Genomic DNA, 144,179 nt, shown 5'->3' on the forward strand with positions numbered 1-144,179 from the left:
GGGCTGCAGAAAACAATATGAAGTTCAGCGATGAGAAATTTCAATTACTCAGATATGGTAAACACGAGGAAATTAAAACTTTATCAGAGAACAAAACTAATTCTGGCCACAAAATAGAGCGAAACACCAACGTCAAAGACCTGGGAGTGATCATGTCGGAGGATCTCACCTTCGAGGACCATAACATTGTATCAATCGCAGCTGCTAGAAAAATGACAGGATGGATAATGAGAACCTTCAAAACTAGGGATGCCAAGCCCATGATGACACTCTTCAGGTCACTTGTTCTATCTAGGCTGGAATATTGCTGCACACTAACAGCACCTTTCAAGGCAGGTGAAATTGCTGACCTAGAAAATGTACAGAGAACCTTCACAGTGCGCATAAAGGAGATAAAACACCTCAATTACTGGGAGCGCTTGAAGTTCCTGAACCTGTATTCCCTGGAACGCAGGCAGGAGAGATACATGATTATATACACCTGGAAAATCCTAGAGGGACTAGTGGTGGCCCGGTGGCCTGGTGGCTAAAGCTCCCGCCTCACACACAGAGGGCCCGGGTTCGATTCCCGGCGGGTGGAAACATTTCGACACGTTTCCTTACACCTATTGTCCTGTTGACCTAGCAGCAAATAGGTACCTGAGTGTTAGTCGACTGGTGTGGGTCGCATCCTGGGGGACAAGATTGAGGACCCCAATGGAAATAAGTTAGACAGTCCTCGATGACGCACTGACTTTCTTGGGTTATCCTGGGTGGCTAACCCTCCGGGGTTAAAAATCCGAACGAAATCTTATCTTATCTTATCTTACCAAACCTGCACATGAAAATCACTCACAACGAAAGCAAAATACTTGGCAGATGATGCAACATCCCCCCAATGAAAAGCAGGGGTGTCACTAGCCCGTTAAGATACCATACAATAAGTGTCAGGGGCCCGAGACTGTTCAACTGCCTGCCAGCATACATAAGTGGGATTACCAATAGACCCCTGGCAGTCTTCAAGCTGACACTGGACAAACACCTAAAGTCGGTACCTGACTAGCCGGGCTGTGGCTTGTACGTTGGTTTGCGTGCAGCCAGCAGTAACAGCCTGGTTGATCAGGCCCTGATCCACCAGGAGGCCTGGTCACAGACCGGGCCGCGGGGGCGTTGACCCCCGGAACTCTCTCCAAGTAAACTCCAGGATACTCCCTGTTCAGAACATCCACACTTACTACTGTGCAATCTACATCTACAGGACCTTAAATTCCAATATTAACCTTGACCTAAAATGCTTTCTTGATAGTTGTGACAGGACCCACAGGCATAACACCAGACACAAACATCTCTATGACATTCCCGGTGTCCGACTAAACCTTTGCAAAAATTCAATGTGTGTCAAAGGGCCTAAAATCTGGAACACCATTCCTGAAAACTCTAGAACTGCAGACACAGTCATCACTTTCAAAACTACAGTTAGAAAACATCTTATCTCCCTGATACACCCTGTCAACTAACTACATGTAAACCACCTGGTGGTTCACACTTATACTCACTCACCCATTGACTATAAACACAGAAATACGAATCTTAATCTTAAAATAATGAATCCTAACTAGTCATAAGCTTGCCTATGATACTCCAATATAGACACTATATATTGTGCCAAAACAAAAGCACTCACATTGCTAAACTTACAAACTATAATGTAGTCACTTAGCCTTAATACCATAATATGTAATAATTTAAAGTTTAGAATTAATCTAAGTCTGCCCAAAATACCTAGCCATGCTAGGTGTCCTAGTGGCCCCCTCTGTAATTAGTATTTTAAAACATGTAAACCACACAATATCCAAAATCTGTAAACCCTGCACTGTAATCCTTATAGAGAATAAACTTGATTGATTGATTGATACTAATGATATATAAAGTTGTAATATAACCGCTGAACTTCTGTTACTTACACTTCTTGATATACGTAATTCCCAGTAATCTGTTTGCCTTATTACATACGCTTAGGCATTGCTGTCTTGGTTTAAGGTTACTGCTTACCATAACCCCCAAATCCTTCTTGCAATCTGTTTTGCTAAGTTCTACATTATTTAACTTATAGGTGTTAGGGTTATGAACACTCCGGAGCTTCAGGACCTTACGTTTATCTACACTGAACTGCATCTGCCACTTTTCTGACCAGGTATTGAGAGTCTAAATCCTCCTGAAGTTCCCTGATGTCTACGTTTGAATCAATTGTCCTACCTAACTTTGTGTCATCGGTGAATTTGCTCATTTCACTAGTAATTCCCTCATCAAGATCATTGATGTATATTATAAACAACAATGGGCCTAAGACTAATCCCTGTGGAACGCCACTTGTTACAGATCCCCACTCGGATTTAACCCCATTTGTGCGCACTCTCTGCTTCCTGTCTGTGAGCCATGACTCAAGCCATAAGAGCACTTTTTCCCCAATACCATGAGCTGCCACTTTCTTTAACAATCTTTGGTGTGGTACTCTGTCAAAAAGCCTTATTAAAATCTAAATAAACTATCAAATTCTTTATCGTGATCAACAGCCTCAAAAGCATTTCTGAAGTTAATAAATTAGTTAGACAAGAACGGCCTCTCGTGAATCCATGCTCATCCAGATGGCTTCTTATAATCTCAGCTATAATTGACTTTAGTAATTTGCCTACAGTTGAGGTCAGGCTTATTGGGCAGTAATCTGATGGCAACAATTTGTCTCTTGCTTTAAAAATAGGAATTACATTAGCCATCTTCCACATACCAGACACTACACCTGTTTTGAAAGATAAATTAAAAATTTAAGTTAATGGTTCACAGAGTTCCATTTTGCATTGATTAAATACCCTTGAAAAAAGCTCATCAGGACCTGGCGATTTATTTTGTTTCAGTCGGTCTATTTGTTTTATAACTATTTGACTAGTGACTGCATTGACCGGTTCGTGGTACTTGGATTTTGTCCTGGTTATTAGATCCTTTATTGAAGTGCTGGAAGCGATGGCAATTCTGGTGTTAACTTGTGAAAGTACTTTAGAAACATTCAGTGGAACCTGGAAGGGAGCAGGGCACCTTCAGATAATTCAGATTCTATGGCAAACCACACTGAGGGACCTCACGGAGTGGGACGAACCCTGGCATGCCACCGCCTACCTAGAAACTGTAATACCAGAGGGGAGGACCCCAGAGGCTACTAACAGGACAGGAAACAGGGGAGGGTGGGAAGAGGGGAGGAAAAGGAAAAAAGGAGGAGTTATGGGGAGGGTGGGGTCGGGATGGATGGATTTGGGATAATTAGGTTCGGTTGGAGGAAGAAGACCAAGAGGTCCATTTCCTCAGACCAATAGCCTCTTTACCACTTCAAGGAGCCTGCCTTAAAGAGGTTCCAAGATATTGAGGTGTGAAGTTGATCCTCAATGATCGGGTGGCGGCAACAGCGCCAACTTCCATAAAGTCACATTTTTTTCATTTTACTGTACTGTATTGTACTGTATTTTATTGTACATTTTTGTAACTTTCTTTTTTTCTAATTTTGTTTTTCCAGTAATGTTTGTGGCCTGTGAAACCAATATACAGTGGAACCTCAAATATCGAACTTAATCCGTTCCAGGAGCTAGTTCTAAATTCAAAAAGTCTGAAAAGCAAAGCAATATTTCCCATAAGAAATAATGGAAATACAATTAATCCATTCCAGAAACCCAAAAATATTCACAAAAAAATACATTTTATAGAAATTAATTACAGATTTACATATACACAACAAATATTGTGTTCAATTATGTATTAATAAATGTAAATAAACATAAAATAACATTTTTACTTACCTTTACTGAAGATTGGTGAGGGCATCTGGAAGATTGGGAGGAGAGAGGGAGTTGGGGTTAGTGTTTGGAAGGAGAATCCCCCTCCATGAGGACTTCAGGTATCAGAGCCCTCTCTGGGGTTACTTCCCTTCTCTGTCTTTTAATGCCACTAGGACCAGCTTGAGTGTCACTGGACACCTGTCTCACAAAATAACTGTCCACAGTCCTCTGTTTCTGGTGCCTCTTTAATATTTCCCTAAATTGGGACATGGTTTTCACTGAACTTGTTGCAAAGATGGCTTGTTTCAGCTTGTTCAGGGTGGTACTTCTGCACAAACATTTGGACATCATTCCACTTGGAACAAATCTCCCTAATCTTTGAAGAAGGCACCTCATCCACTCCCTCTTCCTCCTCCTCTGAAGCAAGGTCCTCAGCTGTGGTCTGATACTGTTCCAGATGAAGCTCTTCCAGCTCTTCAATGGTTAGCTCTTCTCTGTGGTCCTCCACCAACTCTTCAACATCCTTGCCACTCACCTCCAGCCCCAGGGTGTTACCCAATGCCACAGTAGAGTCCACAACAGACAGAGGGTCAGCTGGGTCAGGGACAGGGTTAGGGTCAGGGTCAGCCTCAAACCCTGCAAAATCTCTCTTTTGGACACAATCTGGCCACAAATGTCTCCAAGCAGAGTTCAAAGCCCTGGAAGTCACTCCCTCCCAAGCCTTACCTATAAGGCTTATGGAGCTGTAGATATTGAAGTGGTTCCTCCAGAACTCTCTTAGGGTCAACTTAGTGTCTGTGACCACTTCAAAGCTCTTTTCAAACACTGCTTTTGTGTAGAGTTTTTTGAAGTTAGAAATGACCTGCTGGTCCATGGGCTGGAGGAGGAGTGGTGTTAGGGGGAAAGAACTTCACTGTTATAAAGCTTAAGTTCCTAGACAAGAGGTCTACCAAGTTTGGAGGATGAGCAGAGCATTGTCCATTACCAGGAGGCACTTGAGTGGCAAAATATTTTCCACGAGGTATTTTTTCACACTGGGGCCAAACACTTCATGGACCCAGTCTTTGAAAATTTGCCTTGTGACCCATGCCTTATTATTTGCTTTTCACAAGACACATACCTTGTTCTTTATGACATTGTTTTTCTTAAACACTCTGGAATTTTCTGAATGATACACAAGTAAAGGCTTCACTTTAAAATCACCACTAGCATTAGCACAGAATAAAAGAGTTAGCCTGTCTTTCATAGGCTTGTGTCTTGGGAGGGCATTTTCCTCCTGAGTAATGTAGGTCCTCTTTAGCATTTTCTTCCAAAACAGGCCTGTTTCATCAAAATTGAAGACTTGTTGGGGTTTAATTTTTCAGTGTCTACATAATCTTTAAACTCCTGTACAAACTTCTCAGCCACCCGTTTGTCTGAACTGGCTGTCTCACCATGCCTTACAACATTGTGTATGCCGCTACACTTCTTAAATCTGTCAAACCAGTCTCTGCTGGCCTTAAATTCACTATCAGCACTGGTTCCAGTTTTCTGTACCAGATCGGCATGCAACTTCCTTGCCTTTTCACAAATAATGGTCTCTGAAACACTATCACCTGCCATCTCTTTATCCTTGATCTACACCAACAACAACTTCTCAACCTGATCGATTGACTGTGGTCTTTTTTTGGTTAGCATATTAGCACCTTTCACAACATCATCTTCCTTGATTTGTTCTTTCTTTGCCAGGATAGAACTGATGGTTGACTCGTTTTTCCCATACATCCTGGCAAGCTCAACAAGTCTCACATCATTCTCATACTTCTGTATTATTTCCTTCTTCACATCTATGGTGTTTCTCACTTTATTTACCACAGGGGTACCACTAGCAAGTTTCTTTGGGCCCATGGTAGCTTATTTCACAGTCCCACAAGCATTAAACACAATGAAATAATCATAAAATGTTTGAATGAGAATGCAGGTTAGTTATTATTATTATAATCAAAAAGAAGCGCTAAGCCACAAGGGCTATACAGTGCTGCTATGCAGGTTAGTGTTCACTCAAGCATCAACAAAACCAGACTGGCTCACGGCGCCTGCACAGGGATGCGGGCAGAGCGGGCTACCGGACAGGTCTGGTACCCGGCAGTTCGAAAATAGGGGCGAGTTCAATAATAGGGACAAAGTTGGTTCGAAAAAAGCGTTCGATTTTCGAAGAGTTCGATAAGTGATACATTTGAAATTTGAGGTTCCACTGTAGTGCATAATGTATATATGTACACTCGTTGTATTCAACACAATAACCGCACCAATATTTCCATCATTATTTTGTTTACAATAATTGTTTACAACAAAAGAAAAATGTATAAATGTTGTATATTAGTAATGTTCTATTATATATTTACATATGTACAGAACTGCTACAGTCTGTGAAAGTCTTTGAAACAAAGTGTCATGCACAGTGGTTTCTTACTCATCTGTGGACCAGTATGATTTTATACTATACTTATAAACATGAGGCATAAGCATCATTGTTGCAAAAAACAAATACATTTCAACCACAGATGTCTTCTTCCACCAGTGGATAATGATGCACTTTGTCCTGGAACTGATGAATCCACAGCTTGGTTCCCAGTCTGGGCAGGTGCCGCATGCTGCACACTTGCATGCTGGTGGCACCACCACCTACTGGTGCATGTGGTCTATCCATCCCAAGTGTAGCCATATCATCATCACTTTCACTGCCTATTCCAGGTGTAGAGCCACAGGATGTACTCAGTCCCCTTGGAATTGCATATGGTATAGGGTACCATATAGTACAGATACAGGGACCCCAATGGAAGTACGTCACTCTGACTTTTTTGGGTTATCCTAGGATCTTTACACACATGCTGCTATGTATGATAATCTATGTAACTGTATTTGTGTGTACCTGAATAAACTTACTCGAGCACACGTGGCGTCATAAGTTTATTCAGGTATACACAAATACAGTTACATATATTATCATACATAGCAGCATATGTATTAAGAACCTAGGATAACCCAATGGTACAGTCCCTGTACCATATGGTACAATGTACCATATAGTACATTGTACCATATGGTACCACTGTACAAAATGGTACCATTGTACCATATGGTACAATGTACCAAATGCTTCAAAACCATAGAATTCCTCTTCAGATCCACTTCCATTTGTGTTAGAGCTATAACTTGGGAAGAGGAGAGTCCCAATTCACTGGGGAGTGAGAGCTTCCTTGCCGCTGTAATAAAGTAACCCCCCCCCTCCCCCCCCCAAATTAAATTGGTCACATGTGGTGTATAAATTTTTAGTGATTAGTTTCAGAAATTTTCATTATTATTATTGATAATATTGTGATTATTACTATTTATGTAAACTATACTGTAAAACATTTCCACCCTTTTCCTCTCTGCAACGGTAAACATGGTCAGAGTATTCTTGATACATAAACAGGTCATCTGCAGTTGATTTGCAAATATCATTATTACTGTGAAAGCTGTAAATCAACTAAAGAAAGGTATTTGAATTGTGACCATCCTCACATGTTGATTTTCTATTATTGGTGGTTCCAATATGTTTTCACGAGAATTCTTGTTATCTGTAATATAATGTTTAAAGTTCATTTCTTTTTGTCTGATTATTTTTCTAGTACAGTGGACCCCCGCATAACGATGGCATCGCATAGCGATTTTTCCGCATAACGATTACTTTTATCGCAAAATTTTTGCCCCGCATACCGATTAAAAACCCGCATACCGATTTTCGTCCGAGACGCGTCCAATGTGCCCTCACATGTGCCGGCCGTCCCATTGTTTACCAGCCAGCCTCCGCGGTAACATCCAAGCATACACTCGGAATATTTCGTATTATTACAGTGTTTTCGGTGGTGTTTCTGGAAAATAAGTGACCATGGGCCCCAAGAAAGCTTCTAGTGCCAACCCTGTGGTAAAAAGGGTGAGAATTAGTATGGAAATTAAGAAAGATTTTGAAGGGTTTGGGGCTAACCCTGAGAAGCCTATGCCAGTTGTGGAATCCATTGTGCCTACTTCAAAGATTAAGGAAATGTGTGCAGAGTGGTTTGAACTGCAAACCTTTATAGATGAAAATCACCCTGACACAGCTGTTGCAAGCCGTGCTTGTGACTATTTCAATGACAATGTTATGGCCCATTTTAGGAAAGTCTTGAAGAAACGGGAGGTACAGAGCTCTATGGACAGATTTGTTGTGCGACAGAGGTCCAGTGACTCTGAAGCTGGTCCTAGTGGCATTAAAAGAAGAAGGGAAGTAACCCCAGAAAAGGACTTGCTACCTCAAGTCCTAATGGAAGGGGATTCCCCTTCTAAACAGTAAGAAGATAATGCTCTCCCCTCCTCCCATCCCATCAATCATCACCAGATCTTCAATAAAAGTAAGTGTCATGTAATTGTGCATGCCTTTTTCAGTTTGTGTGTATTAAAATTAACATTTCATGTGGTAAAAAAAATTTTTTTTCATACTTTTGGGCGTCTTGCACGGATTAATTTTATTTCCATTATTTCTTATGGGGAAAATTAATTCGCATAACGATTATTTCGCATAACGATGAGCCCTCTTGCACGGATTAAAATCGTTAACCGGGGGTCCACTGTATTAGTATTCATTGTAATAATTATTGTGAGTATAAATAAGGTTCACAGAGGCAAGTTGACTTTCTTGTGTAGAAATTTGTAAAGAGTCTGTGTACACAGGTTGGAGTTGGATTCAAAAGAAGAGAGGGAACACGAGGAAGGGTTCCTATAACCACTCTCACACCTTTGTTAGCTTAAGTAGCCGTTTTCGACTTCTCATACTGACTATTCTGCTGCTAACAAGGTTTAGCAGCAACCAGCCCCCATCCCAAGAGATGCCTACAAAACTGTAGAAGGGTATCGGTTGCCGAAGAGATACTGAGGAAATGAGATAGTTTTCTAGAGACCTTGAAAACCCTAGCCCTGAAGAATCAGTCCAGGCTTGTAATCTAGGATTTGGGGAAGACCTCAGTAGTGGCCAGAAGAAGGAATATATTAAGGCAGTAGATCAAGGGAGGTAACCCCAGACAGTACGTCAAAGCAAGGGAGTTCCTCGGGAACTGTGTGGGGTGATTGTTATATCAGTATGCAGGTTCTATTGCAGTATTAGGTATTTGCTGCTAGTCATTTTTTTCTTAGGTTCGAACAATTTCAGATTTCTCTGTAATGTATTTATTAACCCTTTGACTGTTGCAGGCTCCTTTCTGAAACTGTCATTCTATGTTGCAAAATATTTGAAAAAAGAAAAAATAAATTTTTCTTATGAAAATGTTAGGATTATTTTACCGAGTGTTTTAAGCCTAAAAAAATTTTTTTGCCATCTGTATTTACCGAGATATAGAGGTGCAAAGTTGGCAGAAAGTGAGCTGCGTACAGCAACAGCGGCGACTGCCGCCCACCCGGTATTCTTTTATTTACTCTAATTCGAAAGTTTCTTGTATTTTCCAATATTTTTCTTTTCCAAGTAACTTATGTGGCCTGTGAGACCAAAGTAAGGTGCATTGTTCAAATATACACTTATTATTTACAACACAATAACTGAACAAACTTTATCACTATTAGTTTGTGTATATAATTTGTTTACACAAACAATACAAAACATTGTTTATTACTATTGTTCTATAATATATATATATACATATATACAGTCACTGAACATATTCCTAGAACTGCTGCAGCTTGTGGAACTCTTAGAAATATGGGTATATGCAGAGTGGCACTTGACACTCCTCACACATAAAACGAGTGTCTTTGCATGTTTGTGGGCGTTTTGTGGTATGTACACATACAAAACACCTCTGAGCATTTTTCTTGGAAGCAGTAGGAGGCAGTTGTATGAGGTAGTGATCACCAGGCCGCAAACGAGATGGCGTGTGTTGGTAATTTCATGGGCGCTGGTCTATTGCAGGTGTTGCTCCCTGGTACTTGGAGATTATTTGTCTGATGACTCACAAATAAAATTCACCATATTTTGGTGTTTTGTTGGTCCTCAACTTGTATATGTTATAAGCATTTAGCATGGATATCAACAAGATGGAAAAAAGTTTTATATACCACTTATAACTCTTGCATACACAATCAGCAAACCCAATCTGCAAGTCACATTTGCCCAATAAGCGCATATTGAGGTTGTAGTCCATGACAGCTGCAGGCTTTAGAATGGGTTCATTGGTCTCTCTGTTGTGCCTGCCAGTGTGTGCCATTTCGTTTTGGTGAACTGATGTCAACAATGTGACATCACATTTGTCATGCCACCGAAATGCCATGATGTCATTGGCAGCAAAGGCTTGCGCCTCACCTCTGCGAGTGCCAGCGTCGAACCTTGGCATATGTTTACGATTACCATGCACTGTGCCACACACGTCTGTCAAGTTCACTCACAAGAAATCACTGAGTAAGGGGCTTGTGTACCAGTTATCAGTAAATAACATATGCCCCTTACCAAGATATGGTTCCATCATTGTTCTAACCACATCACAAGAAATCACTGAGTAAGGGGCTTGTGTACCAGTTATCAGTAAATAACATATGCCCCTTACCAAGATATGGTTCCATCATTGTTCTAACCACATCACCAGAGATACCCAATAACTTCATGGTATCTCTCAAAGTATTACTGCCAGTATACACAATGATATCCAAAACTAGACCACTTCTGCAATCACACAGTACAAATAACTTTATACCAAAGCATTTCCTCTTGCTTGGTATGTATTGCTTGAATGAGAGTCTTCCTTTGAATAAAATCAAAGACTCATCAATAACAAGTTTCCTGAAGGGATAAAAATACATGCAGCACTTTTGTTTCATGTACATAAACACATTTCTGATCTTATATAACCTGTCGCTTGTGTCAGGCCTGGTTTTGTCTGAAAAGTGTAACATACGTAACAGTATCAAGAAACGATTGACACCTATAATGTCACTAAAACCTGGAGTTGAAATCAGGTGTTCTGTTGCCCAGTATGTGGTGACAGTGTGCTTATACACATGTAACATAAGCATTATTGTGGCAAAAAACAGGTACATCTCTGCCACAGTTGTGTCCTTCCACTGGTGTAGCCGTGATCTTGGTGAGAGAATTGTATTTGCCATGGTGTACTCATAGTATGTGTTGGTTTCCCTGACAATGATGTCCATCAGGGGTTCATCGAAGAATAACTCAAAGCATTCCAGTTCACTAGCATTGTTCCCAAGTGGACATGATGGCTTTATTCCACTTTGTGTTTCATCAAAGTCATGGGGACTGGGAACAAACTCGTCACCTTCCTGCCAATCCCAGATGCGGTCTGCTGGTGGGTTCTGGATATTGTAACGTGGTTGTGGTTGTGCAGGTTGTGGTTGTGCAGGTTGTGGTTGTGTAGGTTGTGGGAGTGTGGGGTTGGGTGAGGCTGGTTGTTGTTATGCAGAGTCAGTAGCGTGGGTAGTAGCGTGGCCCGCTGCTGGTGCCACATGGGTCGTGCCACCATCACTATCACCACCACTGCCTGCTGCCTCACTCACATCATTCATACCCATCGTAACAATATCGTCATCCTCACTATCAGGTCGTGGTGTAGGGCCACGGGATGTGCTCCCAGAGTTACTCTTTCCCCTTGGAACAGCATATGAAACACTACCAGACTGCATGCTACGTCGTACATACTGCCGCTTCACTGGGGAATATTCACCCTCACTGTCACAACTAGAACTGCTTTCAATAACCTTGAAATCACTATCACTATCATATTCACTGCTAACATCTGGGTCTTGTACATGGCCAAATAGTTTCCTCTTTCATCCTGGTACAGGTGAACGTGAACATGAACAAGCCGGCCCAGCACCAGAGGTGGAAGGTCATGGGTCATCTGGGTTTTCATCACTAATTACGTCATCCTGGGCACTTTTTTTCGGTCACACTCACTTGAAAACCATGGAATTCTGTCACTGACACTTCCATCACTGTTAGAGCTATCACTTGGGAACAAAAGACCTCCAATCCACCAAGGAGTGAGGTACTTCCTACTGCGAGGCATGGTGAAAATGGACTACCAAGATGGCGTTCCCACAATGCACCACTGAGTCCCAGAATTTTTTCACAGGGTGCACACCCACCACTCAGACCCATTCTCTCTCATGTAGGCCTACCAGGCTTTTCCCACTTGATTTGAAGCCGCTAGAATTTATGCGTATAAATACGTCAGAAACAGTGGCGCGTAAGACGTATATATACAGCGTAAACAGTCAAAGGGCTAAATTGCAAGTGGTTTTATCTGAGTATGTTTTACTTACCCCTTCGAGCCATGTAAATAAGGTCCAGTTTTTTTTCTCAGAGGTTAAATTGAATAATGTATTGATGATATCATTTTATTTGGAGAGCCAAGCCTCAAGTTTCAGGCCCAGCTACCCTAAGAGCCAGTACTTATCAGGACCCCTATCTTGTTGTAACTATTCTGTATTATGTCTCACTGGGTTTTCTCCTGCTCTAACCCAAACTCCATGTTTTCTCCTCTTCTCCTATGCCTATACATGTAGTTACTTTTATCTCTTCCACTATTAAAAGAGCAGGTGATGGCAGCATACTTCCAAGAGAATAGAGCACTACCTTCTATTCTCTCATACCCTAGTGATTCTCCTTGTTATTTGTTTTCTATATTCTCACATTTTTTTTGTCCACTCCATGTCTCTACCTGAGGGAACCGGCAATGTAGCATCATCTGGTGCTTTGTTGACCCCAGGGTGGGACTGGGGCGGAAGCTGCATTTCACCGCAAGGCATGATGAACAAAGCATACTGAGATGGCGTTCCCACAATGCAGTGCAAATGCCCCATTTTTTTTTGTTTACTGTCCACACTGACCATGCAGACCCTTTCTCTTAGATGTAGGCCTACCAGCCTTCTCACGTTAAATTTGAAGCCGCTAGAATTTTGGCGTAGATCTACAGCTTGGACAATGGCTTTAAAGCTGTAGATCTACAGGATGAATCTTGATAGTGTTAAGAATCAGGGGTCTTGACCTTGAAAGGGCTAAAGAAACAGTGTATCATGCCACAATAAAGCAGCTCCCATTACTATATTTATTAACTGTAATATTATTATATGTCTGATACTACCTCACTATTATCAATCTAATTAATGATAATCACTCTGATTACCTAACTTTTACATCAATATGCAATAATGTATATTAAAATGTACTGCTCCATAACCTGTGCCAATATAGAGTAAACCACACATTGTAAGCTTTTCAAGGAAATAATCATTTTCATTTTCAAAATTATTTAATGAGATAGTAAGCATTATATCCATAGGTGTCATAAAATGCCTGGAAAATGGAAGGCATTCAAGTCTGAGCCAAGTGAAGAATGTCTACAATTTAATAGATCAAGAGCCCTTCACTGGTGTCAATGCATCGCCTTTGAAGGAAGTGATCCCCAAAAGCATAGAATAACTTCTTCATTAGGATTATGAAAACAATCACAAATTTTAAATTTCAGATAATTATTATTTTATTATATTCATGGGGAAATGTTAAAGCCATAATAATCCTACAGCACATGGGGAATGATAGGAAAAACAGAAAAGTAAACACATTTGATCTAAGAAAGGGAAAGGTAGATTTAAACACCAGGATCAAAAGCCCATTATCAGCATCAAGGGAATCCTCCATGAAAAGGATTCTTTACTGAAAAACTCTGTTAGGTTAGGCAAGATTTGTCAGGAAACAAGACAAGTGTTACCTGACATGGGTCTTGGTCATATGAGCAGCTGCTTAAGCTTTTGGTCATCTGACTGGGGCCACCCACTGGCTTACCATCAATTCCTTTAAAATTATTGTAATGATTATAACCATTTTTGTCGTCTCATGTGTTACTAGATTTGATTAATGTGATTCTTGTGAATGAACTCTCATGTGTCGCTTTAGAGTTGATTTTTGTGAAAAGTCTTTCAGACACTCTGAACAATGGAATGACTTTTCTTGTGAATGAACCTTCATGTGTCGAATAAGAGTTGATTTTAGTGAAAAGTTTTTTAGACAATCTGAACACTGATATGGTTTTTCCTGTGAATGAATTCTCATGTGTCGCGTTAGAGTCGCTTTAAGTGAAAAGTTTTTTAAACACTCTGAACACTGATATGGTCTTTCTTGTGAATGAACTCTCATGTGTTGTATTAAGTATGATTTTCGTGAAAACTCTAGTAAACACTCGGAACACTTGTATGGTTTTTCTTGTGAATGAACTTTCATGTGTCGTGTTAGAGTTGACTTTTGTGAAAAATCTTTTAGACACACTGAACACTGATATGGTTTTTCTTGTGAATGAATACTCACGTGTTGTATTAGATATGATTTACGTGAAAACTCTTGTAAACACTCGGAACATTTGTATGGCTTTTCTTGCGAATGAACTTTCATGTGTGTTGTAAGAGTTGATTTTTGTGAAAAGCCTTTCAGACACACTGAACACTTATATGGCTTTTCTTGTGAATGAACACTCAAGTGTAGTATCAAAGTTGATTTACGTGAAAAGGCTCTTAGGCACTCTGAACACTGAAATGGTTTTTCATTTGAATGATCTCTCAAGTGTAGTATTAAAGCTGATTTACGTGAAAAGTCTTTAAGACACTCTGAACACCGAAACGGTTTTTCTTGTGAATGAACTCTCAAGTGTTGTATGAGAGTTGTTTTGTGTGAAAACTTTTTAAGACATTCTGAACACTGATATGGTTTTTCTTGTGAATGAACTCGCATGTGTTGTATTAGATGCGATTTTTGTGAAAACTCTTTTGAACACTCTGAACACTGATATGGTTTTTCTTGTGAATGAACTCGCATGTGTTGTATTAGATGCGATTTTTGTGAAAACCCTTTTAAACACTGTGAACACTGATATGGTTTTTCTTGTGAATGAACTCGCATGTGTATTATTAGGTGTGATCTATGTTTAAAGTCTTTTAAACACTCTGAACACTGATGGGTGTTTTTTCTTGAAGGAATTTTCATTACGTTATTTATCTGGGAAGTCATTTAGACACTGATTGTTTTTTCTACTTATGGAAGCCTAATATATTGCATGTCTTCTGAAAAATTTAGCTAAATTAAATTTATCAGAGATCATTTACACACAGTCATCATATATACGATCTTAATATTTTCTCTTTATTACTATCGGAAACTCTTTCATTTAGTTTTTTTTTTAAAAAAAGAACATTTAATTACACATTAAATTAACCATTATTCACCAACTTGGCACATGTCAGCAGTTTTTTTAATGTGCAAAGAAAATGTGAGCATCAATATTTTCTTTTATCAACTAACACTCTTATTTGTTACTGTTTGTATGATTAACAGCACATAACATTAATATAAGTGAATATAATAACAGCACATCTACATCAGTGTATACAATAATGACAGCACATCAATATGAGTGCACACGCTCTTAACCTCTGTATCACATACTAGTGCATCATAGTGATCAATGTTCACAACATACTAGTGTATATAATTCATAGTGCCCTCAAATTTAATAAGCAGAAAATTCTGTCGTAGGCATGAGAACAGGTTAGTATAGTGGGTGTGCGCTGTATAAGAAAAGAATCATGCCACACACACATGATGTGAACAGTTAACCTCTGCACACAGTTACTATTTGAAGTAATACAGATTATATATTGCAATATTCTTCCAACAGTCAATAAATGCAATTCCTATACCATATAGTTCTGTGAACTTAATTCAGGAATACTGTTTACATTTTAAATATCTGCATAATGGTTCAAAAAGATAATTGTTATTTTATGAATATAGATAAATATTATTACATAAATCTCCACACTTCATTTAACTATATTTGAGTCTTATGAAAACACTAACCAAATATTTATATATTTTGATAATACTGTACATGTAGTTTTATATAAATATAAATACAGTATTATAGTAAGTGAAGTTCGAGTCACTGGATGTTGAAGGTGTAGATGTAATTATCAGAATAATGAGGCAAGCTTTATGATAAAAGTGTATACAGGATGTACTGACAATAAAGTAGTCAACATTATCACATTGCTCATATTATTTCAGCCACTTGCACCACTTTCAATGTACTGGATAATGACACTAAGTATAATTCTTCTGTTGAGATGAACTGCAAAAGGAAAGAATAAGACATGAATCAACAACTGTAAACTTTATAATTATGATTTTGTTAAAGATGAATTATAACTTGTTCGTAACTTTGCAACACCAGGGTATCCATAATGGAGTTATATTTTTCCTGCATAGTAGATTTGTTCAACCTAATATAGAGGCATGAGGACCAAGACTTTTTTAATCTAATATAATGGCATGAAGATGGAAACTTTTATACTGAAATGTTTGGAAGCAATTAGGTGCATCAGTTGAAGACACTGTCACTCATAGGCAGGACCTGTCACCAAGAATTGATTGTGAATCTAAATTTAGATTAGACTGACCATGGAATCATAGATAGCAATTCAACTGTATCCAGTGTATGATCAATGGTTGGTGTGTAGCAATTAACCAAAACATACGAGGTGCTATCAAAAGGTTCCATACTCAAGTGTTTGCACATTTCCAGGGGGAAATATGGTGGTGATGTAAATCATACGCCATGGTACACTCCTTTGTAAAATAGTGTGGGGAGTTTCAGTGAGGTCAGTCATTTCATTGAGGTTAGACGAGCAACTTTTGTCTTCAGTGCATTGTAGACATTGTTTTGTGTAGCTGCATTAATGGAATCTTTCAAAAAAAGAACATTCAATGTGTGAAATTCTGTTTCAGGGAGTGTAGCAGACAGGCAGTGAGTGTAGCAGGCAGGCAGGGAGTGTAGCAGGCAGGCAGTGAGTGTAGCAGGCAGGCAGTGAGTGTAGCAGGCAGGCAGTGAGTGTAGCAGGCAGGCAGGGAGTGTAGCAGGCAGGCAGTGAGTGTAGCAGGCAGGCAGTGAGTGTAGCAGGCAGGCAGTGAGTGTAGCAGGCAGGCAGTGAGTGTAGCAGGCAGGCAGGGAGTGTAGCAGGCAGGCAGTGAGTGTAGCAGGCAGGCAGTGAGTGTAGCAGGCAGGCAGTGAGTGTAGCAGGCAGGCAGTGAGTGTAGCAGGCAGGCAGTGAGTGTAGCAGGCAGGCAGTGAGTGTAGCAGGCAGGCAGTGAGTGTAGCAGGCAGGCAGTGAGTGTAGCAGACAGGCAGGGAGTGTAGCAGGCAGGCAGTGAGTGTAGCAGGCAGGCAGTGAGTGTAGCAGGCAGGCAGTTAATGTAGCAGGGAGTGTAGCAGGCAGGCAGGGAGTGTAGCAGGCAGGCAGGGAGTGTAGCAGGCAGGCAGGGAGTGTAGCAGGCAGGCAGGGAGTGTAGCAGGCAGGCAGTGAGTGTAGCAGGCAGGCAGTGAGTGTAGCAGGCAGGCAGGGAGTGTAGCAGGCAGGCAGGGAGTGTAGCAGGCAGGCAGTGAGTGTAGCAGGCAGGCAGTGAGTGTAGCAGGCAGGCAGTGAGTGTAGCAGGCAGGCAGGGAGTGTAGCAGGCAGGCAGTGAGTGTAGCAGGCAGGCAGTGAGTGTGGCAGGCCGACAGGGAATGTAGCAGGCAGGCAGTGAGTGTAGCAGGCAGGTATAGAGGCAGGGAGTGTAGCAAACATGCAGGGAGTTTAGCAGGCAGGGAGGGAATATAGCACAGAGTGTAGCAGGCAGGCAGAGTGCAGCAGGCAGGCAGAGTGTAGCAGACAGGCAGGGAATGTAGCAGACAGGCAGAGAATGTAGCAGGCAGGCAGTGAGTGTAGCAGGCAGGCAGTGAGTGTAGCAGGCAGGCAGTGAGTGTAGCAGGCAGGCAGTGAGTGTAGCAGGCAGGCAGTGAGTGTAGCAGGCAGGCAGGTAGGCATAGAGGCAAGGAGTGTAGCAGGTATGCAGGGAGTGTATTAGGCAGGGAGGGAGTGTACCAGGGAGTGTAGCAGGGAAGCAGGGAGTGTAGCAGGCAGGCAGTGAGTGTAGCAGGCAGGCAGTGAGTGTAGCAGGCAGGCAGTGAGTGTAGCAGGCAGGCAGTGAGTGTAGCAGGCAGGCAGGGAGTGTAGCAGGCAGGCAGGGAGTGTAGCAGGTAGGCAGGGAGTGTAGCAGGCAGGCAAGGGAGTGTAGAAGGCAGGCAGGGAGTGTAGCAGGCAGGCAGGGAGTGTAGCAGGCAGGCAGGGAGTGTACCAGGCAGTGAGGTAGCAGGCAGGCAGGAAGTGTAGCAGGCAGGCAGTGAGTGTAACAGGCAGGCAGTAGGTAGGGAGTGTAGCAGGCAGGCAAGGAGTGCAGCAGGAAGGCAGGGAGTGTAGCAGGGAAGCAGGGAGTGTAGCAGGCAGGCAGTGAGTATAGCAGGCAGGCAGTGAGTGTAGCAGGCAGGCAGTGAGTGTAGCAGGCAGGCAGTGAGTGTAGCAGGCAGGCAGTGAGTGTAGCAGGCAGGCAGTGAGTGTAGCAGGCAGGCAGTGAGTGTAGCAGGCAGGCAGTGAGTGTAGCAGGTAGGCAGGGAGTGTAGCAGGCAGGCAGTGAGTGTAGCAGGCAGGCAGGGAGTGTAGCAGGCAGGCAGGAGTGTAGCAGGCAGGCAGGGAGTGTAGCAGGCAGGTAGCAGTGCAGGGAATGTAGCAGGCAGGCAGGGAGTGTAGCAGGCAGGCAGTGAGTGTAGCAGGCAGGCAGGGAGTGTAGCAGGCAGGCAGTGAGTGTAGCAGGCAGGCAGGGAGTGTAGCAGGCAGGCAGAGAGTGTAGCAGGCAGGCAGGGAGTGTAGCAGGCAGGCAGGGAGTGTAGCAGGAAGGCAGGGAGTGTAGCAGGCAGGCAGTGAGTGTAGCAGGCAGGCAGGGAGTGTAGCAGGCAGGCAGGGAGTGTAGCAGGCAGGCAGGGAGTGTAGCAGGCAGGCAGGGAGTGTAGCAGGCAGGCAGGCAGGGAGTGTAGCAGGGAGGCAGGGAGTGTAGCAGGCAGGCAGGGAGTGTAGCAGGCAGGCAGGGAGTGTAGCAGGCAGGCAGTGAGTGTAGCAGGCAGGCAGGGAGTGTAGCAGGCAGGCAGGGAGTGTAGCAGGCAGGCAGGGAGTGTAGCAGGCAGGCAGGGAGTGTAGCAGGCAGGCAGTGAGTGTAGCAGGCAGGCAGGGAGTGTAGCAGGCAGGTAGTGTAGCATGCAGGAAGGTAGTGTAGCATGCAGGCAGGTAGTGTAGCAGGCAGGTAGGTAGTGTAGCAGGCAGGTAGTGTAGCATGCAGGTAGGTAGTGTAGCATGCAGGCAGGTAGTGTAGCATGCAGGTAGGTAGTGTAGCAGGCAGGTAGGTAGTGTAGCAGGCAGGTAGTGTAGCAGGCAGGCAGGTAGTGTAGCAGGCAGGTAGTGTAGCAGGCAGGCAGGTAGTGTAGCAGGCAGGCAGGTAGTGTAGCAGGCAGGCAGGTAGTGTAGCAGGCAGGCAGGGAGTGTAGCAGGCAGGCAGGGAGTGTAGCAGGCAGGCAGGGAGTGTAGCAGGCAGGCAGGGAGTGTAGCAGGCAGGCAGGGAGTGTAGCAGGCAGGCAGGGAGTGTAGCAGGCAGGCAGGGAGTGTAGCAGGCAGGCAGGGAGTGTAGCAGGCAGGCAGGGAGTGTAGCAGGCAGGCAGGGAGTGTAGCAGGCAGGCAGTGAGTGTAGCAGGCAGGCAGGGAGTGTAGCAGGCAGGCAGGGAGTGTAGCAGGCAGGCAGGGAGTGTAGCAGGCAGGCAGGGAGTGTAGCAGGCAGGCAGGGAGTGTAGCAGGCAGGCAGTGAGTATAGCAGGAAGGCAGTCAGTGTAGCAGGAAGGCAGTCAGTGTAACAGGGAGGCAGTCAGTGTAGCAGGCAGGCAGGGAGTGTAGCAGGCAGGCAGGGAGTGTAGCAGGCAGGCAGGAAGTGTAGCAGGCAGGCAGGGAGTGTAGCAGGAAGGCAGTCAGTGTAGCAGGAAGGCAGGGAGTGTAGCAGGACAGGCAGGAGTGTAGCAGGCAGGCAGGGAGTTTAGCAGGCAAGGAGGGAGTGTAGCAGGAGGCAGGGAGTGTAGCAGGCAGGCAGGGAGTGTAGCAGGCAGGCACAGAGGCAAAGAGTGTAGTAGGCATGCAGGGAGTGTAGCAGGCAGGGAGTGTAGCAGGCAGGCAGGGAGTGCAGCAGGCAGGCAGGGAGTGTAGCAGGCAGGGAGTGTAGCAGGCAGGCAGTGAGTGTAGCAGGCAGGCAGTGAGTGTAGCAGGCAGGCAGGGAGTGTAGCAGGCAGGCAGTGAGTGTAGCAGACAGGCAGGGAGTGTAGCAGGCAGGCAGGGTGTAGCAAGCAGGCAGGCAGGGAGTGTAGCAGGCAGGCAGCAGGGAGTGTAGCAGGCAGGCAGTGAGTGTAGCAGGCAGGCAGGGAGTGTAGCAGGCAGGCAGGGAGTGTAGCAGGCAGGCAGGGAGTGTAGCAGGCAGGCAGGGAGTGTAGCAGGCAGGCAGGGAGTGTAGCAGGCAGGCAGGGAGTGTAGCAGGCAGGCAGGGAGTGTAGCAGGCAGGCAGGGAGTGTAGCAGGCAGGCAGGGAGTGTAGCATGGAGGGAGTGTAGCAGGCAGGCAGGTAGTGTAGCAGGCAGGCAGGTAGTGTAGCAGGCAGGCAGGTAGTGTAGCAGGCAGGCAGGTAGTGTAGCAGGCAGGCAGGTAGTGTAGCAGGCAGGCAGGTAGTGTAGCAGGCAGGCAGGTAGTGTAGCAGGCAGGTAGTGTAGCAGGCAGGTAGTGTAGCATGCAGGCAGGTAGTGTAGCAGGCAGGCAGGTAGTGTAGCAGGCAGGTAGTGTAGCATGCAGGCAGGTAGTGTAGCAGGCAGGCAGGGAGTGTAGCAGGCAGGCAGGTAGTGTAGCAGGCAGGCAGGGAGTGTAGCAGGCAGGCAGGGAGTGTAGCAGGCAGGCAGGGAGTGTAGCAGGCAGGCAGGGAGTGTAGCAGGCAGGCAGGGAGTGTAGCAGGCAGGCAGGGAGTGTAGCAGGCAGGCAGGGAGTGTAGCAGGGAGGCAGGGAGTGTAGCAGGCAGGCAGGGAGTGTAGCAGGCAGGCAGGGAGTGTAGCAGGGAGTGTAGCAGGCAGGCAGGGAGTGTAGCAGGCAGGCAGGGAGTGTAGCAGGCAGGCAGGGAGTGTAGCAGGCAGGCAGGGAGTGTAGCAGGGAGGCAGGGAGTGTAGCAGGGAGGCAGGGAGTGTAGCAGGGAGGCAGGGAGTGTAGCAGGCAGGCAGGGAGTGTAGCAGGCAGGCAGGGAGTGTAGCAGGCAGGCAGGGAGTGTAGCAGGCAGGCAGGAGTGAAGCAGGTAGGCAGGGAGTGTAGCAGTCAGGCAGGGAGTGTAGCAGGCAGGCAGGGAGTGTAGCAGGCAGGCAGGGAGTGTAGCAGGCAGGCAGGGAGTGTAGCAGGCAGGCAGGGAGTGTAGCAGGCAGGCAGGGAGTGTAGCAGGCAGGCAGTGAGTGTAGCAGGAAGACAGGGAGTGTAGCAGGCAGGCAGGCAGGCAGGCAAGGAGTGCAGCAGGTATGCAGGGAGTGTATTAGGCAGGGAGGGAGTGTACCAGGAAGTGTACCAGGGAGTGTAGCAGGGAAGCAGGGAGTGTAGCAGGCAGGCAGGAGGAGGATTCCCCATCCAGCAGGCAGGCCTCCCTCTCTCCTCCACCCTGCCTTCCATAATCAGTCCTCCCTCTCTCCTCCTCCCTGCCTTCCATAATCAGTCCTCCCTCTCTCCTCCTCCCTGCCTTCCATAATCAGTCCTCCCTCTCTCCTCCTCCCTGCCTTCCATAATCAGTCCTCCCTCTCTCCTCCTCCCTGCCTTCCATAATCAGTCCTCCCTCCCTCCTCCTCCCTGCCTTCCATAAACCAACAAGAGTCTGCAATAAAGGTATGTAATAGTCATTTAAATGTTCATTTATTTATTTTATTTAGTTCTCATTGTTTTGTGTAGGTAAAACTATAATTAATCTTTAAAATATGTATTTTTTTGTTAATATTTTTGGGTGTCTGGAACGGAGTAATTGTATTTACATTAATTGTTATGGGAAATATTGCTTCAAATTTAAGCGTTTTCGAATTTAGGCCGACCTTCTAGAACGGATTACAGCCGATATTTGGGGTTCCACTGTATTAAGTTATGGAGTGCAGCGGGGCAGTGGATAGTGCAGGGTTAGAGGGTAGCAAGAGACTGGGGTAGAAAGGAGTGAGGGGAGTGCTAGAGGTATCATCATCAGAGTTTGTGTAGTAAATCAGTTGCTGACAAAAAGTCAATGAGAGAGTCTTGGTTAGAGGAGGGTTCATCCGCAAGAACGGAAGGTATAGAAAGGACAGTAGAGCGGAGATGATGTTGGAGGTAAATTCTGTGGGCTCACTGACAGAGTGGGCAGTCCAACAGAATATGGCTAACAGAAACTGGAACCTGACAATTCTCAAAGAGAGGAACAGGGCGCCTCTCCATGAGATACCCATGAGTAAGACGAGTGTGGCTGATGCGAAGACGGGAGAGAGTAGTAGCTCAACCTCAACACTGATGACAAGACAGCCAGAAACCTGGTTGAATATAATGTAGTTTATTATGGAGCAGATCAGACCAAAGTTGTTGCCAATGGGTGCGAAGGTGGATAGCAATTGCAGCAAAATAGTCCATGAATGGAACACCTCGATATGAAACTGGGAGGCCATGTACTGCAGACCGTGCAGCAGTGTCTGCCTGTTCATTGCCCTGTACATCAATATGACCAGGGCCCCAACAAAAAACAATATCTTTGTGCTTGCTAGAGATATGGCATAACCAAAGTTGGATACAAAGAACTGAGAGATGAGGTATATCAAATTTTTGGATAGCCTGTAAAGCACTAAGGGAGTCTGAAATGACCACAAATGGTGACACAGGCATAGATGCAATATGGATAAGTGCTACGAGAATGGCATACAATTCAGCTGAAGATAATATATGCCCTTGCATGATGCTGCCCGGAAACACTGCCGCAAATCCAATGCCATCAGAAGACTTGGAACCATCGGTGTACACTGCAATGGCATGAGAACGAGATTGGAAGTGGTAAAGAAAAAGAAAGCATGAAGCCACCATAGGCAATTGGGATTTCACGCATGGCAGTGGGAAAGAACAGACACAAATCATTGGAGCTTCCCAAGGGGGTAGGGAAAAGTGAAATGCTACATGAAGGTAGAATGGTGGTAATTGAAGAGAAGACAAGAGCGAATGCAGGCGAAGAGAAAAGGGACAGTAAACAGGGGCGATGAACAAATAAAGAACATCTACTAACATCAGTGACTATCCTATATATGGAAGGAATGTGGAGGTCATGGGAGCAAACATAACAGCAAAGGCAATGAGCATCACGGTGATCAGACAAGGATGAAATATTCACCTCTGCATAAAGGCTCTCAACTGGTGAAGAGCGAAAAGCACTGAGGCATAAATGTAATCCCTGGTGATGGATGGGATTAAGGCTAGAAAGAGAGTTACGGAGAGGCCGCTGAAATATCTGTTCGCCATAATCGAGTTTCGATAAAATTAGGGCTGAATGTAATCAAAGGAGAGTTCTACGATCAGCCCCCCATGAAAGATGAGCGAGGGTTTTAACCCTTTGACTGTTTCGGCAGTATATATACATCTTACAAGCCAGTGTTCCAGATGTATATATACTCAACAATTCTAGTGGCTTCAAATCAAGCAGGAGAAAACTGGTAGGCTCACATGTGAGAGAATGGATCTGTGGTCAGTGTGCACTGTATAAAAAAAGTTCTGCAGCACATAGTGCATAATGAGAAAAAAACTCCAACTGTGTTTTTGGATTAAAATGCCGACTTTGAGGTGTATTTTCGTAAAGTATTTATAGTTGTATTCTTGTTTTCATGGTCTCATTTGATAGAATGGAAAACATATTACAGAAACAGTGGTGATTTGGATAAGTGTCACAAAGAAATGACCTTGAAACCAGGGTCCTATACATAGTTCTACATCACTGAAGACAGGATCCCTCACATAGTTCTACATCACTGTAGCCAGGGTCCCTCACATAGTTCTACATCACTGTAGCCAGGGTCCCTCACATAGTTCTACATCACTGAAGCCAGGATCCTTCACACAGTTCTACATCACTGAAGCCAGGGTCCCTCACATAGTTCTACATCACTGAAGCCAGGGTCCCTCACATAGTTCTACATCACTGAGGCCAGGGTCCCTCACATAGTTCTACATCACTGAAGCCAGGGTCCCTCACATAGTTCTACATCACTGAAGCCAGGGTCCCTCACATAGTTCTACATCACTGAAGCCAGCGTCCTTCACATAGTTCTACATCACTGATTCAATTATTGGGATGCTGTCAACCATAATCAGTCATTCATGGCTATATTTCATTATCTGGGAAATGGAGTATGTCTTCTATTTTTTTGTGATTATGTATTCAAAATGGAAGGCAAGTGTAATAAAGGAAAGGCCTGCAGATGTGATTAATGAACAAAGAAATGTTACACAAATAACCCGCACATAGAAGAGAAGAGCTTACGACGACGTTTTGGTCCGACTTGGACCATTTACAAAGTCACACTAACAAGAAGTGGAGCAGGACGGCTATATATAGGCAGGAAGAGGTGGTGGTAGTAGTAGTAGTAGTAGTAGTAGTAGTAGTAGTAGTAGTAGTAGTAGTAGTAGTAGTAGTAGTAGTAGTGGTAGTAGTAGTGGTAGTAGTAGTGGTAGTAGTAGTGGTAGTAGTAGTGGTAGTAGTAGTGGTAGTAGTAGTGGTAGTAGTAGTGGTAGTAGTAGTGGAAGTAGTAGTGGTAGTAGTAGTGGTAGTAGTAGTGGTAGTAGTAGTGGTAGTAGTGGTAGTAGTGGTGGTAGTAGTAGTGGTAGTAGTAGTGGTAGTCGTAGTGGTAGTCGTAGTGGTAGTCGTAGTGGTAGTCGTAGTGGTAGTCGTAGTGGTAGTCGTAGTGGTAGTGGTAGACGTAGTGGTAGTGGTGGTAGTGGGGAATTAAGGAGGAGGAGCCAGTCAAATACAAAGAAAGGGGAGCACTGCAAGGAAGCTAGGTGCCCACAGAGGGAAAGCAAGTGCACAGAGGTGGGGGAAGGGGAAGTGATGAAATAAATAATGAAGGAACAGAAACATGCATCGCATGTTTCTGTTCCTCCAGCCTGTTGAAACAGCAAATAAATTACATGATTTCTACCGTAGGATAAGATCTAGCTCATAAAATTCCTAACACCAATACTCAAGCGATTGATTACCTTGTTGAAAGCTTTCCAACATCCCTCTACCTTGCTCCAACTGAGTTCACACAAATTATTAATTCTCTGAAAAACAAGTCAGGAAATTTAGATCAAGTCCCACCACTACTGTTCAAAAGAGCAACTCGTCTTTTCACCTGCCATTACAACATTGTTTAACAAAGCACTAGAAACCAACACTTTCCCAGCAGTACTCAAGATAGCAAGGGTTACCCTAATACACAAAAGTAGAGACTCAACTGATGTAAATAACTATAGACCAATATTTAACTTACCATTGTTATCCAAAATTTTTGAAAAATTAATATACAAGAGATTATACTTTTTTCTGGCATCATGCAATATAACCCCTGCCAATTTGGTTTCAGACCAAATAAAAGCAAAAATGATGCAATCATAACAATGCTAAATGTTGATCTATGTTTTACTGCTAGCACTCAAGACGTTGATCAACGCACTATTTTTCCTGTCTTGAAATTTGGCACTAGAGACCCAACAGGCCTAGGCCTAAGCAATATAGAATGGGTCTTAGCAATTACTGTGCACAGCATTAAAAAAATTTAGGACCACTTAGTATCTTGTGGGAGCACCAGTTCAACTGAGTCCCAGCTAGAGCAAACAGCATGACAAACACCAGGGATTCACTGATGTCATGTTGCATTAACACTCCCTTTTTCTGAGGAAAGTGGTTCTGAGATAGATGTGGCTACAAGTAGTCAAGGAAATGTTAAAAACCTTGATAATAACCCAAGTGCAACATTTGTGCCACATCCTTTCAATTTTGATGCAGCTGGTAGTGTCATCTTGCCAAAATATCCTATCACCTATGCTCTACAGAGAGAGAGAGAGATAGGCAGACAGAGACAGGCAGAGAGAGAAAGAGATCAACAGAGATAGTGGTGACAACCTCACCACTAATCAGAGATAAACACTAGCTAGGTGTGGAGTTATGGACTGGGAAGATACTAGAATGGGAGATTAAACGGCGGATGCTTTCTGCCGCTGCCAGTGTCGCCATAACTTGCCATATTATGGCCTATTTTATTTATTCTAGAGTATATATCATGTTTCAGTGTTATTAATATTGTTTATTATGTCATATTAGATGAAGAGAGTTGATATTAACATTATTTTGTCATGCCTCCTGAGAGGCTGGAATGGATTAATTGCATTTCAATTAATCTAAATGAGGAAAATTGACTCAGCATACGAACAAATCAGGATACAAACAAGGTCATGTAATGGATTAAATTCGTAAGCCGAGGTTCCACTGTATTTTGGAAAAGAATTTTTTTTTTTAATTAAAGAGGGCAATTTTCTGTGTGAAATAAGACATAAAAAAATTTTGGGTCAGTACTTACTGGGATATAAGACCGCGAAGTTGGTGCTGGATGTTCATCTGACGGCAACATGAGCCCTGCCGCTTGCAGAAGTGCTTTTTTTCTCATTTTTTCTTATATAATTTTTATGTTCTGGTACAATAGGCCACTGTTTAACACGGTTTTGTTTGGCACGTTTTGGCACTACTGAAAAATTGCGGCATATTTTTGTATGACACTTCATAATATTAACTTAACATGGTTCAGTGTTTGGGAGGGGAAAAAATTTGGAGTGCATGTTGCTGCAGGATACACTCTGCTTGGCTGCAGGTTAGACCACTGAGTCAATGGGGGAGACCTACCGCCACCCCCCCACCCTCCACCACTCCCACCACCCTTGTCCCAACCGGTTCATAAAACGTGTAGGACCATCCTCTGCTAGGAGTGTTTATTTTTGTTTGTGGATTGAGTTTAGATCTTTTAGTGGCCATATCTTAAATCTGCCAAGCAATCATGGTACCCAGTAGGCATACAAGTGTTGGTGAAAATGACAAGAAAAGATTTAAGCATTTAAGTCTAGGAGTTATGAAGAAAATCGAGATATTAGACAAGCTTAACCCTTAAACAGTCCAAACGTATATATATGTTCACTCGCACAGCACACCGAATATTTTGAATTTTTTTTTTTTATAGAAAAAAAGAGCACATTTTTTTAAGTGTTTTAGCATAAAAAAAAAATTTAGGGTCAGTACCCAAAGGAGGTATGAGGCCGCGAAGTTGGCACTTGGCGATCACCTGACGGCAACATGGAGCACTGCTGCTTGCAGAAATTCAACATATTTACCGTTTTCCTCCATTTTTTATTCATTTTCTTGGTTTTCATGATATGATAATTATGTTTCATAGTAAGTCATTTGATATCAATGCCAATTTTTTTTTATACACCAATATTACATACGAAATTTTTATCATATTGTCATAAACACACATGTACACACTGACAGGTGATTTTGCACACCTGGCTGAATCACACATTATTATCTACAACTATATACAAGTATTTACATGTCCCACTTATGTTTCTAGAGCTCCACAATTGTATGATACTCCATGAAGCATGGATTCATACAGAGTGTCATCCCACACTGGTGACACATGAATCGTGTGTCCTTCCGCTGTTGGGGTCATTTTTTGGTGGTAGCACACACAATACACTTTTTCTGGGCATTCTTCTTCTTACCAGATAGTGACAGTTAGGAGTGATTCGGTCTGGCACTTACCCCACTGGCTGTGGTTGGGGGACAGGTTGTGGTGTGACAGGTCGTTGTTGAGGGGAAGGTACAGGTGTGGTACCATACTTTCTTGCTATCTGTTTGACGAGATTCAGAGAGAAATCTGCAAAACATTGTCGTTTTCCAGTCTTTTCTTCGTACATTTTGAATGCATTGAGCACTGCAATGTCTACAAGGTGAAAAAACAGTTTTATATACCACTTGCGACTCCTACGCACACAACAAACTCTATCATCATGTCACACTTGTCAACTAGTCGCATGTTGTTCATATAGTCCACCACAGCAAGTGGCTTCACAATAGGTTCGTTGTTGAACTTGCTCAGTCTGTGTGTTTGTACCATCTCGTTTCTGTGGATGGTTGATAGCAATGTCACGTCTCATTTGTCATGCCACGTCAGTGCCATGATGTCATTAGCATGAAACGCTTGCACTTCACCTTCAACACTGCCTCCATTGAACCTTGGCATATGTTTCCTATTCCTTCTCACTGTTCCACATATATCAGTATTGTTCACACGTAGGAAATCAGCAAGCATAGGGCTTGTATACCAGTTGTCTGTGTACAATGTATGGCCCTTGCCAAGGTATGGTTCCATCATCCTGCGAACAACATCACTGGAAATGCCCAACATCCTTCTGTCATCATCGAGTGTGTTTTTCCCTGTGTATACAATTACATCCAACACAAGACCACTCTCACAGTCACACATAACAAAAAGTTTTATACCAAAGTGATTACGTTTGCTCTGTATATATTGCTTGAATGACAGGCGTCCCTTGAACAGAATCAAGGACTCATCAACAACAATGTTCTTGAAGGGATAAAAGTATACACTGAATTTCTGCTTCAAATACATAAACACTTCCCGGATTTTGTGTAGAAGGTCATTTCTGTCTGGCGTATTTCTGTCTGCGAAGTGCAACATTCGTAGCAACAGAGTGAATCTGTTGCAGAGAAGGAGGTCACGGAAAACTGGAGTACTGATGAAGTGGTTTGTAGACCAGTAATTATGTATATTGTTCTTATAGATATGTGGCATAAGCATGACAGTGGCAAGGAATAAATACATTTCAGCCACTGTTGTGTCTTTCCACCTGTGCAGCCGTGATGATTCTCCAACCTCTGTTGTGTTGTTCATGACATATTGGTAATAAATGTTTGTCTGAGTCACTATCAAGTTCATTATAGGCTCGTCAAAGTACAACTGGAAATAGTCTAACTCTGTAGACTCATTCGTTATGGGACATTCTGGCTGGATACCACTTCCACTAGCATCAAAATCACAAGGCTGTGGCACGAATATACTTTGTGTCCAGTTCCACTCACGATCACATGGTGCAGGGTGGACCTGTGGCATGGGGCGAGGGGGGGGGGCAGGAGGAGGAGGGAGAGGAGTGGAGGCAGCACATGGTTGAGGGGGTGCCGGGTGGTCCTTTGTCTGTCCACCCACTGCGCCATGTGATCCAGGCACCATGCCACCCACCACTACTTCCCCCATCTCCGCATACTCCCCTTCGTGATCACTTTCACTATCAGTGGCCGGGGTTTTGGATTGTGACCTGCCACGACCCTTGGGGATTGCATATGGCACACTGCCTGAACGTAGATAACGACGCCTAAAAGTATGTTTCACTGGTGAATAATGAACGTCACTATTACTAGACGAATCCTCAACTGGCATAAAATCAATTTCATCATCGCTTACATCACTTTCACTATCACTACTAAAACACCAGGAAAATGATAGTTTCCTCTTGAGAAGTTTCCTATGGGTAACACTTGCCACTCCAGAGGTGCTTGGCCCAGGGTCTTCTGTGGCCACACTGGCCACCCCAGAAGTGCTTGGCCTAGGGCTGATGTGGCCACACTGGCTACCCCAGAGGTGCTTGGCCCTAGGACAGGTGTCGCTACCCCAGAGGTGATGGGCTGGGGGTCATCTGGGTTATCGTCGATATTTTCACTAATTCCTTGAATATTACTGGCCCCATTGGTGTCAGATCCACTAAACTCACGATCTCTATCACTTTCCTCGAATAGTAGAGTGTTAATACGACGAGGCATGAGTGAATCACAAGGATGTGCCATGATGTTGACCCAGGATGGAGCTGAATGTAACTGGTCCTACCATGTGGTACCCAGGCGTCCCAGATTTTTTGTATATTGCGCACACCCATTCTCTCATGTCTAGGTGACTCAGGCCTATAGCGCTAATTTTGAACGAATGAAAAATAAAATGTATATATACATTTGGGGCGCTACGAGTGTGAACGTATATATACGTTTGGACCGTTTAAGGGTTAAGAGTGGCTTTTGTGTGGTGGATATAGTGCGGGCCTATGGCCTTAATGAAGTGTCAGTTCGTACAATTAAAAAGAACGAGGCGAATATATGAACCTGTGTAATGAATAACCCAAGATGTCATCTCATAAAAAGAATGAATGACACACAGATCACAACAAGTAAATAAAACTGAAAACTTGTTGCTTGAGTGGATCAAACAAAGACAGAAAGGTGCACCATTTAATTTCATCTTAATTAGGGAAAAGGCCTTACAGTTGTTTAAACCAGTGTGTGATAAGAAAGGAAGGCCTGAAAAAGTGTATGTTTAGCACAGGCTGATTCCACAACTTTAAGTTGTGTAATAAGTTTCATAATATTAAGTTTTCTGGTTAAAGTGCTTCAGCTGATCATACAGCACCAAGCAATTTTCCTGCTGAACTGCAGGAAATTATTTCTGAGGGTGGCTATGAGCCACATCAAGCTTTTAATGCTGATGAGGCAAGTGTTTTTTGGAAGAAAATGCCAACACGAATTTATATCAGTCAGCAAGAGAAAAGTGAACCGAGCTTCAAGGATCTCTTCACCTTGCTCCTTTGCGGTAATGCATCAGGTGATTTCAAGTGTAAGTCCATGGTTATTTACCACTCTAAGAATCCTCATGCTTTGAAAGGTGTAGATAAACACACCTTACCAGTACAGTGGACCCCCGCATAACGATATTAATCCGTTCATGAGAGCTCATTGTTATGCAAAATTATCGTTATGCGAATGAATTTTCCCCATAAGAAATAATGGAAATCAAATTAATCCGTGCAAGACACCCAAAAGTATGAAAAAAATTTTTTTACCACATGAAATATACATTTTCCTACACACAAAGAGAAGGATACATGCACAATAGTGGAGTAGTACATGCACAGTATATATTGTGCATGTACTACTCTACTAAATGAAGAATAAATGACACTTACCTTTATTGAAGATGCAGCAATGACTGATGAGACACTGTGTCCTGGGAGTGCCTTTTCCTCCTGAGTACTGTAGGTCCTGTTTGGCATTTTCTTCCAGAACAGGCCTTATCACACTGTGTATGTCACTACGATTCTTAAATCTCTCAAACCAACCTTTGCTGGCTTTAAATTCACCAATATGAGCACTAGTTCCAGGCATTTTTCCCTGTTCATCTGGGTATTAGTCGACTGGTGTGGGTTGCATCCTGGGAGACAAGATTAAGGACCCCAATGGAAATAAGTTAGAGTCCTCGATGATGCACTGACTTTCTTGGGTTATCCTGGGTGGCTAACCCTCCGGGGTTAATTGTTTCTCGGTAATTGTTTCACGTTAAGCCACACCAACAACACTCTCTCCACATCTTCGAGTAATACAGCTGATGGTGGTGCAGCAACAACAGCTGTGGTGCAGCTGACTGTGGTGCAGCAACAGCTGACCATGGTGCAGCTGCAGCTGTGGTGCAGCAGCAGCTGTGGTGCAGCAGCAGCTGACTGTGGTACGATAGTATTTATCACCCTTTTTACCACAGGGTTGGCACTAGAAGCTTTCTTTGGGCCCATTGTGGCTTATTTAGCTGTTACAAGCACTATAAATAATGGAATAATACAAAATGTATCGAATGTATGCATGCAACCGGCCACCCTGGCTTGTAAACAATGACGGCAAGGCAGGCGCTCTGGCTGGACGGACAGGTTCGGGACGAGTCATGTTCAGAGACAGCTGATGGTGCAACAGCAGCTGACCGTGGTGCAGCAGCAGCTGACTGGTCCAGCAACAGCTGACTGGTCCAGCAACAGCTGACTGGTCCAGCAACAGCTGACTGATCCAGCAACAGCTGACTGATCCAGCAACAGCTGACTGGTCCAGCAACAGCTGACTGATCCAGCAACAGCTGACTGATCCAGCAACAGCTGACTGGTCCAGCAACAGCTGACTGATCCAGCAACAGCTGACTGATCCAGCAACAGCTGACTGATCCAGCAACAGCTGACTGATCTAGCAACAGCTGACTGATCCAGCAACAGCAATTCTTAAATCTCTCAAACCAACCTTTGCTGGCTTTAAATTCACCAATATGAGCACTAGTTCCAGGCGTTTTTCCCTGTTCACCTGGGTGTTAGTCGACTGGTGTGGGGTGCATCCTGGGAGACAAGATTAAAGACCCCAATGGAAATAAGTTAGACAGTCTTCGATGACACACTTTTTTGGGTTATCCTGGGTGGCTAACCCACTGGGGTTAATTGTTTCTTGGTATTCTCAATAAGCCACACCAACAACAGTGCTACAGCAGCAGCAGCAGCAGCAGCAGCAGCTGACAGTGCTACAGCAGCAGCAGCTGACAGTGCTACAGCAGCAGCAGACGATGCTACAGCAGCAGCAGACGGTACTACAGCAGCAGCAGCAGCAGACGGTACTACAGCAGCAGCAGCAGCAGCTGACGGTGGTACAGCAGCAGCAGCAGCTGACAGTGCTACAGCAGCACCAGCAGCTGACAGTGCTACAGCAGCACCAGCAGCTGACAGTGCTACAGCAGCAGCAGACAATGCTACAGCAGCAGCAGATGGTACTACAACAGCAACAGCAGCAGCAGCAGCTGATGGTGGTACAGCAGCAGCAGCAGCTGATGGTGCTACAGCAGCAGCAGCAGCTGACAGTGCTACAGCAGCAGCAGCAGCTGACAGTGCTGCAGCAGCAGCAGCATCAGCAGTTGACCATGGTACCACAGTATTTCGATAATATTTCTCACCCTTTTTACCACAGGGTTGGCACTAGAAGCTTTGAACAATAAAATGGTATAAAATACCGACAGGTTGTTAGGTAAGACACATATGCAACAGTTAGGTATCTTTATTATGAAACGTTTCGCCTACACAGTAGGCTTCTTCAGTCAAGTACAGAAAAGTTGATAGAAGCAGAAGATACTTGAAGACGATGTAATCAGTCCATCACCCTTAAAGTTTTGAGGTGGTCAGTCCCTCAGTCTGGAGAAGAGCATTGTTCCATAGTATGAAACAATATGGAGAAGAAGTGACAGGATGGGGCTTTTTATAGCGCCAAGAGGTGAGACGTAGGCCACTAGGTGAGGTAAGAACTCAGATGTTGAGAGGTCAGGTCCCTCTCAAATCCAGCCCCTCTCACTAGTGGAAGTTGTCGAAGTTGATTGCAGGTCTGTACCAAGATACCCTTGTGTTGCAGTGTCTGACAGATTGAACAATAAAATGGTATAAAATACCGACAGGTTGTTAGGTAAGACCTCTCCTAGTGGCCTACGTCTCACCTCTTGGCGCTATAAAAAGCCCCATCCTGTCACTTCTTCTCCATATTGTTTCATACTATGGAACAATGCTCTTCTCCAGACTGAGGGACTGACCACCTCAAAACTTTAAGGGTGATGGACTGATTACATCGTCTTCAAGTATCTTCTGCTTCTATCAACTTTTCTGTACTTGACTGAAGAAGCCTACTGTGTAGGCGAAACGTTTCATAATAAAGATACCTAACTGTTGCATATGTGTCTTACCTAACACTAGAAGCTTTCTTGGGGCCCATGGTCACTTATTTTGCAGATAAAATCACCAAAAACACTAATAATACGAAATGTTACGATTGTATGCTTGGATGTTACCGCGGAGGCTGGCTTGTAAACAATGCCACCGGCGGAACATGTGAGGCTGGCTCAGGCCTCACATAGACGTGTCTCCGACGAACAGCGTTGAGCGGATTTTTTAGCGGTATGCGAGGCAAAATCTTAGCGATAAAATGTATCGGTATGCGGATTTAACGTTATGTAAGGCCAACGGTATGCGGGGGTCCACTGTAATTTGGAGGGCAAACCAGTCAGCATGGATGACAGAGGAAATATTTTTTGACTGGTTTAACCCTTTCAGGGTTGGTGCCGTACTAGTACGGCTTGCACTAGTTGGTGCCGTAATAGAATGCATAAATTCTAGCACCTTCAAATATAGCGAGAGAAAGCTGGTAGGCTTACATATGAAAGAATGGGTCTATGTGGTCAGTGTGCGCAGTATAAAAAAAAGTCCTGCAGCACACAGTGCATAATGAGGGAAAAAAAACTCCGACCGTGTTTTTGGTTTAAAACAGCGAATTTGCAGTGTATTTACGTATGTTTTTTATGGTTGTATTCTAGTTTTCCTGGTCTCATTTCATAGAATGGAAGACATATTATGGAAATTGAGATGATATTGATTGTTTTCACAATGAAAGGTACATACCTTGAAATTGAGCTCAAAGTAGCAGAAATATTCGATTTTTGCTAAAGTTCAAAGGTAAACAAATCATGCCACGCGTCCAATACACAACAACTGGTGAGTCTAATATTCTTTCACAAGTGTGCTGATATTATTTATACCATTTCTACACCATTTCTACATGAATGCAGTAGTCTGAATAACATAAATCTTCTATTCTTTGTGAGAATAAAATTCAAAGTGGAAAGCAAAAGAAATATAGCAGAGGCCTGGGGACGTGAGTAATCAACAGAGGAAATGTTATTTTAGTGGCAGGAATGTCTGTCTTTTGTATTCTGGACCCTATTTGGAAATTGGCATCTTTTGAAATTTGTGAAATTGGCAAAATTGCCAATTTCTGACCATGTTATTGGTTAGTTGAAATCAGTAAATGGGTGGTTTCTTCTACTCATTTGATAGACAAAATGGAGTTCTAGTGAAATAGGTATGATTTTCGTTGACTGGTACATTGGAATTGACCGATAATAGGGCTCAAAGTGGGCGAAATCGCCGATGCGTAAACATCGTTGAGACCGCTAACTTTCCGAGAGCATAATTCCGTAAGTTTTCCATCAAATTTCATACTTTTGATGTCATTATGATCGGGAAAAGATTCTCTATCATTTCAAAAGAAAAAAATAGTTTTTTTTTTTTTGTTTTAAATTTCCGACCCTGAGAACAAGTTTAGGAGAGGGCCTGCCGACCCTGAAAGGGTTAAGCATCACTTTATTCCTGAAGTAAAGTTTTACCTGCACAGCAAGAACCTTGCATTCAAGGCTCTCTTCATTCTTGATAATTCCCGTACTCATTCACAAGCTTTGCTGGATGTGACCCCACATGTAAATGTTATATTTTTACCTCCAAGTACAGTGGAACCCCGAGTTTCGTGATTAATCCGTTCCAGAGAGCCTGTCGAAATTGCCGAATGGCGAAACCATTTTCCCCATAAGAAATAATGGAAATAAAATTAATCCGTTTCAGACACCCAAAAATATTAAAATAATTTTTTTTTTTCAAATTAAATAAAGATTTACATACTGAAAACAATGAGAAATCAAGTACATGCATATAAAAAATAATAACAACATTACACTTACCTTTACTGAAGACTTCTGGGTGGATGGAATACGGGAGGAGGGGATAGGAGGAAGGTGTACACCATTAGGACTTCAGGTATGAAGTCCTTATCTGGGGTTACTTCCCTTCTTTGCTTTTTATAGACACTGGCACTGGGAACAACTTGAGAGTCACTAGAACCCTGTCGCACAAAATATCTGTCCAGAGAGCTCTGTTTCTGGCGTTTTTTTAAGATTTGTCTGAAGTGGGACACAACACTGTTATTGTACATGTTGCCAATACGGCTTGCAACAGCTATGTTAGGGTGAAGTTCATCCTTAAATGTTTGCACTTCAGTCCCCTTTGCACAAATATCCTTAATCTTTGAAGAAGGCACTTTCCTCCATCTCTCTTCCTCCTCCTCTGCAGCAGTTTCCTGAGCTGTGATCTCTTGCTGTTGCAGATGAAGCTCTTGCAGCTCTTCAGTGGTTAGCTCTTCCCTATGGTCCTCCACCAACTCTTCCACATCCTCACCACTCACCTCCAACCCCAGGGACATCCCCAATGCCACAACAGATTCCACAACTGGCATAGGCTCCTTAGGGTCAGCCCCAAACCCTTCAAAATCCCTCTCTTCTACACATTCTGGCCACAATTTTCTCCAAGCAGAGTTTAAAGTTCTTGCAAGCTCTGTAACACACACTCCACTCTCATATTTTTCAACGATTTCTTTCTTGAATTCGATCATGTTCCTCACTTTCTTTACCAAAGGACTTGCACTAGCTTTCCTTGGGCCCATGGTGACTTATTTAGCAGTTGCAATCACAAAAAACAATGGATTATTACGTATGAACCCACGGGGTGATGGTCATATGTTGGTAAACAATGGCACACTGAGCGTGAATGGCATGGGAGACTGGCTTTGTGTGCGCAGTGACGGGCGGACAGGTACCTGACGGTCGCTGAATCACGAGTCTAATCACGAACCATGAGGCCAAATTTTGCCGAAAAAACTTGCCGAAAATCGGATTTCACGAAAGTCGATGCCGCCGAAACTCGAGGGTCCACTGTACATCTCTAATACAACCATTGGACTGGGGAGTTATTAAGTCATTCAAGTGTAACTACACCAAAAAAGTTATGAAAAAACTAGCTGCATCAACGGACTTTGACTCTAACCTGGCAGTACCAAGCTTCTGGAATAAATTTAACATCGCAGATGCCATCAGCTATGCTAGAAATGCATGGAATGAAGTACCGAAATCAACATCAAAAGCAGGCTGGGGAAAGTTATGGCCTTCTGTAGTTAATTCTTTCACTGGTTCAGGAAATTGTTCAGCTGGCAAGGAGAGCACCAGGTGATGGTTTTGAAGATATGAATGAAGATGATGTGAATGAGTTCTTAGAAGATGATGATGATGAAGACAGGAGTCCAGAGGAAATGTTGGCAGAGCTCGATGCACAGATACAAGGGAGCCACATAACAGAAGATATGAAGAAGAATCTGAAGAAAAACAGTTAACATTGCAGCAGTTACCTGAGCAGTTCCATATTACTGGTAAAGTTGCAGACTTTTTCACTGAAGAGGACCCTGACAAATCTAGAAGCAGTGCTTTGATATGGGGTCTAGACCAATTGATGATGCCTTACCGTTAGCTGTATAATGTATTGCGTGATGAAAGAGCCCAGAAATCCATTAAAGAATTTATACACACTGCAATACAACCATCGACTTCAGTACCATAACCTCTACTATCCACTTCTTCCGACAACCAACAACCTCAGCCCAGTAGGGCCACACCATGCATATTCACCCTCTTCATTATCATCCACAAACACCATTACCCACAATTTAAGAAATATTATTATTTCTATTGCATTTGCACTCTTAACCCTTTGACTGTCGCGGTCGTATATGTACGTCATAGGAGATACCGTGTTTGACGTATCTATACGCATAAATTCTAGCGGCTTCAAATCAAGCAGGAGAAAGCTGGTAGGCCCACATGTGAGAGAATGGGTCTCCATGGTCAGTGTGCACCATATAAAAAAAATCGGGGAGCCAGTGGTGCATTGTGGGAATACCATTTCAGTCGTCCTTTTTCAGCATGTCTAGTGGTAAGAAATATGTGACTTCCCTGCAAATCTGGGACTCTTCTCTTCCCAAGTGATGCTCTAACACAGATGGAAGTGTCAATGAAGATCAATTTCATGATTTCGAGGAGTTTGAGACCAAAAGCAATGGAGGAGGTGGAGGAGGAGGAGGAGGAAGAAGAGGAGGAGGAGGAAGAAGAGGAGGAGGAGGAAGAGGAGGAGGAAGAAGAGGAGGAGGAAGAAGAGGAGGAGGAAGAAGAGGAGGAGGAAGGAAGGAGGAAGAGGAAGGAAGGAGGGAGGAGGAGGAAGGAGGGAGGAGGAGGGAGGAGGAAGAAGGAGGGAGGAGGAAGGAGGGAGGAGGTGGGAGGGAGGAGGGAGGGAGGAAGAAGGAGGGAGGAGGAGGAAGGAGGGCAGGAGGAGGAGGGAGGAGGAGGAAGGTGGAAGGAGGAGGAAGAAGAAGAAGAAGAAGAAGAATAAGAAGAATAAGAATAATAATAATAATAATAATAATAATAATAATAATAATAATAATAATAATAATAATAATAATAATACCTAATAATAATAATATGTAATAATATGTTCCCTTGAGGCATGAAAACAGTTCACCCCATGACAGTGACAAGATAAGGGGAGATAACATCTGATAAGAGCTGACCTTTGATGAGCATAAACGAGGAGGAGAAGATGACACGGAACAAACATTTGTCTGTCTGTCTATTTGTCTGTCTGCCAAACTCCCTGTCTATCCATCTAGCTCTGTCTCAGAGAGAGCCACAAGACTGTGTCATCATCACGTTTACTCACATCTTCAAGCAGAGTATAGCACTTTGTCTGGATTTTTTGGGTTATCCTAGGTAATTTACACTATGTATAGTTGTATTTATGTGTACCTGTGAGACAGAGATAGACAGAGAGAGAGAAAGAGAGACAGATTGAAAGAGATAGAATGAGGGAGAAAGATAATTAGATAGAATGGAGGGGGAAGCAGCATCCAACCCCATTGTTTTGACAGGCGGTAGGGGGAGTGAGTAATGAAACAATATGTCATTTTGACAGCTGCTGACTCCTGACTCAAAACAATTATAAGCCACACACTCGCACACAAGACAAGCTTGCTGAAGGGTAATAATAGGAGTTTTATGAAAGTATCTAGTGACTATATATGTGTATATATATTATAGAAACCAGAAGCAAGAAGGGAAGGCAGGAATGAAGGAAGGACTAGATGAAAGGAAGGAAAAAAGTAATGAAGGACAGATGAAGGAATGTAGGAAGAGAGGTGGAATGCCCTCCAGGTAGCCTCCAGGTAGGAAAGGAATGAAGGAAATTAGGAAGGAATGATGACACACGACCATTTACCTAGGATAACTACATAACACAACTGCCTGCTAATACTTTGAAGAAAACTGCTCAGACGAGGTGTTTTGTCTTTGCACATAAAAAAAAAAATTCAACAAAAATGCACACACACTGATTTTATGTGTGAGAGTGTAAAACACCATTGTGTATGACACCATGTTTTATGTGTGAGAGTGTAAAACACCACTGTGTATGACACCATGTTTTATGTGTGAGAGTGTAAAACACCACTGTGTATGACACCATGTTTTATGTGTGAGGAGTGTAAAACACCACTGTGTATGACACCATGTTTTATGTGTGAGAGTGTAAAACACCACTGTGTATGACACCATGTTTTATGTGTGAGGAGTGTAAAACACCACTGTGTATGACACCATGTTTCACAGAGTTCCACAAGCTGCAGAAGTTCTAGGAGTATGTTCAGTGACTGTATATTGGTATATATATTATAGAACAATAGTAATAAAAAATTTTTTGTATTGTTTGTTTTTGTAAACAAGTTTTGTAAACAATATATTGATAATTATGTTTGTGTGCTTATTGTGTTGTATACAACGAGTGTATATATGTACACTGCACCTTACTTTGGTGTCACAGGCCAAATAAGTTATGTGAAAAAATAAAATAGTGAAAAAAACAACAAACCTTCAAATACAAGTAAACTAAAGTTTACCGGGTGAGCGGCAGTCGCCGCTGTTGCCATACGCGGCTCATTTTCTGCAAACTTCATGCCTCTATATCTCGGTAAGTACTGATGGGAAAAATTTTTTTTTGGGACTAAAACAATCAGAAAAATAATCTTAACATTTTCATAAGAAATTTTTTTTTTTTTCGAATATTTTGCGACACCAGGAGACACTTCAGGATTGGGGCTTTCGACAGTCAAAGGGTTAAGCAGTAATATATCACGACAATGAACTACAATTACATATTCACTTTTATTTTTGTAAGATCTGTTGGTCTAAAAAAAGTTGTTTGGGTTTTTGGGGGGCTCCCAGGAACGTAACCCTATTTTTCCCATAAGTCCTTCAGTTTGCCTAACACAGTTTTAACTAAATGGCTTTTTCAGGAACGTAACTACCGTGTTAAACGATGGTATACTGTAATTAAAATTTGCAGTAGTTCTTGTGATTTCATAGACAACCTTTGTTCTGACACTAATATTAGGTACTGAAATAGTACTAAAATAGTCACAAACACACTGACAGGTGAACATTTTCACGTACCTTGGTCACCTACTATTGTCTAGAAATATATAGAAAGTATTAATAGAATCCAGCAATGTTTTGGACATGCTGGAGTATATATGAAACTCCTTGAAGCATGGTTTAAGACTGAATGTCACTCCACTGCTGACAGTGCAGCAGTGATATCTGATGATTGTGCACTGACTTGGCTTTGTTTGTTTTCAATGTTACATATAAACATGTCTATCTGTCTATCTCTGTCTGTCTATTTATCTGTCTATATGTTTAGCTCTCTCTGCTTATGTCTGCCTTAGTGTCTGTCTTCCTGTCTCTGCATGTCTCTCTGTCTCAGAGAGCTGCTCATGAACTAACAGGTATTACACACGATGCAGCATCGTCATGTCTGATTAATGAACAAGTGAAAATCTGTATTACTTGCCAGTCATGCTTATTATGCCTTATATCTACAAGCACTGTATAGCACTTTGTCTGGATTTTTTGAGTTATTCTAGGTAATTTACACTATGTATGATAACTATTTATGTGCACAGTGGACCCGCGGATTAAGTCGTCATTGGAATAAGTAATATTAAGAATAAGTAACATTTTTTCCTCAAAATATTGGCTCGGTGAACGTCACTGAAATCGGTTTAAGTCATTCGTCTGGAACGTGCCCGCGTGGCCTGAGTGGCCCCAACACTCCACGTACAGCCAGTGTGCCATTGTTTACCAGCCAGAGAGAATGATCCCACATGTTCATCTGATACATTTTGTATTATTCCATTCTTTACAGTGCTTGTAACTGCTACATAAGCCACCATGGGCCCAAAGAAAAGCTTCTAGTGCCAGCCAGTCCTTTGGTAAAGGGCTGAGAGAGAGAGAGAGGGGAGAATGTACCTTTTTCAGTGATTCTGCAATATGTACGATACTAAAGCAGCAGGAGTCGATAAAGGCTATAGTGCCAGCCAGCAAGTAAGTTAAGTAGCAAGTAAGTTAAGCAATTAATCGATAGAAAAAGGACACCACAAAACTGACTCCTCCGGTGTTGTTGGAGGTATACAGGGCGACTGACAAAACCGCCGTCTCTGCTGCCTCGTGCTGCCGCCTTCACCACCATGTAAGGTTTATCTTTCAGTGCCCCTTATACACCCAACAACACACCACCACTCGTGACATTCTTAATACCATATTTTATTCATTCCAGAGTATATATCATGTTTCCATGTTATTAATATTGTTTATGTCATATTAGATGAATTATGCTAGATAAATAAGATGTAGAGCTGATATCAGTGTCATATTGAAGGACTATCTTGTCCTGTGTCCCAACACATTTCCTAACATACGCCAGAAACAGACCTCTCTGGAACACTCTTTGGAGTGACAGGGGTTCTAGTGGCATTAAAAAACAAAAAAGAGAAGTAACCCAGGATAAGAACTTGGTACTTGAAGTCTTTATGGAAGGGGATTCCCCTTCCAAACAATTGTAAACTCCTCCATCCTCTCCCTTCCTCCTGTCTTCCATACATCACCTTGTCTTCAATAAAGGTAAGTGTGATGTTATTATTATTTTATTCTTCATGTATCATTGTTTTCTGTGTAGGTAAGTGTATATTTCACATAGAAAACATTTTTTTTTTAATACTTTTAGGTACCTGAAACGGATTAATTGGATTTCCATTATTTCTTATGGGGAAAATTAATTCGGAATAAGTCAGATTCAGGATAAGTGACTCTCTCTGGAACAGATTAATTACGTAATCTGGGGGTCCACTGTACCTGTGAGATAGAGACAGAGATAGACAGACAGAGACAGGCAGAGATAGATACAGACAGACAGATGGAGACAGAGACAGCCAAAGTCAATCAGCCTCCCACCCACCCAGCCTCCGGCCAGCCAGCTACCTGGCCAGCCAGCCAGCCACCCACACAACCACCTGGCCAGCCAGCCACTAGGCCTGCCAAACACATATTACACACGTTCCAGAATTGTTTCTCTTTACTTAGGGCATAGATTATAGGACATACTGGCAGGATGACACCACCAGTGGTATCAAAACTGAAAGGATGTTGCACATTGGTTATTATCAAGGTTTTTGATATTTCCTCAACCATTTGTGGCCACTTCCATCTCAAAGTCACTAAACTCGTGGTTAACATCACTTTCCTCTTAAAAGGGGAATGTTAATAAGACAGTGAATCCCTGGTGTTTGCCATGCTCTTTGCTCTAGCTGGCACTCAGTTGAACTGGTGCTCTCACAAGTAGTCCCGATTTTTTTTAATACTAGGCATCTCAGGCCAATCATCCCATATTTGGAGGTAGGAAAAATAAAATGCTGATCTACATTTGGAATGCTAGTGGTAAGAACGTACAGTAGACCCCTGGTTATCGGCCGGTTTGGTTATCGGCCAACTCGGTTATCGGCGGGTTTCTCGGCACCCGGTTATCGGCCGTTTGCTCGGTTATCGGCGGTTTTGGACGCGTCCATCTGCCGGCTGGGGCAGCTTGCGCTTCAGTTTGGCTTTGTTACTCGGTGGCTGAGGCGGCTTCTGCTCATACATCCAAACATTTTACTTGTTTATCATTGTTTTTAGTGGTTTTTCTTGCAGTGCAACTGCAAAATAAGTAACCATGGCTCCAAAGAAAGTTCCTAGTAAAGTTCCTGTGGTAAAGAAAGTGAGAAACACCATGGAATTTAAGCGTGAAGTGATCGAAAAGTTTGAGAGTGGTATGAAGGTGATGGAACTTGCCAGGATGTACAGCAAGAATAAATCAACAATTACATCCATCCTGGCAAAGAAAGAACAAATCAAAGATGCTAATGTTGCAAAAGGAGTAACTTTTCTAACTAAACAAAGGACACCGATAATGGAAGAGATGGAAAAGTTATTATTATTGTAGATTAAGGAAAAAGAATTAGTGGGAGACAGTGTAGTGGAGTCTATTATTTGTGAGAAGGCAAAGCAGTTGCATGAGGATCTTGCAAAGAAAATGCCTGGAACAAGTGCTGTAGTTTGTGAATTTAGGGCCAGCAAAGGATGGTTTGATAGATTTAAGAAGCGTAGTGGCATACACAGTGTTGTAAGGCATGGTGAGGCTGCAAGTTCTGACAAATGTGCAGCTGAACAGTATGTTCACGAATTCCAGGACTATGTAAAGGCTGAAGGATTCGAACCCCAATAAGTTTTCAACTGTGACGAAACAGGCCTGTTTTGGAAGAAAATGCCAAACAGGACCTACATTACCCAGGAGGAAAAGGCACTGCCAGGGCACAAGCATATGAAAGACAGGCTTACTCTTTTGTTGTGTGGTAATGCTAGTGAGGATCTCAATGTGAAGCCTTTACTTGTGTATCACTCATAAAATCTCAGAGTGTTTAAGAAAAACAATGTCATGAAGAATAGAATGTGTGTGATGTAGAAAGCTAATCATAAGGCATGGGTCACAAGGCAAATTTTCAAAGAGTGGGTTAATGATGTGTTTGGCCCAAGTGTGAAAAAATACCTCCTGGAAAAGAAATTGCCACTCAAGTGCCTCCTGTTACTGGACAATGATCCTGCATATCCTCCAGACTTGGAAGATCAAGTGTTTAGGGACTTCAGTTTTACAAAAAGTGAAGTTCTTGCCTTCTAACACCACTCCTCTTCTCCAGCCCATGGACCAGAAGGTCATTTCTAACTTCAACAAACTACACAAAAGCAGTGTTTCAAAAGTGCTTTGAAGTGACCTCACACACTCAGTTGACCCTAAGAGGGTTCTGGAGGAATCACTTCACTATCCTCCATTGCATAAGCTTTACAGGTAAGGCTTGGGAGGGAGTGACTTCCAGGACTTTGAAATCTGCTTGGGGAAAACTGTGGCCAGATTGTGTCCAAGAGAGGGATTTTGAAGGGTGTGAGACTCACCGTGACCCTGACCCTGCCGACCCTGTGGACTCTATTGTGTCTTCGGGGAAGTCCCTGGGGTTGGAGGTGAGTGGTGAGGATGTGAAAGAGTTGGTGGAGGACCACAGGGAAGAGCTTAACAGATTGCAGCTGAGGAACTTGCTTCAGAGGAGGAGGAGGAGGAGGAGGAAGAGGGAGTGAAGGAGGTGCCTTCTTCAGAGATTAAAGAGGTGTGTGCAATGTGGACCAGGGTGCAAGCTTTTGTAGAGAAACACCACCCTGACAAAGTTGGAACAAGCCATATCTGCAACTTGTTTCGTTACAAAAACCCTGTCCTACTTCAGGAAAATCTTAGAGATGCCAGAAACAGAGCACTATGGACAGTTATTTTGTGAGACTGGGGTCCAGTGACTCTCAAGCTGGTTCTAGTGGCATTAAAAGACAGAGAAGGGAAGTAACCCCAGAGAAGGCACTACTACTTAAAGCCTTCATGGAGGGGGATTCCCATTCCAAAAACTAACTCCTCCCTCTTTCCTCCTCCCTATCTTCCAGAAGCCAGCATTAGCCTTCAATGAAGGTATGTAATACCTACATAATTGTTAAAAAAATTATTTTTTTTGTGAATATTTTTGATGGGAACGAATTAATTTTATTTCCATTAATTCTTATGGGAAATACAGTGGACCCCCGGTTAACGATTTTAATCCGTGCAAGAGGGCTCATCGTTATGCGAAATAATCGTTATGCGAATGAATTTTCCCCATAAGAAATAATGGAAATAAAATTAATCCGTGCAAGACGCCCAAAAGTATGAAAAAAATTTTTTTTTACCACATGAAATGTTAATTTTAATACACACAAACTGAAAAAGGCATGCACAATTAAATGACACTTACTTTTATTGAAGATCTGGTGATGATTGATGGGATGGGAGGAGGGGAGAGCATTATCTTCTTACTGTTTAGAAGGGGAATCCCCTTCCATTACGACTTGAGGTAGCAAGTCCTTTTCCGGGGTTACTTCCCTTCTTCTTTTAATGCCACTAGGACCAGCTTGAGAGTCACTGGACCTCTGTCGCACAACAAATCTGTCCATAGAGTTCTGTACCTCCCGTTCCTTTACGATTTGTCTAAAATGGGCCACAACATTGTCATTGAAATAGTCACCAGCACGGCTTGCAACAGCTGTGTCAGGGTGATTTTCATCTATAAAGGTTTGCAGTTCAACCCACTGTGCACACATTTCCTTAATCTTTGAAGTAGGCACAATGGATTCCACAACTGGCATAGGCTTCTCAGGGTTAGCCCCAAACCCTTCAAAATCTTTCTTAATTTCCATACTAATTCTCACCCTTTTTACCACAGGGTTGGCACTAGAAGCTTTCTTGGGGCCCATGGTCACTTATTTTCCAGAAACAGCACCGAAAACACTGTAATAATACGAAATATTCCGAGTGTATGCTTGGATGTTACCGCGGAGGCTGGCTGGTAAACAATGGGACGGCCGGCACATGTGAGGGCACATTGGACGCGTCTCGGACGAAAATCGGTAAGCGGGTTTTTAATCGGTATGCGCGGCAAAAATTTTGCGATAAAAGTAATCGTTATGCGGAAAAATCGCTATGTGATGCCATCGTTATGCGGGGGTCCACTGTATTAATTTGGTTATCGGCCATTTCGGTTATCAGCCGGTCTTCAGGAACGGATTACAGCCGATAACCGGGGGTCCACTGTATATCTACGTTTGGACAGTTAACGAGCTAAGACTATAAATATTTTAAGGTAAGTAATGAGTGTACTGTATATGGATTTTATCCCTCTACCTAAAGTATACCTGAAGAAGGTTTCAGGGATCAACGCCCTGTGGCTCGGTCTAAGACCAGACCTCATGGTGGATCAGGGTCTGATCAACCAGGCTGTTACTGCTGGCTGCACACAAACTGATGTATGAACCACATCCCGGCTGGTCAGGTACTACTGTAGGTGCCTGTCCAGTGCCTTTTTGAAGATAGCCAGGGGTTTACTGGTAATCCCCTTTATGTATGCAGGGAGGGAGTTGAAGTCTTGAGCCCCAGACACTTATTATGTTGTCTCTGGAGTTTACCTGGAGAGTTCCGGGGGTCAACATCCCCACAGCCTGGTCTGTAACCAGGCCTCCTGGTGAATCAGAGCCTGATCAACCAGGCTGTTACTGCTGGCTGCACGCAATCCAACGTACAAGCCACAGCCCGGCTGGTCAGGTACCGACTTTAGGTGCTTGTCCAGTGCCTGCTTGAAGACAGCCAGGGGTCTATTGGTAATTCCCCTTATATATGCTGGGAGCCAGTTGAACAGTCTCGGGCCCCTTTCACTTATTGTATTGTCTCTTAACGTGCTAGTGACACCCCTGCTTTTCATTGGGGGGATGTTGCATCATCTGCCGAGTCTTTTGCTTTCGTTGTGAGTGATTTTTGTACGCAAGTTCGGTACTAGTCACTCTAGGATTTTCCAGGTGTATATAATCATGTCTCTCTCCCACCTGCATTCCAGGGAGTACAGGTTCAGGAACTTCAGGCGCTCCCAGTAATTGAGGTGTTTTATCTCCGTTATGCGTGCCATGAAGGTTCTTTGTACATTTTCTAGGTCAGCAATTTCACCTGCCTTGAAAGGTGCTGTTAGTGTGCAGCAACATTCCAGCCTAGATAGAACAAGTGACCTGAAGAGTGTCATCATGGGCTTGGCATCCCTAGTTTTGAAGGTTCTCATTATCCATCCTGTCATTTTTCTAGCAGATGTGATTGATACAATGTTATGGTCCTTGAAGGCGAGATCCTCCGACATGATCACTCCCAGGTATTTGACGTTGGTTTATCGCTCTATTTTGTGGAAGGAATTTGTTTTGTACTCTGATGAAGTTTTAATTTCCTCATGTTTACTATATCGGAGTAATTGAAATTTCTCATCGCTGAACTTTATATTGTTTTCTGCAGCCCACTAAAAGATTTGGTTGATCAGTGTACTTGTGGCACCCCTGCTTTTCATTGGGGAAATGTTGCATCTCCTCTTGATTCTTTTGCTCTCATAGGGGGTGATTTTCATGTGCAAGTTTGGTACAAATCCCTCTAGGATTTTCCTAGTGTGTATTATCATGTATCTCTCTCACCTGCATTCCAGGGAATACAAATCAAGGGCCTTCAACCATTCTTGGCAGCGGCAGCAGCGACCTCCAAGCTCCGTACTTTTCTCCAACTATCAGAGCTACCAATGCTCCTATGATGACCTAGTTACAAGCAAAACTGCACTACCCAATGTAGCACCCAGAATGACCAAAGATTACCAACAGTGAAACCTACAAATCGAAAATAATAGAGATCAAAGGAAGACTGCCCACAAACCGAAAGCAACACCCCGCTGCCAGCCGAACAACGTAACCCTAAACTTTGTATAACTACAACTTCTTAACTACAACAATTCCTGTAGTATTATGAGGCGCAATCTAAGAGGAAACAGCACCAAGGCCAGCAAGAAAACACCGAAAAATCAACTATTCAACAAGTGTAGTCAGGAGGACGCTGGCCCAGCAACCACCCCACTCACCACCACTCAAGGCGACACCACAACAATAACAACAAACATGGCTGCCACCAGCCCATCCTCCCCTCTCTTCCCTGGATTGAACCTACCAAGTAGTCTCTCAGGTATGACCAACGATCCAGATACCCTAAAGACATGCATCTCCAACTTAGTTACTGAAAATATGAACCTTCAAGAGACGCTAACAAAACAAGACACCAGGATGACACAACTCGAGAACAAAATCCTCAGTCTTGAACAAAAGTTATCAACACCAGGAATGACTAACTGTGGCAAGACCATCCAAACAGTCATAGATAGCCATACCCAACAAATAATATCTCTTAATACAAAGGTTGAAGAAGCAGTAAAAGAATGGAAGAACAACTTAGATAACCAGTTCAGTGACTACTTTGCTCTCCAAGAAGATAAAACTGAACAAGATAAACTATCGGACGCAGTAATAGTTAACAGTCCACTTTTTCCCAGTGATATGAACCAAACAAACAGTAAAGAAATTACTCTGCAGATCATAAAGGACCAAACAAAAGTTACAGTACCAGAGTCAGAAATAAAAGAAGCCAGGTTACTAGGATCCCATAGTAGAAAAAGTGTTATGCTTAGATTCCACTCACATGACAGGAAAAAAGACTTAATTATTGCATCTATTAAAGTAAAGAAAGAGGTATACATAAACGAGTGTCTTACCAAAAAACGTCAGAACCTCCAGTATAGAGTCAGAAAACTTAAGCGGGAGAATAATGACACAATACACCAATGCTTCACACGGGATGGGAAAATTCTAGTTAGGAAAACAAATGTAGGTCAACTGTACACAATCACGAACGAGAATGATCTATCACGATTTCTCAGGGATACTAATCTTACAGAGAATAACTAAACAATGTCCAACCTAAAAGCCTACGTAGTGTAGTGTATGTTTTGCTCCATTATTGTTCAAATTTCATTGTACAATCTCTAAGTAATTAAATAATCAACTACCTCATTTTGTGATTTTACTAGTATGCATAAGTCACCTTATGTAATTTTCTTATTTACTATTGTTTGCTTAAACATTAGCTGAATTGATACTTTCTCTGTCCATATTACTACCTCATATTTTTTTAAATACTATCAATTGATATTACTTACTAAAATTAATAATTACCATTTTTACTATAATTTCAATTTACTCTCAACATTTTTGACATTTAATAACCATTACTTGTCTAATTACCTTTATCTGTTTTAATACCAAATTTTCAAGTTTGTATATTCAACTCCAACCTTTATATTATCCTTTGTACCTGTGTACCTGTCTACCATCTTACTATCATATTATAACCAAGACATTACCATTGTTATTTTTTACTATTATTCTTTTGGTACTTTAATTGTGAATTTTATTTTGTCAATTTAAATCTAGTTATACTCTTGATCTTGTCAACAACATATACCAGACTCTAGTGCAATTGCAAGTACCATTTCAATTTGTATTTTTATATTATAAGTTTATATTGTAAGTCCTACTCTAAGATTGTTTTCATATCTTAGTGACTATATTGTGTGTGCAATTAGTGTATATTTCAATTATATTATTGTTCAAGGCCCTTAACTATCTTTTGCTAACTAGTACCAACTACCTCATATTTTTTTTTTTCTACTTTTTTTATTCTTTTGCTACCTTAACTTGTATATTTTATCTTGTCAATTTAAATCTAGTTATACTCTAATTCTTGTAAACAACTTATATAACACCTTAGTGCAATTACAACTGAGAGTCTTGTGCCTTTTTTATATCATTAGATTAAACTCAGTTGTACTATAGCTCATTCTAGCTCAATACATAGTCAGTACCAAAGTCATTATATTAGACCATAGTGTAATTACTAGTGAGAACCTGGTGCTATTTTTAATTTGTATTTCTACATTATTAGATTAAACCTAGTTGTACTATTGCTCACTCTAGGTCAATACATAGACTATACCAAAGTCATTACATTAGACCTTAGTGCAATTACAAGTGAGAGTCTTGTGCTATTTTTAATTTGTATTTTTATATTACTAGTTTATACCTAGTTGTACTTTAGCTCATTCCAGCACAACACATAGACAACACCAACTTCATTATGTGTATTAGTGACTATACTCTACATGACCAAAATGCTATAGCTATATACTTGTCCAAACTTCCCACCACTACAGATATCAGTACTAAAACTCAACACACAACTCAGGATATAAACAACCATAATTTAAACTTAGAAGATGATTGATCACGTTGACCCTGATCTAAACCTCCATAATCTGACACACAATCAAAACCTATTGGAAAGTAACTGCCTTTACTACACAGCATCACAAGCCAGCACTATCCTAAACAATGATAAAAGTCAATCAGTACTTAACTACAACATCAGGTCCTTAAGCAAACACTATGATGACCTCCTGGCACTCCTTGAATCACTAAAGACACCCTTCTCCTGCATTATTCTTACCGAGACCTGGCTAAAACAGGACACAATAGATATCTACCCTCTACCAGGATACACAGCAATCCACAACTGCAGACCATACCAAGTTGGGGGTGGTATTGCAATCTATTACTCTAACCAATTATCTTGTATCAGCACCAATTGCTTTAGTGATGAATATGGAGAATACATTTTTGCTAATTTTACTGTAAAAAACCTTAAGACGCCTATAACAATCGGTGCCATTTACCGGATACCCCACACTAACATCCCAAACTTCAGTGAGAAATTAAAGGCACTAATAACAAACAGACAAATGAATAAGCACCACCTTCTCTTAGCTGGAGACTTCAACATCAACCTTGGCCTACTAGATGATCTGCCTGTAACTGATTTCATCAACAATATGAACAACACACTTCTCATACCAACAATAACTAAACCAACCAGACTCACTGAAACAAGTGCAACCATAATAGACCACATATGGACCAATATACTAGCCCCCCTTAAATCAGGGATAATCACAGATAGCACTACAGACCACTACCCTACCTTCCTCTTGACAAACATTAGTAAACCACCACTTGAATACAACAAAGTCTCATTTAGACTCCATGATGAGGCCTCAATAAGAAAGTTCACAGCTGACCTAGAGACTGCTGACTGGCCTACAGAATTCTCCAAGGCCAATGGTATTGACGACTGGACAGACATTTTTCTTAACAAACTACTTAGACTATACAACAAACATTGTCCTATAAAAACGAAACAGATCACAAACAAACGGCTTGGTTGCCCATGGCTAACCAGCACCATTCTGAAATCCATTGATAAGAAACACCAATATGAAAAGCAATATAGACAGGGCTTAATACACAAAGATATTCTTAAACACTATTCATCAGTCCTCACCAAAGTAATAAAGAAAGCCAAACAACTATACTACTCCAGTAGATTCACTGACACAAGAGGAGATATAAAAAAGACCTGGAAAACACTCTCTCAGATTCTAGGGACCCACAAACTGAAAAAAAACAAGAATATTGTCCTAACTAAACCTAATGAAACACCACTGCAACCCACCGACACAGCTAACAAGATAAACGACTTCTTCTCAACCATAGGTTCTAATCTCGCCAATAAAATCCCACGTACCAATGCCCATGCCGGGGACTACCTAGATGGGAATTTCCCAAATTCCTTCTATCTTGCTCCAACTGAGCCCACGGAAGTCACCGAGATTATAAAGTCACTTAAAAATAACTCAGGGAATCTGTCTCATGTCCCACCATTATTGTACAAGAGAGTGGCCCATGTCCTCTCGCATACTATCTCATTGCTTTTTAACAAGTCACTAGAAGCTAGCACCTTCCCGAAACTACTCAAGACGGCAAGGGTTACACCAATACATAAAGGTGGTGACCCTACAGATTTAAACAACTATAGGCCAATATCAAACTTACCATTGCTATCCAAAATCTTTGAGAAACTCGTGCACAGGAGACTATATTCATTTATAACGTCACAAAACATACTCAACCCCTGCCAATTTGGATTCAGGAAAAATAAAAGCACTAACGATGCAATTATAAAAATGCTAGATCTGCTTTACACAGCATTGGAAAATAAGGAATATCCACTAGGAATTTTTATTGACCTAAGGAAAGCTTTTGACACAGTAGACCACAGCATCCTACTCCACAAACTTGACCATTATGGTATAAGAGGCCATGTGCTTGCTATATTTCAAATCTTACCTTACTAATAGGTATCAGTATGTCACCATTAAAGACACAGCATCAACAACACAGCCACTTGATACTGGAGTTCCGCAGGGAAGTGTCCTTGGTCCCCTGCTCTTCCTCATATACATCAATGATCTTCCAAACGTATCTCGACACCTGAACCCCATTCTCTTTGCTGACGACACGACTTATGTCATCTCTCACCCTAATCTTGCAACCCTCAACACCATTGTTAATGAGGAGCTGATCAAAATATCGACTTGGATGACAGCCAATAAACTTACGCTTAACATTGACAAAACCTACTACATTATGTTTGGTAGCAGAGCAGGAGATGCGCAAATTAACATTAAGATCGACAACACTCTAATTACCAGGCATAATGAGGGCAAATTCCTAGGCCTATACCTCGACAACAACCTGAACTTCAGCACCCATATCCAACACATAACCAAAAAAGTATCCAAAACGGTTGGGATCCTCTCCAAGATACGATACTACGTGCCGCAAACTGCCCTTCTCACACTATACCATTCACTTATATATCCATACCTCACCTATGCTATCTGTGCTTGGGGTTCAACTGCAGCAACACACCTAAAGCCAATAATAACCCAACAAAAAGCCGCAGTAAGAATAATCACCAAATCCCATCCCTGGCAACACACCCCCCCACTCTTCATAGATCTAAACTTACTCCCTGTTCAGTACATCCACACTTACTACTGTGCAATCTACATCTACAGGACCTTAAATTCCAATATTAACCTTGACCTAAAACGCTTTCTTGATAGTTGTGACAGAACCCACAGGCACAACACCAGACACAAACATCTCTATGACATTCCCCGTGTCCGACTAAACCTTTACAAAAATTCAATGTATGTCAAAGGCCCTAAAATCTGGAACACCCTACCTGAAAATTCCAAAACTGCAGACACATTCATCACCTTCAAAACTACCATCAGAAAACATCTTATCTCCCTGATACACCCTGTCAACTAATAATACGAATACCACCTGGTGGTTCACACTTACACTCACTCACCCATTTGACCATAAACAGAAATATCAATCTCAATCTCAAAATAATGAATCTTAACTAGTCATAAGTTGGCCTGTGATACTCCAATACTGAAACTATGTATAGTGCCAAAACAAAAGCATTCACATTGCTAAACTCACAACTAGTATTTAGTCACTTAGCCATAATACCAACTTATCTCATAATTTTGTAACATTTTAAACCTAAGATTTAATATAAGTCTGCCCGAAATGCCTAGCCATGCTAGGCGTTCTAGTGGTACACTCTGTAATTATTATTTTACTACATGTAAACCACACAATAACCAAATTCTGTAAACTCAGCATTGTAATACTTATAGAGAATAAAGTTTGAATTGAATTGAATTGAATTCTTAGTAATTTAGGGGACTTTCAATGTTGGAGTATATTACGGGTGGGTGGATTGGCCAGGTGGGCTACCATACCTCTCACACCCGACTTTCTACAAATAAATACTATTCATCTCTCACCCTACATTGAGACCATTAAGACTACAAATATTATAAGGTAAATAATGAGTGTAATGTACAGTAGGGCTCAGCTTTATGGCATTTTGCCTTATGGTGTTCAGCTAATACAGCAATTTCAAATTATGACCAAAACTTTCTATATGGCTCTCTGTCTTTCTAATAAAGCAAGTGCCACCCAGTTTGTTTACACTCTCCGTGAGCACTGTGTCTCTCCATAATGTTTGGAAACTTTCCAAAATTTCAAGTGTTTTGAAGTTATTTCATATATACTCTGATAATTATACAGTGGTACCCCAAGTTTTGGCCATAATTCATTCAGAAGGCTGTTTGTGTGCCGTTACCGAATGAATTTGTTCCCATAAGGAATAATGTAAATTAGATTAGTTTGTTTCAGACCCCCAAAAATACACTTACAAAAGCACTTACAATAATACACTTACATAATTATTCGAGTTGGGAGTTGTACGAAACTCGGGGTACTACTGTACTTATGTGTACCTGTACCTAAGTAAACTTACACCCTGTGCTGGTGTGCAGGTACATATTAAAATCACTAAGAGTGTCTTATTAGTCTTGAGGATGCCATATTAATAATAATAATAATAACACACAATAATAATCACTGAGGCACATTAAATGTTGTATACAGCTCCCAACTCGAACAATTATGCAAGTGTTCAGTGTATTATTGTAAGTGCTTTTGTAAGTGTATTTTTTATAGACATCTTGCTTAACCCTTTGACTGTCGAGGTCGAATCTATATGTCTTACTAGGTACCGTGTTTGACGTATATATACAGCGGTCCCTCGTTTTTTGTAATTAATCCGTTCCTGGAGGTGCTACTATTATCGAAATCTACGATTTTCGAATCAATTTTCCCCATAAGAAATAATGTAAATACAATTAATCCGTTCCTGACACCCAGAAGTATCAACGACAATTTTTTTTTACCTTAAAGATAGATTTACATGCACAAAAGAATGAACATTCAACATGACAGTTACCTTTATTGAAGGCTATTGTTGATGAATGGAAGACAGGGAGGAGGAGAGAGGGAAGAGAGGTTATTGTTTGGAAGGGGAATCCCCCTCCATAAGGAGGATAGGTTGGATAAATGCATGAGTGAGAGGGGTTGGATTTGAGTGGGACTTGCATATCAGGGCTTATTTCTTGGTTGTGCAAGAATGGTATATAATACCGAAAATTTCTTGGGTAGCATTGAAAATTAGGTTGGGCAAATGTTTTGTTAGTGGGATGAATTGTAAAGGACCTGCCTAGTATGGGCCAACAGGCCTGCTGCAGTGTTCCTCCTTTCTTATGTTCTTATGGCTCTAGGTCACTTCAGGGGCCACTTACCTAGCTTAAATATAGATTTACATAAGAACATAAGAAAGGAGGAACACTGCAGCAGGCCTGTTGGCCCATTCTAGGCAGGTCCTTTACAATTCATCCCACTAACAAAACATTTGCCCAACCCAATTTTCAATGCTACCCAAGAAATAAGCTCTGATGTGCAAGTCCCACTCAAATCCAACCCTAGTAGGGTGATCAAAGCTAAAACATTTAGGTTGGATAAATACATTAGTGAGAGGGGTTGGCTTTGAATCGGTCTTGCACATGAGTAAACAGGTTTACCAAAGCTTATTGCTTGGGTATAGCAGTTATGCTGTTAGTGGGTTGGATTTGTGAAGGACCCACCTAGTATGGGCCAACAGGCCTATTGCAGTGTTCCTCCTTTCTTATGTTATAAAAGCTATTGCTTGGGTAGTTTCAAATTTAGGCTGGATAAATACGTACATGAGTGAGAGGGGTTGGATTTGAGTCGGACTTGCACCTGAGCTTATTGCTTGGGTAGCATTTGTTCTGTTAGTGGGTTGGATTTGTGAAGGACCTGCCTAATATGGGCCAGCAGGCCTGTTGCAGTGTTCCTACTTTTTTAAGTTCTTATGTTCTTATTTAACATCACACTTACCAGTAGGGTGATTGAGGCTAGAACCTTGGGTAGCTTTAACCTGACCTCCAATCCGCCGAGGAGTGAGGTACTTCTTACCGTGAGGCAGGGTGAAAATGGACTACCAAGATGGTGACCTGTACTTAACTCAGTGGTGACCTGTACTTAACAGTGGTGACCTGTACTTAACTCTGTGAAGAAGTGTCTTGTTTGCTCCCATGGACTGAACCAAGATGCCCTCCATCGAGCAACTTTACCAGCAACTTAAGGAAGAATTGAGGGCAGCGAAGATGGAGATACGGCGATTGACCGAGGAAAACAAGAGGATTCGTAGTAGTCCTCCTGTTTCGAGTCCTCAGGTCAAGAAGGGATCGTGGTCAGTGGCTGGACAGCAGGGGACGACGAAGTTGACGATCAAGAAGACGAATGGAAAGCCAGAAACGATGAAGAAGAAAGAGACTGCTGTGGAAACTCCCGTGGAAACCTCCAACGCATTCTCGGTGCTACCCGACGAATGTGAGTCGACTACTGGGATCGTCACGACGAACGACAACAAGGAAGGTAAGAATGTTGTTGTTGGGGATAGCCAGGTTAGATACATGGATAGGGCATTCTGCTTGAAGGACAGGAGTAGGAGACAAAGGGTATGCTTTCCTGGGGCTGGGATGGAGGACATTGTTAGCCGGCTTGACAACATCATGAACGGTAATGGGATCAATCCTATTATTTGCCTCAGTGCTGGAGGCAATGATGTAGGCAAGCGTATAAGTGAGGATTTAGTTAGAAAGTTCAGGACAGCTATAGACATGATTAGGAGGAAGGGGGGGTGCCTTGTTATATGTGGAATTTTGCCAAGAGGTGTTGGTAATGAATGGTTGTCCAGAGCAATTGGTAAGATAAGAGAGAGATAAGATAAGATTTCGTTCGGATTTTTAACCCCGGAGGGTTAGCCACCCAGGATAACCCAAGAAAGTCAGTGCGTTATCGAGGACTGTCTAACTTATTTCCATTGGGGTCCTTAATCTTGTCCCCCAGGATGCGACCCACACCAGTCGACTAACACCCAGGTACCTATTTGCTGCTAGGTGAACAGGACAATAGGTGTAAGGAAACGTGTCGGAATTTCCACCCGCCGGGAATCGAACCCGGGCCCTCCGTGTGTGAAGCGGGAGCTTTAGCCACCAGACCACCGGGCCACCTTAATTGTTGGCTGGATAAACACTGTAAGGATAATGCAGTACCATTCATTGACAACTGGGACAACTTCTATGGCCGAAATGACATGTATGCCAGGGATGGGGTTCACTTATCCAGGGCAGGTGTGGGTTTTCTTGCTAACTCAGTTGAGGGGGTTGTTAGGACTTTAAACTAGGATTAGTTAGAGGCATGGGTTTAGAAATGATTAATAATGAGTATGGATATATTGACTTATGCTCTGATATTAAGAATCTTAATAGTACCTGTCATGGAGTAACTCTGGGTAATGATAATTTCAGAAATTGTGTAAAAACAAAGATGAATAGGAAAAATGTGCAGAAGAAAAAACATATGATGGTATTTTATGCTAACAGTCGAAGTGCAAGAAATAAAATTAATGAACTACGTTTGGTAGCAAGTGCTGGGAACTTTGATATCATTGCATTAACTGAAACGTGGTATGATTTAAAGAGTCGGGATATGACTGCTGAGTGTAATATTCAGGGATTTAAGTTGTTCAATGTGGATAGATGTAATGGGAAGGGGGGAGGAGTTGCATTGTATGTTCAAGAAAATATTAATTGTTGCATAAAAACAGGTATAAAAATAGATGGAGCAGTAACAGAGTCTGTTTGGGTAGAGTTCGTGGAGGGTCAAGAAAAACTAATTATAGGTGTAATATACCGCCCTCCAGGCTTGGATCACGATAGAGGGAGACTTCTTTGGGACGAAATTGTTAGGGCTTCTGGACACAGTAACATAGTCATAGTAGGGGACTTTAACTTTAGCCAAATTGACTGGAATTCTTTGACAGGTAATCTAGAGTCCAGTGACTTCATGGAAACAGTTCAGGACTGTTTTCTGAAACAGAGTGTAACTGAGCCTACCAGGGGTAATAATTTGCTAGACCTAGTCTTGTCAAATAAGGAAACACTCGTGAATAATCTGGAGATCACTGAAGAGCTTGGCGCAAGTGATCACAAATCCATCACTTTTAGCATTAATTGGGAATGCAAGAATAATGATAATACAGTAAAAATCCCTGATTTTCGTTCTGCCGATTATAATGGACTTAGGGAACATCTGTCTAATCTTGATTGGGGTTATCTAGCTAATGATTTTATTGACGATAATCATACTTATGAATATGAAGGGATCTGCTTTTATGATTGTTTTCTTAATAATGTACACAGTGCCCAGAGTATATACGTACATTCCCCAGAGAGAAATTAGGTCTAATAATAACGATCCCAAATGGGTTAACAGGAGGCTAAAGCATCTATTAGGGGAGAAAAAGGGAATTTATAGGCGCATCAGAAGAGGAGAGGTTAACCTTACTGACCGATATGTCCAGCTTAAAAGAGAAGTAAAAAAGGCGATTAGAAAGGCTAAACGTGACTATGAAATTAGAGTTGCTAATGAATCAAAGACTAATCCAAAGGGGTTCTTTCAAGTGTATAGGACGAAGGTGACGGAAAAAGTAGGACCTCTGAAATCTGGGAATGGACAGCTGACGGATAATGAACTGGAAATGTTTTCCTTATTTAATGACTATTTTTTATCAGTTTTTAAACAGGAAGACGTAAATGAGATTCCAGTAATTAACAATTATTTAGTTCCTGATGAATTTAAGTTAACTAATATTACTGTCACGAGGGACATGGTTATTAAATAGATAGACAAACTGAAACAAAATAAGTCCCGGGGACCCGATGAGTTGTTTTCAAGGGTACTTAAGGAATTCAAGATGGAGCTTAGTCAGCCATTAACGAGTGTATTCAATGCGTCCATCCTTACCAGTGTTGTGCCAGAGTTGTGGAAGATGGCTAATGTGGTTCCTATATTCAAATCAGGGGATAAGTCCACTCCTTCAAATTACCGTCCAATAAGCCTGACATCTATAGTGGGCAAGTTATTAGAATCAATTATAGCTGACATTATCAGAAGTCACCTTGAAGAGCATAACTTGATAAATGAATCTCAGCATGGATTCACGAGAGGTCGTTCCTGCCTGACAAACTTACTGACGTTCTTCAATAGAACATTTGAGGCAGTTGACAGTGATAAGGAATATGATATTGTTTATTTGGATTTTAGTAAAGCCTTCGACAGAGTACCTCACAAGAGACTCTTAAGAAAAGTGGCAGCTCATGGTATAGGAGGTAAAGTTCTAGCATGGATTGAGGCATGGCTTACCAATAGAAAGCAGAGAGTTACCATTAATGGAGTGAAATCTGAATGGGGATTAGTCACTAGTGGCATTCCACAAGGATCAGTTTTAGGCCCTCTCCTGTTCATAATTTACATTAATGACCTTGATGAAGGGATTACTAGTGACATGAGTAAGTTTGCTGATGATACAAAGATAGGCCGTATAATTCACTCTGAGGAGGATATCAATGAACTCCAGGACGATTTGAACAAATTAATGTCTTGGTCTGAAAAATGGCAGATGAAGTTTAATGTGGATAAGTGTAAGGTACTTGCCCTTGGTAATGAAAATAACCCTCGAAGCTATAATCTAGGTGAAGTAGAGCTTGGTCATACAGAATGTGAAAAAGACTTGGGAGTCATGGTAAGCAGAAATCTAAAGCCAAGACAGCAGTGCCTTAGTGTGCGCAACAAGGCCAACAGATTACTACTTGGATTTATCTCAAGAAGTATAAGTAACAGAAGTCCAAAAGTTATTTTACAGCTCTATACATCACTAGTGAGGCCTCATTTAGATTATGCTGCTCAGTTTTGGTCCCCTTACTACAGGATGGACATAGACTCATTAGAGAACATATAGAGAAGAATGACTAAAATGATTTACTGTGTAAGGAACCTCCCGTATGAAGACAGACTTAAAGCCTTAAATCTCCACTCTCTGGAGAGGCGTAGAATGAGGGGAGATATCATTGAAGTGTATAAGTGGATGACGGGCATAAACAAGGGAGACATTAATAAAGTACTGAGGGTATCGAACCAGGTAAGAACCAGGAATAATGGATTTAAGTTGGATAAATTTAGATTTAGAAAGGACATAGGTAAGTACTAGTTTTCTAACAGAGTTGTGGATGCGTGGAACAGTCTTCCCAGTGGGGTGATAGAGGCTAGGACCTTGGGTAGCTTTAAGAAGAGACTGGACAAATATATGAGTGGGAGGGGCTGGGTTTGATTGGCGTCAAGGGGTACGGGAGTTATTTCTTGAGTAGCTTTAGGTAGATGTCGTTTTGATAAGGACCTGCCTCGTATGGGCCAGTAGGCCTTCTGCAGTGTTCCTACATTCTTATGTTCTTATGATGACGTTCCCACAATGCACCACTGATTCCCCGATTTTTTTCACAGGGTGCGCACCCACCACTCAGACCCATTCTCTCAAACATGGTGGCTCGTAAGACGTATCAAACACGGTGGCTCGTAAGACGTATATATACGAGTGAAACAGTCAAAGGGTTAAGGGCTAATGAACCATTCTTATAGTCCCTATCTCAATCGTTAAGAGAGGATGATTGTACTGAAAATATCTAATAAGACATGAATCATAGCAATGCATTCAAGTTGGAGAAATTTTGATTTAGAAAGAATACAGGTTAGGACTGCTCAGGCAACAGTGTTCCTAAGGTAGGAACTTTGAGTAACTGGCATCAAACATAGGTTGGACGAGTACAGCCTCTCCTCACTTATCAATGGAGTTAGGGGCCTAAGACCCCATCGGTAAATGAATTCATCGCTAATCGAGGAATCACCCCTTACTGACACTTCAAAAGTGTCACCACTGAAAATTAAAACATTCAGTTTTATGTTTGCTGGGAAATTCCTTTCAATCTATTTATTATTAACTATAATACAACATGAAATAGGTCAATGACTTACTCCTGAGATATTCAAGGAAATGCGTGCATAGCTGATTATTTTGTATTTTTTTTTTTTTTTGAGAAAATTGCACTTTTTTCAGTCTGCATAGGGTAAGAGTGATCTCCTATAGTTACCCTTCAGGCATGTAACGTTGTCTGTAATGGTCGTGGTCACATTTTCTTTTTTTTTTTTTTAATCCCTCCCTGCCCTCCACCCTTCAATACCTCTCTATATGTCATTTTTTATTAGTTTGGGCATCTTTATCATGCTTCTACATTATTTATGTTATACCTAATAATATTCTGGAATAAATATGATAGGTAGATAACCTTTATTGATAATAATAGTATAATTATACCATATTTTATAGTGCCATAAGCTTACACGTCCATACGTCATGGTGAAGCACGAGTTACTGAGAGACACTGCTTGTGTCTTCTCCCTCTCTCTTGTGCAGCCCAGCACACCCTCCAGCAGTTTTTATTAATTTGGGCATCTTTATCATTCTTCTGCTGCCTAGTTATTATGGCTTGAAATCCTGTCAATGCTTTCACTGCCTCTTTCACTCTATCTTTATCCTTCAAGATAGAGGAAATGGTAAAATGCGCCAGCTTCATGTCATCGGCTATCACTTGCACTTTCTTACCAGCTTCATACCCATTTATAATCATTTTCACCTCAAGATACAAATACAAATACAAATATTTATTTCCTTGTAAAGCTTATATTGTGTGGTTTACATGTTATAAGATTTAAATTACAAAGATGGCCACATTGTGCCTAGGCACTTCGGGCAGACTAATACTAATTCTTATGCTATTTTGATATAGGTCATATTTGAGCAGTACATTTGAGCATATTATTAGGTACTTAATTAGGAACATTCTCAGTTAGGTACATACATAATTAGGTTTAAAATAGTTAGGTAGTCAAATCATTTAATATTAGTACAAATGGCAGATTTAGTAATGGAAATTGGTCTGTCTTGGCATGATACATTGTTTCTATTAAAGCCATACTGGAGGAGTATCTTAGACAAACTTAGGATTAACTTAAGATTTAATAAGACTAACATAAGATTTAATAGGCAATAGGTATACAGCGGTACCGCGGGATACGAACTTAATTCATTCCAGAAGACTGTTCAAGTGGCGATATTGAACAAATTTGTTCCCATAAGGAATAATGTAAATTAGATTAATCCATTACAGACCCTCAAAATATTTTTTTTTTTATTATCACACTGGCCAATTCCCACCAAGGCAGGGTGGCCCAAAAAAGAAAAACTTTCACCATCATTCACTCCATCACTGTCTTGCCAGAAGGGTGCTTTACACTACAGTTTTTAAACTGCAACATTTACACCCCTCCTTCAGAGTGCAGGCACTGTACTTCCCATCTCCAGGACTCAAGTCCGGCCTGCCGGTTTCCCTGAACCCCTTCATAAATGTTACTTTGCTCACACTCCAACAGCACGTCAAGTATTAAAAACCATATGTCTCCATTCACTCCTATCAAACACGCTCACGCATCCCTGCTGGAAGTCCAAGCCCCTCGCACACAAAACCTCCTTTACCCCCTCCCTCCAACCTTTCCTAGGCCGACCCCTACCCCGCCTTCCTTCCACTACAGACTGATACGCTCTTGAAGTCACTCTGTTTCGCTCCATTCTCTCTACATGTCCAAACGACCTCAACAACCCTTCCTCAGCCCTCTGGACAACAGTTTTGGTAATCCCGCACCTCCTCCTAACTTCCAAACTACAAATTCTCTGCATTATATTCACACCACACATTGCTCTCAGACACGACATCTCCACTGCCTCCAGCCTTCTCCTCGCTGAAACATTCATCACCCATGCTTCACACCCATATAAGAGCGTTGGTAAAACTATACTCTCATACATTCCCCTCTTTGCCTCCAAGGACAAAGTTCTTTGTCTCCACAGACTCCTAAGTGCACCACTCACCCTTTTCCCCTCGTCAATTCTATAATTCACCTCATCTTTCATAGACCCATCCGCTGACACGTCCACTCCCAAATATCTGAATACATTCACCTCCTCCATACTCTCTCCCTCCAATCTGATATCCAATCTTTCATCACCTAATCTTTTTGTTATCCTCATAACCTTACTCTTTCCTGTATTCACCTTTAATTTTCTTCTTTTGCACACCCTACCAAATTCATCCACCAATCTCTGCAACTTCTCTTCAGAATCTCCCAAGAGCACAGTGTCATCAGCAAAGAGCAGCTGTGACAACTCCCTCACAATACAAATACAAATACTCTTACATTGTGTACAAGTTGTACAAGTTAGTACAGAATAAACAAACAACAACACACCATTTTTAGAGTGAATGAAGATACAGGTCTCCCTCAACATTCGCATTTTCAACTTTTGTGGGCTTCACACACTCGTGAATTCCCAACCGCCAAATTCCCAGCCTCCAAATTCCCAGCCGCCAAATCATATTTAAATTTCCCGCCCCCTGCGAGTCCCCACTACCCTCCCTCCGACCCCTGCAAATGGCAACCAGCCCTCCCACCAGTGTGGCGAGTGTTTTGTTTGTTCATTATTTGCTATTAAACTACAGTATAAATAATGTAAACCCATTCATGACTGCATATTGGAATGGCTATTCGGACAGGTATTGGACGGTGACATCATGTGTTTACTCTTGAGTACAGCAAAGAATCAAACATTTCTGCTACTGCTAATAATAACAATAGTAATAATAATAATAATAATAATAATAATAATAATAATAATAAATACGATAGAATTGAGGGAGGAAATTGTACAAAAATACGAGGGAGTGGTTGACACATCGTCAGTGTGGCTTTGTTTATGCTGGAGTGAGCATTAGTCTCGGTGCTCTTCCAAACATTTCACAATAATTCATTGTGTTTGGTGCTTGTAGATTGAGTGCGACTGGAGTGGTAGAGGCAGTGGTTGGGGAAGCAGTTGAGGCAGTGGGTGAGGCAGTGGGTTAGGCAGTGGGTGAGGCAGTGGGTGAGGCAGTGGGTGAGGCAGTGGGTGAGGCAGTGGGTGAGACAGTGGGTGAGGCAGTGGGTGAGGCAGCAGTTGAGGCAGTGGGTGAGGCAGCAGTTGAGGCAGTGGTTGAGGCAGTGGTATAAAATAACATACATGTTAATAATAATAATAATAATAATAATAATAATAATAATACATCTTATTAATATGTATTATTATTTATAACATGTTATTAATTACCACTGCCTCAACTGCTGCCTAAACTACTGCCTCTACCAGTACCTCAACCACTGCCTCACCCACTGCCTCAACTGCTGCTTTACCCACTGCCTCACCCACTGCCTCAACTGCTGCCTCACCCACTGCCTCACCCATTGCCTCAACCACTGCCTCACCCACTGCCTCAAGGAGCAGGTTTGCCTTATTTCCCTTGCTCAGCACGAACGAAACAAAATATTTGAAAAAATTCACAAACTGAGTTATTCATATAGAAAAATAGCTTAACTCTCTGGCAACACACTGATACAAGAATCATTGTTCTATGACATTCCTACAAGGAATTATAGTCATTTAAAACACCTAGGGTGACGTCACCACCCGCGGCATGTCTGCTCACCTGTCGTGAATTTTCATGTTTTTTCCAATTTTTTTTCGTGTATTTATTGTATTATTCTTTCTAATACAATAATTGACGATTTGGCATCATAAGAAAGTGGGCGGGACTTATACATAGACTTACAGCCAATCAGGAACCTTCTAGGAACAGCTTGCTTACGTCAGCAGAAATTCCTGTCTCGGGTTAGCTGGGGAATATGCTTCAATATAACGCTATTTATCTACGGCTTATTTATCTATCACAATTGATCTAATATCACATAATAAACAATATAAATAACAAAGAAATATGGTAAATACTCCAGAATGAATAATATATGGCATATTCTTCGAGCGCTCCCTCTGGAATATAATACAGTGGACCCTCGAGGTTCGGCAGCATCGACTTTTGTGAAATTCGACCTTCGGCGAGTTTTTTTTGGCAAAATTTGGCCTCGAGTTTCTTGATTAGACTCGTGTTTCGGCGACCGTCCGGAACCCATCCGCCCGTCCGGTACCCGTCCGCCCGTCACTGCGCACACCAAGCCAGTCTCCCATGCCATTCACGCTCAGTGTGCCATTGTTTACCAACACGTGACCATCACCCCATGGGTTCATACAATATATTTCATAATAATCCATTTTTTTTTGTGCTTGCAATTGATAAATATGTCATCATGGACCCAAGGAAAGCTAGTACAAGCCCTTTGGTAAATAAAGTGAGGAACACGATCCAGAGGGATTTTGAAGGGTTTGAGGCAGACCCTGTCCCTGCCGACCCTCTGCCTGTTGTGGAAGGTGTTGTGGCATTGAGCAAGTCCATGGGGTTGGAGGTGAGTGAGGGGGATGTGGAAGAGTTGGTGGAGGACCACAGGGAAGAGCTAACCACAGACAAACTGCAAGAGCTTCAACTGGAACAGCATCAGACCACAGCCGAGGAACTTGCTTCAGAGGAGGAGGAAAATAGAGTGAAGGAGGTTCTTTCTTCAGTGATTAAGGACATGTGTGCAATGTGGAATGAGTTGCAAAGTTTTGTTGAAAAGTATCACCCTGACCAAGCTGAAACAAGCCATATCGGCAACATGTACAATGACAGTGCTGTGTCCCACTTCAGGGAAATCTTAAAGAAACGCCAGAAAAAGACCTCTCTGGACAGATATTTTGTGCGACAGGGATCCAGTGACTCTCAAGTTGTTCCCAGTGGCATTAAAAGAAGAATGAAGGAGATTCTCCTTCCAAACAAGTGTACACCTTCCTCCTATCCCCTCCTTCCGTCTTCCATCCACCCAGAAGTCTTCAGTAAAGGTAAGTGTAATGTTATTATTATTTTTTATATGCATGTACTTGATTTCTCATTGATTTCAGTATATAAATCTTTATTTAATTTGAAAAAAAATATTTTATTTTAATATTTTTGGGTGTCTGGAATGGATTAATTTTATTTCCATTACTTCTTATGGGGAAAAATGATTTCGAGTTTCGTGAATTTTGACTTTCAGCAGGCTCTCTGGAACAGATTAATCACGATACTTGGGGGTCCACTGTATTCCTTTAGCTATGGATGGGCTTCCATTCTCCTTCTATCACCTCCAAGGTCCTTATATTAACCCTTTGACTGTCGCGGCCGTATATATACATCTTACGAAGTACCGTGTTTGATGTACAGTGGACCCCCGCATACCGTTGGCATCACATAACGTTTAATCCGCATACCGCTCGCTTTTATCGCAAAAATTTTGCCTCGCATACCGCTCAAAAACCCGCTCACCGCTGTTCGTCGAGCGCTCCAATGTGCACCCTTAGCCAGCCTCACATGTGCCGCCCGGTGGCATTGTTTACCAGCCAGCCTCCGCGATAACATCCAAGCATACAATCGGAACATTTCGTATTATTACAGTGTTTTTGGTGATTTTATCTGCAAAATAAGTGACCATAAGGGCCCCAAGAACTTCTAGTGCCAACCCCCCTACAGCAATAAGGGTGAGAAGTTACTATAGAGATGAAGAAAGAGATCATTGATAAGTGGTATGAAAGTGGAGTGATGTCGTATCTGCCAGGTTGTACAAGAAACCCAAATCAACTTATCGCATTACTTGTTGGGCAACAGAAAAGCAATGGCAAGGAAGCTGTTCTTGCCAAAGGTTTAACTGTGTTTTGAAACAAAGATCGCAAGTGATGGAAGATGTTGAGAGACTCTTATTGGTATGGATAAATGAAAAACAGCTAGCAGGAGATAGCGTCTCTCAAGCGATCATAAGCGAAAAGGCTAGGAAGTTGCATGAGGATTTAATTAAAAAAATGCTTGCAACTAGTGATGATGTGAGTGAATTTAAGGCCAGCAAAGGTTGGTTTGAGAGATTTAAGAAGCGTAGTGGCATACAAAGTGTGATAAGGCATGGTGAGGCTGCCAGTTCGGACCACAAAGCAGCTGAAAAATATGTGCAGGAATTCAAGGAGTACATAGACAGTGAAGGACTGAAACCTGAACAAGTGTTTAATTGTGATGAAACAGGCCTGTTTTGGAAGAAAATGCCAAGCAGGACCTACATTACTCAGGAGGAAAAGGCACTCCCAGGACATAAGCCTATGAAAGACAGGCTTACTTTGTTGATGTGTTCCAATGCTACTGGTGATTGCAAAGTGAAGCCTTTATTAGTGTATCACTCTGAAACTCCCAGACCGTTCAGGCAAGAGAATGTCGTCAAGGAGAATTTGTGTGTGCTGTGGAGGGCAAACAGTAAGGCATGGGTCACTAGGGACTTTTTCTATGACTGGTTACACCATGCATTTGCCCCCAATGTGAAAGATTACCTAACTGAAAAGAAATTAGAACTTAAGTGCCTCCTGGTGTTAGACAATGCCCCTGGTCATCCTACAGACGTGGCAGAGCGACTTTATGGGGACATGAAATTCATTAAGGTGAAGTTTTTGCCTCCTAATACCACTCCTCTCCTGCAGCCCATGGACCAGCAGGTTATTGCAAACTTCAAAAAACTGTACACAAAAGCTCTGTTTGAAAGGTGCTTTGTAGTGACCTCAGAAACTCAACTGACTCTAAGAGAGTTTTGGAGAGAGCACTTTAATATCCTCAATTGTGTAAACCTTATAGGTAAGGCTTGGGAGGGAGTGACTAAGAAGACCTTGAAACTGTGGCCAGAATGTGTAGACAAAAGGGATTTTGAAGGGTTTGAGGCTAACCCTGAGAGGATTATGCCAGTTGAGGAATCCATTGTGGCATTGGGAAAGTCCTTGGGGTTGGAGGTTAGTGGGGAGGATGTGGAAGAGTTGGTGGAGGAGGACAATGAAGAACTAACCACTGATAAGCTGATAGATCAACTTCAACAGCAAGAGGCCATACCTGAGGAAACTGGTTCAGAGGAGGGGAGAGAGAAATTGAAGAAGTTGCCTACTACAAAGATTAAGGAAATCTGTGCAATGTGGCTGAAAGTGCAAACCTTTATGGATGAGAATCACCCTCACACAGCTATTGCAAGCCGTGCTGATGATTATTACACTGACAATGTTGTGAAACACTTTAGGGAAGTCATAAAGGAACGAGAGGTACAGGCCACTATGGACAGATATGTTGTGCGAAAGAAGTCCAGTGACTCTGAAGCTGGTCCTAGTGGCATTAAAAGAAGGGAAGTAACCCCAGAAAAGGACTCGACACCTCAAGTCTTAATGGAAGGGGATTCCCCTTCTAAACACTAACACTCTCTCTCCCCTCCTCCCATCCCATCAATCATCACCAGATCTCCAATAAAAGTAAGTGTCATGTAATTGTGCATGCCTTTTTCAGTTTGTGTGTATTAAAATTAACATTTCATGTGGTAAAATTTTTTTTTTTTTCATACTTTTGGGTGTCTTGCACGGATTAATTTGATTTCCATTATTTCTTATGGGGAAAATTCATTCGCATACCGATCATTTCGCATAACAATGAGCCCTCTTGCACGGATTAAAATCGCTATGCAGGGGTCCACTGTATATATACTCATAAATTCTAGCGGCTTCAAATCAAGCAGGAGAAAGCTGGTAAGCCCACATGTGAGAGAATGGGTCTGTGTGGTCAGTGTGCACCGTATGAAAAAATCCTGGAGCACGCAGTGCATAATGAGAAAAAAAAAAACTCCGACCATTTTTTTTAATTAAAATGCCGACTTTGTGGTCTATTTTTGTATAGTATTTATGGTTGTACTCTCATTTTCTTGGTCTCATTTGATAGAATGGAAAACACATTATAGAAATAGAGGTGATTCTGATTGATTTTACTATAAAAAGAACCTGGAAATGGAGCTCAAAGTAGGGGAAATGTTTGATTTTTGCCAATTTTTGCCAATGTTCAAAAGTAAACAAATGATGTCATTGTCCAATAAATGTCCAACTAGCCATTCTAATATGCAGTCATGAATGGGTTGATGTTATTTATACAATTATTACAGTATTGCAGTAGTCTGCATAATAGTAAGTCTTCTATTTTTTGTTTGAATAAAAATTCAAAATAGAAAGCAAGAGTAATATCAGAGGGTCCTGGAGACATGACTGATGAACAAAGAAAATGTTATTTTAGAGCCAGGAATGTCTGCATTGTTCATTCTGGACCTTATTTTGAAATTGTCATATTTTTTAACTTTCGTGAAATTGGCCAAATTGCAAATTTCTGACCACATTATTGGGTAGTTGAAATCGGTAAATGGGCAGATTCTTGTACTCAATCGATAGAAAAAATGGAGTTCTAAAGAAATAGCTATTAGTTTGGTCGACTGGAACAATGGAATTAGCCAAAAATAGGGCTCAAAGTGGGGAAAATCGCCGATTTGTAAATATCGCTGAGGTCGCTAACTTCGCGAGAGCATAATTCCGTCAGTTTTCCATCAAATTTCGTTTTTTTTTTTTTGGTGTCATTACAATCGGGAAAAGATTCTCTATCATTTCATAAGAAAAAATAATTTTTTTTTTTTTAAATTTTGCGACACCAGGAGACACCTCAGGATTGGGGGGTTGCGACAGTCAAAGGGTTAAAGAAAACAGATAGGGGTAACTATGATATACACTTATAATGCAGTACAAAACCGAGAAAAATGCTATTTTCTTGAAAAAAAAAAAATCGGAAGTCCGGCTTTTTTGCGGATTATCTCGGAAGTAAGTTATTCACATATATAGATCTGCCATCACAAATCCGGCAATCAATTATTTGGTTCCTTCAGTTATTCGGCACTAATTTTGGCTAGCATAATTTCAAATTTCCAGGGTCGCCACACCAACCTGCTGGTAGTTTGGTGGCGCTACTTGCTGCATAAGTCATTCCAATTTGTTTTCCTCCATTTATTTTTTTAACCTGCTTACTTTTAGCCCTAGCCATGGTTCCAATGAATAAAAGAAATGCTTCTCATTATGTAAAGCACCTACACAGTACATTATCCATTAAAGATAAGGTGGCTTTGAAGCCACTGTTGGTTGTCATGTCTCATGAAGCAGGAGAATATGCTTTATTATTACACTAATATCAACACTACAGCTTATTTGCCTATCACAATTGATCTAATATGACATAATAAACAATATAAATAACATAAAACATGTTAAATACTCCAGAATGAATAATATTTGGCATAACACCAAGCAGTTCGACAGAGTTATGAAGAGGATATGGTAAACAAATACCATTCTCCTATCCTTGTCTTGGTGGCTTATATTAGAGAAAACAGAGTAGGAGTATACACTCCTACTCCACCATAAACATGAAACAAAAAAGTTATTTTCTCTCTATAGATTATCACACATAGCAGCATATGTGTAGAGAACCTAGGATAACCCCAAAAAAGTCAACGTGGCTTATTTTTAGTACCTGGCTTGGATTAGCCATATATGATTTTTGGTAAATATTCGATTCCCAGCCAGGGTAGAAACATAAGGCATGTTTCTTTACACCTGTTGTCTATGTTTACCCATCAGTAAATGGGTACCTGGGTGTTAGTTGACTAGAGTGGGTGTTATCCTGGGACACTGACCTAATTTTCTTGAAATACTCAGCATAACAAGTGCCTTTCTATACAGTAGTATGTCACTCGTATTGTAGATAGTGACCCTCGTATTGTAGATAGTCTTTTTAGTATGATAATAAGATGTTATCTTCATTATAGAATAATAAGAAAATATTATAACATTTATATTATAATAATAAGGTAAAAGGACCCCAATGGAAATAAGTCACTGTGTCTGACTTTTTTGGGTTATCCCAGGTTCTCTACACATATGCTGCTATGTATGATAATTCTATGTAACTGTATTTGTGTATACCTGAATAAACTTACTTACTTACTTTCTGATGTCAGCCAGGCCTGTATACCTTGTACATGTACGTGTAGTAAATAAAGATATTATTATTATTATTATTATTATTATTATTATTATTATTTTCTCAGTTGTTTGTTGGGTTATCTTATTCAAACTTGGGCAATGTATGATGGAAAGATACTTCTTCACATACACCGAAAATGAAAGAAATCAGACCATAAATAGCGGAGTTCACTTCTCAGCCATTAGCGGCCACTTAGCGGTACATTTTTGTATGGTTGTTATGGTTATATTCTCATTTTTTTCGGTCTCATTTGATAGAATGAAAGAAATATTACAGAAATAGATATGATTTTGATTGCTTTCATGATGAAAAGTACCTTGAAATTGCGCTCACAGTAGCGAAAATGTTCTATTCTTTAGCAAAGCTCAAGAGTAAACAAATGACGTCACCGTCCAATACCTGTCCGCCTGCCAGTCTAAATTCCAGTACAGAGTCAAGAATGGGTTGACATTATTTATACAATTATTACAATAATGCAGAAGTCTGCATTACAGTAAATCTTTTATTTTTTTTTGTGAATAAAAATTCCAAATGGTAAGCAAGAGTAATATAAGAGGGGCCTGTAGCCGTGACTAATGAACAGAGAAAATGTTATTTTAGTGCCAGGAATGTCTACATTGTTTATTCTGGACACTATTTTGAAATTGGCATCTGTTTGTGTGAAATCAGCCAGATTGCCAATTTCTGACCACTTTATTGGGTAGTTGAAATAAGTGAATGGGCGGTTTCTTGTACTCAGTTGACAGATTAGAAGTAAATAAGTTTATTCAGGTATACACAAATACAGTTACATAGATTATCATACATAGCAATGTATGTATAGAGAACCTAGGATAACCCAAAAAGTCAAAGTGACTTATTTCCAGTACCTGGCTTGGGCTTGCCATATATGATTTTTGGTAAATATTTTTTTTTCTCGGTTGTTTTTTGGGCTATCTCATTGAAACTTGGGCAATGTATGATGGAAAGATGCTTCTTAACGTACAACAAAAATAAAAGTGACGGACGATAAATAAGGGAGTTCACTTCTCAGCCATTAGCCGCCTCTTTGCAGTATATTTCTGTATGGTTTTTATGGTTGTATTCTCATTTTTTGGACTCATTTGATATAATGGAAGATATATTACAGAAATAGACATGATTTTTATTTCTTTCATGACGAAAAGTACCTTGAAATTGAGCTCAAAGTAGCGTAAATGTTCGATTTTTGCCGATGTTCAATGAACTGTGTAAGTCAAGTTGGTTAATTTTATTAAGTATTCTAACTTAACCACTCTGTAATTCGGCAAACTCAGTAATCTGGCACACTACAGGTCCCAATGATGCCGGATTTGTGATGGAGGACCTGTATATTGACTTTCTGTTATTATTAATAATAGGAATGCAATGAAATTCACAAACAATATAGAGGAAAGTTTGTTTTACAAGCTGGTGATAGTCATTTTGAGATATCATAATTTGTTTTTGATTTTTGTGAGGGCAAAAGTCAGATATTTGGCTGAATGTCAAAACCATACAAACTTTATTTTTTTTAAGAATGAAGATAGGATAAATTACAGTAAAGTTCACCATGATAAATACAGTTTAGCATTGTTTTAGGCATAGATAATGCCAAAACAGCTTCTCCAAGTCCCACTTCTACAGTAACTTGCAATATGTGTGATTATTAGTAAATAATTTTTTTCTCAGTTGTTTTTTGAGCTATCTTATTGAAACTTGGTCACATTAAAATGGAAAGGGGCTTCTTTACATAAGAACATAAGAAAGAAGGACCACTGCAACAGGCCTACTGACCCATGCAGAGCAGGCCCATGTCCCCCCCCAGATTAGCCCAATGACCCACCCAGTATGGTCATCTCCACTCAAGGATGGAGCACTGCACCAGACCCAGCAGCACAAGCTAGTCAGGTCCAACTCACACCCACCCACACCCACTCATGTATTTATCTAACCTATTTTTAAAACTACACAACGTTTTAGCCTGAATAACTGGACTCGGGAGTTTGTTCCACTCATCCACAACTCTGTTACCAAACCAGTGCTTTCCTATATCCTTTCTGAATCTGAATTTTTCCAACTTGAAACCATTGCTGCGAGTCCTGTCTTGGCTGGAAATTTTCAGCACGCTATTTACATCCCCTTTATTTACTCCTGTTTTCCATTTATACACCTCAATCATATTCCCCCTAATTCTACGCCTTTCGAGAAAGTGCAGATTCAGGGCCCTCAGTCTATCCTCATAGGGAAGATTTCTGACACATGAGATCATCTTTGTCATCCTCCTCTGTACGTTTTCCAGAGCATTTATATCCATTCTGTAATACGGTGACCAGAACTGAGCAGCATAGTCTAAATGAGGTCTAACCAAGGATATATAGAGTTGAAGAACAACCTGAGGACTTCTATTATTTATACTTCTAGATATGAAGCCAAGAATTCTGTTAGCTTTATTGCGAACACTAATGCACTGTTGTCTTGGTTTTAGATTACTGTTAACCAGAACTCCTAAATCCTTTTCGCAATCAGTAGTATTAAGATCTACATTATTTAGTTTATATGTGGCATGGTTATTTACCTGTCCAACATTTAGAACTTTGCATTTGTCAATATTAAACTGCATCTGCCACTTCTCCGACCATTGCATCAGTCTATTCAAATCATCCGGGAGTGCTCTAGTGTCCTCATTAGAATGAACTGGACGGCCTATTTTGGTGTCATCAGCAAATTTGCTTATGTCGCTATTTATTTCCTCATGTATGTCGTTTATGTAAATTGTGAACAACTACGGGCCCAACACTGACCCCCGAGGAACACCGCTTGTGACGTGCCCCAATTCTGATTTCTCCCCATCTATGCAAACTCTCTGTGTCTATTTGTCAGCCTTAAGTTTCCTCAATAGCCTCTGGTGTGGAACTCTATCGAAAGCCTTACTGAAGTCCATATACACAATATCATATTCATTACCATGATCTACCTCCTCAAACACCTCAGTGAAAAAAGTTAGTAAATTCGTAAGACAGGAATGCCCCTTTGTAAAACCGTGTTGAGATTCATTAATCAATCTGTGCCTGTCAAGATGGCTACGAATTGCTTCAGCAATTATTGATTCCATAAATTTTCCCACTATGGAGGTAAGGCTTATTGGTCTATAGTTCGAAGCCAAGGACCTGTCACCTGCCTTGTAAATAGGTATTACATTTGCCATTTTCCACTTATCAGGCACTATGCCAGTTTGTTGTGATATGTTAAAAAGATTAGCCAAAGGTATGCTAAGTTCCTCTTTACATTCCTTTAACACCCTTACAAACAGTTCATCAGGGCCTGGGGATTTGTTAGGTTTTAGTTTCTCTATTTGTCTGAGGACCATGTCACTAGTTACAGCAATCGTGCATAGTTTATTATCCTCCTGTTCTACATAATCTATTATTTCAGGAATATCACTAGTATTTTCCTGGGTGAAAACTGAGAGGAAATAGGTATTTAGAATTTCACACATATCCTTATCGCTGTCAGTGATCTGACCAGAGTTACTCTTAAGTGGGCCAATCTTGTCCCTAATCTTACTTTTGTATACCTGAAAGAACCCATTTGGGTTAGTCTTTGAATCCCTTGCAACCTTAGCCTCATAATTCATTTTTGCTTTTCTTATTCCTTTCTTTATTTCTCTCTTTAATTGAATATATTGATTTCTTAACTGCCCATCCCCTCTTTTAATACGCCTATATATGCCTCTCTTTTGACCAATGAGATGTTTTAATCTATTGTTCATCCATTTGGGATCATTTTTGTTAGACCTAATTTCCCTACTCGGAACAAAAGTTGTCTGGGCAGCTAGAACTATGCTCTGAAAAAAGTCACATTGGCAACCAAGATCACCTACCTGACCCATAGTCAGGACATCCCAATTTAGCTCACCCAGGTAATTTTTCAGTCCCATGAAGTCGGCCAAGCGAAAATCTGGGACAGAGATTTGATTGCAGTTATCTGGTTAATTCCATGATATATTAAAACTAAGTGATTTGTGATCACTTTCCCGAAGCTCATCATTAACCTCAAGATTATTAATTAGTGAATCTTTGTTGGCAAGAACCAAGTCAAGCAGATTGTTTCCTCTAGTTGGTTCTGTCACAACCTGTTCTAAAAAGCAATCCTGAACCGTATCAAGAAAGTCACTAGACTCAAGATTTCCTGTCACATTGTTCCAATCAATTTGTCTAAAGTTAAAATCTCCCATTATCATAACATTTTCATATCTAGATGCCTTATGAATTTCGTCCCATAACAGCTTACTGCCCTCCCTATCAAGGTTTGAGGGCCTATAAATCACACCCAAAATTAATTTGTCATGTCCCTCGAGAAACTGTAGCCAAACAGATTCTGTGTTCGATATTTCTAATCTTATATCATGTCTAAGACAACAATTTAAATTTTCTCTGACATACATCGCCACACCACCACCCTTCCTGCTGACCCTATCAGTGTGGAATAGTTTATAACCCTGTATGTTGCATTCAGAAGGCATTTCTCTATCTTTCAGGTTGAACCAGGTCTCTGTTATACCAATAATATCTATATTACCTACACTTGCAAGTAATCTTAGCTCATCTATCTTATTTCTTAGACTCCTACTATTTGTATAGTAAACCTTAAGGGAGCTAGTCACTCGTTGCCCTCTACTATCCCTCTTTGTTTGTTGATCAAATGATTTGCTAGCAACTTTATTTTGAGTATTGTCTTTTAAACATATCCCTGAGGAATCCCGGTAATAACTGCTGTTTTTAACCCTAATGCTGCAGCCTGATTGTTTCCCACGAACACCCATACCTCTATAATCTATCAGTTTAAATTCCTAGATAAGTCTTCAATTACCCTCTCAATTGAATTGGCTAATTCAACCACTCCATCCCCAGAGAGATGAACCCCATCCCTTGCATACATATCACGTTTGCCAAAGAATAGGTCCCTGTTATCAATGAATGGGATTGCAAGTTCATTGCAGTACCTGTCTAGCCAGCAATTTATACCAATTGCCCTAGACATCCATTCATTGCCCACTCCCTTTCTAGGCAAGATGCTACATATGACTGGGATCCCTCCCTTAGACTTAACTACTTCTATGGCTGACCTGTACTTATCCAGCAGCTCCTCTCTCCTGCCCTTCCCAATGTCATTACCACCAGCACTAAGACAGAAAATGGGCTTGTTCCCATTACCTGCCATAATATTAACCAACCTGCTGACTATGTCACCAACACCAGCTCCAGGAAGACACACTCTCTGTCTGACCTTTCTGTCTCTGTTATAAAATGCACAGTCAATATATCTTACCTGAGAATCGCCTACTATTAAAATATTCTTACCTTGATTAGCAGGGGAATCAGTGGTACCTTCAACCTCACTAACCACTGAAGTACACTCGTCTTGGAGAACAGAGAATTGATTTCCTACCTTCACATCTTCTCTATTAACTCTCCTTATCTTCCTTCTTCCTGAACTGTGAACCACTTGCCACTTACAGCGGCTGCCACTATCACTGCTGGCGACCATTCCTTCCTTACCAGCTAAATCCTTCTCACACTCACTCCCAAACTCATCTATGCGAAGCTTCAGCCTCCTATTTTCCTCCTGAAGAAGTAGAATCTCATAAGAACATAAGAACATAAGAACGAAGGAACACTGCAGAAGGCCTACTGGCCCATGCGAGGCAGGTCCAAGTCTCCTACCGGCTTAAGCCAATGCACCCAACCTAGTCAGGTCAGGTCACATTGACTTCAGGTTCAACACTTGAACCTGAGATTCTAAAACACTACAACAAGCCATGGTGCTTGGTAACAGCCCATGCTAACTCCCAAGAGCTTAGGCAGGTATGACCACAGGTGACCACTGACCTCAGCGTACTGACTGACCTAAGCGTACAAGAAAAAAATGAAAGAAATCAAACGAAAAATAAAGAAGTTCAGGTGATAACTCAAACCTGCCCCTCAAGCACTGCCTCACCCACTGCCTCAACTGCTGCCTCACCAACTGCCTCAACCGCTGCCTCACCCACTTCTTCACCCACTGCCTCAACCGCTTCCTCAACCACTGCCTCTACCACTCCAGTCACACTCAATCTACAAGCACCAAACACAATGAATTATTGTGAAATGTTTGGAAGAGCACAGAGACTAATGCTCACTCCAGCATAAATAAAGCCACACTGACGATGTGTCAACCACTCCCTCGTATTTTTGTATGATTTCCTTCTTCAATTCTATCATATTTATTATTGTTATTATTATTATTATTACTATTGGTATTATTAGCAGTAGCAGAAATGTTTGATTCTTTGCTGTGTTCAAGAGTAAACACATGATGTCACCGTCCAATACCTATCCGAATAGCCATTCCAATATGCAGTCATGAATGGGTTTACATTATTTATACTGTAGTTTAATAGCAAATAATGAACAAACAAAACACTCACCACACTGGTGGGAGGGCTGGCTGCCAGTTGCGGGGGTCGGAGGGAGGGTAGTAGGGACTCGCAGTGGCAGTGGTGGAGGCAGTGGTATTTAATAACATACATGTTATTAAACCATAACATGTATATATTTAGTACAATTTATGATGTTTTCATGTATTTTATGATTGTTCATAGTTCAACAAGTTCAGGAAGCAGTATTGTATTATATTTCCCTACAATATATTGGGGCACCAAACATTCGCGATTTTTCAACATTCGCGAGACTCTTGATCCCCTAACCCTCACGAATGTTGAGGGAGACCTGTATTATTATTATTCTTCTTCTTATTATTATTATTATTATCATAATAAAAAGCACTAAACCCACAAGGGTCGTGAATTGTTATATATAAAGACATACGAAAAGAATATTTTTCTACAGTTATCCCCCAGTTTGACTAGTGAAAACGTAATTCTTCCGACACTAACTACACAGCCGCTTTGTAAACAAATCTCATATTTACGTCAATTTTTATTCTGTGAGTGTATGTATCATGTTTATATGCTATGTAATGGGTTTCATATATAATTCTGAGGAAAATATCATAGATGGATTAATGAAAATGCCTATCTTAATGTAAAATAAGTCATTTAGTGTGCCCAAGAGTGCTTATTATTACGTAGTACAGTGGACCCCCGGTTAACGATTTTAATCCGTGCAAGAGGGCTCATCGTTATGCGAAATAATCGTTATGCGAATGAATTTTCCCCATAAGAAATAATGGAAATCAAATTAATCCGTGCAAGACGCCCAAAAGTATGAAAAAAATTTTTTTTTACCACATGAAATGTTAATTTTAATACACACAAACTGAAAAAGGCATGCACAATTAAATGACACTTACTTTTATTGAAGATCTGGTGATGATTGATGGGATGGGAGGAGGGGAGAGCATTATCTTCTTACTGTTTAGAAGGGGAATCCCCTTCCATTACGACTTGAGGTAGCAAGTCCTTTTCCGGGGTTACTTCCCTTCTTCTTTTAATGCCACTAGGACCAGCTTGAGAGTCACTGGACCTCTGTCGCACAACAAATCTGTCCATAGAGCTCTGTACCTCCCGTTCCTTTACGATTTGTCTAAAATGGGCCACAACATTGTCATTGAAATAGTCACCAGCACGGCTTGCAACAGCTGTGTCAGGGTGATTTTCATCTATAAAGGTTTGCAGTTCAACCCACTGTGCACACATTTCCTTATTCTTTGAAGTAGGCACAATGGATTCCACAACTGGCATAGGCTTCTCAGGGTTAGCCCCAAACCCTTCAAAATCTTTCTTAATTTCCATACTAATTCTCACCCTTTTTACCACAGGGTTGGCACTAGAAGCTTTCTTGGGGCCCATGGTCACTTATTTTCCAGAAACAGCACCGAAAACACTGTAATAATACGAAATATTCCGAGTGTATGCTTGGATGTTACCGCGGAGGCTGGCTGGTAAACAATGGGACGGCCGGCACATGTGAGGCTAGCTGAGGGCACATTGGACGCGTCTCGGACGAAAATCGGTAAGCGGGTTTTTAATCGGTATGCGAGGCAAAAATTTTGCGATAAAAGTAATCGGTATGCGGAAAAATCGCTATGTGATGCCATCGTTATGCGGGGGTCCACTGTATTGGCATCATGAGTAGAGAGACTCTTAGCGATTTTAATGTGTACCTGCAAACCAGCACAGTGTGCAAGTATATTTAGGTACAGGTACACGTAAGTATAATTATCAGAGTACAGTGGACCCCCGCCTTACGATATTAATCCATTCCTGAGAGCTCATCGTAAGCCGAAATTATCGTAAGGCAAATTAATTTTCCCCACAAGAAATAATGGAAATCAAAATAATCCATGCAAGACACCCTAAAGTATGAAAAAAAAAAATTTTTACCACATGAAATATTAATTTTAATACACACAAACTGAAGAAGACATGCACAATTACTACTCTACTAAGAATAGAATACATGACACTTACCTTTATTGAAGATCTGGTGATGATTGATGGGATGGGAGGAGGGGAGAGTGTCAAACTTATTGTTTAGGACTTGAGGTAGCAAGTTCTTTTCCGGGGTTACTTCCCTTCTTCTATTAATGCCACTAGGACCAGCTTGAGAGTCACTGGACCTCTGTCGCACAGCAAATCTGTCCATAGAGGTCTGTACCTCCCGTTCTTTTAAGATTTGCCTAAAATGGGCCACAACATTGTCATTGTAATAGTCACCAGCACGGCTTGCAATAGCTGTGTTAGGGTGCTTTTTATCCATAAAGGTTTGCACTTCAACCCACTTTGCACACATTTCCTTAATCTTTGAAGTAGGAACAATGGATTCCACAACCGGCATAGGTTTCTCAGGGTTAGCCCCAAACCCTTCAAAATCTTTCTTAATTTCCATACTAATTCTCACCCTTTTTACCACAGGGTTGGCACCAGAAGCATTCTTGGGACCCATGGTGACTTATTTTGCAGTTACAAGCACAAAAAACACTGGGATAAGGTGAAATGTACTGAATGTATGCGTGGATGCAACTGCACTGGCTGGCTTGTAAACACTGGCACCCACGGGGCAGCTGAAGCTACACGTGGGACGTGTCCCGGAAGAATCATATAAGGCGAGTTTTTTATCATGAGGCGAGGCAAAATTTTTGCGTTCAAATGCTTCGTATGGCGGATTTATTTATTTATTTATTTATTTACAATTTGAGCACACATACAGAGGTACAAAAAAATACAGATAAGAGCAGCATGCCAAAGCCACTTATACTATGCATAGCATTACGGGCTGGCTTAAAATTAACTTAAGATTAACTAAGCAATGATGAAATCAGTGATAAAACATTAATGTAAACAGATTACTATAAAGCACAAGTGAGTACATTACAAAGACAGGTCATATGGTTGCATGCATTGTTGTACATTCAGTCATATGGAGTATTCTGTTAGGTAGTGTATTTAAAAAAATAATAAAGTTAGATTGGGTTTTAGGTTTAACATTTATGTGATATAATTGTGAGAAACATTTAAGATATACAATTTATAAGGTTCAGTTATTCAGTATTTATTTGGTTTTGGGTGAGTAAGTGATCTTTGAGAAGAGACTTGAATTTATAAACAGGTAGTGTTTCTTTTATATTTACAGGTAATGAATTCCAGATTTTAGGGCCTTTTATGTGCATTGAGTTTTTGCATAGTGTGAGATGGACACGAGGAACATCAAAGAGTGATCTGTGCCTTGTGTTATGGTCATGTGTTCTGTTGAGGTTGGCAAGGAGATGTTTGAGGGGAGGGTTAATATCAGAGTTAAGTGTTCTATGTATGTAATAGGTGCAGTAATAAGTATGGATGTTTTGTATGGTGAGTAGGTTTAGTGTATTGAATATTGGTGGAGTGTGCTGCCTGTAGTGAGAATTTGTTATCATTCTAACTGCAGCCTTTTGTTGGGTAATTAGTGGTCTGAGATGGTTAATTGTTGTTGAGCCCCATGCACAAATTCCATAGGTGAGATAGGGGTAAATAAGAGAGTGATATAGGGCCAGGAGGGCTGACTGTGGAACATAGTACCGTATCTTCAATAGTATGCCTACAGTCTTGGAAATTTTCTTAGAAATTTGTTGTATATGTGTATGAAATTTGAGTCTATTATCAAGGTGGATTCCTAAGAATTTTCCCTCTGTTAGCTTTGTGATAGGTGATCCATTTATCATTATGTTAAGAGGGACATCTGTAGCTCTGTTACCAAACTGAATGAAGTAGGTTTTGTCAATGTTTAGTGTAAGTTTGTTAGTCCTCATCCAGGTAGATATTTTCTGTAATTCGGTATTTACAGTACTGGCTAGCGTGACTGGGCTCGGGTGGGAGAAGACATATGTAGTGTCATCTGCAAATAGTGTGGGTTTGAGTAATTGCGAAGCATTTGGTAGGTCATTTATGTATAGGAGAAAGAGAAGAGGGCCAAGGACACTTCCCTGTGGGACACCAACTGTAATTGGTTGTGCAGAAGAGTTTGCCCCATTTGTGTACACATATTGGCTTCTGTTGCTGAGGTATGACTTGAGGTAGTTGAGGGAGTGCCCTCTTATACCATAGTGTGACAATTTTACGTGGAGCAAGTCATGGTCAACTGTATCAAAAGCTTTACGTAAGTCAATGAAGATCCCCAGTGGGACTTCTTTTTTCTCTATTGCAGTGTATATATGTTCTAGCATGTGTATAATAGCATCATTAGTATTTTTATTAGGCCTGAATCCAAATTGGCAGGGGTTGAGTATGTTTTGGGAGATAAGGTAGGAGTAGATTCGTTTATGAATTAATTTTTCGAAGATTTTTGAGAGAGGGTGTAAGTAGGATACTGGCCTATAGTTATTCAACTCTGTTTGGTCTCCTCCTTTGTGAATCGGGGTGACCCTTGCTATTTTGAGTACTGTAGGGAAGGTGGAGGATTCAATGGATTTGTTAAAGAGTGTTGCAATGATTGGTGATAGCACTTGTGACACTTTTTTGTATATAAAGGGTGGTAAGGTATTTAAATCTGCTGCCTTGTTTTTTAGTGCGTTGATAATAAGGGAGACTTCGTATGGGTTAGTCGGAGCTAGGAACAGTGTGTTCGGGTAGTTGCCGGTGAGGTAGTCATTTGGTGGGGTATCTGAGCTTGGGATTTTATTGGCAAGGTTTTGTCCTATAGTGGAGAAGAAATCATTGAGTCTGTTTGCTGTTTCTGTTGGTGGGAGTTGGGGTTCATCTGATTTTGCTAATTTTATTTCGCTATTTCGTGATATCTTTTTTGTTCCCAGAATTTCTGATAGGGTTTTCCAGGTCTCTTTTATATCACCTCGTAAGTTGGATAATCTGTTCTCATAATACAATTTTTTTGCCCTTCTTATCAGGCTGGTTAGGATTGACGAGTAACGTTTTGTTTGGTCTCTGGTTATGTGACCCATTCTGTACTGTTTTTCATATTGGTGTTTTGTATTTATGGATTTGAGAATGCTGGGTGTTAGCCAGGGACTGTTCAGTCTCTTAGCTGTCATCTGTTTAGTTCTTTTAGCGCAGTGCTTGTTATAGAGGTATTGGGTCTTTTTTATAAAATTATTAATACATTCGTCAATATCTGTATAGATTTCTAGCTCAGTGTGCCAGTCAATGTTTGCTACTGCTGTTGTGAAGTTATTAATGGCTGCCTCATTGTGAAGTCTGAAGGTGACTTTAGTAGTGTCTTGGGGTAGTTTACCAAGAGTTGTTATGAGGAAAGTAGGGTAGTGGTCTGTGGTATTATCTGTAATTATGCCTGATTTTAAAGGGGATATGGTGTTGGTCCAGATGTGGTCAAGTAGGGAAACACTAGTCTCTGTAACTCTTGTAGGTTTTGTTACTGTTGGTAGCAACATACAGTTACTCATTGTGTTTGTGAATTCAGTAACGTGTGGGTCCTGGTCTTGCAGGAGATTTATATTGAAGTCACCTGAGAGTAGTAAGTGATCTTTGTTCATGCGTGCATCAGTTATCATACTTCCTAGGTTTTGACTAAATTGGCTAATGTTTGACTGTGGAACTCTGTAGATGTTTATCAATGTGAGAGGTTTTTGTAGGTATTTGGATTTGAATTTGGCTATTATATATTCCCCATGTTCATCCCTTGTGCAAGTATTAGTGATACATTCTAGTTGGTCTGAGTAGTATGTGGCTGTGCCACCCCCTTGTTGGTCTGGCCTACAGTTGTGTATGGCTGTGTAACCAGGAATGGCATAGACATCTGTACTATCAGGGTTTAGCCAGGTTTCAGTTAGTGTAATGATGGACATATTGGCATGTAAGGAATTTAGTAATGCTATGAGATCATCGTAATGCTTGCTTAAAGATCTGATATTGTAGTTAAAGATAGTTATGTTGTTGTTGGCACTGACAAGTGCCTTTGATTGTTCTGCAGTGTAGTAATTACAGTAACTGTTTGATTCATTTAAGTCATTAAATAAGAGGTTGGTATCAGGATCAATGCTTGTAATCATAAGATTTGTAGTGAATCTATAGTTAGAATTAAGTATAAAACAAAGTAAATAGTCTTAAGCTAAAAAATAGCACCTGAATTATTTAACAAATGTAAAATAATGAGCTAAGGTAGTTTTTTTTTTTTTTTTTTTAAGCTAAAATAAAGGAGACAATATAAAAGGGACTAATACAAATAAAGTGATGATCAAATAATGGAGCTTGGGAATATGATAGTAGGTAGTACTATAAAGGTAATTCTTTAAAGTTAGAATTATAGTATAAAATTATAATATAAAAGGGACTAATATAAGTTGTGGTGAACAATAAAGTGGTAATCAAATAAATGAGCTTTGGAATATAATGGCAAAATTGTGAACTTATTCTACTTTAGCACCTGAGAATAGCACCTTGATTATTTTAACAATTGTGAATATATAAACTAGGGTAGTTATATAAAGCTAAAATAAAGGAGAAAATATATAAGGGACTAAAATTAAGTAATGGTAAACAAAGTTAAATGGACAGATGGTCACTATGAAATAATATTGGTTTAGGAGTAAGATTTGATTTGTAATATTAAATAAATTGAGCAGTTTATTGCACAATAAAAAAAAAAAAAAAAAAAAAAAAAAATGAGGTAGTTGGTACTAGCTAGCAAAAGATAGTTTTGGTACTTGCAAAAAAGTAATTGGAATATACACTAATTGCATACACAATGAAAAGTGACTAAAAAACAAGTAGTGATAAACAAAATTAAATGGACAGGTAAGAATAATGAATATTATTAATTTGGAGTAAGATTTGACTTGTAATTTAAAATTATGAGCAATTAATAGCAGTAAGAAAGAAGTATAGAGTATTGGAGGTAGTTGGCATTAGCTAGTGATGAAAAATAATAAAAATAATAATGCACAATATAATAGTAACGTACACTATATGCACCACACGTATATATGTATTAAGGGCACTTATCTAATCTGTTACAGAAATGTCAGCTTTTCTAAGGAAGGTAGAGAAATCATGTTCGTTTGAGATGGTATATTGTTGTCCTGTTGATGTTTTCCTTACTAGTATTTTCCCATCTCGCGTGAAACACTGATGTATTTTGTTTTCCTGTTTAAGTTTTCTCAGCCTGAACAGAAGGTTTTGACGTTTTTTTGTTAGACACTCATTTATGTACACTCCATTTTTCATTATAATTGCTGATTTAATTAGGTCCTTTCTTTTATCGTATGAATGAAGTCGGATCATTATACTGTGCTTACTTCCTGGTTTTCCTAGTAAACGTGTTTCTTTGATTTCATTGTTTTGCACGATGACTTGTACATGGTTCTGTATTATCCTGATAGCAGTTTCTTTGCACTGTGCTTGTGTTATGTCACTAGGAATGTGTGGACTGTTTATTATAACTGCATCAGACAACTTATCTTGTTCAGTTTTGTCGTCTTGGAAATCAAGGTATTCATTTAGTCGAGTGTGCATGTTCTGATTCCAGTCCTTGATTGCTTCTTCAACCTTCATATTTATTGTTGTTATTTGCTCAGTGTGACTGGCTATAGCTGCTTTTAGAGTATTTTCTGTGTCAACACTTCCCAATGTAATCTTCTCTTCAAGGTTTTGGATCTTGTTCTCGAGGTTAGTTATCTTGGATTCTCGTCGCTCAAGTGTTGCTTTGATATCTTTGATTTCATTTTCTAGAGCAACGATGTAGTCCTTGATATTGTCAGGAATAATCATACCTGAGTTATCATGGGTGAATCCTTTGAAGGGAGTGGAGTTGGAGGGGGAGTCAGCCATGTTTGTTGTTGTTGTTGTTGTTGTTCCCTGGGTGGCGGTGGTGAGGGGGGTTGATGATACACCGGCGTCCTGCTGGGTAGACAAGTTGAGTTCTAGGGTCCTTGCTGTTATTCTATTATTACTGGTGTTGTTTCTTCTGTGATATCCTTTCATAGTATCACTGAAGTAGATACTGTGTAGCAATGGAGAAGGCTTGTTTTCTCGGAGCTTGGGTTAAGTGGTTGTTTGGCAGCGGAGGCAGTGTTTGGGTTAGCAGGGCTGTCTTCCTTAGATCTTCTAATTTTGTCAAGATTTGGGTTACATTCTTAGTATTCTTGGGTCATGTTGTGGTCTACGTGGGTTCATGTAGTTGAACTTTCACTTAGGCCATCACAAGTTTTGATGAGCGATATTTTTTTGAGAAAGAAGAGCTGGTAGGATACCGTTGCTGCCGCTGCCGCCGCCTAACATAATGTAACACGATGCGTTCATAAGGCAGGGGTCCACTGTACATATAAAATACGCAGTGACTTTAAAACACTTGAAATACTGGAAAGTTTTCTGACATGGTCATGGAGAATGTAAACAAACCGAGTGGGGCGTGCCGTATTTGAAAGACCACTTGCCATATAGCAAATTTTGGCCATAATTTGACATCGCCATATTAGCGGAACGCCGTAAGGCGAAACGCCATAAAGCGGGGCCCTACTGTATATCTTTGTCACTCGCCATATTACTTATAGATAGTTCAATATCTGTTTGTTTATTTCCACTTGTGTCAACATCTGGCAATAATTCGCTAGTGCTGGTCAGGCCTATTTCCACAGTAACCATTGCTCTACCGTGCCGGCACTCTCCATATGACACTGTAATCCATATTTTCCTATTTGGTGTTCACTGATATTCCTTTTATGTTGGTTCAAAGGAGCATATGCACTTTAAGGTTGCACACGCTTATTTCCCATCCTGGGACTATCAAGAAACGTAATTTTTTGACGGAGCTTGACTGCGCGTGACTTCCCCTCACACACACATATGAAAGTGTCAAGTGAATAGTGTAGTGTGAGCAGGGCCGATTGTGGTATGTAGTAACATATCTTGGAGAGGATCCCAACTGTTTTGGATGCTTTATTTGTTACTTGGTGGATATGGGTGTTGAATTTGCCCTCGTTATGTCTAGCAATAGGAGTGTTGTCAATCACTACATTCAGCTGGGCAGCACCCATTCTGTTCCCAAACAGAATGTATAAGGTTTTGTCAGTATTAAGTGTAAGTTTATTAGCAGTCATCCAGGTTGATATTTTTACTAGTTCTTCGTTAATAATCGTGTTAAGTGAGGCAAGATTAGGGTGAGAGATGACATGTGTTGTATCGTCAGCAAAGAGAGTCAGGCTTAAGGTGTTGTGAAACAGTAGGTAGATCATTGATGTATAAGAGGAAGAGCAAGGGACCAAGAAGACTTCCCTGTGTTACTCCAGTATCCAGTGGTCTTATTGATGAGGTTGTGTCCTTAATAGAGACGTATTGCTGCCTGTTTGTTAGGTAGGACTTGAAATATGTAAGTGCGTGACCTCTTATGCCATAATGCTCAAGTTTGTGGAGTAGGATGCTGTGGTCTACTGTATCAAATGCTTTCTGTAGGTCGATAAAGAGTCTTAATGGAAATATATTCTTTTCAAGTGCGGTGTAAAGCAGGTCTAGCATTTTTACAATTGCATCTTTTTTTTTTTTTTTAAGCCAAATTGGCAGGGGTTAAGGATGCTTTGCACTGTGATAAAGGAATTTAATCTCTTGTGTATAAGTGTCTTGAAAATTTTGGATAGCAATGGTAAGTTTGAAATTGGCCTGTAGTTGTTTACATCTGTGGGGTCAGCACCATTGTGTATTGGTGCGACCCTGGCTACCTTAAATAGTGCTGGGAAAGTGATGGTTTCTAGTGATTTGCTAAAGAGTAATAAAATAGCAGGTGAGAGAACATGAGCCACTTGTTTGTACAATAATGGAGAAACTTGAGCCAGATTTCCTGATTTATTTTTAAGTCTTTTAATAATCGCAGTGACTTCTGTGGGCTCGGTTGGTGCAAGATAGGAGGAGGTTGGGAAATTCCCATCTAAGTAATCACCTGCTCAGTTGTTGGTACCTGGGATTTTACTGGTGAGATTTGATCCTATGGTTGAAAAAAAGTCATTTAGCTTGTTAGCTGTATCAATAAGCTGTTGTTGGGCTTCATTCAGTTTAGTTAAGACAATATCCCTATTTTTTTTAGTTTGTGGTGCCTAGAATATGAGTGTGTGTATTCCAGGTCTTTTTTATATCTCCTCTTGTTTTGGTGAATCTACTGGAGTAGCACAATTGCTAAGCCTTTCTTATTAGGTTGGTGAGAACTGATGCGTATTATTGGACAATAACTCTGTTTATTAAGCCCTGTCCATACTGTTTTTCATACTGATGTTTCTTATCAATGGATATTAATACGCTGTTGGTTAGCCATGGGCAACCTAGCCATTTATTTGTAATCTCTTTCATTTTTATGGGACAATATTTGTTATATAGTCTAAGTAGTCTGTTTAGAAATATGCCATCCAATCATTGATACCATTAGCCTCGGAGAATTCTGTAGGCCAATCAATAATACCTAGCTCTGTAGTGAAGTTACTTATTGAAGCCTCATCATGGAGTCTAAAAGAGACCTTTTTGTTTTCCAGTGGTTGTTTACCAATGTTTGTTAAGAGGAAGGTGGGGTAGTGGTCAGTAGTGCTGTCTGTGATTATCCCTGATTTAAGGGGTCTAGTATATTAGTCCATATATGGTCAATTATGGTTGCACTTTGTTATAGTTGGTATGAGTAGTGTGTTGTTCATATTGTTGATGAAATCTGTTACTGGCTGGTTGTCTGCTAGACCAAGGTTAATGTTAAAGTCTCCGGCTAGGAGAAGGTGATGCTTGTTCATTTGGTTGTCTGTGATTGGTTTCTTTAATTTATCGCTAAAGCGTGGGATGTTTGTACGAGGCATCCAGTAAATGGCACCGATTATCATAGGAGTCTTAAGGTTTTTTGTAGTAAAATTTGCAAAAATGTATTCTCCATATTCATCACGATAGCAAGTGGTGTTACAACATGATAGTTCATTGGTCTGCAGTTGTAGAATGCTGTCTATCCTGGTAGTTGGTATATATCTACTGTGTCCTGTTTAAGCCAGGTTTCAGTGAGAATAATACAAGAGAAGGTTGTCTTTAGGGACTCGAGGAGTGCAAGGAGGTCATCATAGTGTTTACTTAGGGACCTAATACAGGTCTTCCATCACAAATCCGGCATCATTGGGACCCGAGTGTGCCGGATTACTGAGTTTGCCAGATTACAGAGTGGTTAGGGTAGAATACACTTAATAAAATTAACCAACTTGACTGACACAAAGCTCATTGAACATCGGCAAAAATCAAACATTTCCACTACTTTGAGCTCAATTTCAAGGTACTTTTCGTCATGAAAGCAATCAAAATCATGTCTATTTCTGTAATATATCTTCCATTCTATCAAATGAGTCAAAAAAAATGAGAATACAACCATAGAAACCATACGAAAATATGCCGCAAAGAGGTGGCTAATGGCTGAGAAGTGAACTCCCTTATTTATCGTCTGTCTTTTTTATTTTTGCTGTATGTTAAGAAGCATCTTTCCATCATACATTACCCAAGTTTCAATGAGATAGCCCAACAAACAACCGAGAAAAAAAAATATTTACCAAAAATCAAATATGGCAAGCCCAAGCCAGGTACTGGAACTAAGTCATTCTGTCTGCCTTTTCTGGGTTATCCTAGGTTCTCTATACATACACTGCTATGTATGATAATCTATGTAACTGTATTTGTGTATACCTGAATAAACTTACTTATTTATTTACTTCTAGTCTGTCGACTGAGTACAAGAAAGCGCCCATTCACTTATTTCAACTACCCAATAAAGTGGCCAGAAATTGGCAATTTGGCCAATTTCACACAAATTTCAGCAGATGCCAATTTCAAAATATGGTCCAGAATAAACAATGTAGACATTCCTGGCACTAAAATAACATTTTCTCTGTTCATTAGTCACGGCTCCAGGACCCTCTTATATTACTCTTGCTTACCATTTGGAATTTTTATTCACAAAAAAAATAGATTTACTGTTATGCAGCTTCTGCATTATTGTAATAATTGTATAAATAATGTCAACCCATTCTTGACTCCGTACTGGAATTTGGACTGGCAGGCAGGCAGACAGGTATTGTTTACTCTTGAGCTTCACTAAAGAACAGAACATTTTCGCTACTGTGAGCACAATTTCAAGGTACAGTGGTCCCTCGTTTTTCGTAATTAATCCATTCCTGGAAGTGTGACTATTATCGAAATTGAAGAATTTTGAATCCATTTTCTCCATAAGAAATAATGTAAATCCAATCAACAACAATTTTTTTTTTTACCTTAACCCATAAACGGTCCAAACGTATATATACGTTTTTACCGCTAGTGCCCCAAACGTATATATACGTTTTATGTGTCCTACATTTAACATTGCCACAATAAGCCTGAGTTGCCTAGACATGTGAGAATGTGTGTGAGCACTCACTGTGCACCATATTAAAATAATTGGGGATGCCTGGGTACCATATGCTCTTTTTTCTTATTAAAAAACAACAATGTTTTTTTCTCAAAAAAGTTGGGGCAGTACGGTAGTGAACGTATATATACGTTTGGACCGTTTACGGGTCAAAGATAGATTTACATGCACAAAAGAATGAACATTCAACATGACAGTTACCTTTATTGAAGGCTGTTGTTGATGAATGGAAGACAGGGAGGAGGAGAGTGGGAAGAGAGGTTATTGTTTGGAAGAGAAATCCCCCTCCATAAGGACTCTAGGTCACTTCAGCGGTCACTTCCCTAGCTTAAATATAGATTTACATGCAGAAAAGAATACCAAATAAATGTAAAGCACTAATAAAATGTAAATGAACATTGGTAATAGGGGTAGTTGATGAGTGGAATGGTCTGCCTAGTAGGGTGATCGAAGCTAAAACATTGGGTAGTTTCAAATTTAGGTTGGATAAATACATGAGTGAGAGGGGTTGGATTTGAGTCGGACTTGCACCTGAGCTTATTGCTTGGGTAGCATTTGTTCAGTTAGTGGGTTGGATTTGTGAAGGACTTCCCTAGTATGGGCCAACAGGCCTATTCTTATGTTCTAAAAGCTATGACTTGGGTAGTTTCAAATTTAGGTTAGATAAATACATGAGTGAGAGGAATTGGATTTGAGTCGGACTTGCACCTGAGCTTTTTACTTGGGTAGCATTTGTTCTGTTAGTGGGTTGGATTTGTGAAGGACCTGCCTAGTATGGGCCACCAGGCCTGTTGCAGTGTTCCTCCTTTCTTAAGTTCTTATGTTCTTATTTAACATCACACTTGGTATAAACCTTTGTAATAAATACCGACAAGTTGGTTAAGAAAGACACGTAAGCAAACACTATGACATATTTATTAGAAAACATTTCGGTCCTGGGACCTTGATCACTTCTAACATACAGAGGTAGAAAGACATTTTATTTATATATATATATATATATATATATATATATATATATATATATATATATATATATATATATATATATATATATATATATATATATATATATATATATTTATTTATTTATTTATTTATTTATTTATTTATTTTATAATTTGAACATACAATATATAGGCAGAGAGTGAGGTGTGAGTGACGCACGGTGACCTGAAGAATGTCATGTTGGGATGAGGACGGGTAGACGATGAAATCATGTGACTCCTGTGTTGTTGGGTTGTGGTGCTTAAATATCATGTATACCAATGCTTTTGAAATTTTGTAGTTTCCAGTGTTACATTCTATAGTGTCGGTGACGGCGATTAGCGAGGCTTCTAGACACCGTCGGCGTCTGAGGTCAAACTTCCTTTCCTCAACGCTCTCCTGTGCAGACCTCCCGACAGTGACAAACTTCTCTTCAAAGTGTACAGAAAACCTACCAACAAGGACGATTTTATACACTTTTATTCACACCAAGACACCCGAACTAAAAGAGGAGTCCTCATTGGCTTCTTCTTGAGAGCCCTTCGCATCTCCAGCCCTTGTTTTCTTGAGGAAGAATGTACTTACATAACACAAGCCTTTATACGTCTTCAGTTCCCATCTTTCTTCATCCGAGATTGCAGACTCAAGGCACAAGCTATCCTCAACAAACCGCCAATGGAACAACCCCCTAAGCAGTTCATAGTGCTCCCATGTGGTGATGTTGCCACGAATACTCGCCAGGCACTTGCTATGAGTAACATCAACGTTTCCACCATAAACACATCATCTATCAAAGACCTCACTATGAAACGCAGCCCCACACCTCTAACTTCTACAGCAGGCATCTACACTATCCCCTGTAGATCCTGTCCCAAGAAATATGTAGGCGAGACAGGCAGAGATCTTGCAGTCTGCCTGAATGAGCATCAAAATGCCTCTAACAGAGACGATGTAAGGTACGCCTGTGTCCTCCACAGACACTCCACGGGGCATTTGATGAACTGGAATGAGGCGCAACTCGTTCTCACCGAACCAGACCTCAGACGCCGACGGTGCCTAGAAGCCTCACTAATTGCCATCACCGACACTATAGAACGTAACACTGGAAACTACAAAATTTCAAAAACATTGGCATACTTGATACTTAAGCACCACCAACCCAACAACACAGGAGTCACATGATTTCATCGTCTACCCGTCCTCATCCCAACATGACATTCTTCAGGTCACCGTGCGTCACTCACACCTCACTCTCCGCCTATATATATATAATGTCTTTCTACCTCTGTATGTTAGAAGTGATCAAGGTCCCAGGACTGATACGTTTTATAATAAATATGTCATAGTGTTTGCTTACGTGTCTTTCTATACCAACAACACACTTACCTTTATTGAAGACTTGGTTGTGTGAGGGAGGAATGGCGAGTTTATTGTTGGAGAATATGACACTAATATCAACTCTGCGGCTTATTTATCTATCACAATTCAACTAATATGACATAATAAACAATACTAATAACATAGAAACACGGAATATACTCTAGAATGAATAAAATAAGTCATTATGTACGTCACAAGGTGTTGTGTTGTGTTGTTGTTGGGTATATAAGGGCCACTGAGAGTAAGCCATCCATAATGGTGGTGAAGCAGCAGCTGAGGCGGCGGTGTTTTCTGTAGCCCTATATAACTCCAACAACATTGGAGGAGTTAGTAGTATCACTGAATCAGTGAAGAATGCATCCTCTACAACCATCACAACCACTACCACCGTCTACCACCATCACTACCACCTTTTACCACTATTGCAACTGCTACCACCATCACTACCACCTTCTACCACTATTACAACTGTTATGGGGCTGTAGGACCCAACATGTATTTATGAGTAACAGTTACTCTGGAATACCTAATTATACTGAATTGATGGGGACTCAGTTCTAAATGTCATAAGGGCTGATCACTCTTAGGACTGAGAGGCAGCTGGGTCAAGCCTTTTTCTCAATATAATAGGTTATACTATACACACACAAACACACAATTTAAATAAGTAGTTTATAAAGTTGTATTTCTTTTTGTAAAAGTAAAATTAAGGTGTGGTAGAATTGTGGTAATTGGAGAATTGTGCTTGGCAACAGTCTTTTGTTTTGGTGGGAGGAGCTTAGCTAGGCTTTTCCCTCTCCCTCTCTCTTTCTCACTCTCTCTGTTGCTGACCTTCAACCTGGCAGGATCTCTGGGTCCTTCTTCTATCTTCTTTTGGGGCATTATGTGTGCTCCAGGGGTGAGTTTTTATAACTTAAGTTGTGGCCACCATACCCAGGGTGACTAAAGTGTGTCAAAACACTGGTTAGCCCAGAGTTAGTCAAGAAGAGAGAAGGACAAAAGTTAATGAGATACACCATGTGGGAGAACAGCTATGGAGTGTGTAGATTTTTGTTTTGAAAATGTGAGGCTGTAATTGTATATTCTGTACATATCTACTGAGAATACAGTTATATTTTTATAGTAGTAGTTTACATAACCTGTGAAGAGGGCTGGTGAAAGGATATCAGAGACACTCAGGATGATCAGCCATAATGTAAGTATTACCCCTAGACAGATAAGGCCATTAAGTAAAAAGCTACCCCACACTAGAACATGTAGTGAGAACCTTACTATCAAAGTAATAAGGAACAAACCAACATAACATGGGGGCCTATCTGGGTCGTGGTGCCTGAGCCTTATAGAAACCATGTTCTTAGCTTAGTGCATGACACACCTTTAGGTGGACACCTAGGTATTGCTAAAACAGTATCCAGGGTTTCCAGGCACTTCTTCTGGCCTCGGCTGTGGGAGACGGTGGGAGATTATATAAAGACCTGTCATGCCTGCCAAATTATAGAGAAACCTAATCAAAGCATTAAACCTGTTCCCCTTCAGCCTATTTCAGCACCAGGTGAACCCTTCAGCAAGCTGGTAGTGGATGTCATTGGCCCACTCCCAAGGACCAGAATGGGAAATAATTATTTACTAACAATAACTTGCTCCACTACCAGGTATCCAGAAGCAATCCCTCTACGCAAGATAACAGCTCGAGTGGTCTTAAGGGCTTTGATGAAGTTCTTTTCCCATGTTGGCTTTCCTCGGGAGGTACAAACAGATCAAGGGTCTAACTTTACCTCGAAATTATTTAGGAATGTGTTAAAGGGGTTAGATGTACAGCCCAAATTTTCAACTGCCTATCACCCTCAGTCTCAGGGAGTAGTAGAGAGATTTCATCAAACTATTAAGATAATGATGCGAGCTTATTGTATGAATAACACTAGTGATTGGGATGAGGGTATCCCCTTTCTCTTGTTTGCCATGCGGGAAAGCACCCAAGAATCTCTCAGTTTCAGGCCTTTCTAGCTTGTCTATGGTCATCCAGTGAGGGGACCACTGACTATTCTCAAGGAGCATTGGCTGGGCGGTGAAAATGAGGCTTCCCCGCTGGAAGATGTTCTCTTTTTCAGGAAACGATTGGACCAGGCGAGACAGATGGCAGCAGACAACCTCAAAGCTAGTCAGAGGGCCATGAAGCAGCGGTACGACCAAAGGGCAGCTCCTCGCTCCTTCAGTGTTGGAGAGGAAGTATTAGCTTTGGAGTCGGTTCCGGGACATGCCTTGGCTGCACGATTTGATGGACCCTTTGTCATCACAGGCAGGTCTGGCCCCAATTATGTAATTAAGATGCCTGGCCGTCACAAATCAGAAAGGACTGTGCACATTAACAGGTTGAAAAAATACCATTCTAGGGCAGGAGTTGCCGCTATTCAAGTTGAGTGTGACGATACTGAAAAACTTCCTGTAACAACAGAAGTAAGGCTGTGCAATTCAGCCATCTTGCAAAATCTCTTGGCACACATGAAGGGACTCAGTGTACAGGGAGCCTGTGACTTGGTTCAGTTACTCCAAAAATTTCCAGATTTGTTTGGGGATGTACCCAAAGTAAGTAAATTGCCTCCCCATGATGTGGATGTCGGGGAAGCTGTTCCAATAAAGCAGGCTCCTTTCCATATGAACCCAACAAAACAACTTCACATGGAGGAAGAAGTGAAATTCCTCCTTCAAAACCAGTTTGTAGTGCCTAGCGAGAGTCAGTGGGCATCTCCATGCCTGATGGTTCCCAAACCTGATGGATCTATGCGTATGTGCACTGACTATCGCAGAGTAAATGAAGTAACGAAGGCTGACTGTTACCCTTTGCCACGTATGGATGATGTGATTGATGCTGTGGGAGGGGCAAAGTTTGTGAGCAAACTGGACTTACTTAAAGATTATTATCAGATACCCCTCACCCAGTGAGCCAAGGAAATTTCAGCCTTCGTCACTCCAGATGGGTTATTTCAATATAATGTTCTTCCTTTTGGGTTAAAAAATGCTCCTGCCACCTTCCAGCACCGTATAAATACTGTCATAAGGGGGTTGGATGGTGTACGGGCCTATCTAGATATTGTGGTATTCAGTAACCAGTGGGAAACTCACTTGGTAAGATTACAAAAGTTGTTTGAACATCTAGCCCAAGCCAAACTAACCATCAATCTGAGCAAAAGTGAGTTTGGCCAAGCCAGTGTACAATTCTTAGGATATGTAGTTGGTCAGGGGAAAATTGCCCCAATTAATGCTAAGGTGGAGGCCATTATAAATTTTCCTAGACCACAGAATCGGAAGGCAGTGATGAGGTTCCTGGGCATGGTGGGTTATTACAGACGGTTCTGCCCCAACCTCTCCCAGGTAACGTCACCACTGACAACTTTGACCAGTCCCAAAGTTCAATTCAGCTGGGACAGCAAGTGTGACAGGGCTTTTGAAAATGTGAAAATGTTATTAGGGAATGCTCCTATCTTGAAAAGTCCTGAGTTTGAATGCCCCTTCTCTCTACAAGTGGATGCTAGTGATGTAGGGGTAGGTGCAGTGTTGTTGCAGGGTGATGAGAGAGATAGCCTTCAGCCAGTTTGTTACCATTCAGCCAAATTAAAAAAGCATTTGGCTTTTTTAATTGGCTTTGGTGTTGGCTGTGCAGAAATTTGAAGTTTATATCAGTGCTTCCCCACATCCTGTAATAGTGTATAGTGACCATAACCCTCTGAGGTTTTTGCAAAGAATGAGAAACCACAATCAAAGACTCTTAAGATGGGCTTTGTTCCTACAGCCTTTTAATTTGGAAGTTAAATATATAAAAGGCTCAGAGAATGTGGTTGCTGATGCTCTCTCTAGATGTTTCATGTAGATGCATGGTGTGTACTTTGTACATAGTGTTTGTCATGTGCTGACCTTGTTGTTTTTGCAGTGGTGAACTCTCGGCGAGCCTGAGTACTCTCTACCAGCCATCTGGCTGTGAAGGAGTCGAGTCGGAGCCAAAAGTGTGACGAGGGTCAGGGTGTACGTAAATGTGAGTTGAGGCAGTGGTTGACAACCTTCGGTAACATGAGACGTTCAGGAAGGTATGTGATGTTGTGTCTTGGTGTGCTCTATATACAAAACGGCCCGACGATTTGCCTTTGTGGTCCCTTGGACCCCTTCATGTTCTATGTCAGCCTCCTCTTCATAAGTTTGGAGGATCTGTGTGGAGTGGGACCTCGGAAGATGGGCTTCAGTGCCTGACCATGTTAAGGATCGTGAGTGTTGACTGGAAGTCTCACTGTTTGGTTCAGCCACCAAGTGAGAGACACCTTGACATGTTTTGTGAAGTTTCCTGCCTGGTGTACACCTGACTGCTCTGGGTTTGGCTCTACTCTCATCTCCTGATCAGGAAGATGCCACCCTGTAGTACCAGTTGCTTGCTGGATTACCGTAGCAGAGGCACAGGCCTGTTGGTGCGGGTTTTCACAGTGGGCATTGTGTGCAATTTTTGCATTGTAATGTGTATTGTTTAAAAGCCACTAAAATTGTAAATAGTTACACCCTTGAGTATATGGGTATGGTTAAAATGCTTTTCTAAAAAAATTCTCCAATCTGTTGTAAATAACAGCAAAGTGAAGAGTAGTTATGGTGCTGGGAAATATGTAGCATTTCTAGTAGTCTTGCTTACCGCCTTCAGACTTGAGCAACATACTTTTTACTAGCCGTATCCTGAGGGACACGGCTAGCTTTTGTGAGACTTCGTCTGGAGGTGGGGGTGTTATGGGGCTATAGGACCCAACATGTATTTATAAGTAACAGTTACTCTGGAATACCTAATTATATTGAATTGATGGGGACTCATTTCTAAATGTCATAAGGGCTGATCACTCTTAAGACTGAGAGGCAGCTGGGTCAAGCCTTTTTCTCAATATAATAGGTTATACTATACACACACAAACACACAATTTAAATAAGAAGTTTATAAAGTTGTATTTCTTTTTGTAAAAGCAAAATTAAGGCATGGTAGAATTGTGGTAACTGGAGAATTGTGCTTGGCAACAGTCTTTTGTTTTGGTGGGAGGAGCTTAGCTAGGCTCCTCTCTCTCCCTCTCTCTGTTGCTGACCTTCAACCTGGCAGGATCTCTGGGTCCTTCTTCTATCTTCTTTTGGGGCATTATGTGTGCTCCAGGGGTGAGTTTTTATAACTTAAGTTGTGGCCACCATACCCAGGGTGACTAAAGTGTGTCAAAACACTGGTTAGCCCAGAGTTAGTCAAGAAGAGAGAAGGACAAAAGTTAATGAGATACACCATGTGGGAGAACAGCTATGGAGTGTGTAGATTTTTGTTTTGAAAATGTGAGGCTGTAATTGTATATTCTGTACATATCTATTGAGAATACAGTTATATTTTTATAGTAGTAGTTTACATAACCTGTGAAGAGGGCTGGTAAAAGGATATCAGAGACACTCAGGATGATCAGCCATAATGTAAGTATTACCCCTAGACAGATAAGGCCATTAAGTAAAAAGCTACCCTGCACTAGAACATGTAGTGAGAACCTTACTATCAAAGTAAGGGACAAACCAACATAACACAACTGCTACCACCACCACTACCACCTACCACTACTGCAACTGCTACCACCATCACTACCACCTTCTACCACTATTATAACTGCTACCACCATCACTACAACCTTCTACCACTATTACAACTGCTACCACCATCACTACCAACTGCTACCACCAACACTACCACCTTCTACCACCATCACTACCACCCTATACCACCATCAACCACTATCACAACTGCTTCCACTCTACCACCACTACCTTCGTATTTTTCTACAAACTTTTCCTTAAATTATGTGTGTTTCTCACATTCTTTACCAAAGGGCTGGCACTAGAAGGTTTCTTTGGAGCCATGGTGACTTATTTAGCAGTTGCAAGCACTAAAATAAATGGAATATCATGAAATGTATCATATGAACTCGTGGGATCATCCTCACTCACTGATAAACAATGGCACACTGGCTGGGAATGGAGTGTGGTGCGGCTCAGGGCTGTGTGTACACATCTCAGATGAACAACTATTTGCAAGTCAAACGACGATTCACAAGCCAATGTTTTGATGAAAATAACGTTACGATTTTCGAAAATTACGACTATCGAGGGACCACTGTACTTTTCGTCATGAAAGCAATCAAAATCATATCTATTTCTGTAATATATCTTTCATTCTATCAAATGAGACCGACAAAATGAGAATATAACCATAAAAACCAAACAAAAATATACCAATAAGCGGCCGCTAATGGCTGAGAAGTGAACTCCGCTACTTATGGTCTGATTTCTTTCATTTTTTGGTGTACGTTAAGAAGTATCTTTCCATCATACATTACCCAAGTTTGAATAAGATAACCTAACAAACAACTGAGAAAATAATATAATAATAATAATAATAATAATAATAATAATAATAATCTTTATTTACTACATGTACATGTACAAGGTACACAGGCCTAGCTGACATCAGTGACATACTACTATTTAGAAAGCCCCTTGTTATGCAGAGTATTTCAAGAAAATTAGGTCAGTGTCCAGGATAACTCCCACACTAGTAGGCTAACACTCAGGTACCCATTTACTGATGAGTAAACATAGACAACAGGTGTAAAGAAACACACCTAATGTTTCTACCCTGGCTGGGAATCGAATATTTACCGAAAATCATAAATGGCTAACCCAAGCCAAGTACTAGAAATAAGCCATGTTGACTTTTTTGGGTTATCCTAGGTTCTCTACACATATGCTGCTGTGTGAGATAATCTATAGAGAGAAAACAACTTTTTTGTTTCAGGTTTATGGTGGAGTACGACTGTATATCACAGTTAGCCCTGTTTACCTGGAGTTTACCTGGAGAGAGTTTCGGGGGTCAACGCCCCCGCGGCCCGGTCTGTGACCAGGCCTCCTGGTGGATCAGCGCCTGATCAACCAGGCTGTTGCTGCTGGCTGCACGCAAACCAACGTACGAGCCACAGCCCGGCTGATCAGGAACTGCCTTTAGGTGCTTGTCCAGTGCCAGCTTGAAGACTGCCAGGGGTCTGTTGGTAATCCCCCTTATGTGTGCTGGGAGGCAGTTGAACAGTCTCGGTCCCCTGACACTTATTGTATGGTCTCTTAACGTGCTAGTGACACCCCTGCTTTTCATTGGGGGGATGGTGCATCGTCTGCCAAGTCTTTTGCTTTCGTAGTGAGTGATTTTCGTGTGCAAGTTCGGTACTAGTCCCTCTAGGATTTTCCAGGTGTATATAATCATGTATCTCTCCCTCCTGCGTTCCAGGGAATACAGGTTTAGAAACCTCAAGCGCTCCCAGTAATTGAGGTGTTTTATCTCCGTTATGCGCGCCGTGAAAGTTCTCTGTACATTTTCTAGGTCGGCAATTTCACCTGCCTTGAAAGGTGCTGTTAGAGTGCAGCAATATTCCAGCCTAGATAGAACAAGTGACCTGAAGAGTGTCATCATGGGCTTGGCCTCCCTAGTTTTGAAGGTTCTCATTATCCATCCTGTCATTTTTCTAGCAGATGCGATTGATACAATGTTATGGTCCTTGAAGGTGAGATCCTCCGACATAATCACTCCCAGGTCTTTGACGTTGGTGTTTCGCTCTATTTTGTGCTACACTCCATTTTTTCTAATTTAAGCCCCCAAGACAGGGATAGGAGAATGGTATTTGTATACCATATCCTCTTCATACCTCCGTCGAACTGCTCGGTATTATGCCAAATATTATTTATTCTGGAGTATTTAACATGTTTTGTTATTTATATTGTTTATTATGTCATATTAGATCAATTGTGATAGGCAAATAAGCTGTAGTGTTGATATTAGCATAATAATAAAGCATATTCTCCTGCATCATGAGACTGAGCTCATGGCAACCGACATTGGCTTCAAAGCCACCTTATCTTTAATGGATAATGTACTGTGTAGGTGCTTTACATAATGAGAAGAATTTCTTTTATTTATTGAAACCATGGCTTGGGCTAAAAGTAAGCAGGTTATAACAATAAATGGAAAAAAAAAGAAACTGGAATGACTTATGCAGCAAGTACCGCCACCAAACAGTACAAGCAGGTTGGTGTGGCGACCCTGGAAATTTGAAATTATGCTAGCCAAAATTAGTGACAAATAGCTGAAGGAACCGAATAACTGATTGCCAGATTTGTGATGGCGGACCTGTATTGAAATTGAGAACTGTAATATTTTTTGGCACTACTTAGAACAGTGCTGGCTTTTGATGCCGTATAATAGAGGCAGTCACTTTCCATTAAATTTTGATTGGGAGTTAGATTATATAGATTTAAATCTGGATCTATTTGATCATTCAGCATTTAGGTTAAACGGTAATTATTTATATTATTTATAGAATGTAGAGCTCCAATAATGATATCCATACTAAGGGGATGCTTGGATAAGTGTCATCGAGAGCCTTCCTTTGTTTCTTGGCGCTTCCTTTAGGTTAAGTCAAGATTTTCCTTTCCATCGACATCTTGCACTATGGGATGCACAATAAAGTGCAAATTTGTACAAATTGGTAATCTTGGAGACAGTGAAAGCTAATGTACTGAGTGGCTGTAGGAAGGAGTCTGAGATACTGAATGAACAGCAATGCATGCAACCATAGGACCTGTCTTTGTAATACTCATTTGTATTTTATAGTTATCTGTTTACAGTTTGCCCCTGTTGGTGTTTGCTTACAGGAACCAAAATTACACTCTGCTGTTATTTCTCACATCTCAGGCTATAATTTATTGTATTCTTCTGATCCTTTTCCTGATGGGACCTTTAATGAAAGTGCCCTTCTTCTCCGTACTGATATTCCGTACCATCAGCTATTTGTTCATACTTCGCTGCATTACACAGCAGCCCGTATCCACTTACATAGGTGGTATACGCTCTGTTCTTTATATCTCTCTCCTTCTCGGGCATTATCTATTCCGGATTTTGCCTTCCTTGTTTCGTCATTACCACCACCGATTCTGTTACTTGGTGATTTTAATGCCCACCATTTCCTCTGGGGGGGTCTCACTGTGATTCCCGTGGAATTCAGTTAGAGGCTTTTCTTGCCACCCACCCTCTCCATGTTTTAAATACAGGTACTCACACCCATTTTGATCCTCGGACTCATACTCTCTCTTGCATCGATCTCTCAATCTGCTCTTCCTCCGCCGCATTAGACTTCACTTGGTCTGTTCTCCCGGACTTACATGACAGTGATCATTTCCCAATCATTCTTACTTCCCCTTCATATTCGCCACCTCTTCGCACCCCACGCTGGCAATTTAATCGGGCAAATTGGAACCTTTACTCACACCTAACTGTTTTTAAAGAGGTTCCTTCTTCGTCCTCCATCGATGAGCTTTTACACCTCTTCTCGTCCTCCGTTTTCACCGCAGCTTCTCATTCTATACCCCAAACTTCGGGCAGGCATTCTCAGAAATGCGTGCCTTGGTGGTCTCCTGCTTGTGCTCGTGCAGTACGTTTGAAACGCGCTGCATGGGGCAGGTACCGGTACAATAGAACCACAGAGCGACTCCTTGATTTCAAACAGAAGCGTGCGATCGCTCGCCGTGTCATCCGTGACGCTAAACGCACTTGCTGGCAAGATTATGTCTCCACCATCACCTCTGCTTCCTCTATGAGTGCAGTCTGGAAAAAAGTACGAAAACTGAATGGTAAATATTCTCCTGACCCGGCTCCTGTTCTGCGGGTTGCCGGTGTTGATATAGCAAACCCACTAGATGTTGCCAATGAAATTGGCAATCATCTGGTCCGTATTTCTCAGGGACTCCATCTATGCCCCTCATTTCTTTCCTCAAAGTCTGCCAGAGAGTTAGCACCCTTGGACTTTTCTTCTCTCAGAGAAGAACAGTATAATGTGCCTTTTACACTTCAAGAACTGGAGGCAACACTCTCAGCTTGTCGATCATCGGCAGCTGGGCCCGACGACATTCATATTCGTATGCTACAACATTTACATCAGTCAGCCCTTGCAGTCCTATTACGCCTTTACAATCTTATTTGGTCACAAGGAGTTCTTCCACAGCTGTGGAAATCCGCCATTGTTCTCCCTTTCCGCAAACCAGGCACTACGGGACATGAAACCTCCCACTATCGTCCCATTGCTCTTACCAGTGCAGTTTGCAAAGTAATGGAACGTCTAGTAAATAGACGTTTAGTGTGGTATTTAGAGACACACAACAGTCTCTCCACTCGTCAATATGGCTTTCGTAAGGGACGTTCTACCATAGACCCCTTACTGCGCTTGGATACGTATGTTCGTAATGCCTTTGCGAATAACCACTCAGTTATTGCCATATTTTTTGACCTTGAGAAGGCATATGACACAACTTGGAGGTATAATATTTTAGCCCAAGCCCACTCCTTAGGCCTTCGAGGCAATCTACCATCCTTCCTTAAGAACTTTTTAACTGACAGGCATTTCCGTGTTCGGGTTAATAATGTGCTCTCCCCGGACTTTATCCAAGCTGAAGGTGTCCCCCAGGGATGTGTTCTGAGCACAACACTTTTTCTCCTTGCTATTAATGATTTGGCCTCTAGTCTTCCATCAAATATTTGGTCATCACTCTATGTTGATGACTTCGCTATTGCCTGTGCAGGTGCTGACTGTCACCTCCTTACAGTTTCTCTCCAACATGCAGTCGACCGTGTTTCCAATTGGGCCACCACACATGGGTTTAAATTTTCCAGCACTAAAACCCACCAAATCACTTTCACTAGACGCTCTGTCATCTCCGATCATCCTTTGTACCTCTATGGCTCCCGTATCCCTGAACGTGATACAGTCAAGTTTCTGGGCCTCCTCTTTGATCGTAGGTTATCCTGGAAACCTCACATTACCTCTCTGAAGGCAACTTGTCACAGCCGGCTGAACCTTCTTAAAACCCTTGCTCATCTTTCGTGGGGAGCTGATCGTCGAACCCTCCTTCACCTACATTCCACCCTTATTTTATCGAAACTTGATTATGGTGACCAGATCTATTCAGCGGCATCTCCTGCTACTCTCTCTAGCCTTAACCCCATTCATCACCAAGGATTACGTTTATGCCTTGGTGCTTTTCGCTCTTCCCCTGTCGAAAGCCTCTATGCAGAAGCGAACGTTCCATCCTTATCCGATCGCCATGATGCCCATTGCCTGCGCTACTATGTACGCTCTCATGATCTCCGCAATCCTTCTATTTATAGAATGGTCACTTGTATTAGTAGACATTCTTTATTTGTTCGCCGCCCCTGCTTACTCCGTCCCTTCTCTCTTCGCCTTCATTCGCTCTTGTCTTCTCTTCAACTACCACCTTTCTATGTACATGTAGCATCTCACTTTTCCCTACCCCCCTGGGAAGTTCCAGCTGTTCGAGTCTCTTCTTTCTCCCTCCCTTGCTCGAAAGCCCAACTGTCTACGGTCGCTTCCCGCTCTCTTTTTCTTGACCACTTTCACTCTCATTCTCATGCCATTGCTGTGTACACAGATGGCTCTAAGTCTTCTGACGGCGTAGGATTCGCAGCAGTGTTTCCGGACAGCGTCGTACAAGGGCATTTACTATCTTCAGCTAGTATTTTTACTGCTGAATTATATGCCATCCTTACAGCACTTATCCGTATTGCATCTATGCCTGTGTCATCATTTGTGGTTGTCTCAGACTCCCTTAGTGCTTTACAGGCTATACAAAAATTTTATACACCTCACCCCTTAGTCCTCCGTATCCAACTTTGGCTACGCCGCATCTTTACCAAGCATAAAGATATTGTTTTTTGTTGGGTCCCTGGTCATGTTGACGTACAGGGCAATGAACAGGCAGACACTGCTGCGCGGTCAGCAGTACATGACCTACCAGTTTCTTATAGAGGTATTCCATGTACGGACTATTTTGCTGTAATATCTTCCCACCTTCACACCCGTTGGCAACAACGTTGGTCTACTATGCTCGGCAACAAACTTCAGTCTATTAAACCGAGTATAGGTTACTGGCCGTCTTCTTATCACCAGTGTCGAGGTTGGGAGAATACTCTCTCCCGTCTTCGCATTGGCCATACTCGTCTTACTCATGGATATCTCATGGAGAGGCGTCTTGCTCCTCTCTGTGAGAATTGCCAAGCTCCATTATCAGTCAGCCACATTCTGTTGGACTGCCCACTTTATCAACGAGCACGCAGAATTTACCTCTGTCGTCGTCTTCGCCCCGCTGCTCTCTCTTTACCTTCCCTTCTCGCTGATGGACCCACCTTTCATCCGGACTCTCTCATTGACTTTTTGACAACGACTGACTTACTTCACAAATTCTGATACTTTCAGCCCTTTCTACTTCAATCTCTTGCTACCCTCTACCCCCGTACTATCCCCTGCCCCGCTGTTTTCTGTAACCTGCTGATCATCCCCCCTCCCTTCTGCCATCCAATTCCCTTGCTTCCTTCCCTACCCAGCAGCGCTGTATAGCCCTTGTGGCTTAGCGCTTCTTTTTTGATTATAATAATAATAATATCTGTTTACAATAATGTCTTATCACTGATTTCATCATTGCTTAGTTAATCTTAAGTTAATTTTAAGCCAGCCCGTAATGCTATGCATATAAGTGGCTTTGGCATGCTGCTCTTACCTGTATTTTTTGTACCTCTGTTTGTATGCTAAAATTTCTATATAAATAAATAAATAAATACTTGATGCTGAGATGCAGCACTGCCCGTTTCCATGTCCCAAGTTCTCGTATGGCATAAAATAGACTAGTTTACCTGGAGAGAGTTCTGGGGGTCAACTAGTGGGAGAACCTGAATAATTAAACTCTGTAAACATGTTGATGGTAATAATAATAAAAATAATATAATAAAAATAATAATAATCATAAAAACAATAAATAATCACTCTGGAGTAGTTTCAATGTCATACGTATTTTGTACAGGTTTGGTAGCTCACATTTAAACCACTCCAGAGCAATTGTTATTATTATTATTATTATTATTATTATTATTATTATTATTATTATTATTATTATTATTATTATTATTATTATTATTATCATCCACATACAGTACCTTGTTCACTGAGTTTAATCATTTATTAAGCTGCCATGAGACACAGAGAATGTAATAATAATAATAATAATAATAATAATAATAATAATAATAATTAATAATTAATAATAATAATAATATTTTGAGGAATTGTTAAATGTTGATGAAGATAGGGAAGGTGTGATTTCATGTATAGGGCAAGGAGGAATAACATCTTGTAGGAGTGAAAAAGAGCCAGTTGTGAGTGTGGGGGAAGTTTGTGAGGCAGTAGGTAAAATGAAAGGGGGTAAGGCAACTGGGATTGATGGGATAAAGATAGAAATGTTAAAAGCAGGTGGGGATATATTTTTGGAGTGGTTAGTGCTATTATTTAATAAATATATGGAAGAGGGTAAGGTACCTAGGGACTGGTAGAGAGCATGTATAGTTCCTTTGCATAAAGGCAAAGGGGACAAAAGTGAGTGCAAAAATTATAGGGGAATAAGTCTGCTGAGTATACCTGGTAAAGTGTATGGTAGAGTTATTATTGAAAGAATTAAGAGTAAGATGGAGAGTAGGATAGCAGATGAATAAGGAGGCTTTCAGAAAGGTAAGGGGTGTGTAGACCAAGTGTTTACAGTGAAACATATAGGTGAACAGTATTTAGATAAGGGTAAAGAGGTTTTCATGGCATTTATGGATTTGGAAAAGGCATATGACAGGGTGGATAGGGGGGCAATGTGGCAGATGTTGCAGGTGTATGGACTAGGAGGTAGGTTACTAAAAGCTGTGAGGAGTTTTTATGGAGAGGGAGATTATTTCCCAGTAAAAGTAGGCCTTAGACAAAGATGTGTGATGTCACCATGGTTGTTCAATATATTTATAGATGGGGTTGTAAGAGAAGTGAATGTGCAGGTCATGGCAAGAGGTGTGGGGTTAAAAGATAAAGAATCTAACACAAAGTGGGAGCTGTCACAGTTGCTCTTTGCTGATGACAGTGCACTTTTGGGAGACTCTGAAGATAAGTTGCAGAGGTTGGTGGATGAATTTGGTATGGTATGTAAAAGAAGAAAATTAAAAGTGAATATAGGAAAGAGTAAGGTAATGAGGATAATAAAAATATTAGATGATGAAAGATTGGATATCAAATTGGAGGGAGAGAGTATGGAGAAGGTGAATGTATTCAGATATTTAGGAGTGGATGTATCAGCAGATGGATCTATGAAGGATGAAGTGAATCATAGAATTGATGAGAGGAAAAGGGTGAGTGGTGCACTTAGGAGTCTGTGGAGACAAAGAACTTCGTCCGTGGAAGCAAAGAGGGGAATGTATGAGAGTATAGTTATACCAACCGTCTTATATGGGTGTGAAACATGGGTGATGAATATTGCAATGAGGAGAAGGCTGGAGGCAGTGGAGATGTCATGTCTAAGGGCAATGTGTGGTGTGAATAGAAAGCAGAGAATTCGTAGTTTGGAAATTAGGAGGAGGTGCGGGATTACCAAAACTATCATCCAGAAAACAATACGAAGTTCAATGATGAGAAATTTCAATTACTCCGATATGGTAAACGTGAGGAAATTAAAACTTCATCCAAGTATAAAACAAATTCCAACCACACAATAGAGCGAAAAATTAACGTCAAAGACTTGGGAGTGATCACGTCGGAGGATCTCACCTTCAAGGACCATAACATTGTATCAATCGCATCTGGTAGAAAAATCACAGGATGGATAATGAGAACCTTCAAAACTAGGGATGCCAAGCCCATGATGACACTCTTCAGGTCACTTGTTCTATCCAGGATATAAATAACCACTGTTTAAACCTAAAAGATGAATGATCACGTTGACCCTGATCTAAACCTCCACAATCTAACACACAATCAAAACTTATTGGAAAGTAACTGCCTTTATTTCACAGCATCACAAGCCAGCACTATCCTAAACACTGCTCAAAGTCTATCAGTTCTTAACAACATCAGGTCCTTAAGCAAACACTATGATGACCTCCTGGCACTCCTTGAGTCACTAAAGACACCCTTCTCCTGCATTATTCTTACTGAGACCTGGCTTAATCAGGATACAACAGATATCTACCCAATACCAGGATACACAGCAATCCACAACTGCAGACCATACCAAGTTGGGGGTGGTATTGCAATCTATTACTCTAACCAACTATCTTGTATTAGCACTAATTGCTTTAGTGATGAATATGGGGAATACATTTTTGCTAAATTTACTGTAAGAAACCTTAACACACCTATAACAATCGGTGCCATTTAACGGATACCCCACACAAACATCCCAAACTTCAGTGAGAATCTAAAGGCACTAATAACAGACAAATGAACAAGCACCACCTTCTCTTAGCAGGAGACTTCAATATCAACCTTGGCCTACCAGATGATCAGCCTGTAACTGATTTCATCAACAATATGAACAACACGCTTCTCATACCAACAATAACTAAACCAACCAGGATGACTGAGACAAGTGCAACCATAATAGACCACATACGGACCAATATACTAGCCCCCCTTAAATCAGGAATAATCACAGACAGCACTACAGACCACTACCCAACCTTCCTCTTAACAAACATTAGTAAGCCACCACTGGAATACAACAAAGTTTCATTTAGACTCCATGACGAGGCCTCAATAAGGAATTTCACAGCAGACCTAGAGATTGTTGACTGGCCTACAGAATTCTTCAATGCCAATAGTATTGACGATTGGACAGACATTTTTCTTAACAAAATACTTAGACTATACAACAAACATTGTCCTATAAAAATGAAACAGATCACGAATAAATGGCTCGGTTGCCCATGGCTAACCAGCAGCATTCTGAAATCCATTGATAAGAAACACCAATATGAAAAGCAATATAGACAGGGCTTAATACACAAAGATATTCTTAAACAATATTCATCAGTTCTCACCAAATTAATAAAGAAAGCCAAACAACTGTACTACTCCAGCAGATTCACTGACAAAAGAGGAGATATCAAAGAGACCTGGAAAACATTTTCCCAGATTCTGGGGACCCAAAAGCTGAAAAAAACCAAGAATATTGTCCTAACTAAACCTAAAACTAGTATTTAGTCACTTAGCCATAATATCAACTTACCTCATAATTTGTAATATTTTAAAATAAAGAATTAAACTAAGTCTGCCCGAAATGCCTAGCCATGCTAGGCGTTCTAGTGGTACACTCTGTAATCATTATTTAACTACATGTAAACCACACAACAACCAAATTCTGTAAATTCAACATTGTAATCTTTATAGAGAATAAACTTTGAATTTGAATTTGAATAATGAAACACCACTACATCCCACTGATACAGCTAACAAGATAAATGACTTCTTCTCAAACATAGAATCTGATCTCGCCAGTAAAATCCCACTTACCTACACCCGTGCCGGGGACTACCTAGATGGGAATTTTCCAAATTCCTTCTATCTTGTACCAAATGAGCCCACGGAAGTCACCACAATTATAAAGTCACTCAAAAATAACTCAGGGAATCTGTCTCACGTCCCGCCATTATTCAATTCAATTCAAACTTTATTCTCTATAAGTATTACAATGCTGAGTTTACAGAATTTGGTTATTGTGTGGTTTACATGTAGTAAAATAATAATTACAGAGTGTACCACTAGAACGCCTAGCATGGCTAGGCATTTCGGGCAGGTTTAAAATGTTACAGAATTATGAGATAAGTTCGTATTATGGCTAAGTGACTAAATACTAGTTGTGAGTTTAGCAATGTGAATGCTTTTGTTTTGCCACTATACATAGTTTCAGTATTGGAGTATCACAGGCCAACTTTTGACTAGTTAAGATTCATTATTTTGAGATTGAGATTGATATTTCTGTTTATGGTCAAATGGGTGAGTGAGTGTAAGTGTGAACCACCAGGTGGTATTCGTATTATTAGTTGACAGGGTGTATCAGAGAGAGAAGATGTTTTCTGATGGTAGTTTTGAAGGTGATGAAAGTGTCTGCAGTTTTGAAATTTTCAGGTAGGGTGTTCCAGATTTTAGGGCCTTTGACATACATTGAATTTTTGTAAAGGTTTAGTCGGACACGGGGAATGTCATAGAGATGTTTGTGTCTGGTTTTGTGCCTGTGGGTTCTGTCACAACTATCAAGAAAGCGTTTTATTGTACAAGCGAGAGGCCCATGTCCTTTCGCATGCTATTACATTACTTTTTAACAAGTCACTAGAAACTAGCACTTTCCCAACACTACTCAAGACAGCAAGGGTTACACCAATACATAAAGGAGGTGACCCTACAGATGTAAACAACTATAAGCTAATATCAGAACTTACCATTGCTATCCAAAATCTTTGAGAAACTCGTGCACAGGAGACTACATTCATTTATAACAGCACAAAACATACTCAACCCCTGCCAATTTGAATTCAGGAAAAATAAAAGCACTAATGATGCAATTGTAAAAATGCTAGATCTACTTTACACAGCATTGGAAAATAAGGAATATCCGCTAGGAATTTTTATTGACCTGAGAAAAGCGTTTGACACAGTAGGCCACGGCATCTTACTCCACAAACTTGACCATTATGGTATAAGAGGCCATGCGCTTGCATACTTCAAATCCTACCTTACTAATAGGTATCAGTATGTCACCATCAAAGACACAGCCTCATCAACACGGCCACTTGATACTGGAGTTCCGCAGGGAAGTGTCCTTGGTCCCCCGCTCTTCCTGATTTACAGTAATGATCTTCCAAACGTATCCCAACACCTGAAACCCATTCTCTTTGCTGACGACATGACTTAAGTCATCTCCCACCCTAATCTTGCCACCCTCAACACCATTGTCAATGAGGAGCTGCTCAAAATTCTGACTTGGATGACAGCCAATAAACTTACACTTAACACTGACAAAACCTACTACTTCATGTTTGGTAGCATAACACCAGACACAAACTTCTCTATGACATTCCCCATGTCCAACTAAACCTTTACAAAAACTCAATGTGTGTCAAAGGGCCTAAAATCTGGAACACCCCACTTGAAAACTCTAGAACTGCAGACGCATTTATCACTTTCAAAACTACAGTTAGAAAACATCTAATCTCCCTGATACACCCCATCAACTAACTACATGTAAACCACCTGGTGTTTCACACTTACACTTTCACTCACCCATCGACTATAAACACAGAAATACGAATCTTAATCTTAAAATAATGAACCCTAACTAGTCATAAACTTGCCTATGATACTCCAATATAGACACTATGTATTGTGCCAAAACAAAAGCATTCACATTGCTAAACTTACAAACTATAATGTAGTCATTTAGCCTTAATACCATAATCTGTAATAATTTAAAGTTCAGAATTAATCTAAGTCTGCCCAAAATGCCTAGCCATGCTAGGTGTCCTAGTGGTCCCCTCTGTAATTAGTATTTTAAAACACGTAAACCACACAATATCCAAAATCTGTAAACCCCGCATTGTAATCCTTATAGAGAATAAACTTGATTGATTGATTGATAGGTTGGAACATTGCTGCACACTAACAGCACCTTTCAAGGCAGGTGAAATTGCTCACCCAGAAAATGTACAGAGAACCTTCATGGCACACATAACTGAGATAAAACACCTCTATTACTGGGAGCGCTTGAAGTTCCTGAACCTGTACTCCCTGGAATGCAGGCAGGAGAGAGACATGATTATATACACCTGGAAAATCCTGGAGGGACTAGTACCAAACTTGCACATGAAAATCACTCCCTATGAAAGCAAAAGACTCAGCAGACGATGCAACATCACCCCCCAATGAAAAGCAGGGGTGTCACTAGGATGTTAAGAGAGAACACAATAAGTGAAAGGGGCCCAAGACTGTTCAACTGCCACCCAGCATACATAAGGGGGATTACCAACAAACCCCTGGCTGTCTTCAAGCAGGCACTGGACAAGCACCTAAAGTCGGTACCTGACCAGCCAGGCTGTGGTTCGTAGGTTGGATTGCGTGCAGCCAGCAGTAACAGACTGGTTGATCAGGCCCTGATCCACCATGAGGCCTGGTTACTAACCGGGCCGCGGGGGTGTTGACCCCCGGAGCTCTCTCCAGGTACCAGGTAAACTCCAGAGGGCTGAGCGATGATTCCAGGATTCTTCGGTATTGAGTGTTGTCTTCTGTGGCGATAAGTCTTGAGTTTCTGTAGTTAATTAAATGGTTGTGTGAATTGCGATGTTGTACACAGGCATTCCTTGTATCGTCAGTCCTGCTTGCGTGTTGGTGTTCTGAAATACGTATTTCAGAACACCAATATGCAAGCAGGACTGACGATACAAGGAATGCCTGCGTACAACATCGCAATTCACACAACCATTTAATTAACTACAGAAACTCAAGACTTATTGCCACAGAAGACAACACTCAATACCGAAGAATCCTGGAATCATCGCTTATCTCTATAACCAACAATTTCAACCAGAACAATGGCTTCTATAACTTAGCTGAACCACTTGCCAAGAAACTTCTTCATCGCTATCCCACATAAGAACATAGAACACTGCAGAAGGTCTGCTCACAACTTGTCCAATACCCCTGCCAATCTACCCAAGATTTTAGCCTCTATAACCCCACCCAGCAGATCATCAGATGCACCATTCTCCACCTGACCTCAACATTCTGAACCTGACTATAAATACTCGCATACCTCCCACCCCAGGTAGATCTGTTTTTGGCTTGAAAAAGCCCACTGTGTGGGCAAAAAGTTGTCAATAAAGGATCACATTAAACTGCATATGTGCTGATGTTTCCAGTGTTGTTGGTGACCAGATTAACCCTTTGACTGTTTCAGGCCCCTCTCTGAAACTGTCATTCTATGTCGCTCAATTTCTGAAAAAAAAAAAAAAAATATTTTTTCTTATGAAATGATAGAGAATCTTTTCCCGATGGTAATGACACCAAAAGTTCGAAATTTGGTCGAAAACTCGTGGAATTATGCTCCCGCGAAATTAGCAGTCTCGGCGACATATGCGTATCAGCGATTTCGCCGACTTTGAGCCCTATTTTCAGCCAATTCCATTGTTCCAGTTGACCAAACTCATAGCTATTTCTTTAGAACTCTATTTTATCTATCAGCTGAGTACAAGAAACCTCCCATTTACTAATTTGGACTACCCAATATGGTGGTCAGAAATTGGCAATTTGGCCAATTTCACGCAAAATAAAAAAGATGCCAATTTCAAAATAGGGTCCAGAATAAACAAGGTAGACATTCGTGGCACTAAAATAACATATGCTCTGTTCATTAGTCACATCTCTAGGCCCCTCTTATATTATTATTGCTTTCTATTTTGATTTTTTATTCATACAAAAAAATACAAAATTTACTGTTATGCAGACTACTGCATTATTGTAAAAATGGTATAAATAATATCAGTGCACTAGTGAAAGAATATTAGACTCCCCAGTTGACGTGTATTGGACGTGTGGTGTGATTTATTTACTCTTGAACATTGGTAAAAATCGAACATTTCCGCTACTTTGAGCTCAGTTTCAAGGTCGTTTTCATCGTAAAAGTAATGAAAATCATCTCTATTTCTGTAATATGTTTTCCATTTTATCACCTAAGACCATGAAAACGCGAATACAACGATAAATACTATACGAAAATACACCTCAAAGTCAGTGTTTTATTCCAAAAAAACAGAGTTTTTTTTCTCTCATTACGCAATGTGTGCTGAAGGATTTTTTTTATGTGGTGCACACTGACCACACAGACCCATTCTCTCACATGTGGGCCTACCAGCTTTCTCCCACTTGATTTGAAGCCGCTAGAATTATTGAGTATATATACGTCAGAAACATTGGCTCGTAAGACGTATTTATACGTCGAAAACAGTCAAAGGGTTAACAATCAACAGTGTTGTTAGTGACCAGACTAACAATCATCAGTGTTGTTAGTGACCAGACTAACAATCATCAGTGTTGTTGGTGACCAGACTAACAATCATCAGTGTTGTTAGTGACCAGACTAACAATCATCAGTGTTGTTAGTGACCAGACTAACAATCATCAGTGTTGTTAGTGACCAGACTAACAATCATCAGTGTTGTTAGTGACCAGACTAACAATCATCAGTGTTGTTAGTGACCAGACTAACAATCATCAGTGTTGTTAGTGACCAAACTAACAATCATCAGTATTGCTAGTGACCAAACTAACAATCATCAGTGTTGTTAGTGACCAGACTAGCAATCATCAGTGTCGTTAGTGACCAGACTAACAATCATCAGTGTTGTTAGTGACCAAACAATCATCAGAGTTGCTAGTGACCAAACTAACAAACATCAGTGTTGTTAGTGACCAGACTAACAATCATTAGTGTTGTTAGTGACCAAAATAACAATCATCAGTGTTGTTAGTGACCAGACTAACAATCATCAGTGTTGTTAGTGACCAGACTAACAATGATCAGTGTTGTTGGTGACCAAACTAGCAATCATCATTGTTAGTGACCAAACTAAGAATTATCAGTGTTGTTAGTGACCAAAATAACAATCATCAGTGTTGTTAGTGACCAGACTAACAATCATCAGTGTTGTTAGTGACCAGACTAACAATGATCAGTGTTGTTGGTGACCAAACTAGCAATCATCATTGTTAGTGACCAAACTAACAATCATCAGTGCTGTTAGTGGCCAGACTAACAATCATCATTGTTAGTGACCAAACTAACAATCATCAGCACATTCGTCTCTCAACCTTTGAGTGGTGAGGACGTGCGCTGCTGCTGCCCCTGGCGTTGATTAGTGGCAGTTGTATTTACACAGCATGGCACTGGCCAGCCGGAGACGCATCAATACAGTCTGTGTTGAGCTTATCGGTGGGGCTGCGACAGGAACTTCTATGGAGCTGCTACTACCTGCAATCATATGAGATACATATGGTATTGCTAACGAGGAGATATGTGGAGTAGCGCTGAATGGTACGACGAGGCTCTTTGTCAAGTTTAACTTGGCAAGTGTGTATGAGGTGGCGGTGGACAAGTACCAGGAGGTCACTTTGACAGTTAACTATGCTATGACCGTGCGACTTCACGATGTATCTCGCCATTACACATGGGTTAATATTAGAAATGTGCCTTTCGAGGCGGATGATTCTGACATCCGTCTTGCAATGGGTAAATATGGTACAGTACATATGGTCACTGTTGGGAGGTGGGCTACTGGGCCATACGCAGGGATACCTGAAGGAACGTATTCTGTGAAGATGTCGTTACGTTACCCTATTCTGTCGTACGTAGTGCTGCCAGAATTTCGGACCCAGGTGTTTGTGACATACGCTGGGCAACGCCGGACCTGTCAGTTGTGTGGGTCATATGATCACCTAGCGGCTCTGTGTGGAAGGAGACGTGGCAACATGGAACAACGGCAATGACATGAAGCAGAAGAGAAGGGTGAGGAGCAAGATTTGCCTTATGTGACTCTGCCTACACAAGGTGGGTCCTGGAGTGAAGAGGTCGAGAGAGCGGAGGAGATGGAATCAGCAGGTGTGACAAGGGGGGGGACACCCCTTCATTGAACGTAGCTCAGGTGATGGAAGAGAACACCCCAGATGCGAGTGATAGTGACGTGGAAGACTCATTAGCCAAGGCTTTAAATGTGTTATTGGACGACAAGAGTATTGGGCAGGTTGGGAGTCCAGACCTAGTTCTTGGGCCTGCTGTGGATCAGGGTGTGGAACAGGATAAGCGGTTGGCGCAGTGTGATATGAATGTCTTGATGATGCAAGCGGTGGAGGTGGAGGTCCACCGGGACACTGTAACAGACGACATGATGCAAGCAGAGGGAGCATCACGGAAGCGTGCTGCTGCGCTATCTGACTCCGAAGATGTGCTCACGCCTGCTCAGCGCACTGGGAAAAAGTCCTGGGCGGAAGTTACACAGAGAGGACCCAGCGTCCCTAAGGGGCAGGAGTTGGTTAAGAGCGTTGCTAAAGGGGGGGAGAGGGATCGAGGTGTCACGAAACGACCTGGTGGCAAGACAGTACCAGGGTCAAGAAGAAAAACCACTCTGTAGGCTTCAAGTGCATGACATTGAACATTAATGGATTAGGATCAGAGAGAAAGTGTGTATGGTTTAGTGAATATTTGGTGCGTAATAGTGTTGATGTGGTGTTCGTGCAGGAAAACAACTACAGACCAGGCTATGAGTTGAAGGTGAATGGGTATAATGTGTATGTGGAGCATGCAATAAGGTTGAAAGGAGGAGTTGCCATCCTGTTAAAAGAAACTAGTCCGTTCGTAGTGAGGCATTGTGAGGGTGGGGAGGGGAGGGTGATTCGTGTGGATGGGTGGTGGGGTAGGGTACAGATGAGTTTGGTGTTTGTGTATGGTCCGGCAGAGGGAGATGTGCGTATTAAGAATAAATTTGTGAAGGATGTCCTAGTATATTATTTGCGTGCTTTGCCGGGTGTAGCTGTAATTGGTGGTGACTGGAATTGTGTGATAAGGTGTAAGGACGTGGAACCTAGAGGGGCAGGGTACTGTTCGGGGATTTTGGGGGAATTATTAAATGGGGTGGGGTTAATGGACGCTTGGGCGGTGGGGTTGTAGAACATACTTTTGTTAGACGTGGATATGCGGCTAGGCTTGATCGCTTGTACGTGCACCGAACAGTAATAGTGAGCAGAGTGCGTGTGGTGGACGCGGTTTTTTCAGATCACAGAGGAATGCTGGTGGACCTAGAATGGTAGGGATTGCCCAGAAGGGGTCAAGGTTATTGGAAGTTAAATGTGAAGCTGTTGCAGGGTGAGGAATGTCGTCAGTCTTTTGTGCAATTGTGGGAACGGTTGGTGGATGAGGTGCCGGGGGATGATGCTCTGGTAAGTTGGTGGGATTCGGTGGCTAAAACTCGCATTAGAGAATATTATATTTGTCGTGGGAAGGAATATAATCGGTTAAAGTATGGGTTTCAAAGATATCTTGAAGGGCAGCTGCGTGACCGTTATGCATGAGGAGGAGCAAGCTATCCAGTGCAGGACATTGAGGGTTTAAAGGAGAATATTAAGGAATTGCAAAATGAGCATTTTGATGGTGCGCGAATTATGGGAGGATTGGAAGAAGTGCTATGGGGTGATCGGCCGTCGGCTTGCGTGTTAAGGGGCCAGAGAAAGAGAAGAGTGACGACGGAGATGATGGGGTTAAACGTACATGTAGGGATGGAAGGGTATAGAGCGGGTCAAGCACTGGTAACGATGGAGGGTATGAGTGGATATGCAGACGCTTGGTTTAACTCATATACGCAAAGCATGGGCATCCGTGAAGTGGCATTGGGGGAAATGGGAGGGTATGTGCAGTGTGAGCTTGATGGTCAAGATCGGGAGGCACTAGGTGGGCCGATTACGGAGTGTGAGATTTGGCAGGCGTTGTCAGGAGTGAGCTTGGGAAAGGCGCCGGGTATAGATGGGCTGCCAAATGATATTTACGTAAAGAATTGGGGAGTTCTGAGGGGGTTTTAAGTAAGGTTGTTTAACATACTTAAGGCGGCTGCGGTAATGGGAGAGCAGCAACGGACGGCCATTGTGGTGTTGGTATCGAAAGGGGAGCAGTGAACGGTAATGGATTATCGGGCACTTTCGCTTATGTGTGGAGATTATAAATTGTTTGCGAGAATATTAGGGAGCAGAATCAAGAGGGTGATAGGCAAGGTAATTGATAGGGAGCAATATGGGGTGCCAGGAAGGTCAATGCATGAAGGACATGGCATGATTCGAGAATTTATAGAGAAACGGGGGGAGTTGGGTGATGGGGATATATTGGCATTAGATTGGAAGGCTGCTTATGATAGTGTGGAAAGGGAAGCGTTATGGAGGTTCATGTGTTGGCAAGGTTTTGGTGAAGAAATAATATCTTGGGCAAAATTATTGTATCAGGGGGCGTCGATGAGGGTGCAGGTTAACGGGAGGCTAGGAGTTAAAATACAGATGCGACGGGGAGTGCGCCAAAGTTGCCCACTATCGCAAATATTGTTTGCATGTATACAGGATCCATTTTATAGGGCTATTCGGAGGTGTGCTGCGGGAGATGGGGAGGGTAATGACCGGGGGGAAGGGGGGGCTGGTATCGTAGGCTATGTGGATGACACGACTGTTTTGGTGAGAGGTAATAGGGACTTGCTTAGGGTGGGTAAGGTGGTGGATGTGTTTGTGGAGGCTTCAGGGATGAAAATTAATGTTGAGAAGACTAAGTTTCTGGACCTAAGGGATAGTACACATGGGGATGAGGTGGTAGGGGGTGGGTGGAATGTGGTGGATCAACTATTGATATGTAGGATAGTTTATGTGAGAGATACACGGGTGGCTCAAGAGGTGAGCTCAGTGCGAATAGTGGATGGAGTATTGAAAAGACTTGGTGGTTTGATGGCCGCGCAACTAACGCTGCATCAAAGAGTAATAGTGACGAACGTGCTATTGTACAGCAAGTTATGGCATGTGGTTGTCATGTACCCGCTGATGCGACGTGAGGTAAAACGTTTACAACATGGGGTTTTTAGGTTTATATGGGGATCGGGTTGCAAATGGTTAAGTAGAGCGGTGTTAACACTTCCGGTCAGTCGGGGAGGGCTGGGGCTTATACCTCTGGAAAAAAGGATGATGAGCGTGTACCTAAAACGAAGTTTTATAAGGGAGAGGGGAGGGAGGGGAGGTGGACTTGTGAGAGTACATAAGGATATGCAACGGTGGTGGGGGGGTAGGGATTTAATAGTTGGTGAGGCCATGTTGAGGTTTTTAATGACAGTGAGGGACCCGTCGTGTGTTAAATTGCGGGTCCTCGAAGGAGTGGAAGGCAGGTCAGTGGTGGTTGCTGTTGAAGGAGCATACCCCATGTATGCGTGGAGCGAAATATGGATGCGTCTAAAACAATTACGTGCAAACCGGGTGTTCGGGAGGTGATGTTTAGAATTTTACATGGGATTTTGCCGTCTGGGGTTGTCCTATTCAACAGGAGGATACGGGAGGGAGAGGAATGTAGAGCGTGTGGAAGTATGGAGACAATTTTTCATGCTGTATATTTTTGTGACTGTATAGAAGTTGTGCGGGTCTGGTTAGGAAAGGTGTTTAGGTTAGTGGGTGGGGGCGGGTTGCAGGTGTTGCGGGCTTTAAGTTTGGATATAGGTTGGGTGAGTAAGGTGGTGGAGAATGCAGTGGCATATTTGGTCACGGATTTTATTTATACGTCATGGGCCATGAGGGAGGTGGGCGTGGCTGAAAGGATAAAGGTGTTAGCTGCGACATTTTACAAAACTACTGCAACATTTTACAAAAGTAAGTGTCGTAATAGGGAAATTTACGGAAGGAGTTGGGAGAATGCTTTTACTGGGGGCTATTGGAGTTTTAGGTTGAGGGATTTAAGGGATTTGCGTGCAATGTAAGGGGTTGCGGCGGGCTAGCTTCCCGATAAGGATAGTGTGAAAGGGTTTAGTGTGGAAGAGAATGAATATAGTACTGAGACATAAGTGCTTTGACTGTGTGAAGAGCGGGTTGTGTTGTGAACGATACAAGTTCTTCAATTTAATTATTAATTATGCAATTGATAAAGGACGACAGATGTCGTAGTGTGATGGAATATTAAATATATGAAACGAAATTATTGGTGTGTGTGTAATGTAATGACAATGTGGGTGCACTGTGTGAATGCGAAATCTGTGTGAACATGAGGTATTGAGTGTGGTAGGAAGGCATCAGTATTTATCGAAGTGTGAAGGTCATGCACTGTTATATATTATGTAAAAAGAATTACATCTTGGTAGTGCTTTTAATGAATGGTTGAACTATGTTTAGAAAAGCTTGACTCGCCTTGTGTTTTTATTATAAATATTTTTTCATGGGAGCTCTATAGAACCTGTAGGTTTAGGTTAAATTTGAGATGACATATATTGTATGGTATTTGATGGATGACATAGGATTAGATTTTTTTTTTTTTTACTAGTTGTGTTGTAAAGTGCATGCTTCATATGTATATATTTATAGCTTCCTTTAGAAGGTGATATGCTTGGGTGTCTAGTAGATATACGTTGTACATGAATCATGTAGAATTGATTTTTATATTATCTCAATATACTGAGTTATACTGAATGTATCATGTTGTTCAGTATGGAATAATGCAAGCATTTCATACAACATAAAGTTAAATATAAAGATTGTTACGTGTCAGGTGGCTTGACGCGAAAAAGGGGGGGAAGGTAGCGTTTTCAGAATGTAAGGTGTACATTCCTTGGCAGGATGTACAATCAGGAATTAGATGTACCTGCCAAGGGGTCTTTAGGTTAGATTTAGAGTTCCAGGCATAATATTATTTACTCCAAGGATTGGAATGGCCAAGGTTTACTGTACAGATTGTGTCTTTCAGAAGTAACATATTAATTGAAAAGTACATATACTATGCAGAATTTTGCAATATATATTGTAAGACTTATTGTTGTAATTGAGGTGTGTACTGATTCCCTTTTTTTTTTTTTTCGCTATGTAATTTGTCGTTTGCTTTTATGTACTATGTATCTTTTAGTAAGTAAGTAAGTTTATTCAGGTATACACAAATACAGTTACATAGAATTATCATACATAGCAGCATGTGTGTAGAGAACCTAGGATAACCCAAAAAAGTCAGACAGAGTGACTTATTTCCATTGGGAAAAAAAATCATCAGTGTTGTTAGTGACCAGACTAACAATCATCAGTGTTGTTAGTGACCAGACTAACAATCATAAGTGTTGTTAGTGACCAGACTAACAATCATCAGTGTTGTTAGTGACCAGACTAACAATCATAAGTGTTGTTAGTGACCAGACTAACAATCATAAGTGTTGTTAGTGACCAGACTAACAATCATCAGTGTTGATAGTGACCAGACTAACAATCATCAGTGTTGTTAGTGATCAGACTAACAATCATCAGTGTTGTTAGTGACCAGACTAACAATCATCAGTGTTGTTAGTAACCAGACTAGCAATCATCAGTGTTGTTAGTGACCAAAATAACATGTGGAGAAATTTTCTCCAGGAGGGGGGTATCAGCCCCCTTCAGCCCCTTCAGCCCTGAGGGGCCCAGCCCTCTCAGAAGGGGCAAGCGTCTTGTTTACTGCTACAGTGAGTAATTGATCACAGATGCCGTACGAGTATGCGACGTGGTCAAGTTGACCGCTGCTCCTTGCAGTGCAGTGTTGCAAAGTGTAGTTTAATAAGAGACAGTACATCTCTTACTTTAGCAGGACAATTAAGGAAAATCCTGCTCCCACTTTATTACCATAGTAAAGATAGTGGGCATTGTTGTCTATGCTTAAGACAGCAAGAAACAAATATTTTGCTTTGCTTCATCGAGTAAGTGGCAAGGAAGCAAAAGTACTAGGTCAGCATTTTTTTTTGTGCAAGGGGAGTGACGGCGTGGGGCGCTGTGGTGTCTTCAGATTACTTTTGACTCTACTGAGAGTGACACTGACGCCAGGATAACCAACAAAGAACACTGATCTGTGCGTTAGTGTGAACAAAGTGTCTCACAAAACACAATAAACACTTAAGTGTGATCAGCTTCTCTTGTGATAAGATTGTGAACAATAAAGACAAATCTTGTGGAACATAGTGTACCAGTGTGCGTTTCCTAGAATATGGAAGACGTGGACATCCAAGGACACTTCAGCTTCTATCAAGTCACTGATACCTGTCGAAGGTGTGAAGAACACCATAGCTCACGTTACAAGAGCAAGGTATGTTACAAATTTCTTGTGGTACGGGGGACTGCGCAGTTCTTGAGTCGCAAGGAGTTTGTAATCAGCCTATAGTCGGCAGTAAGGTGTGGACTTTTGAGTCCAAACAAGTAAGTTGTCAGCCATCAGTGAATGAAATATGCTGACATAACACCCCCTAGGGGTAATTCATAATCTTACAAATTATAAATCTTTACAGCCCGTTGAAAGATGGTTTCGACAGCTTCTAGACCTCGTCTGCAGGGGCGGCTGTGTAGACGATTTGCTGTCTTTTATCAGCTAAGTGTTCACTATACTTATATTTATAAATTAAGCTTAGCTGGTAAGGCCATTTCTCAACATAACATTCATCAGTGTTATTATCAATAAAACTTGAACATAAATTATATAATAATATTTAAGTTAATTAGTGACTTACTAGTTACATTTTCTCATTTAATTATTTTAAAATCCATGTTAATAAAATATAAGTAACGGTGAGAGTGTTGAGAAACTAATATTTTCCCTTGTCTTTATTATCTCAATATATATTATTACCCACCAGTGTTGCTACTTACCTCATCCATCAATCTTCCACCCAGAGTTACTCCAACATTATGTTAATTAACAATAACTGATAAAAATGTTGAATAATTATCCCGTAACTCCGCCACTGTTGTTGTTGTTGAGGGTTGTGAGGCCACCAGGGATTACACCGTATTGATCCAGCCAGCCACAGCCAGCCAGCCAGCCACAGCCAGCCACAGCCAGCCAGCCACAGCCAGCCAGCCAGCCACAGCCAGCCAGCCAGCCAGCCACAGCCAGCCAGCCACAGCCAGCCAGCCACAGCCAGCCAGCCACAGCCAGCCAGCCACAGTCAGCCAGCCACAGCCAGCCACAGCCAGCCAGCCACAGCCAGCCAGCCCCAGCCAGCCCGCCACAGCCAGCCACAGACAGCCAGCCAGCCACAGCCAGCCACAGCCAGCCAGCCACAGCCAGCCAGCCACAGCCAGCCATAGCCAGCCAGCCACAACCAGCCACAGCCAGCCAGCCACAGCCAGCCAGCCACAGCCAGCCAGCCACAGCCAGCCAGCCACAGCCAGCCAGCCACAGCCAGCCAGCCACAGCCAGCCAGCCACAGCCGGCCACAGCCAGACAGCCACAGCCAGCCATCCACAGCCAGCCACAGCCAGGCAGCCACAGCCAGCCACAATTAAAGCCAGTGGCCACAGCTAAACAGCCGGCCAGCCAGCTACAGCCAGCCTGGCTGCCAGCCGGCTACAACCAGCCGGGCAGGCAGCCACAGAAACCAGAGAGCCATCAATCCGCAGCCAGCTAGCTACAGTCAGTCAGCCACAGCTAGCCAGCAACAGCCAGTTAGCCACAGCCAGCTAGCCAAAGCTAGCCAGTCACATTCAGCCAGCCAACCACAGCTAGCCAGACAGCGAACTACAGCCAGCTAGCCAGATACAGTCTGGCAGCCAGCCATACACAACCAGCCATACACAGCCAGCCAACCACAGCCCACAGCCTTACGGGCCGTAAGGCTGTGGGCTGTGGCCGGCTGGCTATGACTGGCCGTAAGTTACGGCCAGTCATAACCAGCCGGCCACAGCCAGCCTCATCCAGCCAGCCACATCCAGCCAGCCACATCCAGCCAGCCATATCCAGTCAGCCACATCCAGCCAGCCACATCCAGCCAGGTAGCCAACCACAAGTTGGGAGCCAACCAGCCACAGCCAGGCAGCCACAGCCTGGCAGCCAGCCGACCACAGCCAGCCAGCCAGCCAGCCACAGAAACCAGCCAGCCAGAAAGGCGCAGCCAGCCTGTCAGCTAGCATCAGCCAACTACAGCCAGGCAGCCAACCAGCCAGACATCCACAGCTAGTCCGCAAGCCAATCAGCCACATACAGCCAGCCAGCCAGTAAGCCACAGCCTGGCAGCCAGCCAACCACATCCTTGCAGCCAGCTATCCAAGCAGCTACAGCCAGGCAGCCACAGCCAGCCGGCCACAGCCAGCCAGCCAGCGATAGCAAGTCGTCCAGCCACAACCAAACAGCCAGTAAGCCAGTCAGCCAGCCAGCCAGTCAGTCTGCTAGCCAGCCAACCATAGCCAGCCAGGCAGCCAACCAGCCAGGCAGCCAGCCAGCCAGGCAGCCAGTCACAGCTAGCCAACCACATTCAGCCAGCTAGCCATCCACAGGCAGCCAGCCACAACCAACCAGTCAGCCGGCCACAACCAGCCAGCCAGTCAGCTAGCCAGCACACACAGCCAGCTTGATAGCTAGCCAGCTAGATAGCCATAGCCAACCAGCCATGGCCAGCCAGCCATAGCCAGCCAGGTAGCCAGACACAGACAACTAGCCAGACACAGCTTGCCAGCCAATCAGCCACAACCAGCCATTCAGCCAGCCAGCCGGTCAGCTATCCACAACCAGCCAGTCAGCCAGCCACAGTCAGCCATAACTAGCCAGCCAGCTAGCCCCACCCAGCCACATACAGCCAGCTAGGGAGCCACAACCAGCCAGCCAGCCAGCCAGCCAGCCAGCCAGCCACAATCAGCCAGCCACAGCCAGACCAGCCAGCGAGCCACATCCAACCAACCAGTCAGCCAGTCACATCCACCTAGTTATATCCAGCCAGTCACATCCAGCCAGTCACATCCAGCCAGTCACATCCAGCCTGTCGCATCCAGCCTGTTACATCCAGCCTGTCACAGCCAGCCTGTCACAGCCAGCCTGTCACAGCCAGCCTGTCACATCCAGCCTGTCACAGGCAGTGAGGCAGCCAGTCAAGACTTTGTGGGTGCTGAAAGAGGTAATAAGTGAGTCTAGTTATACTGACTGGCTACGAGGGAGAAGACAGGGTACTGACTGGCTACGAGGGAGAAGACAGGGTACTGACTGGCTACGAGGGAGAAGACAGGGTACTGACTGGCTACGAGGGAGAAGACAGGGTACTGACTGGCTACGAGGGAGAAGACAGGGTACTGACTGGCTACGAGGGAGAAGACAGGGTACTGACTGGCTACGAGGGAGAAGACAGGGTACTGACTGGCTACGAGGGAGAAGACAGGGTACTGACTGGCTACGAGGGAGAAGACAGGGTACTGACTGGCTACGAGGGAGAAGACAGGGTACTGACTGGCTACGAGGGAGAAGACAGGGTACTGACTGGCTACGAGGGAGAAGACAGGGTACTGACTGGCTACGAGGGAGAAGACAGGGTACTGACTGGCTACGAGGGAGAAGACAGGGTACTGACTGGCTACGAGGGAGAAGACAGGGTACTGACTGGCTACGAGGGAGAAGACAGGGTACTGACTGGCTACGAGGGAGAAGGCAGGGTACTGACTGGCTACGAGGGAGAAGACAGGGTACTGACTGGCTACGAGGGAGAAGGCAGGGTACTGACTGGCTACGAGGGAGAAGACAGGGTACTGACTGGCTACGAGGGAGAAGGCAGGGTACTGACTGACTACGAGGGAGAAGACAGGGTACTGACTGGCTACGAGGGAGAAGACAGGGTACTGACTGGCTACGAGGGAGAAGACAGGGTACTGACTGGCTACGAGGGAGAAGACAGGGTACTGACTGGCTACGAGGGAGAAGACAGGGTACTGACTGGCTACGAGGGAGAAGACAGGGTACTGACTGGCTACGAGGGAGAAGACAGGGTACTGACTGGCTACGAGGGAGAAGACAGGGTACTGACTGGCTACGAGGGAGAAGACAGGGTACTGACTGGCTACGAGGGAGAAGACAGGGTACTGACTGGCTACGAGGGAGAAGACAGGGTACTGACTGGCTACGAGGGAGAAGACAGGGTACTGACTGGCTACGAGGGAGAAGACAGGGTACTGACTGGCTACGAGGGAGAAGACAGGGTACTGACTGGCTACGAGGGAGAAGACAGGGTACTGACTGGCTACGAGGGAGAAGACAGGGTACTGACTGGCTACGAGGGAGAAGACAGGGTACTGACTGGCTACGAGGGAGAAGACAGGGTACTGACTGGCTACGAGGGAGAAGGCAGGGTACTGACTGGCTACGAGGGAGAAGACAGGGTACTGACTGGCTACGAGGGAGAAGGCAGGGTACTGACTGGCTACGAGGGAGAAGACAGGGTACTGACTGGCTACGAGGGAGAAGGCAGGGTACTGACTGGCTACGAGGGAGAAGGCAGGGTACTGACTGGCTACGAGGGAGAAGACAGGGTACTGACTGGCTACGAGGGAGAAGACAGGGTACTGACTGGCTACGAGGGAGAAGACAGGGTACTGACTGGCTACGAGGGAGAAGACAGGGTACTGACTGGCTACGAGGGAGAAGACAGGGTACTGACTGGCTACGAGGGAGAAGACAGGGTACTGACTGGCTACGAGGGAGAAGACAGGGTACTGACTGGCTACGAGGGAGAAGGCAGGGTACTGACTGGCTACGAGGGAGAAGACAGGGTACTGACTGGCTACGAGGGAGAAGACAGGGTACTGACTGGCTACGAGGGAGAAGACAGGGTACTGACTGGCTACGAGGGAGAAGACAGGGTACTGACTGGCTACGAGGGAGAAGACAGGGTACTGACTGGCTACGAGGGAGAAGACAGGGTACTGACTGGCTACGAGGGAGAAGACAGGGTACTGACTGGCTACGAGGGAGAAGACAGGGTACTGACTGGCTACGAGGGAGAAGACAGGGTACTGACTGGCTACGAGGGAGAAGACAGGGTACTGACTGGCTACGAGGGAGAAGACAGGGTACTGACTGGCTACGAGGGAGAAGACAGGGTACTGACTGGCTACGAGGGAGAAGACAGGGTACTGACTGGCTACGAGGGAGAAGACAGGGTACTGACTGGCTACGAGGGAGAAGACAGGGTACTGACTGGCTACGAGGGAGAAGACAGGGTACTGACTGGCTACGAGGGAGAAGACAGGGTACTGACTGGCTACGAGGGAGAAGACAGGGTACTGACTGGCTACGAGGGAGAAGACAGGGTACTGACTGGCTACGAGGGAGAAGACAGGGTACTGACTGGCTACGAGGGAGAAGACAGGGTACTGACTGGCTACGAGGGAGAAGACAGGGTACTGACTGGCTACGAGGGAGAAGACAGGGTACTGACTGGCTACGAGGGAGAAGACAGGGTACTGACTGGCTACGAGGGAGAAGACAGGGTACTGACTGGCTACGAGGGAGAAGACAGGGTACTGACTGGCTACGAGGGAGAAGACAGGGTACTGACTGGCTACGAGGGAGAAGACAGGGTACTGACTGGCTACGAGGGAGAAGACAGGGTACTGACTGGCTACGAGGGAGAAGACAGGGTACTGACTGGCTACGAGGGAGAAGACAGGGTACTGACTGGCTACGAGGGAGAAGACAGGGTACTGACTGGCTACGAGGGAGAAGACAGGGTACTGACTGGCTACGAGGGAGAAGACAGGGTACTGACTGGCTACGAGGGAGAAGACAGGGTACTGACTGGCTACGAGGGAGAAGACAGGGTACTGACTGGCTACGAGGGAGAAGACAGGGTACTGACTGGCTACGAGGGAGAAGACAGGGTACTGACTGGCTACGAGGGAGAAGACAGGGTACTGACTGGCTACGAGGGAGAAGACAGGGTACTGACTGGCTACGAGGGAGAAGACAGGGTACTGACTGGCTACGAGGGAGAAGACAGGGTACTGACTGGCTACGAGGGAGAAGACAGGGTACTGACTGGCTACGAGGGAGAAGACAGGGTACTGACTGGCTACGAGGGAGAAGACAGGGTACTGACTGGCTACGAGGGAGAAGACAGGGTACTGACTGGCTACGAGGGAGAAGACAGGGTACTGACTGGCTACGAGGGAGAAGACAGGGTACTGACTGGCTACGAGGGAGAAGACAGGGTACTGACTGGCTACGAGGGAGAAGACAGGGTACTGACTGGCTACGAGGGAGAAGACAGGGTACTGACTGGCTACGAGGGAGAAGACAGGGTACTGACTGGCTACGAGGGAGAACGCAGGGTACTGACTGGCTACGAGGGAGAAGACAGGGTACTGACTGGCTACGAGGGAGAACGCAGGGTACTGACTGGGTACGAGGGAGAAGACAGGGTACTGACTGGCTACGAGGGAGAAGGCAGGGTACTGACTGGGTACGAGGGAGAAGACAGGGTACTGACTGGCTACGAGGGAGAAGACAGGGTACTGACTGGCTACGAGGGAGAAGGCAGAGTACTGACTGGGTACGAGGGAGAAGACAGGGTACTGACTGGCTACGAGGGAGAAGGCAGGGTACTGACTGGCTACGAGGAAGAAGGCAGGGTACTGACTGGGTACGAGGGAGAAGACTCACAGTTTGGTAATCGTAATGGTAATCAATATATTTAGTTTGTCAAGGAAAAGGACACAAGTGCAACTAATGTGACATTTTATTGTGGCAACGTTTCGTACATAAGTGTTGGCAATAAAGCTAACAGAATCCTTGGCTTCATATCAAGAAGCATAAATATTAGGAGTCCACAGGTAGTTCTTCAACTATATATATATATCCTTGATTAGGCCTCATTTAGATTATGCTGCACAGTTCTGGTCACCGTATTACGGAATGGATATAAATGCTCTGGAAAACGTACAAAGGAGGATTACAAAGTTGATCTCATGTATCAGAACTCTTCCCTATGAAGACAGACTGAGGCCCTGAATCTGCACTCTGGAGTTTACCTGGAGAGAGTTCCGCGGGTCAACGCCCCCGCGGCCCGGTCTGTGACCAGGCCTCCTGGTGGATCAGAGCCTGATCAACCAGGCTGTTACTGCTGGCTGCACGCAAACCAACGTACGAGCCACAGCCTGGTTGGTCAGGTACCGACTTTAGGTGCTTGTCCAATGCCTGCTTGAAGACAGCCAGGGGTCTATTGGTAATCCCCCTTATGGATGCTGGGAGGCAGTTGAACAGTCTCGGGCCCCTGACACTTATTGTATGGTCTCTTAAAGTGCTAGTGACACCCCTGCTTTTCATTGGGGGGATGTTGCATCGTCTGCCAACTCTTTTGCTTTCGTTGTGAGTGATTCTCGTGTGCAAGTTCGGTACTAGTCCCTCTAGGATTTTCCAGGTATATATAATCGTGTATCTCTCCCGCCTGCGTTCCAGGGAATACAGGTTCAGGAACTTCAAGCACTCCCAGTAATTGAGGTGCTTTATCTCCGTTATGCATGTCATTTCCGTTATGTGTGTCATCTGCAAAGGAAGACACGATGCTGTGGCTGACATCCTTGTCTATGTCAGATATGAGGATGAGAAACAAGATGGGAGCGAGTACTGTGCCTTGTGGAACAGAGCTTTTCACCGTAGCCGCCTCGGAATTTACTGTTGACTACTACTCTTTGTGTTCTGTTTGTGAGGATATTATAGATCCATCTACCAACTTTTCCTGTTATTCCTTTAGCGCATATTTTGTGCGCTATTACGTCATGGTCACACTTGTCCAAGGCTTTTGCAAAGACTGTATATATTACATCTGCATTATTTTTGTCTTCTAGTGCATCTAGGACCTTGTCGTAGTGATCCAATAGTGGAGACAGAGAGGAGCGACCTGCTCTAAACCCATGTTGCTCTGGGTTGTGTAACTGATGGGTTTCTAGATGGGTAGCGATCTTGCTTCTTAGGACCCTTTCAAAGCTTTTTATGACATGGGATGTTAGTGCTATCGGTCTGTAGTTCTTTGCTATTGCTTTACTGCCATCTTTGTGGAGTGGGGCTATGTCTGTTGTTTTTAGTAACTGTGGGACGACCCCAGTGTCCATGCTCCCTCTCCATAGGATGGTAAAAGCTCGTGATAGGGGCTTCCTGCAGTTCTTGATGAACACGGGGTTCCATGAGTCTGGCCCTGGGACAGAGTGCATGGGCATGTCATTTATCGCCTGTTCGAAGTCATTTGGCGTCAGGATAACATCAGATAGGCTTGTGTTAACCAAATTCTGTGGCTCTCTCATAAAAAAATCATTTTGATCTTCGACTCTCAATCTGGTTAGTGGCTTGCTAAAAACTGAGTCATATTGGGACTTGAGTAGCTCACTCATTTCCTTGCTGTCATCTGTGTAGGATCCATCTTGTTTAAGTAGGGACCCAATACTGGACGCTGTTCTCGATTTTGATTTGGCATAGGAAAAGAAATACTCTGGGTTTCTTTCGATTTCATTTAGGGCTTTTAGTTCTTCCCGCAATTCCTGACTTCTATAAGATTCCTTTAGCTTAAGTTTGATGTTTGCTATTTCTCTGACCAGTGACTCCCTGCGCATTTCAGATATATTGGCCTTTTTTATCCGCTGTTATTCTTTTTCGTCGCCTGTAAAGGGAGCGCCTGTCTCTTTCTATTTTACATCTACTCCTCCTTTTTTTAAAGGAATAAGCCTTGAGCATACATCGAGTGCCACCGAGTTAATCTGTTCTAGGCATTAGTTGGGGTCTGTGTTGCTTAGTCTATCTTCCCAGCTTATATCGGTTTACTTGGTCCCACTTTATGTTCTTGTTATTGAAGTTGAATTTGGTGAAGGCTCCCTCGTGACTAATCTCATTATGTCGGTCTGGGGCTCCGCGCACACATGTCTGAACCTCGATTATGTTGTGATCTGAGTATATTGTTTTTGATATGGTGACATTTCGTATCAGATCATCATTGTTAGTGAAGATGAGGTCTAGTGTATTCTCCAGTTTAGTAGGCTCTATTATTTGCTCGTTTAAGTTGAATTTTATGCAGAGATTTAAAAGCTCATGTGTGTGTGAGTTTTCGTCACAGCTGCCTCCTGGTGTTATCATTGCAACAACATTATTTGCTATATTCCTCCATTTCAGGTGCCTTAAGTTGAAATCCCCCAGGAGCAAGATGTTGGAGGCAGGAACTGGCAGATTTTTCCAGACAGTGGTCAATTTTTAACAGCTGTTCCTGGAATTGCTGGGACGTTGCATCCGGAGGCTTGTAGACTACCACAATGACTAGGTTTTGGTTCTCGATCTTTACTGCTAAAACTTCCACTACATCATTTGAGGCATTAAGCAGTTCTGTGCAAACAAGTGACTCTGCGATATACAAGCCACCCTTCTCCCCTTTTGCCTGTTCACTCTGTCGCATCTGTATAGGTTGTAACCTGGGATCCATATTTCGTTGTCCAAGTGATCCTTTATGTGGGTCTCTGTGAAAGCCGCAAACATTGCATTTGCCTCTGCAAGCAGTCCACGGATGAAAGGTATTTTGTTGTTTGTTGCTGGTTTTAGACCCTGTATATTTGCAAAGAAGAATGTCATCTGACTGGTGGTATTGGTGGTACTGGGGGGGACGGACTTTTTTTTCCGGCATTAGTATCTGTATCTGTTGGTTTGGAGTGGAGGCCATCGACTGTGGTTCCACTCCAGGAATGACTGGATTTTGTGTACGATTTCTGCCATTTCCTGCCCGTTTTTTTTCTTCCTGGCACTAAAAATCCTCTCCCTCTTGAGTGGCTGTGGCTACCCAGGTTTTCCCATGGCCTGGATGTTTTGTATCTTTTTGTCCCCTTTAGATGGTGTGCCTGGCAATTTAAGTTATAGCACAATCTTTCCTGGACTGAAGAGGTACACATTTCAGGGTGAAAAAGCTTACAGGAAGGGAGTTTGCATTTTCCTGTTGTCATATGGGCACGGCATTTTCTAGGATGGTCAAAGTTGCACGTCCCATCTGTTTTTCCAGATTCCCCATGCCTACAGATACCAAGTGCATAGTATGTGCACAGGCTTGGTTTCCGTTTGCCTTGGGTTTCTGTGACTGTATTCCCTGTTGGTGCATGTTTACCTGTCTCATTCCTGTCCTCACTAGCACTAACAATGGAGTTCTCACCAGTTGTTTTTGGTAATGTATCCTCACTAATGCTAGTGGAGTCCCCTTGTTTGCTATCTCCTCTGGTATTCCTAGTTTGTAATATTGGTTTTATCTTGTCTTTTACTACACCTGTTTCCCCACTACAGCTCCTGTCTCCCTCCAGGTCATTTATATGCATTCCCTCCTGCGTACATTTACTGACTACCTGGACAGCATCTCTACCCTCACTATTACTGTCTCCCAGGACAGCACCTCCAGCTTCACCATTACTGTCTACCAGGTTTTAAGTTGGAAAAATTCAGATTCAAGAAGGATACAGAAAAGCACTGGTTTGGTAATAGAGATGTGGATGAGTGAAACAAACTCCCGAGTACAGTTATTGAGGCTAAAACCATACCACGGGCCGTTGCGTTAGCCACTGGACCAGCTAGCCACAGTAAGATTCGTCCAACTAGGTATATTTCTACACCATAGGAAGGGTAACATAGGCACCACTGTGACCACAAATACAAGCTTTTACAGACGAATCTCCAGCTAGCGTGGCCGTGACGAGCTCTAGCTCAAGTCCCCTCAAAGCCGTCAACATGACTCACGAAATCGTAATGACGCAATTGCAAACAAACCATACCATGGGCGGGGATAGAACCCGCGTTCAGAGAGTCTCAAAACTCGTGTCATTACGATTTTGTGAGTCATGTCGAGGTTAAAACGTTGTGTAGTTTTAAAAATAGGTTAGATAAATACATGAGTGGGTGTGGGTGGGTGTGAGTTGGACCGTATTAGCTTGTGCTACTAGGTTAGTTGCTGTGTTCCTTCCTTAAGTGAATGTGACCTGGCCTGATTAGGTTGGGACATTAGCTTAAGCCGGTAGGAGACTTGGACCTACCTCGCATGGGCCAGTAGGCCTGTTGCAGTGTTCCTTCTTTCTTATGTTCTCATGCCCTTAATCAACTGTTGTCACTCTTCAACCGTCATGATAACGTGCAAATTGTAGGTGACCTTGAACCCACACATATCTATGGAGGCGTTCTTGATCTGTGTCTGGGCTTCAACATTACTTCTGCCAGCTGTGAGTCTTCCATTGTAACAGATATAGCGTCTGATCATTTCCCAAGGCTAACCTCACTTGATATTGGTAATACTATCCTCCCTGGTGGGATATTCAAACGGAAACGTTTTAATGTTTCCCCTGATCAACATGATGATTTTGTTGCACATGTGACTGGTATAATTCCTATGAGTGTTCCTCTGTTGAGACTCTGTGAGCAGTATTCAGAACAACCTAGAGCCGCCTCTGAAACCTCTTGGTACTCTGAATCCAACTAACTTCCATAATAATCCGACCTCCGATGAAAATCCATACTTATTATTACAATGATCCTAAACTTCAAACACTGAAACGCACTGCTCGCAGACTAGGCCTAGCTTATAGAAAACGTCGTACTCCTGGAATGCTGAGGCTCTTTCAAACTGCTTTTGCTGCTGCCAGAGAGCGTATGACAACTGCTGCAAACAGACTGGGAAAATTTTGTCAATAGTCTCAATGCTCACACCCCACTTAGCCGGGCATGGAGGGACATAAATAGAATTAAGGGTGACAGAACTGGGCAGATCGCACACCCTCATCCCTTACATAGGGCGAATACGTTAATCAGTGCTTGGGCTGCTACATCTAGCTATGACAATCTTCCCAGTACCACACAGGCAAAATTAAATGAGAAATATGATGCAAGAGAGAGACTTCTTTGCTTTATGCTCAGCAAGGAAGATGACTACAACATTCCTTTCACTAATTATGAACTTGATACTGCACTAGGGGCAGCTCCACGTCGCCTGGTGAGGATGGTATTACTTACAACATACTCAGACTGCTGTGTCGAGTACCAGGTAATCCATTACTTGAATTATATAACACGAGCTATGTCACTGGGGAGCTCCCTCAATCTTTGACCAACAGCCTCATCATTCCAATTCCTAAGCCCAATCAACAAAATGCATTTCGCCCAATATCTCTTACTAGCTGCTTGTGTAAAACATTTGAGAGAAAGATTCTTAATCGTCTCCTATACAGAGTCAAACAATTTTTGTCTCCCCGGTTGCATGGTTTCATGCATGGAAGAGCGGCATCATTGCATTACCACCTTTCTCTCTCTGCACACTGACAGCTCATACACTACCTTTCTTTTGATGTAGCCAACCGACATGTAATCATTAGTGAACTTGCCAGAATGGATGTTGGAGGATGGCTTCTCCGCTGGACTAATTAAAGGCTACTTGTCCAACAGAAAGTCGTCTGTGTTGTTCCAGGGACAGAGAAGTATAACTAAAAACTTTGAATTAGGAACCCCACAGGGAGGTGTGCTCAGTCCCACTCTATTCAGTATTCTAATTAATGCCTTACTTCATACTATGCCTAGCCAGCCCCATCATTATATGATTAGGTTTGCTGATGATATAATGATTCACACCACCGGATTCTCCAACACCCAAAACATCTTTAATCATGTACTAGCCTCGTGTCAGGACCAGCGGTTGATAATCTTTACTGATAAAACAAAGATACTCAATAGGCGTCCTCCTCGACAGAGATGCAGAGTTCGCCAGATCCAGTCGCATGATGAGTCTCTTCTAGAATATGTAAGCAGATACAGGTATCCAGGTTTTGAGGTCCCACTTCTTGGACCTGTTGTAACGAGACTTTGTCGCCAATACAAAGAAAGGCTGAGAGCACTTAGAGTTGTGGCAGGGTTTCACCCCAGGTACGGTGCTAATGTTAAAATTGTGAAAATGTTGTATCTTGCTTATATTTGATCATTGGTTGATTATGCTGGGCCACTACTTGCTCTTGTGTCTGACTGGAAGCTTGGAGGGCTGGAAAAACTGCAGAACGAAGCAATGAGGATCATCCTAGGATGCCCTCATACTGCCAAAATTTAAAAAATGAAAAAAGAACTTGATATTCCAAGTAGTATTCCAAACTACTTCTTAAATCACAACCAAAGCTTCGTCTTGGAGCCAAACATTATGCCTAAAGCTGTAGTGATAACTTATTCACACAGCATACACTATTATTTACGTTGAAAGTTCTGTTCACCAATCCACTGGTGCATTACAATTTTAATGTTCCCACTGGTGCAGCTGGTAGTGCTGCTGTTGTCATATAGAGTGATGGCTCTCTTAAAGAAATTGGAGCATGCATCAATAATTGGGCCTGGACGGTCTGGAGTTTTGAGACTCTCTGATCGCGGGTTCTTTCCCGACCCGCACTCACCTAGTTGTACTCACCTAGTTGAGGTTCCAGGGGTCGAGTCCCAGGCAGTCTTCAAGCTGGCACTGGACAAGCACCTAAAGTCGGTTCCTGACCAACCGGGCTGTGACTCGTACGTTGGTTTGCGTGCAGCCAGCAGCAACAGCCTGGTTGATCAGGCTCTGATCCATCAGGAGGCCTGGTCACAGACCGGGCCGCGGGGGCGTTGACCCCCGGAACTCTCTCCAGGTAAACTCCTGGCCCTGCCTCTTCACTGGTCGCTACTAGGTCACTCTCCCTGAACCGTGAGCATTATCATACCTCTGCTTAAAGCTATGTATGGATCCTGCCTCCACTACATCGCTTCCCAAACTATTCCACTTCCTGACTATTCTGTGGCTGAAGAAATACTTCCTACCATCCCTGTGATTCATCTGTGTCTTCAACTTCCAACTGTGTCCCCTTGTTGCTGTGTCCCATCTCGGGAATATCCTGTCTTTGTCCACCTTGTCAATTCCTCTCAGTATTTTGTTTGCAATCGTGTCATTACGATTTCGTGAGTCATGTTTGCCATACTCCTTGCAATGAAATGCGTCCATGTATCTAAGATTGACACTTTAATTGTAACTGATTCTCTGTCATTCATAAATGCTCTCAACTCATAAAGTATAAATTGTGGCATCCTTGTTTACCTGGAGTTTACCTGGAGAGAATTCCGGGGGTCAACGCCCCCACGGCCCGGTCTGTGACCAGGCCTTCCGGTGGATCAAAGCCTAATCAACCAGGCTGTCACTGCTGGCTGCACGCAATCCAACGTTCGAGCCACAGCCCGGCTGGTCAGGTACCGACTTCAGGTGCTTGTCCAGTGCCTGCTTGAAGACAGCCAGGGGTCTATTGGTAATCCCCCTTATGTATGCTGGAAGGCAGTTGAACAGTCTCGGGCCCCTGACACTTATTGTGTTGTCTCTTAAGGTGCTAGTGGCACCCCTGCTTTTCATTGGGGGGATGCTGCATCGTCTGCTGAATCTTTTACTATCGTAATGAGTGATTTTCGTGTGTAAGTTCGGTAGTCCCTCTAGGATTTTCCAGGTGTATATAATCATGCATCTATCCTGCCTACGTTCCAGGGAGTACAGGTTCAGGAACTTCAGACGCTCCCAGTAACTGAGGTGTTTTATCTCTGTTATGTGTACTGTGAAGGTTCTCTGTAAATTTTCTAGGTCAGCAATTTCACCTGCCTTGAAAGGTGCTGTTAGAGTGCAGCAATATTCCAGCCTAGATAGAACAAGCGACCTGAAGAGCGTCATCATGGGCTTGGCATCCCTAGTTTTGAAGGTTCTCATTATCCATCCTGTCATTTTTCTAGCAGATGCGATTGATACAATGTTATGGTCCTTGAAGGTGAGATCCTCCAACATGATCACTCCCAGGTCTTTGACGTTGGTGTTTCGCTCTATTTTGTGGCCAGAATTTGTTTTGTACTCTGATGAAGATTTAATTTCCTCGTGTTTACCATATCTGAGTAATTGAAATTTCTCATCGTTGAACTTCATATTGTTTTCTGCAGCCCACTGAAAGATTCGGTTGATGTCCGCCTGGAGCCTTGCAGTGTCTGCAATGGAAGACACTGTCATGCAGATTCGGGTGTCATCTGCAAAGGAAGACACGGTGCTGTGGCTGACATCCTTGTCTATGTCGGATATGAGGATGAGGAACAAGATGGGAGTGAGTACTGTGCCTTGTGGAACAGAGCTTTTCACCGTAGCTGCCTCGGACTTTACTCTGTTGACGACTACTCTGTGTTCTGTTACTGAGGAAGTTATAGATCCATCGACCGACTTTTCCTGTTATTGCTTTAGCACGCATTTTGTGCGCTATTACGCCATGGTCACACTTGTCGAAGGCTTTTGCAAAGTCTGTATATATTACATCTGCATTATTTTTATCTTCTAGTGCATTTAGGACCTTGTCGTAGTGATCCAATAGTTGAGACAGACAGGAGTGACCTGTTCTAAACCCATGTTGCCCTGGGTTGTGTAACTGATTGGTTTCTAGATGGGTGGTGATCTTGCTTCTTAGGACCCTTTCAAAGATTTTTATGATATGGGATGTTAGTGCTATTGGTCTGTAGTTCTTTGCTGTTGCTTTACTGCCCCCTTTGTGGAGTGGGGCTATGTCTGTTGTTTTTAGTAACTGTGGGACGACCCCCGTGTCCATGCTCCCTCTCCATAGGATGGAAAAGGCTCGTGATAGGGGCTTCTTGCAGTTCTTGATGAACACGGAGTTCCATGAGTCTGGCCCTGGGGCAGAGTGCATGGGCATGTCATTTATCGCCTGTTCGAAGTCATTTGGCGTCAGGATAACATCGGATAGGCTTGTGTTAACCAAATTTTGTGGCTCTCTCATAAAAAATTCATTTTGATCTTCGACTCTCAGTCTGGTTAGCGGCTTGCTAAAAACTGAGTCATATTGGGACTTGAGTAGCTCACTCATTTCCTTGCTGTCATCTGTGTAGGACCCATCTTGTTTAAGTAGGGGCCCAATACTGGACGTTGTTCTCGATTTTGATTTGGCATAGGAGAAGAAATACTTTGGGTTTCTTTCGATTTCATTTATGGCTTTTAGTTCTTCCCGCGATTCCTGACTCCTATAAGATTCCTTTAGCTTAAGTTCGATGCTTGCTATTTCTCTGACCAGTGTCTCCCTACGCATTTCAGATATATTGACCTCTTTTAGGCGCTCTGTTATTCTTTTCCGTCGCCTGTAAAGGGAGCGCCTGTCTCTTTCTATTTTACATCTACTCCTCCTTTTTCTTAGAGGAATAAGCTTTGTGCATACATTGAGTGCCACCAAGTTAATCTGTTCTAGGCATAAGTTGGGGTCTGTGTTGCTTAGTATATCTTCCCAGCTTATATCGGTTAGGACTTAGTTTACTTGGTCCCACTTTATGTTTTTGTTATTGAAGTTGAATTTGGTGAATGCTCCCTCGTGACTAGTCTCATTATGTCGGTCTGGGGCTCCACGCATACATGTCTGAACTTCAATTATGTTGTGATCTGAGTATATTGTTTTTGATATGGTGACATTTCTTATCAGATCATCATTGTTAGTGAAGATGAGGTCTAGTGTATTCTCCAGTCTAGTAGGCTCTATTATTTGCTGGTTTAAACTGAATTTTGTGCAGAGATTTAAAAGCTCGTGTGAGTGTGAGTTTTCATCAGAGCTGCCTCCTGGTGTTATTACTGCAACAATATTATTTGCTATATTCCTCCATTTTAGGTGCCTTAAGTTGAAATCCCTCAGGAGCAAGATGTTGGGTGCAGGAGCTGGAAGATTTTCCAGACAGTGGTCAATTTTTAACAGCTGTTCCTGGAATTGCTGGGATGTTGCATCCGGAGGCTTGTAGACTACCACAATGACTAGCTTTCTTTTCTCGACCTTTACTGCTAAAACTTCCACTACATCATTTGAGGCATTTAGCAGTTCTGAGCAAAAAAGTGACTCTGCAATGTACAGGCCAACCCCCCTCCCTTTTGCCTGTTCACTCTGTCACATCTGTATAGGTTGTAACCTGGGATCCATATTTCGTTGTCCAAGTGATCCTTTATGTGGGTCTCAGTGAAAGCCGCGAACATTGCCTTTGCGTCTGCAAGCAGTCCACGGATGAAAGGTATTTTGTTGTTTGATGCTGGCTTTAGACCCTGTATATTTGCAAAGAAGAATGTCATCGGATTGGTGGTATTGTTGGTACTGGGGGATGATTTTTTTTCCGGCATTAGTATCTGTATCTGTTGGTTTGGAGTGGAGGCCATCGACTGTGGTTCCACTCCAGGAATGACTGGATTTTGTGTACGATTTCTGCCATTTCCTGCCAGTTTTTTTTCCTTCCTGGCACTAAAAAACCTCTCCCTCTTGAGTGGCTGTGGCTACCCAGGTTTTCCCATGGCCTGGATGTTTTGTATCTTTTTGTACCCTTTAGATGGTGTGCCTGGCAATTTAAGTTATAGCACAGTCTTTCCTGTACTGAAGAGGTACACATTTCAGGGTGAAAAAGCTCACAGGAAGGGAGTTTGCATTTTCCTGTTGTCATATGGGCATGGCATTTTCTAGGGTGATCATAGTTGCACGTCCCGTTTGTTTTTCCAGATTTCCCATGTCTGCAGATACCAAGTGCATAGTATGTGCACAGGCTTGGTTTCCATTTGCCTTGGGTTTCTGTGACTGTATTCCCTGTTGGTGCATGTTTCCCTGTCTTATTCCTATCCTCCCTAGCAACAACAATGGAGCTCCCACCAGTTGTTTTTGGTAATATATCCTCACTATTGCTAGTGGAGTCCTCTTGTTTGCTATTTCCTGTGGTATTTCTAGTTTGCAATATTGGTTTTATCTTATCTTTGACTACACTTGTTTCCCCACTACGGCTCCTGTCCCCTATGAGGTCATTTATATGTATTCCTTCCTGCGTATAATTCCCGACTACCTGGACAAAATCTCCAGCTTCACCATTACTGTCTCCCAGGACAGCACCTCCAGCTTCACCATTACTGTCTCCCAGGACAGCACCTCCAGCTTCACCATTACTGTCTACCAGGACAGCACTATCAGCCCCACATTTAGTGACTACCAGGACATCACCTCCAGCCTTACAGTTTCTGACTACATGGCCAGTATCAAGGGCAGTACCATTCAGCCCAGATTTTTTATGTTCACATCTGTTGTAGAAAGCTTCCAGGTTTTCTATGAAAGCAGCTTTGATGTTATCCTCTTTTAATACCCTTGTGATTTTAGTCCACAGATTTTCCTCATTTGGGCATACCCAAAAACACTTCCCTGTTTTAATACTGCTTGTAGCTAGTTCTTGGATATCTGCACAAGGGGTGTGACACCAATTTCCACAAAAATGACAATTTATGCATGTGGAAGCCCGTTTGTTTGATTGACTGCAGACTATACAGAGCTTTATAATGATTTGAATGGTTGATTTACTGTAATTCTACTAGCAACCTCTTGAATACTCTATTAATAACCTCCTTAAATGAAGCTCTAGCTATTTCTATTTCTATTTCTAACTGTACTTGTACATTGGACAGCTTACCGTGTACGTTCCTGATTTATATTTATTGTTTGTGTTTGATAAGGGCGCCTACAACCCCATCCATTTACAGTCTGCTTTATTGTCCAACGAATCCGTTTGTAACCAGTCAAGGGTTCGGACCATCAAGGGTTTGGACCATCAAGGGCTCGGACCATCAAGGGTTCGGACCAGTCAAGGGTTCGGACCAGTCAAGGGTTCGGACCAGTCAAGGGTTCGGACCAGTCGAGGGTTCAGACCAGTCGATCTGATCTGATCAGTGGGTCACTTATTTAAAACATACTGGTCGGTGATTTGGGCTAACACATGAAGGATCTACTTGAAATTATCTACCCGAGTAATATGTGATTTGATTGATACAAAAGTATAACTTGCATGTTGAAGAAACCGGTGATTTCTGGCAGCTCCTACAATTATGAACGGTCGAGCCTCAACCCTTGTTTATCAATCGCTGTATCTAGCTTTTCTAGTTTTTTTTTTTTTGTCTCCACCACAATAAATGCTATATTATCACTATAGTTGACTGGTGGAAATTTTGGAGGAAGGACGCTTTTTCTGTAGTAATAATTGCTTCTCGTTGTGTATATTGCGACCGCTGGTAACTACAGGTTATATGAAATTCACAGTATATGTCTGGTATTTCAAGAAAAAAGAAACTAATGAAAGTCACTCCACTCCACTAAGTACCATTATAATACTGGTAAGTTGCTACTACAACACTGTATTCTGCTATTCACTGGTATCACTAGATTATATGCGAGTACACTAGCAGGCCAGGAAGATTATTAAAACAGCTGACCACTGTGGTAAGTTTCTGGCGACTTCTGGCACCTGCCTCTATAGGCTTATCACTTCATTTACAAAATCACCTGTTTTCAAATGACACTTTAGCCTTTATCATCTATATACACACACACAGTAGGGACAGCGAGCGGACTAGTCACGCCGTCGGTGCTCCGGGGATTTAAGTGTTTTTGAGGGCTACTAAGTGTTCTGCAAGGGTTGCTAAGTGTGTCAGGGTAGTCAACAATCCTAGAAGTGTTTTTTTTAATTGCCTGAGCCACACAAGTGTGGGGAGAGCCACAATTTTGAAAGTGATCTGGAAAATAAAAGCGTCGTGGCGCAGGCTAGTGTGAAGGCGGCGTTGCCAAGTGTCACCCAAGATTTTAATAAAGTGAAACAATAGTGTGACCAGTGAAAGAAATACAGTGAATAGGGTACATTATTAACGAGAAGAAATTGAGGTGGATCTACGCCAGGACGTACATCGAGCTGGATCTACTCCAGGACGTCACATCGACCTGGACAATCTACACTGCTACAGCTGCACTACAAGTACTGTATCACCTATGAGTGGTTGTTTGGGTGTGGGGTCCAGGTTCCAATTAACCGCCAAGCTGAATGTGAATGGTCTAACTCTCATAGCACGATAAAGAATAGGCGCTCAAGTATTCAATAAGGTTTAGCAAATGGTAATCCATTGAACAAGGCGATTAACTCACTATAAGCAGGTGATATAGGCAACACTGCAAGGGTGGGAGTCAGGTCACAAGAGGTTGTGGACACAAGCGACAACTGAGAATCTACATTACACTCCAAGCACAAGCCACCTACTTTTCAGACACATAATAAACCCACACATAATTCGACACATAATTACACACACACACACACACACACACACACACACACACACACACACACACACACACACACACACACACACACACACACACACACACACACACATACACACACACACACACACACACACACACACACACACAAACACACACACACACACACATACACACCCACATACACACACACACACACACACCACACACACACACACACACACACACACACACACACACACACACACACACACACACACACACACACACACACACACACACACACACACACACACTGTAAGTCCGGTAAGTCCCAGGAGATTGGGGTGTCAGGTCACAAGAAGGTGTGGGCAGCCAAGGACCACTGAGACTTACCTTAAACGCACAAGCCACCTACCTTTCAGTACATAATAAACCCACACATAATTCCACACACAATTACACACAAAATTACACACTCACACACACACACACACACACACACACACACACACACACACACACACACACACACACACACACACACACACACACACACACATATCCAGACACACATACACTCCCCCCTCACCACCGACATCTCACTACTTCCCCTGATCCATCCCCTCCCTCGATCACCCTCCCCTCCCCCGTTCACCCCAAACCCTCCCCACCCCTCCCCACTCAGCTCCCAAATAGCCACAGTTCCTCCACTACTTCCCCCCCCACACTCTGACATACACACTACTAACCTAACATACAGAACTACATAGGTTTCCCACTCTGAGGTTGCCAGAGAGCAACAAGAAAAACCAAGGGACAGGAGGAGGAAAATGCAAAGGAAGATTGGGCAGCAGAGCTCATAAAAAGGGATCATGAATGGGAAAAGAAACTAGAAGAACTTAGCATGAGAATGGAAGAAAGGATAGATATGGAAAGCAGGAAGTGGGAGGTGCATGTCAAAGCAGCAGAAGCTAGGATACAGAGTTTAGAAGAGGAATTGAAAAATCTGAAACAGCCTAAAGAACTAAAGAACATTTTGGGATTGACAACAGAGACTGCTACCTCAGCCACAAATAAGGGGACTGTAGGGAAAGAAGGGGCACAACTGCATGGAGATGCTCTATCAGAGGAGACTGTAGCAAATGAAAGAGCTAAGCTTTATGTGGAGGCCCTAACAGACAACAACAGAGCCCAAGGAAAGCCGAGAAGGGAAAATGACAGGCCACTGAGCCCAAGTACATTAGCCAGTGAAACTGATGAAAGGAAAGCTGCAGTGGAGGAAACCAAATTAAATGAGGGGATACACAGGGATATGCAGTGGGAGAATGAAAGGGTGAGGTCAGTCTTTGTGTATGGGCTCCAGGAAGTCGAAGGGGAAACATATGAAGCAAGAAAACAAGGGGAAAAAAAGCAATTGAAAGCATCATGAAAGCAATAGGAGAAGACGATATGACCCAGCTGGAAAATTTTCGGAGAATAGGGGGGTTTGTAAAAAAAAGAACCCGGCCAGTGAGAGTGACTTTCAAGGCAGAAGCGACTCGGACCAGGATACTGCAGGAGAAAGCACGATTAAGGGACATGACGGCATACAGGAGGGTGTATCTCGACCGCGACAGAACACAAGAAGAAAGGAAGAAACTGAGAGAGATGGTACAAAGGCGAAAGGAGGAAAGAGAAGGGATGGAGAAGACAGACAGGAGATCCCAGACCCAGGAAGAAGATCTAATACAGCCTCCCTCACAACTTTCTATAGAAGCCTCCCAACCAGGTCAACCCCAGTGCAACCAAACACTCTAAATCAAAACACCCATGCCACATCCAATGCCCCCACCCACTACATTACAAACTTCACCCCCACAGCAACAACCCATAGTTCCTTACCAGGTCTCCCACTTCCCCAACCCCAATATACTTCCCAGACCACAGTCTTAGAAAAGAAGTTGAAGGTGTGGTATACAAATGCAGATGGAATAACAAACAAGTATGAGGAGTGGCACGAAAGAATCAAAGAGACATCCCCAGACATAATAGCACTCACAGAAACAAAACTCACCAGAATAATAACAGATTCAATCTTTCCATCCGAATATCAAATCTTCAGGAAAGACAGAGGGAGGAGAGGGGGAGGAGGAGTTGCACTGCTCATTAAAAACCAGTGGGGTTTTGAGAAAATGGAAGGAATGGATGGCATGGGCGAAAGGGACTACTTAGTAGGAACAATCCAGTCTGAGGGACATAAGGTGATAATTGCAGTAATGTACAACCCACCACAGAACTGCAGGAGGCCAAGAGAAGAATACGATGAGAGCAACAGAGCAATGATCAACACACTAGCCGAGGTGGCCAGGAGAGCACACATGGGGGAAAAAAGTTACTAGTTATGGGTGATTTCAATCACAAGGAGATTGACTGGGAAAACCTGGAGCCCCATCGGGGTCCCGAAACATGGAGAGCCAAGATGATGGATGTGGTACTGGAGAACCTCATGCATCAACATGTTAGAGACACTACCAGAGAGAGAGGAGAGGATGAACCAGCAAGGTTGGACCTTGTATTCACCATGAGTAGTTCGGACATCGAGGGTATCATGTATGAAAGGCCCCTGGGAGCTAGTGATCATGTGGTTCTGTGCTTCGACTACATAGTTGAGCTCCAAGTGGAGAGAGTAGCAGGAATAGGCTGGGAAAAACCAAACTACAAAAGGGGGAACTACTCAGGCATGAGGAACTTCCTTCAAGACATTCAGTGGGAGAGGGAACTGACAGGAAAACCAGTACAAGAAATGATGGACTATGTAGCAACAAAATGCAAGGAGGCAGAGGAGAGGTTTGTTCCCAAGGGAAACAGAAATAATGGGAAGAACAGAACGAGTCCTTGGTTCACCCAAAGGTGTAGGGAGGCAAAAACTAGGTGTACTAGAGAATGGAAAAGGTACAGAAGACAGAGAACTCAGGAAAATAAAGAAATCAGCCGAAGAGCCAGAAACGAATATGCACAGATAAGAAGGGAGGCTCAGAGACAATATGAAAATGACATAGCATCAAAAGTAAAGACTGACCCGAAGCTGTTGTACAGCCACATCAGGAGGAAAACAACAGTCAAGGACCAGGTAATCAGACTGAGGAAGGGTGATGGGGAATTCACAAGAAACGACCGAGAGGTATGTCAGGAGCTCAACACAAGATTTCAAGAGGTATTTACAGTGGAAACCAGTAGGACTCCAAGAAATCAGAACAGGGGGGCACACCAGCAAGTGCTGGATGAGGTACATATAACCAAGGAGGAGGTGAAGAAGCTGCTATGCGAACTTGACACCTCAAAGGCGGTGGGACCAGACAAAATCTCTCCATGGGTCCTTAAAGAGGGAGCAGAGATATTGTGTGAGCCATTAACAAAGATCTTCAACACATCATTTGAAACTGGGCAACTCCCTGAGGTATGGAAAATGGCAAATGTAGTCCCAATTTTTAAAAAGGGAGACAGACATGAGGCACTAAACTACAGACTTGTATCACTAACGTGTATAGTATGCAAGGTCATGGAGAAGATCATCAGGAGGAGAGTGGTGGGGCACCTGGAAAGAAACAAGTGTATAATTGACAACCAGCACGGTTTCAGGGAAGGAAAATCCTGTGTCACAAACCTACTAGAGTTTTATGACAAGGTGACAGAAGTAAGACAAGAGAGAGAGGGGTGGATCGACTGCGTATTTTTGGACTGCAAGAAGGCTTTCGACACAGGTCCTCACAAAAGGTTACTGCAAAAGCTAGAGGACCAGGCACACATAACAGGAAAGGCACTGCACTGGATCAGAGAATATCTGACAGGGAGGCAACAACGAGTCATGGTACGCGACGAGGTGTCAGAGTGGGCGCCTGTGACAAGCGGGGTTCCACAGGGGTCAGTCCTAGGACCTGTGCTGTTCTTGGTATACGTGAACGACATAACGGAAGGGATAGACTCAGAAGTGTCCTTGTTTGCAGACGATGTGAAGTTAATGAGAAGAATCGAATCGGACGAGGATCAGGCAGGACTACAAAGAGATCTGGACAGGCTACAAGCCTGGTCCAGCAACTGGCTCCTTGAATTTAACCCTGCCAAATGCAAAGTCATGAAGATTGGGGAAGGGCAAAGAAGACCGCAGACACAATATAGTTTAGATGGCCAAAGACTGCAAACCTCACTCAAGGAAAAAGATCTGGGGGTGAGTATAACACCGAGCATATCTCCTGAGGCGCACATCAATCAGATAACTGCTGCAGCATACGGGCGCCTGGCAAACCTACGGATAGTGTTCCTCAGTAAGGATTCGTTCAAGACTCTGTATACCATTTACGTCAGGCCCATACTGGAGTATGCAGCACCAATTT

General features: G+C 42.4%; 1 protein-coding gene across 2 annotated transcripts; it reads right to left on the reverse strand.

Moving 5' to 3' along the window:
* Nucleotides 1–13,314: 13,314 nt before the first annotated feature.
* LOC128688007 (zinc finger protein 132-like) lies at nt 13,315–120,750 on the reverse strand. 2 transcript variants are annotated; one of them, XM_070082394.1, is made up of 3 exons: nt 120,586–120,750; nt 26,377–26,541; nt 13,315–15,979 (listed from the first exon to the last, which is right to left on the reverse strand). In XM_070082394.1, exon 3 carries the CDS (start codon nt 14,857–14,859, stop codon nt 13,714–13,716), a length of 1,146 nt encoding a protein of 381 aa, XP_069938495.1. In that variant the 5' UTR covers nt 14,860–15,979; nt 26,377–26,541; nt 120,586–120,750; the 3' UTR covers nt 13,315–13,713. The 2 variants fall into 2 exon arrangements, with proteins under 2 accessions (XP_069938495.1, XP_069938494.1); XM_070082393.1 differs by lacking the exon at nt 26,377–26,541.
* Nucleotides 120,751–144,179: the final 23,429 nt, after the last annotated feature.

This window comes from Cherax quadricarinatus, chromosome 7 (assembly GCF_038502225.1).
Source record: "Cherax quadricarinatus isolate ZL_2023a chromosome 7, ASM3850222v1, whole genome shotgun sequence".
Classification (NCBI taxonomy): domain Eukaryota; kingdom Metazoa; phylum Arthropoda; class Malacostraca; order Decapoda; family Parastacidae; genus Cherax; species Cherax quadricarinatus.

Excerpts from the sequence above, each read along its gene's own strand:
- LOC128688007 (XM_070082393.1), bottom strand. The coding sequence starts at position 14,859 with ATGACTTCCCAGATAAATAACGTAATGAAAATTCCTTCAAGAAAAAAC.